We start from the raw sequence: 139447 nt of genomic DNA, 5'->3' as shown, positions 1-139447 counted from the left end.
CAGTTTTCTTGTCTCTGAAGAACATAGAAACAATAACTACTCTTTGTGACTGTTGTGAAGACTGAGAGAATACATGGCCCAGTGCCTGATACACAGTAATGCTTGATGGAGCTGGTATGCTCACCTCAAGGAATGCTTTATTCTTTTATCTGAAAAAGAGTAAGGCGTGGCCTGAGGCCTTTCGTCGTGGGCACTGGCCTGGACTCGGTCTGAGCAGGTCTCAGTCCTGAGTGAATGCACCATCTGCTATGCCCGCTCTCCTGGGTGTGTCAGCCTCCCTGACAGCGCCCGCGCATCAGCTCCGGGACCAGTGCAGACACTGAGATGCACTTTCTCCTCGTGTGTGAGAAGGCTCCCTGCTCCTCAGTATAAACAGGTGTTCATAATTAAAGACTGTAAATGCCCAACATAAACAAAATCACTGGGCCTGGCATGCTGGCATCCGGCTTGACATGGTGGATACAACTGGCAGTGAGCGTGGTGCGATGGGAAGAATGCTACACCAGGGTTCAAGTGCTGGTTTGCCACTTTTAGCTGGGTAACAAGTTACTTCACCTCTCTGGACCCCGTGTCCTCTTTATAAAGCGGGGACATGTACTAGATCAGTTCCCTGTTTAAAAGTTCCTTTTTGGCTCTAAGACAGTGACTCCATGGAAGGGTTAAAGTCAAGAGAATGGCTGCTGGCAGGGTCAAAGTGGACACGAAGGGGACTAAGAACGGAAGGGAAAACCATGGGTTAGTAAGTGAAAGGATTAAGCCAAACAGTAAGTCCAACAGTCCCTATGACGGCGCAGACAGGGAGGAGGACGAGCTGGGTTGGATGCCCAGGAAGAGTGGTCCAGACAAATTCTAAAGGACCAGTGACTTGGAGGACTGCTTATCTTTGGACTTGTAGTAGCAGTAAGAGCCTTTTCTTTAGGGACTTGGGGGCTGAAGGAAAGCGTCTGCTGAGCCGAGGGAGAGAGCGTGTAGAACTCCCAAATCAAACTCTATTGTCCGGGTACTGTGCAGCTACAAACCATCGTACCAGATGGTAAGAGCTCAAACTCTGAACATGGGCTGTCTGCATTCAAATTAGGGTTCCATTACCTAACTACCTTGGGACCTTCGGCAAGTACTTCAGTGTCTTCATCTGTTAAATAGGCATAAAACCAGAACCTGTCTCATAGGACTATCATGAAGATGAACCAATACATAGAAAGCCCTCTGAACAGGGCCTGGCATCTGGCCGGCTTGTTTGTTTCCCGTTGCAACAAGGGATGCTTACATGGCTCACCACAGACACTGCCCTGCCTGCTCCTCAGGAGGAGTGAGGGGCAGGCTTTCCTGCCCAAGGCTGAAACCTAGAAAAAGAACCTCATTTCTGTTGCCTTCTATTTCCCGGTTGGAGTCGAGACGAAAAACGACCAGTGACACTGACCACTTTCCTCACAGCTCCTGCTGCCCCGTCCTTCACAGGAGCACCGGATGACCCGGGGAAAGCTGACAGGCCAGCCCTTAAGGAAGCCATGCTCTCCAGGCCTCTCCACGGCACTCCCCTCCGTTTACTTTAGAGGGACTCCCACGTAATCCAAACCGAAAGGCATTGTGTTTTGGTAGCACGACATTACAGATGACAATTTAACATTTTTACTCTTTGGGTCTTCTCAAATTAATTCTCCCCAATATATTTCTAGTTGCCCCTTATATAACGTCACGTTCTTAAGTTTCCTTCCAGATGCTCAGCAAACGCTGTTAGTTTACAAGTCTACCGCTTCCCAGAATCATCACACATGGGAAAATACGGTGCGTCAACATCCACATTACAAGTGAAAGCAGCCCTCGAACAGAATCAACAACATTTTAAGACCTAGCCACACCCTTCCAACGCTCTCTTTTTATAACTGAGCTCCAAGGACTCATTTTACTTCCATCTTCAAGGCAAAATATTTATTTGGAGTGAACCAAAAAATCAGGCTTGTTGACAAGACTCTAACATTTTTTTTTTTAATTTTAAAACTCTGATTTAGAAAATGAGCAATCATTGTCTACTGACTATTATTCTTAACTCAACAGTCTACGGAGATTCACTTTATAGGACAGAGAGAAAGACTGTAACTGCTATCACCTTTGCCCTAAAATCCACTGACTTCGTCTCCTGTGCCCATGGGCAGAGATGCCCCTCAGGGGTCGGGAGGGGAAGAAAGGAGAGGAGCTGGGCGTCTGAGGACCAGCACAGATCGGCCTGACTGAAGGGATCCGCTGGCTTTTCCCCATGTGCTCTGGACTTTCCTGCTCAGAGTTAAAAACTTCATGTTTTTTGAGCTTTGTTGATGACTTTTCAAAAACAACCTTCCCCATAAATACAGGAAGTTATATTTGAAATTTAAAACTCTAAACACATGAGCTAATTAAAAAAAAAAAAACAACTCACAAGCCCAAGGTTTTGATTTATGATGTTCCCTTCCTCTGATTTTGATATAATTTTGGAAATCTTTCCGTGATTTCCTCAAGCATACAACAAAAGATTTCTAAGGAGACCAAGCCAAGGGATGATTTTTATGACTTATTAGGTCTTGCTTAAAGACTGGCATTATGACTATTGGCCTGGCCAGTGTGAGTTAGTTGGGCGTTGTCCCATGCACTGAAGGGTTGTGGGTTTGATTTCTGATCAGGGCACATGCCCAGGTTGTGGGTTCGATCCCTAGTTGGAGTGTGCGCAGGAGGCAATTGATGGATGTTTCTCTCTCTCATCCTCTCGCCCTCCCTCTCTTTGCTCTAACCACTGAGCAACCATCCAGGGCCCAGGCAAGTTTCTTAATCTCTCTGGGCCTTAGTTTCTCAATCCGCAAAATGGAGAAAATAAAATCTATCCCATAGAACTTTATTTTTTATTTTTTTTATTTTTTTTTTCCACAAAATGTAAGATTTCTTTATTTTTAATTATCCCATAGAACTTTAGTGCGTACTGAATTAAGTGAGACAATACAGGAAAAGTGTCCCTCATGAGATGTCAATAAATGTTATTTCCTTTCCTAACATACATCGTCAAGAAGGCTGTATCTCATACGTAGTAAACACAGCATCTACCTGGAAAGGATCTGTCTTCATCACCCCCATGCAGAGGAACTCCCTTGTTTTCTGGCATATATTTCTTGGTAATGGGCAAGGACATCAGCCGGATGTGATGGACGAGTGAGCGCCAGGTATACGCTCCAGAAAGCACTGGTTCAGGTTGTAATGGGCTGAAAGGTTGAATCACAAAGTAGGCAGTGAGCAAGATGAATCCCAGGGTTGCAAGGACCTACAAGGAAAGACAGGGAAATTATTAGTACTTATCCCAGCAAATAAAATACTTTAATGCCAAGAAAATAACAGGCCTCATCTACTATTAGTGCTTTAAGGACTAATCCATTTTCATAAATAAGCCATTTATATTCACTTTTGAAAGCACTTAAAGTCTGAGAACCAAGAGGACTGCATGGCTCACCAAGCTGCTATCATATAACCAGGGGTATGTCCACCACTAAAAATACACACAAATATAATTTAAATATAAATACACAGCTTTCATTTAAGACAGTTAACAAAATACTCAAATTTCCTCGTAACACATGTTAACAAGAGCGAAGGCCAAGGTTCGACAGTGTAATCAGTCACAGTACTTGGGGAGAAAGTTGAAGGCTTTGTGCTCCATCTAAGTGCTGCCAAGTCAGAACCCAAGTTTACCTTATACACAGCTATAAGCAGAGGATACTGGTGGGGCCCCCTCTGCGGTTCATTCTTTTCCAGCAGCTGTCTGATAAATTTTTCAATTGCCTTCTCTGACATGCCGCATTGATGGCCCGTCTGTCTCACCAAATCGACAGTCTCTGAAAGTTTGTCATAAATGCTGATCTCATTGGCAGCAAGATCCATGTCTTCCAATGCAAAATCCCTGAGGGAGAGAAAACAAATGTAAAGAGAAAGATGGTTTCTTTAAAGTTCTCTCTCCTCAAAGCTGCTTGCTTTAGAACTGTTTTTTGACTGTCCGTGGGAAAGAACTGGTTCTGTGCTTTTCCCAGTCCACTGCAGGCCAATACTTCTATAAAGTACAATGACTATATGAGACAAGGTCAAGTTGCTAAGCAAGTTTTTTTGTATGGCTCAAATGTAGGCTGGTAACAAATGGTTTACAAACAAAATACTTTGAGGAGCACTGGCCTAGAGCACAATAAATCCCGAGGTGGACTCTGAAACATCAGTGCCATCCAAAATGACTTCTGAAACCCTTCACAAAAGATCTGCTGGTGGTAATTTACTAAAATAAAAAGAAATGGAATGTGGAGAATGTTGTTATCAATTATTTCTTTCCATTAATACCAGATAGACCAGTGAAACAAACAAACAAATTAACTTCCAAGGCTGAAAGGCTTTTTGTAAGTGACTTTTATTAAGACAAAAAGGCCAGCTAAAAGGAAGACCAGTCTTGGGGCATGGAGTTTAAACCCCCAGCAGCATAACTGGGTGGAAGAGACAGCACACGGCTTGTCCCAGAGTTTTGCAAGCGTTTTTATCAAGCAGGGGGACGGGAAGAAGAAAGAGGTGGTCTGGAAGAAGCTTACATTAACTGAGCAAAGGGGTGGCAGAGGGGGAGGGGGCCAGCTCTGGGACAGTGGCAGAGTCTACATACAGAAGCGTGCGCTCCTGCAGACTGGCTGTGGCAACAATCCGAAAACAACAAGCAAGGCTCCTGGACTGTCAGGGTGGCCTGGCTAAAATAATCTGTGCAAGCCGAAACCGGTTTGGCTCAGTGGATAGAGCAGCGGCCTACAGACTGAAGGGTCCCAAGTTCGATTCCGGTCAAGGGCATGTACCTTGGTTGCGGGCACAACCCCAGTAGGGGGTGTGCAGGAGGCGGCTGGTCGATGTATCTCTCTCATCGATGTTTCTAGCTCTCTATCCCTCTTCCTTCCTCTCTGTAAAAAATCAATAAAACATATTAAAAAAATAAAAATAAAAGCACAATAAGATATCACTCCTCATCTACTGGAATGGTTACATTAAAAAAAGTCAGATAACAATAAGTGTTGGTAAAGGTGTTGAACAATTGGAACCCTGTGCACTGCTGGAAATGATCCAATTGCTTTGGAAAAACAGTTTGGCGCCAAAACCGGTTTGGCTCAGTGGATAGAGCGTCGGTCTGCAGACTGAAAGGTCCCAGGTTTGATTCCGGTCTAGGGCATGTACCTTGATTGTGGGCCCATCCCCAGTAGGGGGTGTGCAAGAGGCAACTGATCGATGTTTCTCTCTCATCGATGTTTCTAACTCTCTATCCCTCTCTCTTCCTCTCTGTAAAAAATCAATAAAATATATTTTAAAAAAAAGAAAAGAAAAAGTTTGGCAGTGCCTCAAGCAAGCAGGGATAATGTTCATTTAAATACACAAAAATAAATTACCCAATAATACCTAGTCAAACTCCATTAAAGCTCATTAGACCAGAAAAGAGAGCAGAGGGAATTCTAGGGGGGAAAAAAAATCCGGTAAAGCTTTTTAAAGTGTAGGAGATGGGGCACATGTAGGTATCCCCCAGGCAGAAGAGAACATCACATGGGTGAATCCTTAGAGTGCTGGTAAGGCTGAAAGGAGGACCAATTGTCATCATTTCTGATGGCTGCTTTACAACTTTTGTAAATCTCCGCCCATTTTTGATACACATAAAAATCTATTAAACTCCCAGTTTAAATCGCAAAAGCAATAGTTTCTTTTTTTGAAATTCAAATATACAATGATGTTACGATACTGAATATATTTCTGCAATCTGCTCATCCTTCCCTGATATTCTTTTTTAAAAATGTTTTCATTGATTTCTGAGAGCAAGGGAGAGGGAGAGAGAAACATCAGTGATGAGAAAGAATCACTGATAGGCTGCCTCCTGTATGCCCCCTACTGGGGATGGAGCCTGCAACCCGGGCATGTGCCCTGACCATGAATGGAACCATGACCTCCTGGTTCATGGGTCAGTGCTCAGCCACTGAGCAACACCAGGCAGGCCTTCTTCCCTGACAGTCTAACACCAGGTCCAAAGTTAATGGAAAGGTACTTATAATTTAGTGAAATTGATAATGAGCCCTCCTTTTGACTTCCATTAGGTCAGTGGTTCTCAACTAGGTGCAATTCTGCCCCTGGAGGGCCTTAGGACAGTCTGGAGACATTTTAATTGTTACACTTGAGGGATACTACTGGCATCTAGTGGATATGAGGTTAAACAACAAAAATCTTCTCTCTAGGTCAGGGTTTCATACTCTCAGAGCAGCTCCCTCCCTGTGATCTAGTGAAAGTCAGCCTTCAAACCTAAGAGTCTGGCCCAGTGGATAGAGCGTGGGCCTGAGGACTGAAGGGCCCTGTGTTAAATTCTGGTCAAGGGCACGTACCTTGGTTGTAGGTTCAATCTCTAGCCATGGTCAGGGTGTGTGTGGTAAGTAACCAACCAATGTGTCTCTCTCACAGTGATGTCTCTCTCTCTCTGTCTATCCCCTTCCCTTCCACTCTCTCTAAAAACCAATGGAAAAGTATCCTTGGATGAGGATAAACGAAGTTTGTATGACAATAAAATAATATCCCTTCAAAAAAATCAAACACAAAGTCTTGGCTATGCACCAAGTATAAGGGGAATGAGTGAAATCAGCTGCAGGCTTGAGGGCAGAAAGAAGGTCTAATTCTGGCAGAGATGAGCTCTGCCAGAGGGGGACGTTCCGAAGAATGACTCTGACTCTTAACAGTGCCTAACACCTGCAAGGGCACAGCAGGAACACGAGCAGCCGCACACAAAGCGAAGTTTCACGCACGCACACCTGGACATGCTGGCTGTCAGCGCCTCTGGGAGAGGGGCCCAGGGCCAGAGGTTTTCAAACCGCTTCCTGCTGACCAGAGACACACCCACAACTAGGAGACACTGATTTGAAACAGTTTTTAACTGCTGGTGATTCTACTCCCCAGGGATGTTTGGTGATGTCTGAGGATTTTGTTTGTCAAAACTGAGGGGTACTACTGGCATCCAGTGGGTAAAGACTAACCATCCTACAATGCACAGGCAGACCCCGCAACAAGGAACTGTCCTGCTCAAAACATTAAGAGAACTGAGGTTGCAAAATCCTGCTTTCAAGAGAGGCCTGCGGGAGGGAAGCCAGGGAGCACTTCAAGAACAGGAGGAAGAAAGTGACAGCTCTGACGAAATGTTCCCCACAATTCCCTCCGGGTCTCAGTCTAGGAAAACACAGGGCAGAGGCGTAACAAAATGACTGATGGAACGTATTAATATAAATGTTTGCTTAAAAGCAGGAAACAGGTTAAAAGGTCAGATTAATGGGAACCTCTCCTTTGCCGTATTTAATAGAGTGATACAAATATGTCCTAAATTCTGATATGACATCAGCCTGGAGGTTCTCAGCTTGTAAACTAAGCAGATATGACAGCTAGGCAACTCTAAGAGGCAATTATGATTCATCTAGTTAAAAGCACAAAAGGGGAAACACTAGAGTTGAGAAATAAAGTTTCAAAAACCCATCTAAATATGTCCCAATCTTCAACAACGTGAGCAATATCCAGAGTAATATTACATTTTGTTTTTCCCCTACTAGGTTCTTTAGTATTATGCTAGCTACAAAGCATGCTAATCCATTCTTTAGTATTATGAATATATTCTATTATATTTTGTCCAATGATTCCCATTAATTTTCCCTCTACTACAGGGGAATAAATGGGACCTTTGAATTATAATAAAAACCACTAAAAAATATACATCTACACCATGGAATACTATGCCGCTATATAAAAAGAAGGAACTTTTACCATTTGCAGCAGCATGGATGAAACTAGAGAGCATTATGCTAAGCAAAACAAGCCAGTTGGAGAAAGATAAATATCACATGAACTCACTTATATGTGGGATATAATGATCAACATAATTTGATAGATCCAGAGACAAATGATAGGGGAGGGGGGGTTAGAGAGCAACCAAAGGACTTGTATGCATGCACATTAGCATATCCAATGGACACAGGCACTGATACGTGGGGGCTTGCCTGGGGTGGGAATGGCTTGAGGGGGAGGTCAACCAGGGAAAAAGAAGACATATGTAAAACTTTAGACAATAAAAAAACACACTAAAAATAGCAAACATCTTTAAAGAAAAATAATTATAAAATATAACTTTTTAAAAGAGTAGCAATTTAAAGCTGCAATAAGTACTTAAAATTTATAGTTGAAAGAATTTTACTTTTTCACACTCTTATCATCACTTGCCTCTAATGGTCCCTTTCTGGCCATCTCCTCCCAATGAGATTTGAAGAGTCTGGTACTTTTTTCACTCTCTGAAAACAAGCCTTTCCATTATTCTCCCAACTTTTTATGTTGAACATTTCAAGCCTCAGAAAAACTGAACTAGCACAATGAACATCTGTACGTCCTTAGCTTCACCATTTGTTAACACTTGGCCAGATTTGTTTTCTATCTGTCTTTGTTTTTACCAGAACCATTTGAAAGTTAGTTGCGACATATCACTTCTAAATGTTTCAGCATGCATCTCCTAAGAATAAGGACATTATTATATAGTACATTAAGCATTATTATCATACCTATTAAAGTTGATAATTTTCTAATATTATCTAACTAGAGGCCCGGTGCACAAAATTCGTGCATGGGGGAGTGTCCCTCAACCCATCCTGCACCTTCTCAAATCTGGCATTCCTCTCACAATCCAGGACTGCTGTCTCCCAACTGCTCGCCTGACTGATTGCCCCTAACCACTCCCCTGCCAGCCTGATTGATGCCTAACTGCTCCCCTGCCAGCCCAATTGCCTCTAACTGCCCTCCCCTGCCAGCCTGGTCACCCTCAACTGCCCTCCCCTGAAGGCCTCATCACTCCCAACTGCCCTCCCCTGCCAGCCAGGACCCCTCTCCTGCCAGCCTGGTTGCCCCTAACTTCCCCTCCTTGCCAACCCGATTGCCAGGCCTGGTCCCCCCCAAAATGCCCTCTTCTGCAAGCCTGGTTGCTCCCAACTGCCCTTCTCTGCTGGCCATCTTTGACCACATGGGGACAGCCATCTTGTGTGAGGGCACAAGGGTCAATTTGCATATTACCTCTTTATTAAATAGGATATCCACGTTTCATATCTTTTTGCTTTTGTACACATAAGCAAAAACTATGCAGGCCAGACGAGAGTGGCAAGAAATATTCAAAGTGATGAATAGCAAGAACCTACAACCAAGATTACTCTATCCAGCAAAGTTATCATTCAGATTGGAAGGTTAGATAAAGAGCTTCACAGATAAGAAAGAGCTAAAGGAGTTCATTACCACCAAACTAGTATTATATGAAATGGGGAAAGGTACTCTTCAAGAAGAGAAAAAAGAAGAAAAAAATGAAGACAAAAATTATGAACAACAAATACATATCAACAAGTGAACCTAGCTGAAACCGGTTTGGCTCAGTGGATAGAGTGTCGGTCCGCGGACTAAGGGGTCCCAGGTTCGATTCCGGTCAAGGGCATGTGCCTTGGTTTCGGGCACATCCCCAGTGGGGTGTGTGCAAGAGGCAGCTGATTGATGATTCTCTCTCATCGATGTTTCTAACTCTCTATCCCTATCTCTTCCTCTCTGTAAAAAATCAATAAAATATATATTTTTTAAAAACAAGTGAACCTAAAAATCAAGTGAATTAAAAATCTGATGAACAGAATAAACTGGTGAATATAATAGAATCAGAGGCATAGAAAGGGAGTGGACTGATAATTCCCAGTGGAAAGGGGTATGGGGGGTGCAGGAAGAGACTGGACAAAAATCATACACCTATGGATGAGGACAGTGGGGGGAGAGGTAGGGCAGAGGGTGGGGTGGGAACTGGGTGGAGGGGAGCTAGGGGGGGGGGAAAAGGAGAAACTATTGCAACAATCTGAACAATAATGATTTATTAAATTAAAAAAAAAAAAGTTTTTCCACCCTAAGCGGCCTTTTGGGATATTAACTTAAATTGGTCAAAGATGCTCCCTGGCTTTCCTGCCCTAAAAGACTGAGATGGAAAAGCTTGCTTCAGGAAGACCGTTGTTTTCTAGGCTGCCTAGCAAAAATGTACATATGTTGTATTCTTCCTTAATTACCTGCAAATTGCTCATTCTTACTTTTGAAATCTAAGATTCCACCCCTCCCCCTCTCCTAGTTCAAAATGACAACTATATCACTGTCTTTGAGAATTTCATGCTTATGTAAATTCCCTGTTCACGTGTACTAACATGTTTATTTTCTGCTCAGCCACTGTGGTTCAGTGGTTGAGCACCAACCCATGAAAAAGAAGGTCAGGGTTCAATTCCCAGGCAGGACACATGTCAGGCGGGCTGGATCCCCAATGGGATGTGTGCAGGAGGCAAGGGATCAATGATTATCTCTTATCATTGATGTTTCTCTCTCTCCCTCTCCCTTCCTCTCTCTGAAATAAATTTGAACAATGTTTATTTTCTCCTATTAATCTGATTCAGATGGGAAAATTTAGAAGATGGGAGGGAAAATATTATTTTATAGTTTATATTATAGCCCCCACAATTTTAAAGTTGAATTTAGGTTAAGCCATATTGTTCCTTTGAGAGAAATTGTGAAAACTCAAATGCAAGTTAATTTATTAAGGGAGACATATGTTCATGGACAATTCCACCATGGGAACAACCACATGAGCAACCAGATAAAGTCTTAATCGTATCTTGGAGTAGTCTCTATTATAAGGTGAGGACAAAGCTATGTGGGCTCTTATTAGACCAGGAAAAGTGTGGCTTGCAGGGTGACTGGCCGTCAGAATACTATGGAACACGAGGAAGCCAATGTCCCTGCGCTGGAAGGCGATGACAGCAGCTCAGGTCAATGAACCAAGTCATACGTATTCCTTAAGTGTCCTCTTTAACAACTAGAAAGATGGTTCCGAGGGGGGCTGAAAAAAATCTAATCTCAATATACAAGAAAAAAAATATTAGAAATCTGTCAAAGGGCAGGGAAACCTCGACTTCGCTAGCACCTCTCATGTGAGGCCTGGGAGACAAGCCCAAGCAGGGCGACTCGTTTTGCTCTCCCCGGGAGAACCAAGGGAAGCGGAGCGGCGTCCTAAGGGAGTGGGTCCGGGGCGGGGGAGGGGGGGAGGGAGGAAGAGGGGGTGTCGTCAGGGGATGCTGTCCGTCTGCAAAACTCCAGAGGCTCAAAAAAGAGGTCAGCGAAGGGGCAAGAGGGGTCGGTAGCGGCAGGGGAGGGGCTGCGCGAGGATGTCACAGAGGGCGCGGCAGAGGCAGGTCACGGAGCCACCTTCCCCACCCGGCCTTGGGCCCCTGACACTCACATACGTGGCCCGCGCCTCTCGGGCTCCTCCCGCCTCGGGACCGCAGCCGCCGGGCGAGAAAGGGAAACCGATAACTTCCTGCTTCCGGCGCGCAACCCGGAAGCGACTCCCAAGCTACAGGCGCGGCCGCAAGCCTAGAGTAGCTCTGTCTCCACAGCCCTGCTCCGCCTGACACGGGACGCACGACGTCAGATGCTGCGATTCCTCTCGCGAGATCTGAAGAGCGGGGTTCGCGCTCCCCCTGGCGTTCAGTTCTTCCTCCTCAATGCTTTCCTACTCGGGCTTGGTTCATTGACCAGTCTTCCTCACCTGCGCTAACATGGGTTCATTCAACAAGCATTTGTGAACCCCCTACTGCATGCCAGGCAAGGTGATAGGCACTAAGGGAGGGATAAGTAAATAGAGGGCAGGCCCTTACCTCCGGAGCTTCTGGTCTAAAAAAGAGAAGGACAAACAGGTAACTCAAATTTACACCTGGCCCACTCAGTTTTTTAAAAAAAAATTATTTTAGAGAGAGGAAGGAGAGAGCCAGAGAAACACCTGATGTGAGAGAGAAACATCAATTGGTTGCTTATTGCACGTGTCCTGACCTGGTTCGAACCACCACCAACTGAGCCACACTACCCGCCAAGGCTCAATATTTTTTGGGTCTACTCTGCCAGACATTGCTAAGCACTTTATATTCGGGGAACCACCTCAACAACCCTATGACACAAATAGCCCCACAACATTTATTCTCATACCAACCAAGTTCACGTTTATGAAAAGGTTAGCCTGCTGAGATTATCTATATAAAAACTGGTGGGATCATGACTTGAACCCAGGCTCCTTGCCTTGCCCTGTTTTTAGTGCTAAAGAGCTTAACTGCTTTCTATAGGATATCTGCCAACAAAATGCTACTGTGGCAACTCATGAAGCCACAGATACCCAGGCTGTGATACTGATGCAGGAACAGGCGAACCAATAAAACAGAACAGAGAAACCAAAACCACGGTGCATGTAACTCATCGCTGTCTTTCCCAGTGCCTAGTGACTGGTAGATGCACCAGGAAAAGATTTAGGGGAAAGTGAGCTTTGGGCTGGCCTGTAAGGATTCAGACACTGGAGCCTGAGAATGAACATTTTAGGCACGAGGTATAGGAGTGAGAAGATTCAGGAGGGAAGACAGGAGCACATTCTTAGATCCTGGAATGTCAACCTGGATGAGGCCAAAGTACTTACAGAGGAAAAACCAATCTTTATTTTAAAAATATATTTTATTGATTTTTTTTACAGAGAGGAAGGGGAGAGGGATAGAGAGTTAGAAACATAGATATGAGAGAAACATCAATCAGCTGCCTCCTGCACATCCCATGTGCCCAGGTACAAGCCTGTATGAGAGGGAGAGAGAGAAACACCAATGATAAGAGATTCCTCAGAAAAGGAATCTAGGCCTCTTTGTCGACTCCTTCCTGAAGTCACTGGCACCCAATCTTTTCTTGGGGACAAAAAGATCAACAATATTGAGGCTCTAAAAGAAGGATTTTGAAATGAGACAGCAAGACACTGTCTTAATCTTATGTAAAACTCCAAAGCATCTTCACCGTGACCTAAGCCTCCCAAAATATATAGGAAGAAACTACAAAAAGCAACTCAGATAACAACAGACAGAATGGACAATAATGAAGCCTTTTCTTTCCAGCTCAAGGGTCACAAAGAACGCATGAACACAAGACCACAGGAGGCGCAAAACTAATTATACCTTACATTACCATTGTTTTTGGTCTTGTTTTGATATTTTGTTTTAGTATTTTTATTGATTTTTAAAGAAAGAGGAAGGAGAACAACAACAACAGCTATTCATAATTGGTTACCTTCTGCATGTCCCCTACTAGGGATTGAGCCCAAAACCCGGGAATGGGCCCTGAGGTGAATGGTGCACAGGGGACACCCAACCAACTGAGCTACATGGGCTGGGGCTAACACAGTGGTTTATGCCATTATTCATTTAGTGAAACCTGAGCACCCTATGCTCAGTGTTCTGTGAGGAGGGCATAGAGATGCGGGAAGGCCAGTTCCTCTCTCATGGAACTCGATTTCTAGTTTGATCTTATTCCTACTTGACAATTATGGAAACTAGGATTGAACTGTGGTTAGGAGCACAGGCTCACAGCTGTGGTACTTTTAAGTTATTAATGTGTTTTCTCAAAGTAAAAAGGGAGTGGTAATATCTATCTCATAACGTTAAAAAATATTTTTATTGATTTCAGAGAGGAAGGGAGAGGGAGGAGAGAGAAATATCAATGATGAAAGAGAGCCATTGATCAGCTGCCCTCTATATACCCCAAACCTGTGATCAAGCCCGCAACCTGGGCATGTGACTGATGCTCAACCACTGAGCCACACCAGCTGGGCATACTTCAGAGGGTTTTCAATATTAAATATTGTCAAAAGTTCAGAAATAGTGGAAATAAAACTACTGGATCAATGAAATAATAATTAGGAAAAATGTATTGTGCACACACAAAAAACCAGTTGGCAAACTTAGAACACTCAAATCAAACACAGAATGAGGCTCAGAAATATGTTGTTACAAAGCAGCTTACAAATATATCCAGAGACATGGAAGCATGGAACAGATTGTCAAATCTCAAATGGAAGGCAGGGGTGGGTGGGGAGAGAGCAATCAAAGAACTTGTATGCATATATGCATAACGTATGGACACAGACTATAGTGTTGGTGAAGGCCAGGAGGGTAGGGGCGGGCTAGAAGAGGACAATGGGGAAAAATAGGAGACATAAACAATACTTCCAACAAGAAAGATTTAAAAAGTAATAAAGCAGCTTACATATTGAGGAGGCAATGGCTGTTTATTTTTTCACAGTGATTGGTTATAAAATTAGTTTTCCTAGCGATAGAGAATGGGTTAAAAGTGGTTAGCTTACATAAATTTCGGGGAATGGTTTAAGTTCCCCGTCACAAAGAACGCATGAACACAAGACCACAGGAGGTGCAAAACTAATTATACCTTACATTACCATTGTTTTTGGTTTTGATTCTCAGAGACATGAACAAGAACTGGCCTAAGTTTTGCTTGTTTGACTGAACTGGTTTGTCTGCTCAGGGAATTTTCAAGTCTGGTCTCCATCTGTGCTGGATTTTAACAATGTTAAAGTACCCAAAAGTGCTTAGCCCCAGGCAAAGTAAGCATTCATTTCTCCATGATTATTAAGTGCTGTGCATAGCATTTACCATATGTTTATTTACCCCATTTATTTCTTGTCCTCTATCCAAACTTCCTCCAAGTGCCTCTGCTTTGCTTCTCCAACCTTTGACCCTGAGCAAATCCTCCTAACAACTGTGCAGGCCACTCTAGGCCTTGCTCTAGCTCAGATCTCTTTGATATTCATTGTGCTTTCTCCTTTTCCTTATCTCACATTTCCTTCCAGATCCTTCCCTCTCTCTCCAGACTCAGCCTTTGGAGTTTGGAGGCTCGGATTTGCTCTATGTCTTTGGATAAGTAAGAAAGTCATCTAACGGCTGAATCTCAGTTTTCACATCTGAAAAACTGAGAATAACAGTACCTACTTCACAGCAGATAGAATAATCAAGTGTGATTGCTTTGTAAATTGTACAGAGCCTTATGCAAGCTAGCTCTGGCATCTCTCACCTCTATTTCCTTTCATTCTCTTCCTCTTCTTTCTGGCCCCAGTCTTATTTGTGGGACCAGGTACTCCTTGGAATTGAAAGTTAGGACGTAACTCCAATCGGAGTGAGTATTTGCTGGTTGTTCCCGCCTTCCACGCCCAGACGAGCCAATCAGAGCGTCCGAAGAGTGGCGCGTGGCCACCTCCGCGGGAGCGCTCCCTTCCCTCCGGGCCGCGGCCGCAGGCCCTCTTTCGCCTCGCACCCCGGACTCCGGGCTTTGGAAGTGGGGCCATTCCTCTTCGCTTTCGCCTCGCACCCCAGACTCCGGCCTTGGAGGTGGGGGTCCTTCCTCTTCCTTTTCTCAACTCTTCAAATCTTGGCATCACAGGGTTGAACCGCGGGGACCGGAAGTGTGCCCTGCACCGGCGGGTCCCCCGCGAATCGACGCCGGAAGTGGACATTGCCGGGGGAAGATTCCGCCGGCTCCGCTATGGCGGCCATCCCGCCCGACTCCTGGCAGCCGCCCAACGTCTTCTTGGAGACCAGGTGAGGGGGTCGCCTCGGGGCGGGGCTGGCGGAGGCGACTCGGAGCCCGGGCTTGTCCGCGGGGCTCGCTTCCCGGCGGCTCTCCCTCGTGGAGCGGCGGCCGCGAGGGCAGGTGTGGGCCGTCGCTGTCCTCGTGGAGCGGCGGCCGGGAGGCGCCTGATTGCCCTCCTCCCGGCCCTTCGTTCATTCATCCCTTCATGCAGGCCCGGGACGTGGGACCTGGCGCCTGAACAGAGGTGGATAAAACACACAGCCGTGCCTTAGGGTGACCGTATAGGGAAGGAGACAGCTACTAGCATGTACATGTGAAGGAGATGAGCAGCACAGTTGTAACGCCATGAGTGTACAGCGGTATAAGCAAGTGGTAAACACAGGAATTGGCACAGTTGCTCCACCATCACATGTGATGCAGCTGAGCCCCAGCCAGCCTGGGCCCTGCCCCAGGTGCAGACTGAGCTTCACAGTTAGTTTAATCCTCCCAGCAGCGCATGCCCTGTGGGTATTACTCCACCTCTCTTCCAGGCTTAGCGGGGGAATGCCAAAGCTTACCGATCAAATGGCTCCGCCAAAGCCTCAGAGCTAGTAAGCCTGGAACCTCATTTGGAGCCTGGTGTGTCCGCCTCACATGCTAGGTTCCTTGGCCTCGTTCATTCCATGGCCGCTTTGGAAAAAGCCCAGAGCGATCTTTCCAAAACAGGACAAATTACCCGACGTGACTTCTTACTGCTACAACACCGTCATAGCAAAACTCTGTGGTCTGACATTCAAGGTGACTTTTTTCATCTGGCCTTTTCCTACCCCTGGCTCCACTTTCCATTCCCCCATCAGTAGCCAGGGTCCAGCCATCATCCCTCTGCCTTCTGTCTCTTCTTGTCCATGCTGCTCTCCACCAGAGCACAGTTCTGTCAGATGCTGCTTCTGCTGCCAAGCCCATTTTCCTTACTTTCTTATACCTGGAAAAATTCTATTTCAGATACCAACTTGAAAGTAATTTTTGAACTTACCTGTGAACATTTTTTTAAAAAAACTATAAGATAAAACTAAATTTAAATCCAAGCAGTGTAGAAGTGTATATATATATATATATATATATATATATATATATATATATAAAAGCAGTGAAAGCCACCTCTCATGTAAAAACTTAAAAAAAAAATGTTTTTATTGATTTTTAGAGACAAGAAGGGAGAGGGATAGAGAGAAACATTAATCCAAGAGAAACATCATCAATCCGTTGCTTTCTGCACACCCCCTACTGGGCTTGAAACCTAGGCATGTGTCCTGACCAGGAATCACACGGGTGACTTCTTGGTTTATGGGTTGATGCTCAACCATTGGGCCACACTGGCCAGGCTAAAAACATTTTTAATAGTTTGTTGAATGATCTTCCAGACCTTTTTACATAAACATCTCTCTTTTATGTTCTATTTTTTTTTTTAACAAAAATAAGATCATATGATCATACTTTGCGTATGTTTCTTTTCCTGCAATTTGCTTTTCTTTCACTTACTAATATATACAGTCTTCCATGGTATGAATGGCTCATATTTTAATCATTCCCTCTTTGAAGGTCATCCAAATTGCTTCTTGTTTTTTGTTATGACAAGTATTGGAATGAACATCCTTGCACAGTTGTATCCCTAAGCACTTTAGTAATTTTTTTCTATAGAGTATATATTTGGTTGAAATTGCTGTCAAGAAGCATGCCCATTTCAGTATTGTATAGGTAGTTCCTGATTGCCATTCTAAAGTCATTGTCTGTATTTAAAAAAATACCCACCAGAATGTAAGCTCCCTGAAGGGTGCCCCGCCCAGAGCAGTTGTCAATCTGTGTTCTGGCACTTACACATACACAGCAGGTCCTCAAATAAAGGTTCCTGTCAGTGTCCTTCCATTGTAACGATGAGGGGAAAAGAGAGATTGCTATCCAAGGCCACTGTCTCCGGAGTTTGCATGTGCTCCCCATGTCTGCGTGGTTTTTTTCTAGGTACTCACACCCCAAAGATGTGCACATTAGGTGAATTAGCATGTCTCAGCGGTCCTAGTCTGAGTGAGTGTATGTGTGTGTGCGCAAGTGTGTCCTGGATGGAAGGTGTCTGTCCAGTTTGGTTCCCACCTTGTGTCCTGAGCTTCTGGGATAAGGCTCCAGCCACTCAAGACCCTGCACTGGAATAAGCAGGCTGGAAAGCAATTATTTTAATTTGCTTTTATTAATCTTTCTTATGTGAATGTATAGCTCATATTTATTTCAATGTAAAATGTTAGAAGTGTTTGGGTCTTTTTTTTTTTAGAAATTTGGTGATGTTCTTATGACCAGAAGTATGCCACAGGGACTTACCTCTTATTTACATCAGCTAGCCTCTGGTAAAATTGATTTCATTATACATTCTCTTTTTTTTTTTTTTTTAATATATTTTATTGATTTTTTTTTAAAATATATTTTATTGATTTTGTACAGAGAGGAAGGGAGAGAGATAGAGAGTTAGAAACATCGATGAGAGAGAGTCATCGATCAGCTGCCTCTTGCACACCCCCTACTGGGGATATGCCCGCAACCAAGGTACATGCCCGGGACCCTTCAGCCCCAAGCCGACGCTCTATCCATTGAGCCAAACTGGTCTCGGCGATATTTTATTGATTTTTTTACAGAGAGGAAGAGAGTGGGATAGAGTTAGAAACATTGATGAGAGAGAATCATTGATCAGCCGCCTCCTGCACACCCCCTACTGGGGATGTACCCACAACCAAGGTCCATGCCCCCGACTGGAATTGAAGCCTGGACCCTTCAGTTCGCAGGCTGATGCTCTATCCACTGAGCCAAACCGGTTTTGGCTCATTATACATTCTTTCCCTAAACGGCAGTTTCCAAGAACCTATCTACAGTATAGAGTGTTTACTTGCAGTGTGCTTGGCACTGGGTATTCCGTCTAGACAGAGTTGACCCCGTTCTCGAATTCCTGGAGTTCAAAGTCTAGGTGAGAGATGGAGGAGGGAAGGCACCTGGCCTCCATCTTTTCCTTCTCCCTTTTCCTTGGCAGTCCTTCAGCGGAGGAGTGCTCCTCACATTGGGTAGGCATAAAGGTTTGAATTATCAGGTTTTGCCTTTGTTGCAGCCCCTCCTAAATACACACAAACTATACCTTCCCCCCTCCCCCATTAAAATATTTATGCATAAGTACTATATTTACGTGGTTCAAAAATATAAAGTTTAAAAAAGATATTCATTGAAAATCATCCTGTCTCCTATTTACCTAGTTTCCACCCCACCCAGAAACTTATACATGTTTAAATAAATATGAATTCCTGATACTTTAATGTCTTCCTTTAAAAAAATTATAAATTAAGTGTAAGATTTTTTTTTTTCTAATTTGGGGGTTGGTTATATTAATTTCTGGTAATCAGAAATTTTTAATATATAAGGTGTTAACATTTTAGTTGTCTATGTTGTGTTCATGTTATTTTCCTTGCGGTGTTTTCCTTGGTGAGTATGGAGTCTGATGTTTATCACAGTTTCATGACTCACATACGAGTTTGAAATTAGAGTCCTGGAGCAGTCCATGTCATTCCTGTCTGCCGTGACCTTGTTCTTGACTGGAGCTCTCCCGCCTCTTCCGCCTGCAGCATGGGGACCATCGTGCTGGAGCTGTATTGGAAGCATGCTCCGAAGACCTGCAAGAACTTCGCTGAGTTGGCTCGTCGAGGTTACTACAATGGCACCAAATTCCACAGAATCATCAAGGACTTCATGGTCCAGGGCGGTGACCCAACGGGGACAGGTACCGTTAAGCCAGCATTAGCTTCTGAAGTTTCATTCTGTTGTCACTGATGCAAGGCAGCAGGGCTCTTTTCCACCTGCCAGGGACAGGGATTCGGGTGACTATTGCTTTCCTCCCCAGCACACACCCTCCCCCAAACACACACGTGGGGAATTGATCAAACTAAGCTGGACTCTTGGGCTTCATAGAGTTTCTCATAACTTCCATGTATTGCTTACTAAGAGCAAATAATATTACAGTAATGTATAATCTACTAATCAGAAGTAAAGGAAGACATTTTCAGTGTTGTGAGAAAAATAGAATACTGGGTTGTTTGATTAATTTGCTCATTTAATAAATATTGACCAATTGCTTTGTGTCAGATACTTTTGTAAGCTCTTGCTTAGCCATGAACAAAGAAAAAAACTTGCTCTCAATAAAGCAGGAAAAGGATGTGGAGATGTGATTTTAATAGCAAGGCCAGGGCAGTCCTCTCTGAGTAAATGCTATTAATGGAGCAGAGAACTGAATGAAGTGAGGGAATGGACTTTATGACTGGAGGGAAGGGTAGGCCCAGATGGCTGAGGCAGGAGTCCATGCAGTAGATCATGTAGGGTTTTGTAGGACATGGTAGAGACTGGATTTTATTCTGAACTAGAGGCCCAGTGTACGAAATTTCTGCACTTGAGTTGGGAGGGAGGGGGCGTCCCTCAGCCCAGCCTGCATCTTCTCACAGTCTGGAAGCTCTTGGGGGATTTCTGACTGACGGCTTAGGCCTGCTCCATGGGCTGGTAGTCAGGCATCATTAGCACTGCACAGAGACCAGAGGCTCCTGCCACCACCACTGCACTCCCTCTGTGAGAACTCACTGACCGCTGGGGGGCACCTCCTGTGTTGAGTGTCTGCCCTCTGGTGGTCAGTGCATGTCATAGCAACCAGGTTCCACCATTCAGTCGATTTGCATATTAGCCTTTTATTATATAGGACTAGAGGCTAGATGCATGAAATTCTACGAAGGGGCTCTGCCCTCACAGCCACGGTGGCTTGCCTTGTCTCTCACAACCCCAGTTGTTCTGCTGTTCTGTCTAATTAGCATATTACACTTTTATTTTTATAGATAAGGCAGGAACCATTAGAAAGCTTTGAGCAAAGGAATGACATGATCTGACATATGCTTTAAAATGCTCGCTCTGGCTGCTGTTTGGAGAACAGATAAAGGGGCAAGAGTGAGAGCTGAGAACCTGTTAGAGGGCTGAGGTAGTCATCCAGTCTAGAAGTATGTGGTTGGACGGGGCCAGTAGTGGAGAAAGTGGTGAGAAGTGACTGGATTGAGGTTATGTTTTGATGGAAATAGAGCCAATGATGTTTACTAAGGTTGGATTAGGGGGTGGGTGTGTGTGTGAGAAAGATGAAGGATGACTTCAAAGTTTTTTAATAGAATTTAGTAAAGTGGGGAAGGCTAAGAGAGAAGCATGTTTGGAGGGGGGAAGATTAAGAATTTGGTTTTGGTTTTGGACACATTAAGAGAGGTGTTGAATAAGTAATAGGATATGAGTTTGGGATTTCATGGAAAGTTCTGGGATTGAGGTATGAATTTGAGAGTTACCATCATTTAAATGGGATTTATTAACACCAACCTATGATCTAAGAGGTTGCTGTTTGATATAAAACACACACACACACACACACATATATATATATATATACATATATATAGAATAATATATACACATTATACATATGTACAGAATAACCTGGCTGGTGTGGCTCAGAGGTTGAATGTCAACTCATGAACCAGGAGGCCATGATTTGATTCCCAGTCAGGGCATATGCCTGGGTTGTGAGCTTGATCTCTAGTAGGGGGCGTGCAGGAGGCAGCAGATTGATGTTTCTCTCATTGATATTTCTATCTCTTTCTCTCCCTTCCTCTCTCTCTAAAAATCAGTAAAAAATATTTTTAAAAAATATATAGAATATATAAGAAAGTAGAAAAAAAGAACAAAAATTACTCTGAAGTATACCTCCTAAAGATTCCTAACAACCATTAACTGTTGCCCCAACATCTCACCTCTCAGAAATCATTAGTGTTCACTTTTGGTGGCCATTCTAGACATCTTTCTTTTCAGATACCTAGTTAAAAGGATGAATGGGTGAATAGCTGAATGGGAATGATTTAGAGAATAGACTATGTCCTGCATGCTATTGTTTTTTACACAAAAGGTATTGAATTTAATTTCGTATACGTTTAACAGAAAAATTGACATCCTGCTATGAGAGATGAAGCAATTAGTACTTGAATTTCTACTCATCCTGATGTTTACTAAAAGCTCTGTTTTGCATATGCATCCTCCTATGTTGGGAAAAAACCCAGTCCTTCCCTCCTGTTTCTCCTTTGCTTTTACCTATTTACACAGAACTCTTCACTTGTGTCACAAATATATGTTCTTTTTCCTCATGACAAGTCGTTCTCTGCGACACCAGCTAGGCGTCCTACCATTTAACTTAATCCTGACACTATCTACCTGGAGACCATGTCATATCCCACAGGTTAAGGTCTCAGTCCCACAAGACGGTCTCTTTCCCTACCCCCAACCTCCACACTGTCTCTCTCCTCAGCCCTCCCCACCCCCCCATCTCCCACACACACACCAGACCACAAGCCCAGGTACAAGTATCTACTAAAGACCAGCTGGCTATAGGGGAGATTCCAGCGGCACCTCCTGCGGCCTGATTACTTTGCCAGAGTGGCTTATAGAGCTCGGGAAACACTATGTTTACCCATTGCTGAAGGATAATGGGAAAGGGTGCAGATGCACAGCCAGATGAAGAATATATAGGGCGAGATCTGGGAGGTCCCGAGTGCCAGAGCTGCTGTCCCCGTGGAGGTGGAGTGTGCCACCTTGCTGGTGTAGATGTGTTCGCCCACTTGGAAGCTCTTGGAACCCTGTACTTGGGGTTTTATGGAGGTTTCCTCATGCAGGCGTGACAATGAACTCCATTTCCAGTCTCCCCTCTCCGGAGAAGAGGGGGTGGTGGTGGTTCCTGGGGGCAGGGGGCAGAGGCTGAAAATTCCAAGCTTCTAATCATGGCTTGGTCTTTCTGGTGACCCCATCAGGTGACCCCATCAGGAGCCCGCCCAGAGTCCCATTATTAGAATAAAGATGCTCCTCCTGCTCTTAGCACTTCCGAAGGGTTTTAGGAGCCTTGTGCCAAGAATTGGGAACAGAGACCAATTTTCCAATATATTCTCAGACCTGGCCTCCCTTCCTCACTCCCAGCTTCTGTTTTACTTTTCCTTGTCAGAGTTTATAGCATTTTCCTTCTACACCCTCTTGGGTTGTGCATTTCAGAGGGTTTGAGGCTCACCACTCTGCTCTTCTATTCACAAGTGCTAGCAGGTAGAGTTTCTCGTCGAGCTGTTTTTATTGCAAGGGCCGGAGGCTGTTATATTTTTAAGTAGGTCATGCTTGAGAATGTCTGCCTGTTGCCCTTAAACTTGAAAAAGACTGTGACTGGGTGTGCTCCTCTTGGGCTGCATTCATTCCCTCAGATCTTCTTCTGAGGAAAATAGACATTCTGTTCCATCACCTTCTGATTTTGAACATGGCTTTGAAGAATTCTGAGATCAGATTTACTTCTTCAATTCCGGGAAGTTTTTTTGATTTATGTTTATGAATTTTTTTCTGTTATACTTATTGGATTTTCTATTTCAGGAGACTAATTCTTTGTTTCATCACCTTTGCCTTCTATATCACATTTCTTTTGAGCGTCTGAGATGATGTTTTTCCATATTTCCTTGCATCCACTGAAATAATCTCACACCTTTATTCTGTCCCTTTTTCAATTTTTAGTCATGTCTATTTTGTTCTTTTCCTGCTCTGATTTATTTATTAGTGCTGTATTGGTGTTATTTCGTTCTAAATCTGTTTCCTTAGTTCTGCAACCTTTTCTATTGATTCATTATCTTGTCTTTGAATTCGTTTTATTGGATTCTTATTTTTATTGACGCATCAGTAGCCTAAGACAGCCACGGAGAAGCCCTTCTTGGATTATTTTTTCACAGACTGAGATCCCAAGGTGGCCCAGGCTCAGGGTCCCCTTAACTCCCCCCCCCACCCCCCCCAGGTGGCCAGTGCTGGCAGCCCCCCTGCCACTCCTGAGCACTTGTGTGTGCGGCAGCCGTAGCTTAGCTTTTTCAGGGCTACTCACCCACTTCCTCTGGTGGCTTCTCAAAATTGGAGGGTTCTCTGGGTGGCACTCCTCCTTTCCTGATTAGAGAGTACAAGCAGACAAGTGTTTTTTTCCTTGACTGACTTTTCAAAATTTTTGGAGTACTAAGTTTGTTGTTTTTTCTTACTTGGTTGAAATTTTTGCTTCTTTTTTTTTTTTTTTTTGGTGTTTGCTTCATCAGGAATTGGGGAGTGGGGGGAAGAGTCCACATTTTTTACTTAAAAGTGTCCTGCCAACACTTCGATGCACTTCTTTCCTGTCATCTTCCTCTCTTTCATTGTTGTTATGAGATTTAAAAAAATATTTTAGATAATCCTTGTCCAAGGAAAATTTTCCATTGATTTTAGAGAGACTGGAAGGAAAAGAGGGAGAGAGAAACATGGATGTGAGAGAGGCACACCAGTCAGGGCTAGGAATTGAATCTGCAACCCAGGTATGTGCCCTTGACCAGAAATTGAACCCTCAGTCCGTCTGTGTGCAGGCCAACATCTTAATCACTAAGCAACACCAGCCAGGGTTTTATGAGATAAATTTTAATTCATGTCAGCAGTGAACTGAGATTGCCAAGGATGAGGTAAAAGAATTGGAAATGACTCAGATGTGAGTTACTCAGCCAGAGCTTCATATATTTCTGTAGTTCTCAGACCTTCATAGTGTCACATTTCCATGTCACTTTAATGAAATTAAACCACTCAAAAGATTTCAAAATAATTGTATCCAACCTTAAGTATAACGAATGATTGAGCTCAGCCTGCTGGCAGGTCTCTGGTTGAGGGCAAACAAGAGCTCGGTCACTAGTTTGAACTGCTAGCTGCTTAGGTAACAGGTTTTTACTAAACCTCAGGAGCGCAGCATTGGCATCGTGGGCTCTGCAGCAAGTGAAATGCCTCTTCCATCCCCCACTCCCTCATAACTGCTGTTCCTCTCCTCCCTGTGAGACGTGGCACCTTACTCAGCGCTTCCCTTTGCTTCTGCTGCTCTGTGTGAGCCTCACTGGCTCACTGGCTGCTATGATCGCAGTGATTAGTCATGTGCTGATTATGTTGTGTGTCACCCTCACTCTGAGTTCATCTCTCCACTTGCTGCAGAAATACCTGAAGTGTAACTTGTTGACAGCAAACTCAATAATTTTATTCATTTGAGGAATATTTGCTAAGAGGCTGCTGGGTATCTTGTGCTATTCTACGGCCTGTGAGGGGTACACAGCATTAGTTAGAGAGCTGGTTTAATCCTCACATGAGGATATGTTTTTATTGATTTTAGAGAACGAAGAAGGGAGGGAGAGAGAGAAACATTGATCATATGTGCCTTGACCGGAATTGAGCCCACCATCTATTGGTGTACGAACAAACACTCCAATCAACTTAGCCAACCGGCCAGGAGAGAAGTCAAGGCATTGTTTTTTTCTTTGTAGAGCTCTTTGTCCAGGAAGACAAGATATTCATTCTGAGAAATATCTAGACAGTAACAATATAGTCAACTAGAGGCTGGGTGCATGAAATTTGTGCACTTTTTTTGGGGGGGGGGCCGTGTCCCTCAGCCCAGCTTGTGTCCTCTCACAGTCCCGGAGCTCTTGGGGGATGTCCGACTGCCAGCTTAGGCTGGAGAGGCTCCTGCCACCGCCGCTGGGCTCGCCAGTCGTGAACCCAGATTCTGACTGAGCCGCGCTCCCCCTGTGCGAGTGCACTGACCACCAGGGGGCAGCTCCTGCATTGAATGTTTGCCCCCTGGTGGTCAGTGTGCGTCATAGTGACTGGTCATTCCACTGTCAGTCCAAAACCAACTCTCCAACATCCCCCAAGGGGTCCTGGATTGCGAGAGGGCTCAGGCCAGGTTGAGGGATCCCACTGATGCACTGTTGGGGCTGGGGAGGGACACGGGAGGGCTCCAGGGTATGCCCAGCCCATCTTGCTCAGTCCCGATCGACCAGACCCCAGCAGCAAGCTAACCTACCGGTAGGAGCTTCTGCCCCCTGGTGGTCAGTTCACATCATAGTGACTGGTTGACTGGTCAACTGTCTGCCCCCTGGTGGTCAGTGCACATTATAGTGACTGGTTGACTGGTTTACTGTTCCCTGGTGGTCTGGTTGAGGGCAAACAAGTGCACGTCACAGTGAGACATTGAGTGGTCTTAGCATATCATTTTCATATTACGCTTTGATTGGTTGAACGAATGTCCAGACACTTAGCATATTAGGCTTTTATTACCCTGTTTCCCCGAAAATAAGACAGTGTCTTATATTAATTTTTGCTCCCAAAGATGCGCTAGGTCTTATTTTCAGGGGTTGTCTTATTTTTCCATGAAGAAGAATACGGTACACATTTATTGTTAAATGAAAATAAAGGAAATTTATTACCTGTATACGGTACGGTAGTACAGTAGTTGTCAACACAAACCAGACAAACTGTGAATCCTACAGTATCAAGAATTTACTCATTTGTTCAGGGACAATCTTGTCATCATCTTTTGGAACATCATCATAACAATCCAATTCATGAATTTCCTGGTGAATTTTTTGTGACTCCATTTCTTTCAGAATCAGTGGACCAAATCTCTCATGTTTAGCCTAGGGGGGGCCTTATTTTTGGGGGGATGCCTTATATTTCACTCAGAAGGAAACCTGTAGGTAGGTCTTTATTTTTGGAGGATGTCTTATTTGGGGGGAAACACGGTATATAGGATATGCAAATGTATGCTGGTGTGCTGTGGTTATTATATATCATAGGTTGGAATAATTAATAATAAAAAGTATAGTGGAGTGGGATTAGAATGGGTAGCATATTTTGAGGTGGGCTTTGAAAGAATGTAGAATTTTAACTCTTGGAGGACAAGGAGGTATATTTTGGATTTTGGAAGAAGAATGAGTACAGAATAGATACACAAGTAACAGAAGCATGTATGGTGTGAAGGAGAGCCGACCACCCCAGGTGTCATGTCTCACCTGTTGGACTGGCTCTGCGACACAACCCAGCCACCTCTCCACACCAGAACAGTGCATACGATGTGCTGCCTGAGGCGCCTGGCTGCATGCTGAGGGGACAGTAAGGAGCAGTGTGGGGCAGAGTAGGAGATAGCATGGGGGTAAGAGGCTGCTTGGCGAGAAACAGCACAGAGGAAAGAACCTGGAGCAGGTGAGGAGAGTGGCAGGAGGAGACTGAAGGTTAGCTGAGTCCACGATCATGGAGTGTCTTGTAAGTTGTGCTGAAGACTTTGATTTTGTCCTGAGTGTTAACATGTCCCCGGAGGATTTTGAGCAGAGGACTGCCACACTGTGACTTGTTTTAAAGGGATCCCTCTGGCCTGCAGGTGGAGAATCGACTGGTGTGAAGAGAGAGAGGCAAGGTGACCAGTTGGAAGCTTTCGTTGTCAAAGCTAGAACTTGGGGTTTGGACAAGAGTGATCATGGTTTTATGGGGCCTAGTCCTCTGGGAAGCAGATGCCAAAACAGAGTTAGGCATGGAAGAGCTTTATTGGGGTAACACCTGTGAAAATAAAAGGGTGAGAGAGGAAGGTCTTGGAGGGGAGTTCTTCAACATCAGTGCAGGCCTATCACCTGTGGAAGGAGAGCAGGAGGAGGAGAAAGCACCAGCAGGAAATATGAGGAGCTGCCAGTACAGTGGGGTTTCAAGAAGGGTGATATCAACTGTCAGATCCTGCTTATGGACCAGGCAGGGTGAGGCCTGAGGGTTGGCATTGGGTTCAAGGGCATGGCAGTCACTGATGACCTTGACCGAAGCAGTTTCGTTGGCGCGGTAAAGGCAGAAGTCTGAATGGAGAGCATTCAAGAGGCAGCAGAGGAAGTGGAGACGCCAAGTGACGACAGCTTCTTTGAGGAGATTGTTCTGTGATGATATGCAGGACAGTGAGATACTAGGAGATGGACTTTTTGTTTTGTTTGCTTTTTATATGGGAAATATTCATACCGTGTTTTTATGCTGATGGAACGACCCACTAGAAAGAAAAATTGATACAGGAGAGGGGGTAATTGTAGCTGCAGAGTTCATTGCAGGGAAATGGTTTGTGGGGGTGAGATAGTTCTATGAACAGTTTGTTCATACTGTATTAATACCGGAGGAAGAAAGTTGTAGGAAGAAACGGTAAGATGTAGGAAGGGAAGTGAATTTGGTGTGTGAGCATGTGAAAGGTCCCTTTTGCCTTTTTCTCAGTGAAATAAGAAGGAAAGTTACAAAGAACAAGGAGCAGGGAGGGAATGGTGAGGTTTGAGGACAGAGGAACTGGAATAAACCCAGAATCCCGACATCCTTTGCCTCATGGAAAACGCTCCGGTTCTCTCAGATAGAGGAGCCCATCACGGCAGGTACTACTGCCGTCTACATAACTGCATGGCTTTCGTGCTTATCTCATTTAGTTCTCATAACAATTACCCGAGACATTAGTACTACATTCTTGTTTGCATTCAAGGAATCGGAGGCTTAGAGAGGGTATTTTGCTTAGTTACCCAGCTAGCAAATGGTGGAATTGGAACCGAAACCCAAGGCACGTGAGGAAAGAGAGAACATCTTAAGAATTGCAAAGTTTCTGGGATTCCCACGTTAGATCTGGTGTTTGGCATTTCCAAGGTTTTCAATGTTTTGATTTGAATAACCACAGCCACACCAGTCAGCCCCCCCTTCCTCCTGTTACACGGGGTTGTACCAACTCGGGATGCCATTGGCTACAGGTACCAGAAAACTCAGCCTAATGGCTTAGACAGCTTTTGTGTTTCTCAGGAGGGGCCGTGCGGAGGAAGCATTGCAGCATTGGGTCCGCTGCCCTGCAGAGTGGGAGGGACCCAGGCCTGCTGTTTCCACTCCACCGTTCTCAGTGTCTTGACTTTTGATCTCAAACTTGTCTTACGTGTGCAGGACGGTTGCTACTCTTCCTCACATCTGCTTTCAGGGAAGGAAGATGGGGAAAGAGCTGGGGGTGAGACTAAGGAATGTCCTTTTTATCAGGAAAGCTGTCGTTTTCCCAGGAGTCTCCTACTCAGCAGGCTCCTGTTTATGTTAGAGGTCAGAACTGGGTCATCTGGCCCCCCTTGCTGCAAAGGCATCGGGGTGGTAGCCGCCTTCCTTGTCTGGGAGGTTGAGCCAGGCTGTGAAGGCGATGGGGTGCTCGGAGGACAGCCAGCCTGCAGTGTCTGAGCACTCCCCTTCCCAGAAGACAGGCTTAGATGGGCGTGGTCAGTCACCTTCCAGTGTGCAGTCCCCAGACAGAGCTGGGCCCCCTTACGGGTCACTGACCGGCCCACCTGTGGCTGCTTTGGGGCTGGGTGTTAGCCTCTGGTCCCAGCAGTGTGGCATGGGAGTGGTGGGGACAGGGAGCAAGCACCAAGGTTAGAGGCCCTTCTCTGTGTCTTCGGTGCCACTCCAGTTCGGCTGAAGAGGTTTTCACAGTCAGTGAGCAGGAGGAGGAAGAAAAGACATGGGGAATCTTGAGGATAAATGTTTTTTTAAGAAGCAAAAAGCACAGGTCATAAAGAAAAAGATTAAGGCATTTCAACTGCAAAAACTTATATGCATCAGAAGACTGCATAAAAAAGTGAAAAAAGTCAGCCGGAAGAGGATATTTGCAAAAAGGATTCGTATCTAGAATACTAATCCTAATAAAATAATACACATATAAATTCTAAAATGTCAAGCCACTCACTAGAAAAGTGGCTGTTCACAGAGAAGGAAAGCTAAGTGGCCAATAAACTGAAATTATGCACGTTTCCTCTGTCAGGGAAACGCAGGTTAAAACCCCACAAGCGGGCATATGCCTGTTAGACTGACAAATGCTGGAAAGCTGCCAGAGAACCTAGAGCAGTGAGAGAAGGAGGGGGAGCACTGTGGGTGGGGGTGCACATTGGGCTCTTCTGGAAGATATCTGGAAAATGGAGTTCAGAGCACAAGCTACAGCCCTACCCGAGCTCTGGTGCTCCGGTGGCTGTGAGGCCATGCATTCTCCTAAATGCTCCTGTCTGGCCCTGGCCAATCTGGCTCAGTGGATAGAGTGTCAGCCTGCAGACTGAAGGAGCCCAGGTTCGATTCCAGTCAAGGGCACATGCCAGGTTGTGAGTTCAATCCTCAGTAGGGGACGTGCAGGAGGAAGCCAATAAATGATTCTCTTATCATTGATGTTTCTATCTCTCCCTCTCTCTTCCTCTCTGAAATCAATAAAAATATATCTTAAACAAAAAATAAATTATCCTATCTGATTACACCAGGGCTGGTTCTTCCTCGAACCCTGCCCACTCTACTAGCTGTTGGGAACTTAGTCTAAATTCCTCAGGTCAGTTCTCGGTGGCAGGGCAGACGGAGAAGCCATGCGAGGTGGTGGGTGTATAAGAATGAGTGTTTATTGCAGAAGCCAGTGGCCACATCGGTCAAGAACAGTCCGCACAGCAAGGTCCATACAAGCAGGGAACTGGACACTGGCTGGTGAATGCTTATCTTTCCCATGAAGCAGCATCAGCCTCTGTACCCGCAGTCATTATCTGAGCAGCCGCACGCTGCCTCCTAGACTCGCTGCCTCCTAGACGCACTGCCTCCCATCATAGCGGTACCTGAGCTCCGGCTCAGCAGCTGCTCCTGCCTCCCCTGCCCCGCTGCTCGCTCTAACAGACTTCTTCTCACGCTCATCTTGGCTGCTCTCTCTCCAGACTCCACAGACTAGCTGGTCAGGACGCTACTTTTACACTAGACAAAGAAGGCTCCATGCCAGCAGTTACATCAATCATACTGGCTACTGAAGGGCGCAGTGTACCAGGCGTCCTTGCACCCACTCAGGTTATCTTGGCCTGATTAGGATTCCCGGCTCCGATCCTTGGACTTTCCAATTAGGCTCATGCCCAGAGCGGCCTTTGGCCATTCTGGTGTATTGGTAACAAGCCTCTGTGCTCCCATTGGCCTTGGCTATCCGGGGACCTGGCGAGGTTCCCACATGGAGTAACGGTGAAATAGTCAGATTGTGACCTGCATGTCTATCCCCGGCGGGCTGTGGTCTCTGAGAGCTTCTGCACTTGTTTGTGGCCCATAAGAGAGTGGTTATTGCAGTGTGTCTTGTAATAGCAAAACATTGGGAAGACCCTATGAGAAAAGATAAGATTGGTGTGATCGTACAGTGCAATGAACACTCCAGAGAGCATGGAACAAAGTGCATGACTGTGACAGTGGTGAACAGAAAAAAGCTAATTGCAGAAGAATGCATTATAATTACTTCTCCAAACCTGAAAACATGCAGAACAGCACATTTTTTAAGGGATGCATATATACGTTGTAAAAAAGAAAATGCATGGAAATGACAAACTCCTGGTCAGAATAGTGGTTCCCTGGGAGAGGAGGGATGGGGAGGGAGACAAGGTGTATATGTGTGGGGTCTACTGATTTACTACATTTTGTTTCTTAAGGGTAAGATTCACAGTTGTTTGTCATATTATTTGCATTTTTTAAAAATAAATCTTTATTCATATTATTACAAAAGTTTCTCATTTTCCCCCCCTCCACCAGGTTCCCACCCCACCCTCTGCCCTTTCCCCACCCCCCACTGTCCTCGTCCATAGGTGCACAGTTTATGTTCAGTCTCTTCCCGCACCTCCCACTCCTCTTTTCCCCGAGAATTGTCAGTCCACTCCCCTTCCATACCTCTGATTCTATTATATTCACCAGTTTATATTGTTCATCAGGTTTTTTAATTCCCTTGGTTTTTAGATTCACTTGTTGATAGTTACGTATTTGTTGTTTATAATTTTTATCTTTATTTTCTTCCTCTTCCTAAAGAACCCCCTTCAGCAATTCATATAATTCTGGTTTGGCGGAGATGAACTCCTTTAGCTTTTTTTAATTAGTGAAGCTCTTTATCTGGCCTTTGATTCTGAGTGATAGCTTTGCTGGGTAGAGTATTTTTGGCTGTAGGTTCTTGTTATTCATCACCTTGAATATTTCTTGCCATTCCCGTCTGGCCTGCATGCCTTCTGTTGAGAAATCAGCTGACAATCGTATAGGTGCTCCTTTATAGGTAACTACCTGCTGCTCTTGCTGCTTTTAATATTCTCTCTTTGTCTTTTGCCCTTGGAATTTTAATTATGATGTGTCTTGGTGTGGTCCTCTTTGGATTCCTTTTGTTTGGGGTTCTGTGTGCTTCCTGGACTTATAAGTCTAATTCTTTCACCAGGTGGGGGAAGTTTTCTGTCACTATTTCTTCCAGTATGTTTTCGGTATCTTGCTCTCTCTCATCTTCTGGGACCCCCTTAATTCTGATGTTGGTTCGCTTGAAGTTGTCCCAGAGGTTTCTTACACTATCTTCAACTTTCTGGATTCTCTTGTCTTCTTGCTTCTGCAGACAAGTGTCCTCTGGCTCTTTGTGTTCAAAATCTTTGACTTGATTCTTGCAATCTTCCATTCTGTTTTTAGGACTCTGTATAATATTTTTTATTTCAGAGAATGTATTCTTTATTTCTAGTTGATCCTTTATTATTTCTAGTTGATCCCTTTTCATATCTTCATAGATCTTGTTTATTTTATTGGCCTTTTCTAGGAGATTCTTGAAAAACCTTATAAGCATGGTTTTGAACTCTATATCCAGTCACTTTTTGTCTTCCATTTCTTTCATTTGTGATCTGTTTCCTTGTCTCGGCATTTTCCCTGCTTCCCTGAGTTGGTAGGGTGGGAGGATCAGCTGTATCTATGCCAGGAGACAGCCTTATTCGATTAGACTTGGAAAACTGCAAGAGCCTCTGTGCTCAGCTTCGGTGGGGCGGAGTTTCAGGGTGGAGCCTACAGCCTTGGCTTCCGGTTAGCCCCACCCTATGAGGTTCCTGAGTCTCAGTGTTCCTCAGTGTCCTTTGGTACTCGCTGCAAGCACCTCTGAGAGAAGCCCTAGAGTTTCACCTGCTTCCAGACAGTCTAGTTCTCCCCCAACGAGCCCGCAACTGGGATTCAGTGCAGTTGGAAGTGGGGTTAAGAGCAGTCTGGAGCTTTTATCTCCTTCCTGCTATGGCAATCCAGTGGCTCAATCAGCAGTCAGTCTTCTGGCGCAATGTGCGCGACTCTGGGGCTCTGCCTGCCTTTCGCCGCTCCCCTGAGCTTCCGCCTTACAGCCCAGATTCCCTCTGTATATGTCTGGGTCTCTAGGGTCTCGCTCAGAACTGGGGTTCAGTGCTGTCGGAACTGGGGTTCAGCACAGTCCAGAGCTTTTATCTCCTTCCTGCTAGGGAACGCCAGCCAGGCACTCAGCCATCCCTCCTCTCCGGCTCCGTCCTCTCCGCACACACAACGTGTCTCCGTACCTTAGGCTTTTACAGCTCCTCTGATTTTCCTTCTGGTTTTCTCTTTCCTTCTCATTGTAGAATTTCCAGTCACTCAACTTTCCTGTAGTTCTGGATAATGTCCACTTTATATTTTAGTTGTATTTTTTGAAATTGTTGTGTGAGGCTGCAGTTAGACAGTTACCTATGCCGCCATCTTGGTTTCTCTCTCTTTTGTTTTTATTTGCATTTTCTTGTATGGCTGAAATACTAAATATCCTATATAATAAAAGCCTAATATGCAAATCGACTGAACAGTGGAACAACTGGTCGCTATGATGCACAATGACCACAGGGGGCAGATGCTCAACACAGGAGCTGCTCCCTGGGGGTCAGTGCACTTCCACAGGGGGAGCGCCACTCAGCCAGAAGCCGGCTTCGGCTGGTGAGCATAGCGGTGGTGGCTGGAGCCTCTCTCACCTCCACCACAGCATGAAGGAGCAGTGAGCTGAGCGGTAAGGAGCAGGTGGGCAGTAAGGAACAAGGGGTCCCGGACTGAGAGAGCGGTGTCTGACTGCCAGCTTAGCCCAAGGCAGGCATCCTCCAAGGGCTCCTGGACTGTGAGAGGGCACAGGCCAGGCTGAGGGGACCCCCTCACCCCAGGGCCTCTAGTATTGGATAAATGTTTAAAGGAGAAGACAGAAGAAGAAAAGGACTGGGAGAGTAGAGTGTTTGGAAAGCAGGTCTGGGCCTGTCTCTGCTGTATCTGTACCAGGCCAGGCACGTAGCACATTTGACAGCAGCAGAGCCGCTTTGTAGTGAACCTTGACATCTGTGCATCCTGCTCTGCACCAGAGAGCGCTTTCATCACTGCTCCCACCAGGGCGCCCCCATTCCACATGCCCCAAGGAATGTTTTGATTTGAGTTATTTGTCTTAATGACATTCTGTTACAAACCCTACTGAGTCAATTTAGGTTATGATAATAGCTTATTGTGGGTAAATGTGCTGCAGAGGCTCAGGCTTGTTGCAGTTGGTCAGACTATGCCAGAGAGTAAAAAGGGGCCTCGGTGCCCTTTGATCTTCTTCGGATGACTCTGCAGCCAGTCTTCTGTGACTCCTGAAATCCCCCTCTTGCTTGTGGTGCCATTTATGTGGGTTTCAGTGGCCCAGGTGTTTCATTCTCGCAGCCCCCGGCTTGCAGGGGTCACACTTCCAAGGCTCAGTCGGGGGGTGGACAGTGTGCTCCTGACCATTATCTCCAGCTCGGTTGTCAGGCCTGCGTGTGGGCTGGACCGTCTGCTGCCACAGCCCTCTCCCCTCTCATCTTCAGCCCTAGCATTCCACTGACCACCCCTCCCCCAACCCTCAGGCGGGAGAGGCACAGGTGTTAACCTCCAGCAGGTTAGAATTTCTGGAATGAATTTTTACATAGTGGCTTGGGCCAGGTGGGAGGTTTCCTCAGTTAGAATTCACCCCCATTCCTCTTTGCAAAGAGCCGGGGGCTGACAGGCTCCCTGTGGTGCAACATCCTAAAAGGATTTTACCATGGAAACACCATGGCCCAGGCCCAGGGGCCTGCGGGGTGGGCCTGGCGCGTTCACACGCTACTTTCTCAGCAGGTGGGCCTCCCTGGGTCCGAGCTGTGCTGGCTGCCAGGCAGGCAGAGTACGCTGGTAAACCCAGCGTTCACGGTTTGTCTTGGCTGGTCAACTCGGAGAAACCAAAGTACTTCACTAAGGCATATGGCTGCACATACCATTGTGCTCTAACAACAAAACCGGGGTGTCCAGCACAGCGCCACACTCTGCAGACACAGTGTAACCACCCTGTTGGGGGGGGGGGGGTCACTAGCCAGTCACTCCCAGCCCCATGCTTCTTCATATCTCCTCCCAACACACGCCTGTCCTTCCTGCCACGTTGCCACTTACCGCCCGCCGTTCCTGCTTCTCCTTCAGCTCTATGTCTTCGAGTTCAGTGACTTACTTCCCTTCATCTAGATTAAGGAAAACAGCTTTCAGTTCTTGTGCCATCTCTGCTCCATTCCCAATGGCTGTTGGAGGCTCTGGGTCCACAGGGATCCAGGGGCGGGTCCGAGCTCGCAGGAGAGTGCTGATTGATTAGCAACAGGGTTAGGGCTTGCAGCGCTCCCGTCTGAACTACTCATCAAAGTGTTAAGAAATTAACAGATGTCTTAATGCATCAAACTCTGAATGGCGGTTGTCTGTAGATGGTTAGATTACAGGGCACTTCAGTGTTCTTTTGGTAGTGTTCTGTGTTTTCTACATTTTTGACAGCAAACATGTATAACTTTAATAAGCGAGAAAAACACTCTCGGTGTTATTTGAAAAGAAATGTCTTACCGGAGTGAAACCAGTGATTGGAACGTGCTGGGTAGTGCTTGGTTCTGCTGCCGGGCTGGGGCTGCAGCACCCTGGCAGGGAGGGGCGCAGTGCTCCCTGCCTTTCCTTTCCTCTGTGCAAAAACCCTTTGGCCCTGTCGGGCATCGTTCTTGCTGCGAGGGGGACGTGAGACTGGCTGACTGGCTTCTCCTCTTCCCCTGTGGCAGGCCGAGGTGGTGCGTCTATCTATGGCAAGCAGTTTGAGGATGAACTTCATCCAGAATTGAAATTCACGGGTAAGTATGGAACCTGGCTGGACTGGGGGAGAGGGAGGGTGGATTTTAAAGGTTCGTTCTTCTGGCTGTGATTCAATGTGGAAGTCTGACATGGTGGCACGGTGCCACGTAGCTGCCCAGCCGCGGCGCCAGGGAGAGCCCTGGAGGATTAGAGAGAGTGGCGCCGCTCAGCGTCCTGGGCGACTCCGAGTGCTGTCTGAGAGTTCCAGACTCTGCTTGCTGAGTGTTGCTCTTACACTATGGAAACAGAAGCTTCCTCAGAGAAGCAGGAGGCCTTGCTAGATTTTTACGGAAATGGTAAAAATGTGATTAGTAAGGATCATCATGGACAGAGGCGGGAGCAGGAGAAGAGGCTGGGGAGCAGGAGGAGAGGCTGGGGGGCAGGAGGAGAGGCTGGGGGGGCAGGAGGAGAGGCTGGGAGTAGGAGGAGAGGCTGGGAGCAGGAGGAGAGGCTGGCGGGCAGGAGGAGAGGCTGGGGAGCAGGAGGAGAGGCTGGGGGGCAGGAGGAGAGGCTGTGGGGCAGGAGGAGAGGCTGGGGGCAGGAGGAGAGGCTGGGGGGCAGGAGGAGAGGCTGGGAGCAGGAGGAGAGGCTGGGGGGCAGGAGGAGAGGCTGGGAGCAGGAGGAGAGGCTGGTGGTGCAGTTGATGGCCTCTGTGTGAGGGCAGGGAGCCCGCCCTGGGGAAGGGGGTTGAAGAGAGAGGTCAGAGCGGAGTCTGGCTGCCTTTCATCCCTGCGATGGTGTAGTAGCTCCAGGTCGGAGCGGGGGGAGGGCGGGGGGTTTCACACTCGGTCCTCTCTCCCTTTTCCCACAGGGGCTGGAATTCTCGCGATGGCCAATGCAGGGCCAGACACCAACGGCAGCCAGTTCTTCGTGACCCTGGCTCCCACCCAGTGGCTTGATGGCAAGCACACCATTTTTGGCCGCGTGTGCCAGGGTATTGGAATGGTGAACCGAGTAGGAATGGTGGAAACAAACTCCCAGGACCGCCCTGTGGACGATGTGAAGATCATCAAGGCCTACCCCTCTGGGTAGTGGTGCTGCTCTCCAGGTCTGAAATGGCCCGGTGGACCGGTGTCCAGGGGACCTAAATGACACCTCTCTGAACCTCATTCTGGCCTTGTGAATCATGCAGACAGGAGGCTGGGATCTCTGGTGAGTGAGAGGTGGAAGTGTGTTTAATTGGAGGCTTCTTGTCGCCCCTCCCTGAGCCTCGGTTGACAGCATTTGCAGAACTGCCCATACATGATCACGGGCTACTGCTCACTGCAGACGACCCTGTGTGCATCTGCTCGATACCCTGGGAACAAAATGAAGCCAGCTGTGCCATTTCAGTGTCCAACCAAACTTCCTTCTGCGAAGATTTATATTCTGGCCCTCACTGCAGTCTTCGGTGGCTGATGCCACAGAATTCAAACCAGCAGTGCCTGTCAGCCCTCTGCACTCTGCGCTCCCTTTCCGTCTCCTACATTTGTTCTTCCTCGGAATGTCTGCATCGCTATATATATTTCCCCTCAAAAGCAGAATATCAACACTGCTGTTCCTGACACTTAGACTTCCCACGCAAAGCCACATTGGATGTTTGCCAGAGGAGAAATGCATCCAACAATCAAGTGTCTAAGAAGGTGTCAAGTGGGGAATGCTAATGTGTAATAACCAAGAAATGAATTTACTAAAAGGAAGCAGAGCGTTGACCATTTTTTGCCCAGGAAGGAGCAGAGATCTGTAATGAGCCTAAGAAAAGACTGAGTTCTTCTCAGAAAGGAGAAGTGCCACTACCTTTTTTTAAAAACCTAAGACTTCAGAGAAACAGATTTTATATGTTAAGGGCTTTTTGTTTTTTTGTTTTTTAATCTTTCTGTATTTTTTTTAGAGGGGTTATGAGAGAAAGGAAGTTAATACCTGTGTGATGCATAGAAACTGCCTAAATAAAATGCCATTGATGTTTGAAATTTTTGCTGTAGTCTGGTTTTAAATATTGTATGAGGTTCTATGAACCATTTTAACCTCTGAACAATCTCAAATGGTATTTTAGGGCTCATCTTCAAGATTTCACATCATTGCAGGTTTGTGATCCCCAGGGGACTTCTCCCGTTCAAGAGCAGGTCTGTCTTAAAAGGGCAGAACCGAAGAGAGAGTTAGGGGATCTTGATGAGCATGTCTGAGTGGGGGCAATCCCTGGAGATTACCAGTGGAGGAGCTAAGAGACCTGACTGTCCCTCAGACTGACAGGAGGTGCACCTGCTGTCAGAGGTGGTAGGTGTGGTGGTGGTGACTCAAACTGGGCGCTCCTGGCTCGAAGAAGGGCTTGTAGCTTCAGTGTGTTTCCTTCTCTCTGAATGTTGGAGATGGTGACTTCCTCTCCAGAATGACCAAACAAGGTTCTAGTCCCCAAGTGTTCCCCATCTTCAACCTTTCCCTGTCCTCTCTCAACAAAAAAAGGAACACCCAATCACAAGCTACGTAAATGACTTTGTAACTTTCCAGAGATGGTTTTGGGGTGCAAAATACTGTTTGGGGAAGTTAAAGATACATTTCTTTCAGCCTGAACTGGGCAGGCATAATTGGGTCCACCTCTAGGAGCAAGGAATAAGACACTCGTCCAGTTACTCCCAGAATTACAGTCCGTAATGCCTGCTTCCACCAGGTCGGAGTGGCAGAAACCAATTACCGCTGCTTTGAGAAGGAGAGAGGGTTGTGAGCACACCTGGGAAGAGAGGGGCAGAGCTCCTGTTTCTGGGGTTCGCCAAGCATGTGAAGTGCTCTCGCATGAGTGTGAACCAGTCTTCATGAAGGAGGCGACCTTAAATTGATTCTGCCGGTAGCCAGAGATGTAGAAATTTCTGTTTCTGTGAAAAGGGAGCTTGTCTAAGGGAATCCTGATTTATCTCCTTGTCCGGTGAGTGTCCACAACCTCCCAGGATAAGTACAATTAGGAGAAGTCTCATAAAAGTGGGTGTGCTAGGAGGTAGCCCATCTCAGTCACATCTCAGATCGAGACGAGGTAGCTTATGAGAAGGCAGGATGGGTTTCTAACTTTTATGGAGATAATGAAGATAGGTTGTGTGACTGCGGAGGTAATCGGGGATGGGAGAAATACAGCTTTGGTGGGAAGGGTAGGAGATTCTAGACTTGGGAGATTTGGAGAAGGCTTGAAGTTGTGAGTAAACAAGCCAATGAAAGAAGCCTTCATTGTGTCTGTGGGTGGGTAAGGAGTTTGGCACCCAGACTGTAAAGGCATGGCCCCAAGGACCCTGGGCCAGGCCTTCTCACACTGTCCCCGCCTCAGGAACCACTGGGGAGCCTGCGAGAAAGCTCCCTGGCTTCAGCATCTACCCGGAGAGTCTCATTTCTAGCAGCTCCCGGGAGGTGGTGAGTGCTGGTTCGGACCCCACACTAAGTGGTGAGAGCCTAGGTCCAACATGAAATTGGGGGTGGTTCCTAAGAGCGTGGGGCAATTGGGACCATGACCTGATCCTCCTCCTAGATGAGGGGAGGTCTTGGGAGAAGGAAGAGCTTCGGAGCCAGCGTGTGCTTTTTGGCTCTGGCTGCTACAGTGGAACTCAGGAACAGTGCCTGCCTTCGTTTCACTGTGGTGCACCGAGGACACCATTTCCTGTGTGGGTGCCGCAGGGGTAAGAGGGCACGGTTAGTAGACGTTAATAAATGCAGGGTAGGTATCAGCGATTACGCCGTTGAAGGACCCCTGCGGGGTTCAGATGCCACAGTTCCTTGGTTTCCTCACCCTAAAATGGGAAGATGATACTAACCTCATCTATGAGCTGGAGCAGAGGCCAGCATTTAGGAAACAGCTCTTGTTATTGTCACCTCTTCATCCCAGCATTAGCAGCCTGACCTTGTACAGCTCTCCCTCTGGGCCCGCCTCTCAGAGCAAAGACCTGCCTCACCCTCCTCGGAGTCCCCTTAGCACGTCACACAGTTGTTTGACGTTATTGCTGAATCAATCAAATGAAAACTTGTTCTCTGGCAGGAAGAGATTGGGATCCACCTGCAGAAATAGCTTTATCCCGTCTCCAAACCCAGGCTTCAGCCCTCTGGAAGTCCTCAGCCTGATTTACTTTTGGATTGTGTCTCCAGAATATGACAAAAGAGCTCCCCCTGCACATGTGGAAGGATTCCCATCCCCAGATCCTCAAGACAATCTGAGCCATCCCCGTGGCCTCTTCTGGCACTACGTTCTTGTCACGCGTGGAGGAGGAAGCAATGAAAAGCACATGTTTTGAAGTGGCGGAGTTCACCACTGCCTCCGAATCGCTCCGTGGCCTCAGAGCCCGTTGCTGTAGAGCAGACTGTAATTCTTCAGGTAAATACCGGGACAGGCTGCCTTCTAGCAACATTCTTTGACAGATAAGAGAAGCACGTGCAGGGGAAGAGAACGAGTTAGGGTGTCACTCCAGGCTGGCTTGGTCTGACTTAGAAGTTGGGTCCTTTGTTCTTCCTGACGGGTAATTCGTGATCTCTGACTGCATCTGAAACATAGATGGCCAGTTTGAGGCAAGGTTTGTGGACAGAGAGATGTGAGGGTTTTGTGTGATATTGGGCACATCACTTTACCTCTGGAACCCGTTCATCAAGCAAAGACCAGAACTAGGCCCTTTTGAACCCTAACTTTCTAAATCTAGGTCATTCTGAGAAGATTCCTTCAGCTGCCAAGTTTCCATTGAGGATGGTATTTTGGAAATTGGCCACTAGAGGCCACTGTGAATACAGTTTGGCCTTACAGCTTCTTCAAAAGGCAGAAGTCTACGCTGGCCTTCCATGATGCTAAGCCAGGCCTTCCATCCTGGGAGGCAGAAAACCAGCCACTCAGACTGCGGGGCCAGAATTGAGATGTCCGCCCGGCCCTGAGCAGGCAGAGGAGGTGCTCCCTGCCAGGAGGCCGGCCAGCGCCCCTCCCCGGGCACTGGATCGGGTGGAGGAGAAGCCTCGTGCATGGCGGGTGGGTGAGCCTGATTCATGCCTCAGCATCAGGTGACAATTCCTCCAACTGCTCCATATTCCACTTCACAGTGAATTCCTTTATCAACAACTAGAGGCCGATGCATGAGATTTGTGTAAGAGCCGGCCTTCCTTCTCCAGCTGCCGGCACGGGCTTTCCTCTGACACCCGGGACCCGGCTTCCCTCGCAGCCCCGACTTCGTCAGGTCTAATTAGCATGGAATCAGGAACAGTTAGCCAGAAGGAAACTCCTAAGAAAACGAGTTATTGTTGCCCTTTCTCTGTCCCATGGTTCATGGAACCTTCTTAAATATTTTTTTACTCTTAATACTCCAATCCTTCTAGGGTTGGCAGGTGAGCAAACTGAGGACCAAAAGCAAGTAGCACAGAGCCTTGTACAGAGTGGTGAGTGGGTGAATACCGGGCCAGGGCTGCTCAGCTAGTAAAGGCAGCCCAAGTTCAGCCCCTGTATCTCCTCCTTTGATATACGGAGGAAAACGTGCAGAGGAAACGTGATCTGCTGGCAGGGCCCGGGTTAGAATCCAGTCTCCTGCCTCGCGGGCTGGGCTGGCAGACCAACTGCTCTGTCCCAGGAGTCCCCAGGCCAAGCCGGCGGGAGGCCCCAGCCTAGGCCGTTCCAAGCAGAGCCTGCACCAGGCCTGCCCTGGCCCCGCAGGAGGGAAGGAGGGGGGAAGGAGCACAAATGACCCTAATCAGTGTGTTTATTGGATCATAACTATTAGCCTCACCACTCAGCTAATCGCACAGAAATCACTTTCCTCTCCGGGAGGGTCTGGCCGCAGCTCCATTAAAAGCCGGTACCTGCGAGGAAGCTGCACACAGCGGCGTGCGGGAGGGAGAAGCAGTATTTCTGCTCCCTCATTCCGCTGATGGGGAAAATGACCATTTCACATTCACCGTCTGAGAAAAGCCCCTGAGGGAAAGGGAATCCAGGCTCACAATAGTCTTTCGGCAACATTCCGCTCTAAGAGAAAATGCTTTTCTTTGTGACTCCCTCTTTGAAAGCATTTGTGATGCTATTAAAGATAAAACAAGAAAAGGGAAGGAACGGAAGATTGGGGGCCATACCAGGGGTGGCGTATTCCACTTAGTCCTCTAAGGCCTGTGAGCGGCCGCACCGCGTCCGTCTCGTGAAGGCTCCTCGGGGCAGCGCTGAGCGTGAGCTCGCGGCCTGCTGCCACCCTCCGCCATTCCCTAACCTCCCACAGGGGGGCTTCCTCACCTTTCTTTGCTCCCCGCCCCAGCCCAGAAAATATGGAAATTGCTTTTCAAGCCAGATCACTGACCTTCACAACTTTCCCAAGTCTCCCTTCTTCCATCTATAGAATGAGGGGCACAGACAAGAGGGATCCCTCTGGTCTAAACTTGGACCATTTCCTGCCTGGCCTGTATGGCTCAATGGTCGGCCTATGAACCAGGAGGTCACAGTTCAATTCCCGGGTCAGGGCATGTGCCCGTGTTGTGGGCTTGGTTCCAAACTGTGCAGGAAGCAGCCGACTAATGGTTCTCTCTCATTGCTGATGATCCTGTCTTTCTCTCCCTCTCCCTTCCTCCCTTCCTCTCTGAAAGCAATAAAAATATATTTTTAAAATATGTATATTTAAACTTGGGCAATTTCCTGATGGCGTTTTCCTTCTAGGTAACTCCCAGCACATCTTCATCTCATACCACTTGGAGGGGATGGTGTATGGGTAGTATTGTCCCCGTTTTTTAAAGCTGGGGGAACCTGAGGAGCAGAGATACAATGAGGGGTTCAAGGTCACAACATGAGTGGAAAGACAGCCGCGCTCGGCACCCGATAGATTATCAGAGAACTGGGGACACATACTTGGGTAATCAGGGCGACTTTTCTTAGCCGGGGTGGAGGAGGCCCTGTGAGGTGTGCCTGATGAGCTCCCATGCAGTGCGGCCCAGGGTTCAGAAAGCCGGGAAGTCACGGCCGGCTGAGACGCAGGTGCTCCGGGCCGGCCCCGGACCCCAGCCTCTGCACAAAGCCAGGCTGGTGGCCGTCTGTGCGGTTTCTGTTTTCTTCAGCAGCTGGGCAGGCTGGTGCAGGCAGCTGGCATGAACATGATGTTAGAGCTTAAACAAGTGTTTCAGCCCTGGCCGGGTGGCTCAGATGGCCGGGCATTGTTTTTAACACCAATAGGTTTGATTCCTGGTCAAGGTACATACACGAGTTGCAGCTTTGAGCCCCAGTCGAGGCACATGCAGGAATCAAAGGATCAATGTTTCTCTCTCACCCCTCCTCCCCACTTCCTATCTCTAAATAAACCAATGAAAACATGTCCTTGGTGAGGATTAGGGGAAAAGGGTTTCACGCACAATAGTTTTCGGGGCTGCCCCAGTGCAGGTGCAGCCAGGAGAGATTCTGAGGAGCAGCAGTGACAGAACCTGAGGGCTGGGGTCCAGCAGCCCAGGTGGGGAGGGGCAGGGGGTCCAAGACTTAGGCCTCCCAGCAGCTGTGGCAGGGGAGGAAGAGGAGGGGTTTCTGAGACTGGAATTGGTCAAGGCCTCCCAGGTGACGTCAGCTCTCCATCGCACCCAGGCCTGAGCAGGCCAGTCAGGAAGGAGGCAAGTGTGTTGGTGGGAGGCTGGGCCTTCAGGGAGGGACACTGCTTTGAGGCTCCTACAGAAATGTGAGGACTTACCTCTATTTCCCAAGATGCCCAAACACAAGGAAATGGGTTTGTATCAGTGGAGAGGGAGAGTTCAGGAGGCCCAAGAGCAGACTGGCTGACTGGGGGCAATTATTCAGATGTGATGAAATCTGACTACAAGAGAGAGGGGGGCTGAGGACAAAGGTCTTCAGGGTACAGCCCTGCTGGGGGGAGAGGAGAGATCTTCCTGAGCTAAGTGTTTTGGGGGTTCAGTGGAAGGAGAATGCATCAGTTGGGAGAGTTAGATTAGCTTCTTGGAAGAGACGGTCCCTGGGCGGGGGTGGGATTGGGGCCTGGCAGTGAGGAGGGGCGGGAGGAAAGGCCCAGGCCCGGAGGTGAGAAGCCGGTGGTGGGGACGTTGGGGGGGGGGGGGGGCTGTGTAGGCACTTCAGCGCTGACTGGAAGGCCCAGAGATGGCACAGCAGAAATTTTAAGGGGACCCATCCCTTGAAGAGCTGCAGAGAAGAAAGGATCCAGAGGCTGATTTAATCGGAGTTCTTGTTTGTTTTTATCTGTAGTTGCTGCTTTTTAGTAAAGTAACTGGGCACATTTCTTTACCTCTTTAGGACTCAGTTTCCAGATCTATAAAATCTAGGTGAGTTGATTATCTTTAAAGTCCTCAGCAGCACTGAGGTTTCTAATCCAACAGCTGACAACGCCCTGGTAAATGCTGGGTGAAATGTGGGGTGTGTGTGTGTGGGGGGGGGGGGAGGGGGGTGACACACTGTGACCTCTGTGTGGGCACAGATCACAGGGTGCTGGCCTGGGCCCTGTGGACCTGTGAGGGCCGGGCCCTGGGCCTTGATGGCGAACACTGAGGCTCCTGGACAGGCCCTGAGTGAGGACTGGGAGGAGCAGCAAGGTATCAGGCACGGCCAGCGGCCTTGGACCCACAGAGTCCTGGTTCGAATCCCCTCACTGCCACTTACCTGTGTGCACCCGGGCAAGTAAAGGTACTGAACTACTTCCCACATTTAATGCCCATTATCTACACATTCCTAGGAGATAAACAAAGCCAGTGCTCCACCTCCGATGGACAGTGAGGGGCAGAGGAAGACGGGATTAAGTGAGAGAGGTCAGGGAAAGAGCGAGACCATCCAGCGACAGTCTCAAGCACAGGAGTGCCACAGCCTGCCCCGGTTGCTGTGAAGACTCCAGCAGCTGGAGGTAAGGGCAGGGAGGCCTTGCCCGCTTGGAAAAACATGAGTTGCTGGAAGAAAAAGGAGGGCATGAGAGGTGAGAGAAGAAGCAGGGGCCACTGGACCTCAGGCAGATGCCAGAGCTGGCGAGGGAGGGAGAGGAAGATACCAGGAGTAGGAAGGGCCTCCCTCTGTCCAGGTGAGATATGCCGAGCTGGCTGGTGCTCTGGTCTGGAAGAAGGGAGGGGCAGTGTGGGGTTCCAGTGGATGGTGGGGCACCTGGCAGTGAGACTGCCCTCCAGGAGGAATGGGGCCGGGTGTGTGGAGAGCCCTGTGGTCGGCCGTTGGCTCCTCCTCTACCCAACAGCTCATGGCTTCTCCGGCACCTGTCAGTGCTCACTGGGCACTGACCTGCTGCTGTTAGCGGCTTTTTTATCAAGGGAAGAGTCAGGTGATCTTGAGTGCATCACTCGAAGCTTTTTAGTAAAAGGACGGGGTTAACCTAGATGGCCCCCAACCAAGCCCCTTCTAGCGTTTCTGTTAATGGGTGGAATCAGACACTGCATCTCGCCGCTTCCTCACTGTCGTGGCGGTTTCAGGTTCCCCATGCCCTCTGTCTTGCCTTCTCTCCAGGGCTGCCATGTGTGGTCTGCAGGGTGCTCACAGCACAAGGACACCTGCCCGGGGGCCAGGGCAGCTCCGTTCCAGCCCGCTCTCTGCCCCACAAGTTGCATTTACCCAGAGTAAACAACACCTTCTCGTTTGTTCCAAGGTGCAGTATGGGCGGCCCCAATGCCCCCGTCCCATCCACATGCCTTCCTCTCTTCTGTCCCCTTTCACCTGCCGTCCCCAGCCTCAAACAGGACCCGAGGGCCGTGCACAGGGCACCCTGGCGGGAGCGGCAGCTGCTCCCGAGCCCTGGTGCTTTTCCTCTCCTTAGCCATGCGGACAGCGGCCTCTCCAAATTGCTCAGCATCATTAACGCCGCGGTCAGGGCAGATGAGCGCGTGTTTGCATCTTGGAGGCAAAGGCAAAACGCTGATGCTGGTGAATCCAGATCTGGGCACGGGCCATTCCGTGCTCCCGGTTCTTAATCGGAGGGACGGTGCTGGCCACGTGGCGGGTGGGCCATGGCCCTGCTTAGCTCTTAAACCACCTCACTGGCTGCCTTCCCCGTCTCTTTTCCCCATCCCCCACATAGCATGTCCTTAGTCTCCCCAGTAAACTGCTCACACTCAAATCTTTCTCTCAGGGCCTGCTTCCTGGGGAACCAAACAGACATCCTCAAGGCCCTCCTCAGAATCCCCTCCTTTTTGTAGTTTCCCTGACACCCGCTGCCCCCACTCCTGGGGAGGCATTGGTCACGCGTCTCTATTCCGAGGGCCCTTACCGCCTCAGCGGCTCTCCGCGCGCCGCAGGAGGCTGACCTGCATGCGTGTCCTGGGCCCCCACAGGGAACTCTTTGGAGACAGTTACTGCTCTTTTCCGTCTTTATTCTCTGAGTCTAGGATGGTGCCTGGCACAGAGCAGGCACCTAATACACTTTCCACCAAAGAGCCAGCAGTTGGGAATGCAATGATGAGAGGGACTAGAGAGAGAGTCAGAATCTTTCTAGAAAGAGACCCAGGGGCTGCTACTCCAGATCGGTCCCTTATGAGGTTATGGGGTAGAACTTTAGCTTTGCCACTTTCCTGCTGAACAGCCTGCAGTGGCTCCCTTTTGTTGTCCTTTCCAACAGGGCTAATGTCACAGTTGGCTTTTAAGACCTCCATTACCTGGCCCCATCCAAAGAGGCACTCAAGTCTCCTGTTCAGAGTCCAGCTTTGGTCTCAGTGGCCTGAGTTCAAATTCTCACTCTGCCAAGTACCCAGGTGGGTGGTCATGGTCAAGCTGCTTAGCCTCTCTGGGCACTGTCTGCCTTACTTATTAAATGTAGGTAATAATACCGCACACTTAATGGTACATACTAAAACCCACCAAACCGTATGCACACTTTATTTTATTAATATACTAGTGGCTGGTGCACGAAATTCATGCACAAAGAGGGAGTTCCCTCAGCCCAGCCTGCACCCTTTCCAATTGGAAATCCCTCTCACAATCTTGGACCACTGGTGCCTAACCGCTCACCTGCCTGCTGGCTTGATAGTCTCTAACTGCCTCTGCCTGCCTGCCTGATTGTCCCTAACCTCTCTGCCTGCCTGCCTTCCTGATCACCCCTAACGGCCCTCTGCTGCTGGCCTGCTCTCACCCCCAATGGTACTTCCCTGCCGGTCTGGTTGCCTCCAATTGCCCTCCCCTGCCAGCCTGTTTGCCCCCAACTGCCCTTTCCTGTCAGCCTGATCTCGTTGCAATGGCCCTCCCCTATAGTCCTGATCTGGCCCCCAATAGCCCTCCCCTGCGGGCCTGATTTCACCCCCAACTGTCCTCCCCTGCTGGTCAATTTGGTTCTGATTGGTCAGTTTCTATACCAGTCAGAGTCTCCGGGCCTATCTCCGGGCCTGATTAGAGAGGCAGGGCTGATCAGCAGCCCTCTCAGAGGCCCAGAGAGAAACAGAAGCCGGCAGCTGACGAAGCCCAGAGAGAAAGAGAAAGGCAACAGCTGATCAATATCTGCCACAGAGGCTGCGGATCAGACCTTGCCTCTCTCCAGGCCTGATCCGCAGCCCCCTTGGCAGTCAGTGCTGGGTCACCATGGCAACCCAGAACTGACTACAGGACTGACTTTAGATGTTTCGTCGAGCCTTTGGTTGGTCGTTATGGACCCTGGGTTTTTATATATTAGGATATATATTATATATATTATTTCAAAGAAAGGGAGAGGAAGAGAAAGATGGAAACATCAATGATGAGAGAGAATTATTGATCAGCTGCCTCCTGCACATCCCACACTGGGCATTAAGCCTGCAACCTGGGCATGTGCCCTGATTGGGAATCGAATGGTGACCTCCTGGTTCAGAGGTCAATGCTCAACCACTGAGCCATGCCAGCCAGCCCAAACTATACACTTTAAAATAGTGAATTTTATGGTATGTGAATAATAATCTTCTTTTAAATTTTTATTTTATTGCCTTATCCCCCCAGTACCCTCTCCCATTTCCCCCTACCCACTCATGCCCTCACCCCCCTGTTATCTGTGTCTATTGGTTAGGCTTATATGCATGCATTCAAGTCCTTTGGTTGATTGTGAATAATATCTTTAAAAAAAAATTAAGGATAGTGTCTGGCCCAGAGTAGGCTCTTTGAAAATACAGGGGTGGACAAAAGTAGGTTTACAGTTGTGAGTATGGAGACACAGAATTTATTCTTGTATTATTTATTAATTACCATATTTTTTGGTATTACAACTGTAAACCTACTTTTGCCCACCCCTGTCTAGTGTGGTTATCATTGTTCTGAAGGGAGTTTCCCAGGTGGCCCTGGCCCAGGCCAGGAACACGGCAGCTATCAGTGAACACTAGTGGGTGAACGCATGACGCATCCCGCGAAATGTTTGGTCTGGGACGGTGGGTGGGATAAAGGTGTGGACTAGAGGTTCGAAGCCCAGTTTGTATCCCTCAGGAAAGGAGCCCCAATCATTCCCCTTGCAGAGAGGGCCTCGGGCCCAAACTGCAGCAGGGCCTCCCCACCAGCTGTGCCCACTGCCCTGGAATGCCCGGCCTCTGCCCCTGGCTGTGGGTCCCGGTGGCTGAACTGAGTCCAGCCAACGCCGGGCCAACGCCATGCCATGGGACAAGGAAAACACTTAGCCCAGGCGGAGGAATGCCTTCTTAGATGTATGTTTGACTTTGTATCTGATGTTCGGGGCACTGACTTCAAACAGAATCTCCACGGACCCGAGAAGGCCCTGCTGCCAACGCCGTGGCCCAGAGGCCGTGGCCTTTCCGGTCCAGCCCGGGCTCCTGGGCTCCCCAGAGCTGCATGGGGCCAAGCACTCCATCCACGGTGGGCGCGGAGGAGGCCTCCATCGCTGCCAAGCCCAGGCCCGCTGAGGAGGGGCTGGAGGGCTTTTTCTGGAGACAGTCCAGGAGCTCAGCCCGGGCATGGCCACAGCGCTGCGCCCAGGCCGGGCAGGGGAACTGGGCAAGGGGAGCCGGGCAGGGGGAGCCGGCCAGGGGGGAGCGGGGAGGGGGGACCCGCTGAGAGCAGCCTCCGCGCCCCCCGCGCTCCCGGGGCAGGAATCAGAGCGGCCCACAGGAGGCGCCTCCGCAGAGCTGGGGCCTAGAAGCCCTGGGAGGCGGGGGCACCCTCAATCTGGTGAGACCGGGGTGGCTCAGCCTGTAGTCACGACGGGCCAGGGGCGGGGAGGGCGCTGGCAGCGGGGGGTGGGGGGAGGGAATGGGGGGCGAGAGGGACAGCCGGGCACCGACCCCTCCTAGGACTACCGCCCTCACTAGAAAACCAGGCGGCTTCCCGGGCTCTGGGGCACCCTTGTACCCTCCCCCGGAGAGGTGGAGCCCGTTTTTGGGACGGAGACCAGCCCCTCCGCGGTGAGGGACCCTCAGCAGAGAACTCCCCCGCCCCGCGCCTCCTTAGAGTCTTAGACCTTCCTCAAACAGGTGCCCTGGTTCACCGCCTCCCCTGCCCGGGGGTGCAGCCCCCCGGGGGGGGTGGAAGTGGGGCCGCGCGATGGAGCCGTGCACCCCCGGACCCTCTGGGCCGTCCCCCTACCCCCCCGCCCCCGACGCCCGGCACCGGAGCCGCGACCCCACGCCCGCCCCGCGCGCACGGCCCCGCTCACCCCACAGCCCGGGCGCAGACCCCGCCCCGGCCCCGCCCCGCCCCTGCGGGCGCCCCCTCCGCTCCCGCCCGCCGGCCGCGCGGGGCGGGGGGCGGCGGCTGGGGCAGATTTGATTTTCCCGCAGCCCGAGCCGGAGCCGGAGCCGGAGCCGCGTCTCCAGCCCCGCCGCCGCCCGCGCCGCACCCAGCCAGAGGCGGCGGCTCCGCTTCCCGGCTCCATCCACCGCGCGCCCCTCTCCCCCCTGCACCCTTCTGTGCCCTGCACCCCTCTGCCCCCTGCACTCCCTCTGCCCCCTGCACCCCTCTCCCCCCTGCACCCCCTCTCCCCCTGCACCTCTTTTGCCCCCTCCCCACGCTGCGCGCGCCCCGCCCGGCCCCACGCCCCGCGCCCTGCGCCTCGCCCTGCTGCGCCCGGTTCTCCGGCACCGCACCGCTCCCCGCTGTGCCCCGCCTCTTCGCCGCGGCCCCCTCACCCCTGCTGGGTGCGCGGCCCCCGCTCCCCCGCCCTCCCCTCTCACTGCCCACGCCCCCTCTCCGCGCTCCGCTCCTCCGCGGCTGCCAGCCTCGGTCCGGCTCCGGCTCCGGCTCCCGCGGCGCCGTAGTTGGGGAGCCCAGGGTTCGGTGGCTCCCCAGGAGCGTGGAGCGCGCAGGGACTGACTAATTGGGGCCGGGGGAGGGGGGCTGGGGGCAATGGAGCAGCCCGAGGACATGACGTCGCTGAGCGAGTTCGACTCCTTGGCGGGCAGCATCCCGGCCACCAAGGTGGAGATCACCGTGTCCTGCAGGTGAGCCTCCCGCCGCCGGCCCCCGTCCCGCCCAGGCCCCCCCCCACACCCCTCGTCCCGCCAGGGACCCCTGTCCCGCCGCCGGCCCCGTCCCGCCCGGGATCCCCGGCCCGCCCAGCCCCCCCCCACCTCCCCCCCCCCCCGTCCCTCTAGGGACCCCTGTCCCGCCAGGGACCCCTGTCCCGCCCAGGGACCCGGAGCCCGTGGCCCGTGGCCGTGGCCTCGCCTCGGGATGCCCCCTCCTCCCCGCCCCTCCTGTCCGGCCAGAGCCCCTGCCCAGCGCGGTGGCGAGCAGTGGAAGCCGGGCTGGGGTCGCGTTTCTGAAAGTTTGCGCTCTGGGCTGTGGCTGGAGGAGGCGTGAGGACCAGGAGCAGGGGTCCCGGGCGCAGGCGGGAGGGAGGGAACGGCAGGCCATACGGGGGCTTGGAGCAGGTCATTTCTGAGCAACTCCTCCCCAAACCTAGAAGTGAGAGACCTGCCCAGCCTCCCAGGCTGCAGCCCCTGCCCCCGGCCTCCTGTCCTCTCTGCTGCCCCCTCCATCCCCCTCCCCACCACTGCCTCAGACCCCGGTGCCAGGCCTTTCTCCACCTGCAGCAGCCGAACTGACTCCTGGAGAAGAACCGCAGCGGGTCCCTCAGTCAGAGGTGCGGCTGCTGATGACAGTCTTAATGGGACCGTTAAAAAAAACAATAACTTGGGTACAAAACCTTAGGCCAAAGGACTGTACCATGAGTGTGCAATTAGAGTCCAGCAGCGGAGGGGAGAGTTTTTATGGGCTCCTACCCCCAAGTCCTCACACAGGCTCTGGAGTAACTTCTCCATCTCAGAGCTGGTCTCTGCCCGGTTCTCCCGTGTGAGGGGAAGGCCCCCAGGCCGTGAGGGGTGCAGTGGAGATGGTGGGGGGGGGTTCTTCCTAGTGCTGTCACCCTGTGGCTGGCCTCGGGCACTGCCCTCTGGCACTGCCCTCGGGCACTGCCCTGCTGCCACTGAGAGGGGCACCGGCCCAGGCACGGCCCACCGTGAGGTCCCGGAGATGCTCTCTGCCCCCATGACTTGAGTCCTGGCTTTTTCCTTGTCCCAAACCCCCCACCCCATCCTCTTAGGGCCTTTCTCACGCTCATGGCCCCCTCTGTATTCCAGGCAGTGAAGAGGTAGAGAGAGCCGCAGGCCTGGGCTGGGGGCTGAGAGAAGGATGGGGGGGGATTGAGGGTGGTGAGTGAGCTGTCCCCTGTGCCAGGCTCCCTGATAGCTCCCGTATGTCTCCCCGGTGGTCCCACACACCGCGCTGTCAGAACACCTCCCAGCGCCATTTGCATCTTGCCATTACTCTTCTGGGAGACTCCTGATGGCCCGTTAGCTCCAGCCTCACCTCCTCAGCCTCCGACAGCTGCCACAGCCCGCCCTCCCCTCCCCTCCCCGCAGGTACCACTCCCTGTGCCTGAGTCCCCTCCAGCCTTCAATCACGCCTGTGTCAGAGCTGTCTCCGATCCTCCCACCTCCCAGCCCAGGAACAACCCATTCCCCACCCAGAGCTCACCCCTCCTTCACCTCTGCCAGTCTGTGCCCCGAGTCCTCCCGCCTCCACTTCAGCCACGGGACACGCAGCCCTCACCGCTGTCTTCTGTGTCCCCCGGGGCCTGGGTGCTGGGCCTGGGCCACAGGGCCACCCACACACTGAGCACTCGGCCTCTGAAGGCATCTCAGGTGTGTGCTTTGTCCCTCCTGCCCCGGAGTACCTCCTACCCCTCCCTGACTCTGACCCACGGACCCTCACTCCCGTGGAGAGGAGAGCAGGCAGCGGGCAGTCAGACACTTTGAACGGAATCTGCTCCACAGTCTGACTGAGCCCAGGTTTCCTCCATCTGCCAAGAGCAGACAATGAGGAGCCGCCTTTGCCGAGGTGGCTCGCGTGCTCGGTTGGGAGAGTGGCTGGCATGCCGGAGCAGGCCCTCGGCAAACGCCGCTGGAGGAACTAACAGGAATAGGGGATTGCGAAGGACCCAGCACGCTGCTGCGCACTTCCTTGGCCCGCGGTTGGTGCTTAATAAGTAGCTGCAACGGTTACAGCAGCAGTAATGCTGGGTCCCTCCTGCTGGCTCTTTCCGAGGAGAGGTGACAGACCTTTTGCCTAAAAGGTGCCTAGGGATGCATTTGCGATCTTGGCGGATGTGGTTCTGGCATCAGCCCTTGTGCCCATTCCCTCTCAGGACACATGGTCTTCTGGCCTGAGGAGGGCCTGCCCGGGCCCTGTTCCTGATCTCCTGAGTGCCGGAGGGTGGAAGTGGGTTTTGGTGGGAAGGAGTGAGGAGGGGGGGTCGCCTGAACAGAGGGAGGAGAAAACAATATAGGTGAGCTTGAAATGGTGGGTCCATCTCTTTCCTTCAAGCAGGTCCAGCTCTCCAGGCTCTGAAAGAAAGAGGAGGTGGGGGAAGAGAGGGGGCAGGGAGAAAAGGAGGAGGAGGAGAGGAGGAGGATGGGGAGGAGGAGGAAGAGGGGGGAGCAGGAGGGAGAGCTGCAGAGAATGGCTCTCCAGTATTTTCTGTACTTCAGTCTCCAGGAGGGTCAAGTCCTGCTCCCTGCACCTCAAGGTCCACACTGACTGGGCCCCAGGAGGAGGCTATGGGGTACCCCTGCCCTGGGCATCTAAGTGACACCTGCTGGTGGGCAGGGAACAGTAGGGTGAGAAGCATTGGTAGGGTGAGAACTCCAGGGGTCTCAGAATGAGCTGCTGGGGCCAGTTCCCTCCCCTCTCTGCTCTTAGGAAGGTCCCTGCCACCTTCTAGGAGCTCCTGTGCCTGCCCGGGGTAGGACCCAAACCCCTGCCATGCCTCCCCTGGGCACTGCCAGCCAAGCAAAGCTGCCTGGTACCGGGGCACGTCTGAGCCTCAGCCCAGGTCCACAGCAGAGGCCCACGTGAGCCTCCGCGGAGGGCGGGTCACACTGTAGGATGGGTGTCCGGGCCTCTCCTGTAGGAAGGGTGTCTCTCGGGCGAATCCAAATCCATTCCCAAATAATTGTTCCTTACCAGCTTCGGTGAACGCAGGGCCAGAGATGATAAAGTGCCTGGTTGTCTGGCTCAGGGGCTAAGAACATGGGCTGTGGCATCTGTCCACCTGGGTTCAAATCCCAGTTCTGTCCCCGTGACCCGGGAAAGCTGCTGAGCCCCCGAGTCCTTACCTATAAAGGAAATACAGTAACCGCTATCACAGGGGGATTCGCCCAGGAATAGTCATTGTGTTGCCTATCATTTGACACCTGAATGTCAGTAAAACTCAGTTTCTCTAGCTGAGTCCCAGGGTCGGTGGGGGTCCCCCACAGAGATCTCACCCCTCTCAGCTTTATTGACGTCTGCTTGCCAGCCAGGGATTCTGAGTGAGTAGGGTAGATGGTGTATGAAATCAGACACCAGCAGGCCGTGCAGGAAGTGGGAACCACAGCCTCTCTCTCTCCTCGGGTGGTCTTTTCCAGACCTTTCCTGACGCTGTCAGCCTCCCTGCAGACCCAGCCGAAACTCACCGGTCCTGTGTCCCGGTCCCCGAGGGCCGCACTGCTTTTCTGGTTTCTGTGCGTCACCAGCGGCAGGCACCGGGACCGGCCTGCTGGTTAGAAGAGAGCGATTTGCATTTTTTATGTAACAGGGAACCTTTGCACCACCGCAGGGTCCGGTGGGTGCGAGAAGCACAGCGCATTCCAGCGGTGGGGCTCCCAGGCCCCCGGGAGGGCAGGGGTGGAGTCCAGAGGCTGGAGCCTCAGGCAGCAGCCCTCCCCGGCTGGCATGGGGCTGGTGGGCCGCGGCTGCCTGTGCCCCAGCGCTGTTTTCTGTGTCTGTTGGGCCGGTGTTTTGCTGTCTGGGGCAGGAGACGCAGTGTGCTCAGGAGCTGCCTGGGCCTCTCAGAAGGCCCGGGAATGGGCTCCGGAGGCTCTCATCTGACGGCTCTGGGGAGGGCCTGGGGCAGCGGGCAGCTGTCAGAGCCAGTGCTAGGAAAAAGGAGGTGGCCAGCCATTGAAGAGCCAGGCGTTCTCCAGCGGAGCTGGGGAATGATGACAGTGGGGTTTGTTGAGCACTTAGTACGCGCCAGGTACCTCACATCTGTATCAGGCGGGACCGAGTGCGATTGCCCGGGCTCCGCAGCTTTGGCCTACTCTGACAGCAGTTTGGTCCAAACGGAGATCATTCCACTGGTTTTCAGTTCCTGTGTAACACCTCGCCACGTTCCTAGCGGCTTAAGCAACAGCCATCTCTGGTCTCTCTGTGCCTGTAGGCGAGGACCCAGCTCACCGCTCCTCGCTCAGGGTGCCCCCCCCTCCCCGCGGAGGGCCCGGCACCTGCAGGGGCTGTGATCTCCCCCGAGGCTGGGCGTCCACGCCACGCTCCTCTAGGCTGTGGGCAGAGTGCAGGGTCTTGCGGCCGGAAGATGCAGGTCCTGTTTTCTTGCTGATTGTTGGATCGGGTGGCACTGAGCTCCGGGGGCCGCCTGCTGCTCCGGGCAGGACAGCTCATTCTTTGAAGCCTGTGGAGAGTCCTGCCCTGTCCGCTGGACAGTCTTACAGGAGGTAACGGCCGTCACAGGAGTGCGGGCCCTCCTACGCCAGGCCCCACCGCACTCAGGAGGGGCTGTGCAGGCTTGTGCATCTTAGACCGCTCCCTGCCTCACCGTGTGTCTTCCTAATCTGATGGCAGTCCTGTGAGGCAGCTGGCAGTTCCTTTTAAGGAAATCAGGGCTGAGAGGGGATAAAGGCCCTTGCTTAAGGTTACACATTTAGAGTATGTTTTGGAAAAGGGGTGTGTGTTCAAATTCAGCTTCCTCAACTCTCAAAGCTTCAAGGCTGGAATGGGGTCTCTAAGAGGGTCACGGTAGGGGCCTGGGCCCCAACCTTGTGACCAAGAATTAGGTGTTTTCTTTCCAGGGATGGGAGAGTTTTTTTCTTGCTCAAGAATGCCTCTGGTTCTGGGATACAAACTGGGACTGGAGGAATCTCCAAGGAGCAGAGAGTCACGGCATGGCAGCCTGCCCTCCATGCCCCCAGACCGTCCCTCCTTCCCCAGCCCCCATCTCCCTGCTCAGAACCCCGGCCATCGCGGGAGATGACCTACCGTTGGGAAGAGAGGGCAGGGAGGAGGGGAGGAGGTGAAGGCTGTAAGCCATAGGGCACAGAGGAGGCAGGTGCATGAGGAATACTTAGGCTATAGGTAACCGAAAGTTTAATAGTAACTCAAACCCCGAGCACATTGATGTTTCTCTGACCGCAGCGAGTCTGGAGGGAGGTCATCTGATGGTTGGCCAGCTCGCTTTGCCATCAGGGACCCAGCTGCCTTTGTGCTCGGCCATCATCCAAATGCTGTGCCTCCTTATTACAAAGAGGCTGCCTGTTCCGGGCGTCACAGCCACATCCCAAAACAGGAAGCAAGACAGGGCCATGGGCCTCTCTTTGAAAAGTTCTTTTGATCTGGGAAGCACAGTCCCTCCCAAAACATCTCAGCAGACTTCCCCTTCCGTTTCCAGGGCCAAAGCTGGGTGTCATGTGCACCCCTAGACAAGGATAGTCGTCAGCGCGGGCCGCCATAACAAAATGTCAGCGATTGGGTGGCTCAGTCAACAGAACTGTATTTACCACAAACCTGAGAACGGACGTCCAAGGCGGTGGGCTTGGTCGCCAGCACGCTCCGGGCCTCAGGTGGCCGCCTTCCTGCTGTGTTCTCATTCTCCCTGCTCTCCGCTCTCCACGGTGTATTTTTAAGGGCACTAATCCCATCGTAATCCCACCCAACCACCTCAGATAACCCTAATTACCTTCCAAAATCTCCAAACACCATCTCATTGGGGGTTAGCGTTTTAATATGTAAATTGGGGGTGGGGAGGGGACACACAATACTTGAAGCGATGTGGATTCTGTCCGCAGGGAGAGAGAGGGATGCTTGCTGCTGACAGCCATGGACTCAGGGAGCCCCCGTCCCAGGAGGGACACAGTCCTGTCCTCAGGGAGCCCCAAGGAGGTGGTCCAAGGCACCCACAGGCTGCGTGGGCTCCTGAGTGCAGGGGTCTCGGGGGGCCTCTGAGGACTGGCTCCCTGGATTTTCCTGCAGTCAGTGGAAGCCAGTGTTAGGAGACTGACTGATGATCCAAGCACAGCTTAGCTAGAACCCTGACTACCTCTCTTCCTGCCAGTCTCCAGGCCAAGAAAAAATGACTTAGTGGGATTTCAAAACATTGCAAGGGTCCTCTGTCCCCTAATGTTACTCACCTCTGCTGGCCTAGCACAGTGCTTGAGGGTCCCAGTAGGATAGCTTTATGCCGTTCGGTCCTGAAGAATTCTGGACTGAAGAACTCAGTACTGATGATGGGTACCAATAACTGATCGCTATGGACACACCCATTCTTTCGATAATTGATACGAATCCTCATTTGCTACTGAGGCTTCTCTGTGCTGAGGATATAGTGTGAACAAGATGGACAAGGTCTCTCCTCTCATAGAACTCACATTGGCGTTGGTGGTGGGGAATATAAACAAATACACACATTTAAAAATATTTTTATTGATTTCAGAGAAGAGAGAGAGAGAGAGAGATCAATGATGAAAGAGAATCAGTAATTGGCCGCCCCCTGCACGCCTTCCCACTGAGGATCCAGCCTGCAACCCCGGCATGTGCCCTGACGGGAAATGAACTGTGACCTCCTGGTTCATAGGTTGATGCTCAAACCTCTGGGCCACACGGGCCAGGATATATACATTTCTCACGAAATAATGTCTGATGGGGATAAGTGCTCTGCAAATAAGTGTGTGGTTGTTGGGGATGCTTTAGACAGGATGGGCAGGTGACACTGAGCTGAGAGCCAGGGGCTGAGAAAGCCATCTGGAAGAGGGTCTCGAGAAAGGGTGATTCTGGTAGAGAGAGAGCAAGTGCAAAGGCCCAGTGGCAGAAGAGACCTTGGCATCCTTGCAAAACTGCAGGAGGGTAGTGTGGCTGGGGCAGTGTGACTCCTCAGAGGGGAGTGGAGAGGATGAGGTCAGAGAGGAAATGGGGGTGCAGATCCATGCTGAGGAGTTTGATTTATTATTCTAAAAGTAATGGAACAATTGTTATTATTCTGTTTGGGGCGGGGCTAAACAGTAGGAATGTGATCTGATTGGCTTTCTAAAAATGTCCTCGGGCAGCCTAAGGGGATTGACTGGGGGGGCCGGAGAGGGGCAGAGATGGAAGCACATGGCCAGGCAGAGGCCTCTGTGGTCTCCAAACAAGATCTAATGCGCTGTGGCCTGAGGAAGAGCGGGCAGATTGGGATGTGTTTTTGAACCAGAAACCTTACAGATGTGAGGAACGGGGCGTGGGCACAGGGAGAGAGGAATCGCGCACACTTCCTGTATTTCTGTGTTAAACGCTTGGCTTCCCAACAACTGGGCAAGGCCGGCCTGTGACCCCTGCACAGGGGGAAGGCGGGGGAGCAGACTGAGGTCGAGCAGCGTGTCCGGGGGCGCGGAACCGCCCCGTGGCCGGGAGACTGCCGCCCGGCTGCGGCTCCGGCCGGCCAGAGCGCACGCTCTCCGTGGCCCTCAGCGCGGGAGGGACGGTTATTACCATAATTAATAATTACAGACGTGCAGCCAGCCCGGGGAGCAGCGCTCGCTAAGCCATGTGGAAATTGCTCTTTGGACCTTGGCGCGGGGACTTGGCAGGGAGAGAGGGCGAACGTGAGGGCGGCTCTGAAAGGGGAGCTGGAGGGCCGGGGCGGCTGCCAAGCGCCCTCTCCTCCCGCCCCCTCCCTCCCTCCCTCCGAGCCTCGCCTGGACATCCGCCTGCGAGGAGGGGAGCCGGGCAGGAGGAGGGGAGAGCCCCCGGTTCTCTGCCTTGGGGAACAGCCCGGAGGAGGCCGGGGCCAGAGAGGGCGTGAGGAGCTGCTGGCGGGAGGGCCGTGGAGACCTGGGTTAGGCCATGCAGATGCTCCCCAAATGGCGTGGGCTTCAGCGCTCCATCCGCCCGCCTGGCAAGCTGGGTGAACGGGGCACGACTCGGCGCCAAAAGTCTTGCCCGTAGCCTGGGTGACAGCCACCTCCTGGCACTGGTGTGTAGGGTGAACAGGGTGCCCTAGATCACGTACCCAACAAAAGATTTGGTGCGGGTTAGACCACGCCTCTGCCATCCTCTGCCTGCCGCGGGGGCTGGCCAGATGCCTGGTGCTGACCGGCTCCACAGAGAAACGGGGTGTTGCTTGCAGGCCTCTCAGGCTCAGGGGTCTCAGCAGGAAGGCCGCGCCCGGCCTGTGGGCACGGGCACCTGTACCAGCCGCTTTCCGAGCCTGGAGGGGGCACTTCCTATGAGCGGGCACTGCCGAGCTCATTGCAAATATGAGCTCTTCGCAGGAACCCCCAGGAGAGGCTGTTATTCCCCCCACTTTACAGGTGGGGAGACCGAGGCACAAAGGAGCCAGGGAGTCCGTACGGCCTCCAGTGGGCAGCGCTGGGGTGGGGACCAGCAGGAAGCTGCAAGTCTCCGCTCTGAGCACCCCACTCTCTTCGGAGGTTGGCGGGTGCCGGGGGGGAGGCTGTTGGGAAGAAGATAAACACATTTTCCTACCTGACGACCCTCTATGGGAAGGAACACGGTGAAAGCCCTCCGAAAGAACGCAGCCAGCTGTGCCAACCTGCCACGTTTTCCTAGTTTCAGGGTCCCCGCACCCTGTGGCAGGCAGAGCTAAAGGTGGCGCCCCTCCCCAGCCTCTTCTTGTGGGAGCCAGCACCCCCGCTCTGCGCATCCCCCACGGGGCCTCAGACACAAACAGGGATGTGCAATGGGTTCACCCAGCAGCTCTGCCCAGGAGCAAATGGGTCCCCTCAGACTGGGGCTCCCTGAGGACAGGGCCGTGACCCCTCAGACTGGGGCTCCCTGAGGACAGGGCTGTGTCCCCTCAGACTGGGGCTCCCTGAGGACAGGGCCGTGTCCCCCTCAGACTGGGGCTCCCTGAGGACAGGGCTGTGTCCCCCTCAGACTGGGGCTCCCTGAGGACAGGGCTGTGTCCCCTCAGACTGGGGCTCCCTGAGGACAGGGCTGTGTCCTCTCAGACTGGGGCTCCCTGAGGACAGGGCCGTGTCCCCTCAGACTGGGGCTCCCTGGGGGCGGGACTCTCCTCCCCTCTCTGACAGCTCCTCCTCTTTACATTTTTAATGTCCCGGAAGGGAGGGTGGCACCGCAGGCTCCCTCCCTGGGTCCGGCCTCTCCGGGGGCTCCCTTTGGGGGGACAGTGACCTCACAGGCAGCCAGTCCTCGCTGCTGGGCCCTGGGAGGGCTTCCCGGGGGAAGCAGAGGCAGGCTCTGCTCTGCTTCCCTGGCCTCGATCTGAGGAACAAAAGAAACCGATTCCAGGCTGCCGAGCGGACCGCTGAAGGGTTTTATGCTCTTTTGGGGAAATCCATTTGCTTGTTGGGAAACGTCTCTGAGCTCCCCAACGGCAGGAGGTGAGGAGAGGCACTCGGGTCTGGTCAGCCTGCCCCGGTGGCTCAGTGTGCTTGGTGCCCGGTGGCTCGGTGTGCTTGGTGCCCGGTGGCTCAGTGTGCTTGGTGCCCGGTGGCTCAGTGTGCTTGGCGCCCGGTGGCTCGGCGTGCTTGGCGCCCGGTGGCTCGGCGTGCTTGGTGCCCGGTGGCTCGGCGTGCTTGGTGCCCGGTGGCTCGGTGTGCTTGGCGCCCGGTGGCTCAACGTGGTGGTTGGCGCCCTGGTGGTTCGGGGGTGCTTGGCGTGGGAAGCCTGGCTCCTCCCCTCTGCTTCTCGCTGCTGCTGCCGGAGGGCAAGCCCCTCACCCCCAGCCTCAGAGGCCCCAGGGGACCAGGGGAGGCTCGTGTGAGGCCCTTCAGTGCCTCACAGGAGCATGCTGCTTCAGTGGGGAAACCGAGGCCCTAAGACCAAGAGTCCTGATGTGTGGTATCTGGACTGCGGTCATTGGGACAGTGTGTGTACACGTGTGCATGTGGGTATGTGCATGTGTGCAGGTGTGTGCGTGTGTCTTATTTACACATGGCCTCTGGGCCCTGCCCAGACCTACAGTCAGACCCCAGGAGTCTGCCCTCTGATAAGTGGGAGAGGGCGGAGGCCCAGGGAGTGAGAGGCCCTCAGGGGGACGGGTGTGGAGGAGGCGAGGGGTCACAGAGGCTGGGGGCTCCTCAAGAGAGGGAGGCCCAGGGGACGCCTGAGGCCGGGTGACGGCGGTCCCCAGCCAGGGGGCTCGGGGCGGGTGAGGTGGCTCTGTCAGCCGCCCCCCCTCTCCTTGGCCCCCAAGTGAGCCCCCCGAGCACCGGTATGGGCGCGGCTGCTCTGCCAGCACCTGGCCCAGCAGGACTGACCCGCCTGACCAGCCTCACTGCCCACCGCTGTCCTGAGGGAGGAACTGCTTTTAGCCCCACTTTACAGATGGGGAAACCGAGGCCCAAGGAAGGCAGGGAACTTGTCCGGATCTGGGAGGTGGACCAGCTTGTCTGGCTGCAGCCCATGCACGTAACCGTGAGGCTCTTTAGCTGAGAGGAAGCACTGGGGCTCCCCTGTAACCGGGCGCCTGGCCGGTCAGGGGGCAAGGCCCACACTCACCCATCCGGCTTCGGCCTGCCTTCCTCCACCCGTGGCCAGGGCCCTGCTCTGTGTCGGGGCCGGGCTGGCCTGAGCAGAGGCAGGTGGCTGTCCTGGAGGAGCACACACCAGCCTGAGAGGCGCTGAGCCTGCTGTGCAGCCGGGGTGCTGAGTCCCAGGCAGACTGCACCCCGGCGGAGGGCTCGGGCAGGGAGGACGGCTGCTGGTCATGCGCAGGGGAGGCCCAGAGAGGCTCCGTCGAGCAGGAGGCAGGAGCGGGTCTAGAAGGATGACCGCAGCCGCGTGGGGGCAGAGGAGCATTGCCCGTGGCTGCGGGGCCCGGGCGCAGTGAGGGCCCTCGGTCACTGGGCAGGGAGCCCCGAAGCAGGGTGCTGGGTCCCATTTCTCAGCCCGGCGGTGCGCCTCTCCCCGGGCGGGGAGGGTGGGCGAGCCCCTCTGCTTCTCCTCTTCTTCCCAAATCCGAGTTCCAGGCCAGACCCAGGGGATAGAGGGCGGGAAAAGGCGCCCGCTCAGCCCCTGCGGCCGGACCGTCCTGGGTTTATGTAGTCACAGCTTCAGGACAGAGAAGGCCCGCCCCAGCCCTCTCTCACTTTCCCGCTCCTCACCTGCCCCAGGTTCCACCAGGCGGAGTCCTCTTTGGGGCTAAGGCTGGTGTCCCTGGTTTAAATCAAAGCGGACGCTGCTGCCTCCCAGCCCAGCACACTGCAGGAGGGCGGGCAGCCCGGGCCCAGGCCCGCCCCGCGGTGGGGTGAGCACCTGTAAGTGGTACTGACCTGCAGCCCCCGCTCCCACCTTTCAGAGCTGCCTCTGACACTCCCTGCCGAGGGCTGGGAGCCTGTCAGATGTTTCCAGAGTGAAGCTGGCTGGAGCAGGTGTGGGGGAGGGTGGTGGGGCCAGCAGCGGGGCTGTGTGCCACACGGGGAGGCCCCGAAGGAAGAGACTGGCGGAGGGTGGGGATTTGGGGGTCTCCCTCAGAGACATCTCTGAGAGTCTTCGTGAGGACTGGAACTGAGGGATTCATGAGCACAATCTGGGGCCACCAGGCACGGGGGATGCCATGTGCTCCTGCCAGGTTGCTACTGCAGCTCCCTGTCAGTCCGTCCGTCTGTCAGTAGGCCTTTGGCTCCCAAGTCAGGGCGATTGAATTGAGTGTGGGGTCAGGTTGCCCAGACAGGCTGTCCCTCCTGATGGTTCTGGCGATGCGGACGCAGGGTCAGGCTGGGCCTTTCTGGCTCTCCCACTGCCTGCTGTGGGGAGTGGCCGCCCTGCCCCGGGCCCTGCTCCCTCCTCAGGAGAAGGTGAGACACATGGTCCAGGGTCCATCTGCTCTGACATTTGGGGTTGGCTGTTAGGAAGCCATGAGACCCGTGCTGAGTGTTTCTCCTCTTTGGGAAGGGGGAGTGTGGGAATGGAGAGGAGAAGGGGGAGGTGACCCCGGGGCATCTGGGAGGGAGGGGGACGGGGCAGAGCCTCTGGTTAGGGCAGTGTGAAAAGCAGGTCACTTGTCCTCCGGGGTGGGGGGTGGCTCCCGCAGGCAGGGGGCTCAGGGATGGGGCAAGGGGGCTCTTTAATGAGCAGGTTCCCAGGCTCCATCCCTCTGGGCCCCTCGGGGAGCCTGGAGCAGCCGCAGGGGCGGGTGTGGGGAGGGAGTGAGGAAGCCATAGTTTATGTCCCAGCTCCTGCCCGCCATTGGTTGAGGGCTGCCCTCTGAGCGAAAACGTCCCGGTATCTGCAGCCCCCGAGCCAGGGAAAGCCCCCGGGAGCGGCAGGAGGAACCATGTGTGGGGCCGGTGCAGGGAGGGCTGAGGAGGAGCCCAGGGCATCCAGCCCCTCGGAGGCTGGCGCTGCTGTCTGCATTGCACCGATGAGGAAACGGCTCCGAGGGCTGGAGGGCCTTCCCGCGTGCTTCCTGCCGGCCCAGGTCCCCGCGAACGCCTGCACCGATGTGCGGGACAGGCCTTGCCTCCACTTCCACATCTGTAAGATGGGAGGATGCCGCCCAGGACTGACCTCGAGGGCAGCTGCTGCCTGCAGGGCACTTCGCGCCGTGCCCGGCCCATCTCCCTGGGCTGCGCCCGTGAGCCGGAGCCGGGAGTGCACAGAGGCAGGCCGGAGGCTCACACCTGCCGCCAAAGGCCTCTCGGTCCCCCAACGCGGCCCGGCCTCTGGCTGCAGCCTCCGACCTGATCAGCAGGCCCCGTGTCCGCGGTGGCCTCGCCCAGGCGGGCCTGCGTCCCCGGAGGCAGGGTTCTTTAGTCCGCCAGCACGGTGAGACGGCGGAATGGACGGTTGTGAGGAGGGCCCCGAGAGAACGGGACCCCGGATGGATAGGTTTTGACAGCTGCTTTTATTTTTTTGAGGGACAGAGCTGCAGTACGAGGAGCTTCTAGAACCGGCTAAGACATGGGCACAGAGAGATGTGCCCCGAGAGCGAGGGGCGGAGGGACCCAGGGCACAGCGTGTGCGAAGCGTGCAAGGTGGGTGGGTGGTGGGGAGCCACATCCGTAGGAGGCTGAGCTGAGGACCGCCCCCCCCGCCCGCCCTCCCCCATGGGCTGCAATGAGCCAAACGAGCAGAGGCAGCTTCGGGCCTCAGGAACAGCCCTGATCCCCGAGTGCTCCCCCCCACACACCCCTGCTCTGCTAACTCCTCCTCTCTCCCCTTCTTTCAGGAACCTTTTGGACAAGGACATGTTTTCCAAGTCTGACCCACGTAAGTCCTCCTCTGACACGGTCAGGTGGCGATCACAGCGGCCAGCCCTGGAGTCCTCACTGGGCATCGGGCACCGGGTCCCGTCCAGGCTGTTCTCACGAACGCCGTCTGGAGAGAGGACTGGCGCTGGCCCTCCCAACCCCCACGCGTGTGAAGCCTCAACACAATGGCGGGCGGGGCGGGTCAACGTTTCAGGCCCGGAGTTTTCAGAACCAGGGAGACCCGTACATTTCAGCCTCAGCTGGCTGTGGTCCAGGGGATTCAGCCCTGACGTTGGAGTCCAGGGTTCTAGCCAGAGAAATGGCACTGAAGTGTGTGACCTCATGCAGGCCACGGGCCTCCTCCCAGCCGCAGTGGCCCATCGGTGGGGGCTGGGACAGTGACGGCCTGAGGCTGCCGGGAGCCCCAAGGTGAGGGAGTTTTAGGTGCTCTCCTGCCACCCAGTCACCCAGGCACCCATCACGCCCCCCAACCCCCACCCGTCTGCCCGCCTCACACTCGCTCAGGCCTAGATGCAAACGGCCCTGACCTTCTCCCAGGGGGCACTCCTCCCGGGCACATGGTTGGCAAACTGCGGCTCGCGGGCCACATGCGGCTCTTTGGCCCCTTGAGTGTGGCTCTTCCACAAAATACCACGGCCTGGGCGAGTCTATGTTGAAGAAGTGGCATTAGAAGAAGTTTAAGTTTAAAACATTTGGCTCTCAAAAGAAATTTCAATCGTCGTGCTGTTGATATTTGGCTCTGTTGACTAATGAGTTTGCCGACCACTGTTTAGGTTCCATTCTCCAAACCGAGGATGCCCCAGACCTAAGGTGACCAGATGTCCCACTTTGGCGGGACAGTCCCAATATTTAACAAATTGTCCCGTGTCCCGTAGCATTTTAAACAAGTCCCAATTTTTGGAAAGAATGCACAACAAGTTAGGGAACGGCTCCATATAGACCACCTTTTTAATCAAGAACTCCCCCCACCACCCCCACCTCATCAATGGTGTCCCGCTTTACCAATGTTAAAATCTGGTCACCCTACCCAGACCCCACCTGCCACTGAAGCCCACTCTCTCGAGGCCCCGCCCGCCCCCAGGCCCTCTGCACAGGCCTGTGTGACATGCTAACCCTTTCCCTCCTCTCCCCGCAGTGTGCGTCATGTATACCCAAGGCATGGAGAACAAGCAGTGGAGGGAGGTAGGTCCAGCCCCTTCCCCACCAGACACCAGCCTGGCCCTGCAGGAGTCTGCTGGCCCCTCATGGTGGTCACCTGACTGGAACCCCCCCCCCCCCCCCATGCTCATAACCACAGCCTCTGAGCCCAGGGGAGGGAGAGTGAGGTGTGGAGACGGGGAATTGTCCCTGCTGCTGCAGGAAGAATCCAGTGGACTGGAAAGTTCCTGTCCTCAGGGAGCCCCCGTCTGAGGGGGACACAGCCTGTCCTCAGGGAGCCCCAGTCTGAGGGGACACGGCCCTGTCCTCAGGGAGCCCCCATCTGAGGGGACCCGGCCCTGTCCTCAGGGAGCCCCAGTCTGAGGGGACACAGCCCTGTCCTCAGGGAGCCCCAGTCTGAGGGGGACACAGCCTGTCCTCAGGGAGCCCCAGTCTGAGGGGACACAGCCCTGTCCTCAGGGAGCCCCAGTCTGAGGGGACACAGCCCTGTCCTCAGGGAGCCCCAGTCTGAGGGGACACGGCCCTGTCCTCAGGGAGCCCCCATCTGAGGGGACACGGCCCTGTCCTCAGGGAGCCCCAGTCTGAGGGGACACAGCCCTGTCCTCAGGGAGCCCCAGTCTGAGGGGGACACAGCCTGTCCTCAGGGAGCCCCAGTCTGAGGGGACACAGCCCTGTCCTCAGGGAGCCCCCATCTGAGGGGACCCGGCCCTGTCCTCAGGGAGCCCCAGTCTGAGGGGACACAGCCCTGTCCTCAGGGAGCCCCCATCTGAGGGGACCCGGCCCTGTCCTCAGGGAGCCCCAGTCTGAGGGGACACGGCCCTGTCCTCAGGGAGCCCCAGTCTGAGGGGACACGGCCCTGTCCTCAGGGAGCCCCAGTCTGAGGGGACACGGCCCTGTCCTCAGGGAGCCCCAGTCTGAGGGGACACGGCCCTGTCCTCAGGGAGCCCCAGTCTGAGGGGACACGGCCCTGTCCTCAGGGAGCCCCAGTCTGAGGGGACACGGCCCTGTCCTCAGGGAGCCCCAGTCTGAGGGGACACGGCCCTGTCCTCAGGGAGCCCCAGTCTGAGGGGACACGGCCCTGTCCTCAGGGAGCCCCAGTCTGAGAGGACACAGCCCTGTCCTCAGGGAGCCCCAGTCTGAGGGGACACAGCCCTGTCCTCAGGGAGCCCCAGTCTGAGGGGACAGAAGAGGTGATCTCTGTGCCTGACAGCCATGGGCATGGCCTCTAGCACCATGTCTCCCCCTTCCACCCGCCTGCCCCCCAGCAGCTGCCCCAGGTCCTGACGAGTGAACCGTCGGTTAAGTGAACCCCTGCCCACCATCTCCAGTGACTCCAGTCCTTGCCAGAGCTGGGAGTCCCTCGTGTAGACATGGTGAGGGTGACAACAGCCAGCAAACGTCAGCACCTCAGGCCTTGTCTCTCATCGTCCTCGTGGATGGACCCCCCCCCCCCTCCCGTGGCGGCAGCAAGTGGCCAGAGGGCTGCCGTTCACCCGCAGAGTCTGGGAAAGGCCCGCCGGGCTGGGCTGCACCTCCTTCCTCACTCTCTCTGACCAGACGCGCCAATCAGAGTGTGGACCAACGCAGGGGAAGCCGTTAGCGGCTTAAAGGGACTAATTACTCTTGGGGCCGGCTTCACAGAAAGCGGCTGATTGGACAGGAAAGGAGGGGGGCTTCCCAAGGGCACTCTCCTCCAGCCTGGCCAGTCTCCCCTCGGGGCTGGGCTGGGGCTGGGGCACTGCAGGGGGAGGCGGGGTGGGTGTGGGGGGCAGAGCGTCTGTGTCAGCTGCACCTGCGCTGTGATCCTGGCTCCAGCTCTTCCTGGGGGTGGGGCCCCAGGCAAGGGGCTTAGCCTGCCTGTGCCTCAGTTTCCACACGTGTAACACGGGGCTAGCACCTGCCTGCAGGCCTGTGGTGGGAGCGGAACAAGACGGTGTCGCGTGCCTGGGGCGGAGTCACTGTGGGTAAATATCATGGAGCAGCATCGTCCGCAGCCTGCCGGGCACCGCCCTGCTTCAGTCAATATTTGCAACAGGAAGCGTCGATGGGGTGCTGGGCAACAGCCCAGGTGCGGGTGCGGGTGCGGGTGCGGGTGCGGGTGGGGGAGAGGGAGCGGCGGGAGAGCGGCGGGCGGGGGGCGGGCAGCTGGGCAGGCAGCGCCGGCGTGAAGAACCTGCGTGAGGGCACCAGGGAGGAGAGCGGGCGTTTGGAGGAGAGTTGCTGTGTGAACAGCTCACGGGTTTATAAAATGGGGTTTGATTGAACACAGCCCTCTGGCTGAGGGGCGCGTGGTGTAGAGAAGGGGAGGATGTGGGTGGAGGGAGCTTCGGGGATCACCCTCCCCATTCTCCGAGGGGCAGGACGGGCCTCAGGGGGCTGAGCCAGGGCTAGACCCCCCTGCAGTGGGAGTGTCCCCGGGAGCTGGGTCTCAGTGGAGCTGGGGGTGGGGGGTGTGGGGGGGACACCGCACAGCCCCGCCCCTCCCCCGCAGTAACGGTTTGGGGTGGCTGGAGTGAGAGGCCAGTCCAGGTTCCGGTAGCTGGGGATGGGTGTTATAAACAGGGGCAGGTTTTAGGGATGCCAGCGGGGGTGATGGGTCAGGAGGCGGCAGCAGTGGCAGCCTTAGGGGTCAGGGGGCTTCAGGACAGGAGCAGGAGCCCCCTGTGGAGGGACAGGTCAGCCCGGGAGCCTCGCTCTCTTCCCACCTCTGCTGGCTGCCTGCGCCCATTGGTGGGCCCACAGGCAGGCCTGGGGTGGGGAAGGCTGGTGCGGTCTGCACTGGCCAGCCTCCGGGCACGGCTCAGGTGGAGAGGGCAGGGGTGGATCCGGAGGGGCAAGTGGAGACGCCCGAGCAGACATGGAGCCGATGAGCGAGGCTGGCGTTCAGGGTGCGGGCTGACGATACAGGAAAAGGTGGGTCCTGGGGTCAGAGTTCAGACAGGAGGGTCTCTAGAGGCCAAGGAGACGGACCCCAGGTCCGAGAGGCAGGCAGCACCGCGCCCAGCCTCCAGGGGTGAGGGGAGAGCTCAGCCACAGGTACTATGGGGAGGGGAGACCCCCCCCCCCCGCCCGGGCCCCCCCCCTTCTGGAGTTCTTGGACTCAATAAAACTGTCACAAGACCAGATTAATGGGAAATACCGACTTGGTATGTGTGCATGGCAGGCCATAAAAGATGGTGCTGTCCGAAATGGTAACCAGCCATCTTTTTACGTTTCTCAGGCACAGAAACAATACATTTGTGAGGATAGGACCGGACAAAGACATTGAGGTCTGGGGGCTCCTTCCGAGGAATCTGAACAATATGTGGGCTGGGGTAGTGAGTGGGTGAAGCAGCACAGCTCCCTTAGGCAAGCTTCTTGGCCCAGGCTTCCCTAATCCTGCTGATGAGGGTGTCTCTCAGCCCCCCGGCAGCCAGGGGGCGCTTTTCATGGAAGAGAATTCTTTCCCACAATGGCTGCTGGTCAAGTAAGCTTAAGTCCAAGCCATGGATGTGCCATTGTGGGGCATTAGGGGTGGGGCAGTCCCCCAGCACACAGGCTTCAGGCTGTTCGGGAAAAGAGAAGGTGCACTCACACATGTCGAGGTCCTACCTCTTGCGAATTGATTCCCTGTGTGACCCCAGAGGAAAGCCTCAGGAATGGAGAAAGTGAGAAACCATCTGGGCCCCTCCCCGTGGAAGGGGCCTGGGAAGGAAGACTGCCTCGCGGGTGAACAGAGCGCAGTGGCCCCCGCTGGTGCCCTGCAGGCGTCTGCTGGCGGAGTCTTGGCCGGGAGAGGCGTCCGTGACCAGCGGGGCCCAGAGCCGGCCCGGGGTCCCCCCAGGCGGGGCCTGACCCGCTCTGCTCGCACCGGCCGCAGAGGGATGAGGCTCTTCTCGCAGCCCCTGGCTGCCCGTTTCCGCTGATTCTAACCGTCTGGGTCATTTCAGTGCCTCCGGAGAAAGCTCCATCTTCCCAGCGCCTAAATCTGTCACCACATTTTATGAAAATTGACTCGAGACGTGATTTTAGCCCAGGAAGTCGAGCACTGTTTGCATCAAGCCTTGGCAGGGCCTTCCGCTGTCCGGGGGAAGCAGGCGGGCAGGGTCCCATTGGAAAGTGTGTGTGTGTGTGTGTGTGTGAGTGTGTGTGTGTGTGATCCTGCCTCTCCCCTGCCAGGTGGCCGCCCTGGCCGAGGGCCCCGGGGTAAGGGGGAGAGGGTGTTAGGGTGTCCCGCTGATGGACCCCTACCACTCGCCGGGCACGGGGCCCAGCCGGCCAGCCCACACATCCCCACCAGAGCGCTCCGTCTATTCTGAGTGACCGCAGCCCGCTGGTCACTAACCCCGGCGAGGATGACGGCTCATCGCCAAGTATCTGGGATAATCTTGTCACTGTGGCTCCGTGAGCCTGTGCCGGCACCGCGTGTGGCAGGGCGAGTGCTGGGGGCACAGAGGGTGAGCACAGACAGTTCACAGCCGGCGGGCTCACTGTCAATCCGGGGCGACAGTCAGCCACAGCGGAGCCGACAGCATGTGCTTCCGGAGCGGAGTGTGCCAGGCTCCGCTCCGAGCACGCCCACAGCCGCTCGCTTAGCCCTCGCGACGAACCTGGACAGGAGGCATTATTATTATTGTTATTTGCTATGGTTCTCGGTCCCATTTCATGAGGAGGAAACAAGCACAGAGAGGATGGTGTGAAAGAGGTTCTTCACTGTCCTTCCCCAAGTGTGTGTCCATGCTGTCCACTTGTCCAGCCTCATCATGGGCCGCCCTCCTCAGGGGCATGAGCTACACAGTCACACTCCTCCCCAGGCCTCTGCATTCTGCATCTCCCTCAGGGCCGTGCACTGTCCGTGCTAATACCCCACCTGCCCTGTGATGGTGTCTCCGACTTCACATGGAGTTGGGGGCTGCTGTGTCTTTCTCACATGAGCTGCTGCTGATTCACAGAGGATTCGGCTCAGACTTGAAGTTGGGTTTTGAATCTCAGTGTGATTTGCATTGCCTCCATTATGGCTCCTTGGGTAGATTCAGTCTGTGTGTGGTCTCTGAAGGTCATGTTGAGTTTCAACTGTGCGTCCGGCATCTTGGCTCTGTCTCCTGGTGCAGGGTGGCGGTCATGGCCACCAGTGAGGAGCGGCTGGGTGGGCTGGGTCTGTGTTCCTCCCTCAGGCCTCGCCAGTTGACCTCAGTTCTCTAGTTGACCTTTGTTCAGCCCTGGGATCTACACAACTTGCAACACGCCCCCCCCCCCACCTTTTCTCCATCTGGTCCCTCAGGACATCGTGAATAACCGTCCAATGCCTTGTCAGATGCGGCCCAGGCCTGTTCCCCTCCCAGCTCTGACCTTCACTGTGACCTGGGTCTCAATGTTCTCACCGGTAATGGGGTTCGGAGACCTGGGGGAGAGAATGCTCTGACGGCGCCTGGAGATGCCCGTGGCAACGCGGTGCTGCCCAGCCGGCGCTCTGTCACAGCACCAGTGGCCACACTCGAGGTCCTGTGACCGACACCAAGCCTGCCCTTGGGAGGGCTCAGAGCGCCAGGTGGCACTCCTCATAGCAGGCTTCCGTTACACACAACCCTGCTGTGTGTCCTGCGCCGTCCGCTTGTCCAGCCCAGGGGAAAAGGGGCTGCAGGGACAGCCCTGTGTGGAAGGGACGCTCATCAGGGCTCCGTGGGACTGGCTGGACCCAGGGACTCCGCCATCGCTGTCCTGCCCGACAGAGCGAGCACCGTGGCGCCTGGCTGCCAGGAGGGGTGGTCCCCACCCCCTGCCTCCTGGGCTCCGTCCCTGCTGGTGTGCTGTGGGCACCTCCCGTCAGCCTGCCACGGGCCCGGCCCCTCTGGTGGTGGCCTTTCTGCATCCTGCCCTCTCCAGGCCCCACGTGCTCCAGCTCTGGCTCTGAAGGTCACCCCGCACCCGGGCAGGCAGTGTCCCTCCTCCCCCTCTCGTTCCTCCTGCCCTGAAGGCTCTTCCAGCTCCAGCGGCTCTCAGAGCTCAGCGCAGGCTTCCCCTCGAGGTGAGTCACCTCCCTAGCCGGGTCAGAACCCTTCCCACCGGGGCCCTCCCAGAGGCCACTGGAAGGAACCCCCGACTCGGCCCCATGCCTGCTTGGCTGGCTCGTGCCCGTGCGCGGCCTGGGGAGGCGGCTGGCTCAGCTCAGGCGGACACGGAGGCTGCGGAAGGTGAAGCGACTGGGGTGAGGCCGCGCAGCTCAGGGAGGGCTGGGGTTCACCGGGGTCAGGAAGCCATCCAGCCCCGTTGGCTGCCCACGGTGGTCCGGCACAACATCGATGCGACTTCTGCCACCTGCACCGGCAGGTTCGGTGGAACCACCACAGGGACCTGCAGTTTGAAAACGCTGAGAGTCTCACATGGGCCGATGGTTAGGTCAGACTAATGCAATCTGAGCGAGTGGCCCCAGTCACACGCCTGTCCTCCTGAGCTCAGCGAGGTCCGCCTGCCCCCTGCCTAGCGGCTCGCTGGGGGCAGCCTGGGACGAGGCCCCCTCGTCCGTCCGTGAGGATCAGGACGCCACAGCCTCGGGCGAGGGAGACCCAGTGCGTCAGCAGCCCAGACACACTCCCGAGGTGTGAGGCCGCGGTGTCTGCAGGTGCTCACGCCTGCTTGTGCGAGTGCTGCGTGCTTGTTCACGCCTCTGACCGTCCGTGTCTCTCCACCCTCCCCGCTGGCTGTGAAGAATCATCACTCACTGCCCTCAGTTAACGGGCTCTCCAGTGCCCATGAGGCCACGTACGGAGGTGCGGCCTCCTGGTTAGCGTCTTTCCTATGTGACTCCCATGCTTAGGATGGACGAAACTCATTTAAAAAACAATTTAAAATAATATGAACAAAATAAAACAAGACCCCAGCTATTTGGCTGGAGGATTTCCCGCCTGCCTCCTGGCCTGTTCCCGCCTCTCCCCTCGCCCAGTTCCTCCGCTGCGTCCAGGCAGGCGGTGCCTCAGGCCCTCGCTCCTCAGTTCCCACAGAGGAGAGCCCCAGGCCGTCCGGCCTTCATCTGACGGCTGTCCCAGCTCTCCAAACCCAGACACCCTCCCCCAGCAGCCGGCATTGCTCTCAGTGACTCCGGTTGTTTAAGGAAAAGAGTCAGCCAAGATGTTCAGAACATCTGCTCTGTAACAGCGGGCATCTTTTACTTGTGCCTGCCATGTGCCCGGCATCTCCTACCCATTCCCTGCTCCTCATGGCAGCTCTGAGGCCAGGCACAGGCCATCCCCACACCCAGGCAGGGGAAGAAACCGGCCCAGGCACACGGCTGGGAAACCAGGGTTCTCTCCCCAGGGGGCCAGAGGGTGGGAGTCAGACAAACCTGACTCGCAGAAGTTGGGTCAGGACCTTGGTGCTTATAGCTGTGTTGCCTTGTACTCGACACGTACCCTCTCTGAGCCTGACGTGAAGTGGGCAGTGAGCAATACCTACCTGCCGGGTTGTGTAAGGATTGGAGACGACACAGGATGAGCGGGTGGAGCCAGGTACTTGATAAAAGATCGCGCTTGTTAATACCCTGTTTCCCCGAAAATAAGACAGTGTCTTATATTAATTTTTGCTCCCAAAGAAGCGCTAGGTCTTATTTTCAGGGGATGTCTTATTTTTCCATGAAGAAGAATACGGTACACATTTATTGTTAAATGAAGATAAAGGAAATTTATTACCTGTATACGGTACTGTAGTACGATGGTTGTCAACACAAACAAGACAAACTGTGAATCCTACAGTATCAAGAATTTACTCATTTATTCAGTGACAATCATGTCATCATCTTCTGGAACATCATCATAACAATCCAATTCCTGAATTTCCTGGTGAATTTCTTGTGACTCCATTTCTTTCAGAATCAGTGGACTAAATCTCTCATGTTTAGCAATAGCACTGTCTTTAAATGAGTACTTCTTGTCAAGGTAGCCTGCTCGCAGTGCATTTGCAATGCAACTGTCAGTGATTTTCTCCCATGAATTCTAAACCCAAGTCACAACTTCTTGCAGTTTAGGTTTCACAAAGTTTCCACGCTCATTTCTCTCCATTCTACTTTCAATGTAGTCATTAATTTCCATGTGCAAATTGTCTTTGAATGGCTTGTTTATTGCAATATCAAGAGTCTGGAGATAGGCCTTATTTTCGGGGGGGATGCCTTATATTTCACTCAGAAGGAAACCTGTAAGTAGGTCTTATTTTCGGAGGTTGTCTTATTTTTGGGGAAACACAGTAGTATCACTGACAGGCCCTGGGCACAGACAAGATACCAGACAGCTTACACACTTTATCTCAGGTAACCCATTCTACAGATAGGAGCATGGAGGCCAAGAGAAGAGGAGTCACTTGAATAAGACACTGTTACCCTCCAGGGTATAAAGCAGGGAGTTCCCCCCATCTAGGACCTTTCGGGGAGCTGGGGAGACCACCTCAGACATCGAAGGATTTGAAAGCCTCGCTGTCTTCATCTTGGTGAGTGTATTAGAACAGATCCTCTAGGAAGCCCAAGTTTCAGACCATAACTCGGTCAGGAGCCACCCTGGTGCAGAGGTGAATTCTCAGTGCTTCCCAGCACGGGGAGGTCCAGGCGGGCTGGGAGGCTCCCTGGAGCAGGCGGCACTGGGAGGATGGAGGGAGAAAGGAAGGGCATTGCAGGAATGGGGCCTGAATGAGCACTGCCCGGAGGTGAGAATGCCCTGTGCGCCCCTGAGAGGGAGGCTGTGGCCCAGAGCGTGAGCAGGAGGTGGGCGGTCTGCTCAGGGGGCCATAGGGTTGAGCGGTGTGAGGAGTGAAGACCATGGGTGAGGTGGTCACAGAGGTTGGCAGGGGCGGACCCTGAGGGCATCACGGGCCATGTCAGAGCTCACGTGCTGCTCGAAGTGTGCCGGGAGGTGACTTGAGGGTGTGAGCAGGGGAGGGGTGCAGCCTCGTCTGTGTCTCAGAAAGAAGCCTCCGGCCTCTGTGTGCGGCGTGGATTGCAGGGGGGAGGCAGAGCGGAAAGGCAGTGCGGTCTGTGGAGATCCTGGCGTGAGACCCCGTGGGCAAGGGCAGTGGGGATCCAGCTCATCCATTGGCCACGAGTTTGAAACAAAATGACCCTCTGCCCGCCAGGCCGTGAGCCCAAGGTAGGGTCCCTGACGAACAACACAGGCCCCGCCGTGCGACATTGGCCTTTATCAGAATGTTCACGGTAATGACTGGGCCTTGTTCTTGCTAAGGCCCAACTCCCAATGCTGGAGACGAGGTGCACTCCATGGAGAGTGCGGCCGGCTCAGGAGTCTGCCCCTGCAGAAGGGCCCCCGTGAGCCCTGCTCCTGTGGGCAGCCTCCAGGGGGCTTGGCTCTCGTCATGCAGCTGAATTCTCGGGGTCCTGACTCCCCGTCATCAGGAGTCAGAAGTCCTGGCTTAGGAGCACATGGGTCCTGGGCACCTATTCTTTTTTTTTTTTTTTTTTTTTTTTTTTTTTTAAGTTTTATTGATTTTTTACAGGGAGGAAGAGAGAGGGTCAGAGAGCTAGAAACATGGATGAGAGAGAATCATTGATCAGCTGCCTCCTGCACACCCTCCACTGGGGATGTGTCCGCAACCAAGATATATGCCCTTGACCGGAATCGAACCCGGGACCTTTCAGTCCGCAGGCGGACACTCTATCCACTGAGCCAAACCGGTTTCGGCTGGGCACCTATTGTTTTTGTTTTTTGTTTTTTGTTTTTTTAATATATTTTATTGATTTTGTACAGAGAGGAAGAGAGAGGGGTAGAGAGTTAGAAACATCGATGAGAGTCATCGACCAGCTGCCTCTTGCACACCCCCTACTGGGGATATGCCCACAACCAAGGTACGTGCCCTTGACCGGAATCGAACCCGGGACCTTTCAGTCCCCAAGCTGACGCTCTATCCATTGAGCCAAACCGGTTTCGGCTGGGCACCTATTGTTAATGCTGGGGCATTAGAACCCGCTGGGGCCCCCTGAGGACACACTGCCCGGCCCCTTCAGATCCTTACTCTGCCCCTTCCCTTTACCTCTCCGAGCCCGAGCTTTTTGTTGTTCTTTGTTTAAAAATATGTTTTTATTGATTTTAGAAAAAAGGAAGAGGAAGGAATGATAGAAACATTGAGGAGAGGGAGACATCGATTGGCCGCCTCCTGCACGTCTCCCATTGGGACCGAGCCTGCAACCTGGGCATGTGGCCTGACTGGGAATCGAACAGTGAGCTCTTGATTCACGGGTTAAAGCTCAGCCACTGAACCACACCAGTCAGGCTGAGCCTTCGTTTTCATCAGTAAAACGGGGCTCCAATGCCTGCTCACTGGGCCGTGGGGGGACTAAATGGCAGAATCAGCACAGTGCCTGGCTATGCCCAGTGCTTGTAACTATGTACTACCGCCAGACAGAGCCGGGGAGGCTCTGTCCCCTGAGCCACGGCTGACATTCCTACCTCCCTGAGCAGCCTCCACGCGGCAGCACCCTGGGCCTCCCCCCTCCACGCCCCACCCCTGTCTCCCCACACCCTAGGAGAGAAGCAGAGGCACAAAGGGGTCTTTGCTTTCTCTGCCCAGTGACTCAGCCTGGAAAGCAGCAGAGCCGGGAGTGAGGGGGTCTGGTCCCGGGCTCCTCCCCGGCCCAGGCCTGGACTTCCAGAGAGGCCCTTTCAGCTCCGTTCGATGTGGTGCCTCAGGGCGAACTGGGGGTGGTGACTCCTGCTGCCTCTGATGCTTTACCCAGAGAGGCGTTGCTGCCTGTGGGTAAACATCAAGGAGGAAGGAGCGCGCTGTCCTAGTAACCCTGAGGTTCCAGGCCAGGTCCCGCGGCGGCCGGTCAATCTATTTACTCTCTCGTGTCAGCGTCCAGGGCACTTCGTCGCGCGGCTGAGCTGCTGAGAGCGTGGGCTCCAAAGCCCAGGTGACTGGTCCCAGTCCAGCTGCCGCCTTCTAGGCTGGGGCCTTGGGCAGGTGTACGGCTTGGGACCTGCTCGGGGCAGGGCGGGGGGGGGGGGGGGGGGGAGATGAGCTCCCACATGAGCAGTGCCCGGAGCAGACCATGTTCCACAGCGGCTCTTCCTGTAAGAGCCCCAGCGAGCCGGCCAAGGCTCAGTGGTTTGGAGCGTGGTGCCCCGCACCAAAAGGCTGTGGGTTTGATTCCTGCTCAGGGTGTGCATCTAGGTTTCGGGGAACATCCTCAGTAGGAGCATGGATGGGAGGCGACTGATCGATGTTTCTCACATTGCTCTTCCTCTCCCCCTGCCCCTCTCCTCTCCTCCTCTTCTCCCTTCCCACTCCCATCCTCTATCTACAATTAATAAAAATATAGACCGGGGTGAGGATGAAAAAGAAAAGAAAAGAAGCCCTGAGTGAGAAACCAGTGCTCTCCCAGGAGGAAGGAACCACTGATGGGATTTCAGACGTCCAGGGGCCGTTGTTGGGAGCCAGGGGTGGCTTCAGGGAGGGGCTTGCTGAGGGCCCTCCCCCCCGTATCTGCAGCCGGACCCAGGGCTCAGGGGTGCAGCCACCAGGGACGGGCTGGTGGAGGGCGTTTGTCAGCGTGTGGCAGCCAGGCTCACTGGTAAAAGGTTCTTTCCCCAGGAGCCGGGCTTGACAGATTATCCGGAACAAAGGCTAATTAGGAACAGGCTTTTAGGCGGAAGTCTTTCATTAGGAGCTCGCACACGCTCACAGGCTGCTGCTGGCCTGGGGCAGAGGGAATCCCCCGCCTCCCCCCCCCCCCCCCTCACCACTGCCGTTCTCACCTGAGGCCGGAGAAGACGGCTCTCAGGGAGGCCGAGGGCCAGCTCTCCCTGTGCCACTCCGGGCCAGCCCTTCCGCACTCGCCCGTTTCCCTCCCTCTACAAGGGGCGCTGCAGAACTTTCTGGACCCACGATGGTGGCAGCCCTGGCACAGAAGCAGACAGGCCCTGGCATGGAAGCCGGCCCTCTGTGCCCCTCTCCGAGACCCAACCCTCCTTGCAGGTGCCCAGACCTTGGGTCACCCCCTCCCTGCCCTGGGCACCGCCTGCCTGTTCCTAGAGCAGACACACTCCCTCTTCCTGTGTCTGTCTACGTCCGTGGCTTTCTGGCCTCTGTCTTTAATCTGGATGAACATGATTCACGAAGGGCTGGGCCGGGCCTTTGGAGTCCCAGCGATGGAGCGTCAATAGTATATGCCAGGGCGCTCGGCGGGGCCAGGAAGCAGCTGTGTGGCGGAGAGTGGTCCTCGGCCACCACCCGCTGGGCGGGCATAGCCCCGCGCTTTGCATGGGAGGTCTCCAAAGCTCCACCCCGCTGTAATTTGTACAAAGGCAGAGCAGAGCGTCATCCCGTACACCTAAAGGGCACGCTAGGATCCCTAGGACCGTTCAGGCTTGCAGAGCCACCCTCTGACTGAGCAGGGGACCACTCGGCCCCGCCGCCAACCCTGGGGCTGCGGGCAGGTCCTCCCTCTGGAGCTCTGCTCCTTTGTCTGCAGGGGGAGGGCCTTGGCAATAATCTCGGTGCACAGGGTCCTTGGGGATTAAATGAGACGTGGATGAGGGAAGTGTTTCAAAGAGGAGAAGGAGGAGGAGGGTGTGATGGGAGGAAGAGCCCGAGGCTGCGCTGACGGGCGTCTGGGCGAGCGGGGCGCTGTGCCACCTGGGCTCCGTCACAGCCTTTTCCTCATTAGCAGCGTGACCTCCGTCAGAACCCGGCCGGTCTCCTGCCTCTGTTTTCTCGTTGGTTGAGAGGATTTGGTTCCTTCAGCTCTGAGATCTCTAGGCGGAAGGGTCAACTTGTTAATCAATGAATGTTTATGGAGGGATCAGGACTGTGAGAGTGTGTGTGTGTGTGTATGTGTGTGTGTGTATGTGTGTGTGTGTGTGTGTGTGTGTGTGTGTGTGTGTAGGGGCTGCAGTGGATGGTGGTGAGCAGAGGTACAGGTCAGGGACACCCAGACCCCACAGGAAGAGTCAACAGGCGGAAGGCCCCGTGGGCACCAAGAAGGCCAGAGGCCGGGCGGCCGCACACTGTGCATGGGACTGGCGGGGCGTAGTTCCAGCCTCACGCAGAGTGTTAACTCTTCGTGGTGAGAGACCACCTCAGCTCCTCGGTGAGTGGGAGCGACACCTGCCTGGGCTCACCTCCTCTCCCTGCCCCTCACTTGCTGTGTGACGGTGGGCAAGGCACTCAGTGCCTCTGAGTTTTATCTCAGTTAATTTATCTGTAAAATGGAATAATGAGAGTACAGCCTTGTAAGATTGTTGTGAAGATGAAGTGAGCTGATATATGGGAAGCACTTGGTAGCTGGCACACAGTAGGGCAGCTATTACAGGTTATTACCGGTGCTAGAGGCCGACTCTGCAGCAGGCGCGGCACAGGGCTCTGAGCACAGTCCCTTCCCCTCCCTCGGGAGCAGGGACGGTTCGCTCTGTGACGAGGACTTGCCGCCTCTCAGGAGCTCCACGTGGTCTCACGTAGACAGTGAGCGACAGGCTGTGGGCAGTGGGGGCCCGGGGCCCTGGCCCGGCTGCCCCTCCGCACCACCCTGGCTCTGGGAAGTGGCAGGGGTGGAGGCGGATGTTGGGAGGTGACCGGTTTCCTGGTGGCGGCTTGTCTGTCTCCCTTGCACGGCCTGGGTTCTCTCTCAGTCCTGCACTGGCCCTTGTCCCAGGGCAATTCAGAAGGACAGCTGCCCTCCCGCCCCCATAAACCCTAATTCTCTGACATTGAGGCGGAGCTCCTGGGAGCCCTTTAATTTAGTTATCAGAGATGTTTCAGGTCGGCCTCCCCGCTGTGGGTCTGGCTGGACCGATGACATGTAATTAATGCTGCTTAACTGCTGCTCCCCGGCTCAGGCAGGAGTTCCGGAGCCCTCAGAGCGTCTTCAGGGCGTGTCAGGGCTCCCACTGGTGTCATCGCTGCGGACAGAAGTGAGCTGCTCAGAGGGTGAATGCCGGATTTCCAGGCTCTTTTCTCATTTGTATTTTCTCTCTTTCTCCCCCTGGGGACTGTCCCCGCCCCTGAGGTCAGGGAGGCCCCCACACCTCCTTGATTTACACACACAGACTCTCAGGCCCCCTGCATCAGACTCACTTGGTTAAACAAAGATTTGGGGCGTCTCCGGCTTTGTGGGTCTGAGCGTTCCTGTACTACGGGGCTTGGCGGCCTGTGCCCCCGGACTGTGAGCAGTGTGGGGCCCCTCATGCCCTCAGACCCGGAGTGTGGACCGGGAGGAGGGACCGGTGTTTCTGAGGAGCTGGACGTGTTCGGGACGAGCTCGGCTCTGTGCCCGGGGGGTGAGGGGTGAACCCACCCTCCCCTCCTTCCTAAGTGCTCAGACCACATGCCTTGTGTGCTTCTCCCTGCCAACACCTCCTACCTCCAAGGCCCTTCCTGCTGGAAAACCCAGCCCTCCCCTGTGGGGTGGCATGCAGCCACACTGAGCTCTTGGAACATCAGTTCAGTTGTGTTCCTACCAGCACTAATAGGGTGTAAATTGGGCCTGATAGCGGCCTGGTGGCTTCCGGATTTTAAAAAACCCAAGTTTTCGCATGTATTTCCTTTGTTATGAGCTCAAGTAATGAAAGCTGTAAACCATCTTCAGGAAGTCCCTGGGCTGCAGCTCGCACAGGCCTCTGTGCCAGGGCCCATGTTAATTACCCCCGCGTCCCGGCAATCCATCACTGCCAGGCCTGGCTCACCGCCCCCGCCCGCCCCCGAGATAGCGGGGCCCTTGGCGTGCCCCCCCCCACCCCCCCTGTCCTGTTTCCAGGGGAACTCCATTTTCTTCTCCAGCAGCAGATCCATCTCCAGGGAATTCCCCTCCACTGCAGCTTCAAGTGCCATTTTAAAAGCAGCTGTCATCTCCCCTAATGGGTGTTTTCCCTGCTGGCGGAGACAGGGGTGCACAAAGAATGCGGGTGCCGTCTGCACTGGGGCTTATCCAGAGTCCTGCTTGGGGGTGGGGAGCGGGGGAGGGTTCACAGGTGTCTGAGGGAGGCTGCGATGCCCTGAGGGAGAGGAATGGCCCAGTTTCACAGGATTCTCTTGGACCCGGGTGTTTACTGGAGATTCTACCATTAGGAAAATTTTCATTTTGTCTGAAGACAGGAGGTATTAAGAATTGGAAAGAGCAGGAGAGGCGAATGCAGGAACTCTTTTGGAACAAGGGTTAGACATTATAAGAGTTAGATTGAGTTTAGGTGATGGGGCAGGAACCCAGTCTTATCCAACTCAAAGTCCTCCCGGCTGCCTTGCACATAGTGGGGCTTCTGTCAATGCCTGTGATGTAAAACTCATCTTTATTTGGTTTTTATAATGCTTGAAGGCTCCTGCCAGTTAGATGAAATAAAAAAAAATACAGGGGTGGGCAAAAGTAGATTTACAGTTGTTCCTATAGAAAATGTTACAATAATCCTATCTAATAAAGAGGGAATATGCTAATTGACCCTCATACCATTGCAAAGATGGTGGTACTCACAGCCAATAAGGAGGGAATATGCTAATTGACTGCCCTGCCTTCAAAGATGGCAGCCCCCACAGCCAATAAGGAGGGAATATGCTAATTGACTATCATGCCCTCAAAAGGTGGCGGCACCCACAGCCACAAGATGGCGGTGCCCAGTCCCCTCAGCCCCACTGGGGTGGCCCACACACCCCCAGGTGGGCCCGGCCACTCTTCCCACCTGCCTCTGGAGTCTCCCAGTCCCCTCAGCTCCCCAGCCGCCCAGGGCCGTCCGAGGCTCAGGTAACCAGGGCTGGCTGAGGCTTGCACTGCCAGCAGTGGCAGCAGCAGAAGTGTGATGGGGCATCACCTTCCACTGATTGTTAAGTTGCTTCCCACCCCTGAGGGATCCCAGACTGGGGGGGGGGGGGGGGCAGGCCAAGCTGAGGGACGCCCTCTCCAGTGCATGAATTTTCATGCACCAGGCCTCTAGTTTATAGTCATACAACAATAAACTGTTTCAGGGACTTGCAACTGTAAACCTACTTTTGCCTGCCCCTGTATAATGGCCTTTGGAGATAGACATACCTGGGTTTCGATCCCAGCTCTGCCTACCTCTGTGGACTTGGGCAAGTCACTACGCCTCCCTGAGTCTCCATCTCCTCACTTGTACAATGGGCAATACAGAACTCACAGGGTCGTTGTGGGAATCAAACAGGATAATGACCTGCTTGTCTGCGGAACTTCAGTGGAGGCTCAGTAAGTGTCCGTTTTCTTCCATCCTCCGGCTGGTGCTCAGCTCCAGCTGCACATTAGAATCACCAAGGAAACTTTAAAAACGGTCATTCAGGCCCCACCCACGGAGAGCTGGGCTTAATCTGTCTGTGGTGGGGCTTGAGTATGGGTGTTTTAAAAAAGCTCCTATTAAAGGATACATTAAAAAAAAAAAAAAAAGTAAAATCATTAACCCCATACAAGTATAAAATGAACACATGACAATGATTTAACTCGTTAATTAATGAGGGAACCAGTAAGAGCTGTAACTGGTTCAAACACAGCAGGTCCTCAACCGAGGTCCCTTTTCAGTGTCATTTTGTGGTCATCTTGGTGAGGTGCCATGGGAACGCAACTCTTGTTTACACCCATTAGCCTGTGGCAAAATGAGTTTCATTATGCATCATCTCTCTTAAAGGCACAGGACCCATCAATGATGTGAAGTGAGGACTTACTGGTAATTCAAATAACATATGCATATGGCCAGTCAGGAATGCTGAAAAGAATTTATAAATAGAGGCAATGCTGGTCAGGAGCCAGAGGGCAATAATCAAATAAGCAATTGCATACCACCTTATTAAATTTACTTGGTTTTCTTCGGACAAGAACCAGTGCATTACTCTACGTCTTCTGCAATTATTGATCTGTGAGGTATCTCATAGATCAGTGTTTCTCAAAGTGTGGGACGCGTACCCCCAAGGTACAGGAAGAGTTTGGTGGGGGTATGCATTGCACCGGAGTTTGGTGGGGATATGCACTGCACCGTGCTTAGCTGCGCCTAATTCTATGTTCTCATGAGTACGAGGGGTTCTCAGCGTTACGAAAATTATAGAAGGGGTACACATATGTCAAAAGTTTGGGAAACACTGTTGACATAGATGATGGAAGGTGCGGACTCCTATGAAGTCAGACGTGTGTGTGGAGAGGAGGCCCCAGGCTCCTGCTTCTCTGCACGTTTCCGTATCTCACACTTCCCCAGCGGTTCTCCTGCAGCCGCAGGGGAGGGCCTGCCATAGGCCTCACAAGCGGCTGTCAGAACTCTGTATTGTCCGTCTTTGTCTATGAATTGTCCCACCGATGACAGAGAAGCCCCTGAGTGCAGGGTTCGCCTCCCATTTATGTTTGCAGCTCAGCACCCAGCACATGCCTGGGCCGTAACAAGTGCTTCACCACTGTCCATTCAATTGGTGACTGCACTGATGGGATAAGTTTAAGAAGTGAGCAAGACAAGTAGTATTCTCCACCTTCTGCTGAGGAAACAGGCTTTCACAGGCTCTGATCACCAAGTCCACAATTAGCTGGTGCTGAAGTCAGGACTCAAACCCACTCACCCATTTCCTCACTCAGCCTTACTTCATTCAACAATTCCTGAGTGCCTATGTGTGCCAGCCGCCGGAGCAGTGCCCTCCTGCTGCCCTGGCCCCTCCGTGCAACGTGGCTTAGAGAGCGTGGCCAGAAGGCCTGGGTTTGCGCCTTGAAGTCAAAGATCAGGCGCTGTGTGACCCTGGACAGATGACTTAGCGTTTCCGTGCTTTTGTTTTCTCATCAATAACATGGGGAAAGTCTACCGCAGGACGATTCCATCATGTCTAACACAGTTCCTGGTGCTGTAATCTCTGCAGTGTGAGTGTGTGACTGCTGAGCAGCGCTGGGCTCTGGGCTGCAGGGATGAGGAGAACCTGGTCCTTCTGCTGCTTGAGCAGCTCAGTCAGGGGTGGAACGAGACTCCGTAGATTATGTCAGGGGTGTGGTAAGGGCAGCGATGGGGACGGGAGAAGATTGTGGGAGCAGCGGGGAGGGGTGGGCATTGGAGAGCAGGACTTGCGGGAGCGGAGTCTTCACACAGCAGCCATTGGCCCACATGGTGACCAATAGGGGGCAGTGGTCAAGATGAGAGAATGGCGAGTCCTGGCCAAGGCCATGGTCCAGGAGAGTGCCCTCCAGTCATGGGGGGTGAAGTACGGGCTCCTGCGCTTTGTCTTTATCTTTATCTTTATCTTTATCTCCATCTCCATCTCTATCTCTATCTCTATCTCTATCTCTATCTCTATCTTTATCTTCGACCCTTTTTGAAACAAAATCTCACAAAAAATGAACAGATGCAAGAGCTGCTTTGATGGAATTGATGGCTTGGGCTCAGCCCACACTGCCCTCCTCCCAGGCCTGTAAGACTCCTGGGAACTCAGGGCCCCGTGTTCCACAGTGTCACTCTCCGGGGTTCTCAAAGGGCGGTCCCTGCACTGGCAGCATCACCTGCGTGTTTGGGGTTTTTTTTGGAAATGCAGATTCTCAGGCGTCACCCTAAACCTATTGAGTCGGAACCTCTGGGAGTGAGGCCTGATCTTGTTTTCACAAACCCTCCCAGTGATCCAGGTGCCCAGAAATTGGGAGTGAATTGCCTGCAACATTTGGGGGAGTTTAAGGAGATTCAATTGTTGAATGTCCAATATGTGAAAAATTCTAGCGTACATGCTGCAGGGGATACCAAGAAAGTCAAGTCTGTGTATTAGTTACCTACCGCTGTGTAACAAACGAGCCCAGGGATTAGCCACTGACACAGTAGGGTCATGAGTCTGGGGGCTGCTTTGTGGGGTCCTCTACCTCACCAGGCCATCGTCGGGGCTGTTGACCAGAGCCTCAGTCATCACAGGTTCAGCTGGGGCAGGGGCCACTTCTAAGTTGTCGGTGGTTGTCGGTAGGATTCCGATTCTTAGGGGTGGGTTGGCTGTCATTCATTCCTTATCCCGTGGGCCTCTCCGCAGGGCAGCTCACACCACGGCAGCTGCCTTCCTCAAGAGAGGCTGCCCAAGATGGAAGTCACAGCCCTTTATAGCATAATCTTGGAAGTGACTTGTACTCTGGTCTGTTCATTAGAAGTGAGCCACTCAGTCCAGCCCTCATTCAAGGGGAGGGATTACGCAAGGGCGTGGATGCCAGGAGGGGAATCTCATCCCACAGTCCCTGTCTCCGCCCTGGCATTGACTTGGGAGCCTCAAAGGAGGGCACCCCTAACCGGAATCAGTCAGGGATGGAGGGTGGTCACAAGGCAGGCACAGGGCCAGATCCGAGGCTCCGAACCCAGGGCTCCCTGCACTGCCAGCCTGGCCCCGGGCCCATGCCCCGTCTCCTCTTGCAGTTCGGACGCACCGAGGTCATCGACAACACTCTCAACCCCGACTTCGTGCGCAAGTTCATCGTGGACTACTTCTTCGAGGAGAAGCAGAACCTCCGCTTCGACCTGTGAGTGGACGCGGGTGCTGAGGCGGGAGCTGGGGAGGAGGCGGGGAGGGAGGGGTCCGCAGGGCCTATGGTTGGGCAGGGGGTCCCCTTTCCAGGGAAGGGGGGCAGTGGTGTTAGAGGAGGCCCGGGTTGGCCTGGAATAAAAGTGACTGTTAGCTGGAGTCCAGCCTCATCGGGAGAGGAGGGACGGGGGGGGGGTGGGGGGGTGGGGACAAAACACCCCCATGGTTTTCAGTTAAGTGGGAGGCACTGACCTGGAGGCAGAAGGGGGTGGAGGGTGAGGAGAGATCGTGGGGACAAGCCTAGCTCCAGTCTGGCAGCCCCTTCTCCCCAGGAGACAGGGAGGACCAATTGGCCTCTCCCCACCCAAGCTCTCCTGGGGCCAGAGCTGTGTTCTGGGTGCAGGGGTCCTTCCGGGACCGGGCTGGCAGGACCCCTCCACCACCTGTGTGTTTCCTGCAGATACGACGTTGACTCGAAGAGCCCAGACTTATCCAAACACGTGAGTCTCACCTGTCACTGCCCAGCGGTTTTGCAAGGCCCTTAAATGCCACGTCTGAGCCAGCCCTGCTTCCCCGTGACAGAGTGTGTCTGCCGCGGCCCTGTCCTTTCAGAGCCATCGCACTTCTGGCGGGGGTTGGGAGGTGGGGGGTTGCTAGATGGCTGTGAGCAGAGCGGGCGACACTGGTCTTTTCTGTACCCCGATGTGCAGGATTTCCTGGGCCAGGCCTTCTGCACCCTCGGAGAGATTGTGGGGTCCCCCGGGAGCCGCCTGGAGAAGCCCCTCACGTAAGTGTAGAGGAGAGGGGGCCTGTTTGGGTTCCTTCTTCAGTGACAACTTCCTGCCCAGCCCTGTGGAGGGCAGGCTGCGAGGAGGGGCGGGAGTCAGAGGCCCCATGGGCCCGCCCCTTGCAGGGCTTTTAGCCAGTTACCTAGGAGGGACCCCAGCTGGTTGTTAGAGCCCCTTATTGCTAGGATGGCCCTGAGGTGCTGTCCCCTTGTAGAGGGGAAGAGACCAAAGCCCAGAGAGGGGGCGTAAGTTGTCCAAGGCCACACAGCCAGGAGGGGAGAGCTGGGGCTTGTTTGAACGGAGGGTTCTACGCACATCGACGCTCCTCAGATTGTTCACTCTTGGTGGGAGCTGGGCGCAGGGAGGCCGACCCATCCCACGCTGCCCCGACGGCCTGCATTAAAGGGCTTTAAGTGCTTGCAGGGGAAGCCATTATTCTGAGCAGGCTCTGGGATGGAGGCCCACGGCTTCTCCCGGTGCCGTCTGAGGGTGGCCCGGTGGCGGGGGTGACCCCTCTGGTCCCCATTTCTCAGGAAACCCCAGGAGCAGAGCCCAGGCAAGAGAGGCCTGAAAACTGGTCTAAGCACCCAGGTCATGGGCAGGAGGGGCAGGAAAAGGGGATCAGGCTGGGTGGGGCATTAGCCCCCAACTTGCCTCTGCCAAGTCCACACTGGCTGTGGGCCCCTCACATGATCAGTAATTGCAGAACCTGTGGTTATGAGTGTGTGTGTGTGTGTATGTGTGTGTGTGTATGTGTGTGTGTGTGTGTATGTGTGTGTGTCTCCAAGGCCCTCGTCTGACTCCCCAGTAACTATGTGGTAACTTCAGGGCCCCCAGAAAGGCCTCCCCATCCCCCAAAAGGCCTCCTCCTCTGGGCTCACAGGAAATAATGATAGCTCTCAGTTATTGGAAACGGAGCAAACCCAGGCTAGGGGGGCTCTGGAGCTTATAGAATGCGGGAACCCAGGAGTGGGTGTGTGTCTGCCCCACTCTGCTCCCCACGGCCTGAGTCTCTCGTGTCAGGTTTCTACCCGCCGTCACCCGGTCCACCTCAGGGGAAGGGCGCAGTGGGGGGACTGAGGGAGACCTGGCTGGGAGGGGACTGGGAGCTGTGCCTTCAGGGGCAGCAGATCTAAAGCGTGGGGGCTGGGAGATGTTTGGTGTTGCTGGAGGAATGAACCTCTTTTATCCGCCGAAGGGTCCAGGGCCTAAGGGCACTGGCTGTCGTGGCCCGGCCTGTGGGCAGCTCCCGATGACCAGGCCTCTGCTCTGGGCCGGACAGCTTTGCTCTGTGACCCCGCGGGCCCCTCAGCACTTCCCCGCTCCGCAGCCTGTGCCCTGGGCTCAAGGAGGTGTGCAGTGGTCCTCAGGCCACAGGGGCCTCGCACCCCCTGGAGGGCTCCTCCCCACAGAGCCTCAGAGCCACAGGGCCAGGCGGTGCTGATGCTCCGGCCCGGAACCCCACTTTGAGAACCCCCGAGGTGGCGTTATCCAGAAGTTCACAACAAGGTTTGGGAAGAAGACCTGTGCCTTTTGGTCCCACTTTGATGACTGATCCAGGACAGAAACCTGTCTCCAAGAACCCAGATGCCACGTGCTCTGGCCTCTCAGGACAGGCGGCTTGGCCCACGACCGCTCTCTCTTCCTCTCCGCACAGGATAGCAGCGTTCAGCCTGAACTCCAGGACGGGCAAACCCATGCCGGCCGTGTCCAGCGGGTAGGTCCCCACGCCTCTCTGGCCGGAGTCCTCAGACCTTCCGCCAGCTCTGCAGAGGGGCCCCTGGGTCCTGGCCCTGTCCCACTCCCGCCAGCGTGCACTCAGCCTGGCCGGGAACAGAGGGCCCGGCTGTCCTCACGGACTCGGGCCCGTTGGGCCACTCTGCAGCTGGCCCTGCCCCATCCAGGCTGGAGCCCCAGTGGCTCCCGGGACTTCTGTGAGCAGCGTGGGGCCCAGATGTCGGGGTTGTTAACAGGAGTCAGAGGGGCCGGGCACTTTCCCTTCCCTTCCTCTCTCTGGCCTGGTTTCCTCTCACCAGGCACCCTCCTCTGTCCCCCTCTGTCTCTCTTCTCCCGTCCCCGCCCCTCTCCCTCCCCTCTCCACGGCTCCCACTGCTGGATCTCAGGCTCCTCTCAGTAACTTCAGCAAATCCTCACTGTCTGCGCTTGCTCATCAGCTGTAGCAGCCAGCCTCCAGCCTCCGCTCTGGCCTCTGCTTTTGGCTGGCCTCACGCAGACCCTCCCCGCTCCTCCCCTCTCCCCTCCTGGTAGGAGGGAGGGGGCAGGGGAGGGAGCTGGGCTTGGGGTCCAGCCTGGAGGTGCGTCCGGAGGATGAGCACCGGCTGAGAGAGCAGAGCTTGCGGCGGGCTCCCAGGGCTGGGGTCTCCACAGCTGATTGGCCAGCAGACCAGCTGGATGTGGGAGAGGGGCCTCCAGGGGCCCAGGGGGCTCACAGCCCAGGAGGGTGTGGATGCTGATTGATACGGGAGCAGAGAAGCAGCAAATAGAAAGAGAGCCAGAGCCAGAGAGAGACACGGAGAGGGTGGGAGGGGGTGTGTGAGAAAGACCAGAGGGAAGGGGGAGGAGAGGCAGAAGGGAAGGCCGAGCAGGTGGAGCAGGGCTGGAGAGGTGAGGAAAGACGGGAAATAGGAGAGGGGCTCAGAGACCAGAGGGACAGATGGAGAGGCGCTGGGCGAGGGGGCTGGTGTGAGGGTTTTATCGCCTGGTCCACAAATCATCTCTCTGCCACCAGGAAGAGCCAGACAGGGGGCACCCAGTCCAGCTGCCTGTCTAAGGGGACAAGCTGGCAGGCACTGCCACCTGCCTGCGGCAGGGGAACCTCCAGAGTGGCACCTGCTCCCCTGATATAGAGAGATCGAGGCCGGCTGATCAGACCCACTCCCCGCTTCCCCTGCCTCCTCTGTGTGAAGGCCCCTCCCTCTGAGAATCGCTGCGAGGAAGAGCTCCATCCGTGGTTCTCAAAGTGTGTTCCACAGGCAGTGTGCTGGTGGCCCTGCGGCTGGCCTGAAGTGTGGGGCCACCAGCACGCTCACTGTGGAACACACTTTGAGAACCTCGGATGTAAAGGAAAGAGGGGTAGGGAGAGAAATGATGCTCCTTGAGGTCCTTCTCTGTGCCAGGCCTGTGTGTGCATGCTCACTAGTAAAACGGATGCTATAATCATACCCATTGTACAGGTAAAGAAACTGAGGCTCACAAAGGTACAGTCATGAGCCCAAAGTCATGCAGCTGCTGGGCAATGTGACATTTTCTTCCCGAGGGCCCCTGGCCGCACTGGGACCCCTGTTAGTCCCAAAAGCTGGATGGGATCGGCTGGTGCTGGTGGGAGGGGTCCCTCCTGGATACAAGGAGGCAGGCGGTGCTGGTCAGGTTCCCTGGGAACTTGCTCTCCTGGAGGAGATTCGCTGGGTGGACCGACCTCCCCAGGGTCTCTCTGGGACAGAGACCCCAGCCTGGTTGGTCCAGGGAGGCGGTCATGGGAGGAAGGCTGGGCACGCTCCCCCAAGGGCATGCCAGCCCTGTTGCTGCTCTCCTGAGATGAATCAGCGCTCAGAGCTGGGACGTTCTGGATTCCGGGGTCAGCGGCGTGGAGGGGGGATGGCTGCCCACAAGGCCTTTGCCCACAGAAGCGGTCTCTGGATGGAAGGTCTGAGAAGCACGGGCCTGGAGGCGTCCGGGTGAGTGGGGATGCTTTCCTGGTTCTAGGACTGGCCGTGCAGATTTCCCGCTGGGAGCGGGGCGGCAGCTCAGGCCTGGGCCTGGCCCCGGAAGCAGGGCCCTGGGCGCCCTGCACCGTGTTTCCGGAGACTCCGTCTTCTGGGGCGGGGTGTGTGTGTGTGTGTGTGTGTGTGTGTGTCTGGCAGACCTGCTGGGGGGTGGGGTGGGAAGATGAGGAGGGTGGCTCAGGACGTGCTCAGGCTTTGGTTTCTGTCTTTGTCCGGCTCTCCATCCTCTCACCATCTCCCCTCCCAGCGGTGGCCCAGGGAAGAAGTGCGGCACCATCATCCTGTCGGCCGAGGAGCTCAGCAACTGCCGGGTGAGTGGCAGAGGCCTGCAGGGCAGGCCCGGGTGGGGGTGGGGTGGGTGGGATGGAGGGGACCCTGTGGGCCTGGAGGGAACAGGCAGACAGGGCTCCTCAGTCGTCCCTCTCCCAGAATTCCCGAACAGCGAGCTGGAGGGCTGACTTTCCTTGTTTACCTCACGGAGGCCGTCAGCAGCAGAGCCCTGCCCCCGCTCCCGCCAGGCCTCCTCCCTCTCCCCGTCATGGCACCACTCGTGCCGGAGCCAGGACTGCCCTGGCGCCAGCCCTGCAGCAGGGGGGCCTTTCCGTCTCAGAGCCTGGGCGCTCGGCATTCATTGTCCTTTTCCACGTTAGCTCTGGAGCAGGGACGCCCTGCATGGGATGAGAGTGAGGGCGTGTGGTAGGGGTGTATGTGTGAGAGTGCGTGCGTGTGTGGGGGTGTGCATGCATGTATACTAGTGTGCTTGGTGTATGTGCGGGTGTGTGCATGCATGTGTGTGCCTGTGTGTGCACGTGTGTGCATGTGCATGCGCGCTGGGAAGCAGTCTCAGTCCCGGGCAGCTGTGGTTTTGTTGAGTGCGGCTGTGAGAAGCAGTGGTGGACACAGCCGAAGGGGCTTGGACCCGATGGCTGGTGACAATGGTGAAACAATATCATTTGCCAAGTGACAGGTATTTTACACAAGTTACCTCTGCTCCTGAGCAGTCCTCGTTTCAGATACCACTGCTGTTCCCACTTTATGGGTGAGGGGATGGAGGCTCAGAAAGGCTAAGTCCCCCATTTAAGGACAGGAAGTGGTAGAGTCAGGGGTCATATCCAGGTCAGCCTGACTCTAAAACCCGGGCTCACTGCCCCAAACCACCCCAGCTGGCATGCCTTTAGGGTAATTAGGAGCCCCGGGCAGGAACAGGGGTCCCAGGAGGAAAGGTGGGGGCAGTAAGAGCGTGAGCACAAGACCAGGCCTGGAGTAACCTGGGAGCCGCCCCCTGGGGGCAGGTCCAGCTCAGGTTAGGGGCCTGGAAGGATACGGAGACAAGTTTCCTGACCTCCGTGCAAAGAGGGTGCAACTACTGTGTGTTGGCTCCCAGTATTTATTTAAGATTAGAAAAAATTTAAATTGTGAATTCATGTATTTAAGAATAGCAGTAGTTTACCCCGATACTGGTTAACATAAATAACATCTTGTTTGAAAAATAACCAATTTTCCAAAACAAAAGTCGTCTAGTGAGAAGAATGGCCTTGTTTTAATTCCTGCACATCTCCTTGGTCTGCTCGATGTGAGGACTGCTCTGCAGTCAGGTGCTGTGATGCCACTGTCGGGTGACTTCTAGAAAATTCCATCTTATCAGCATTATTGTGAACATAGTTTCTGCCTCAGGGACCCCCTTTCCGGGGTGGGGGTGGGGGTGGGGGGATGTCTGGTCCATACTTTGAGAACTCCTGGTATGTATGGAGGTGTAAACTGTTAGCCAACATTAACTGAGTGATTATTCTGAACCACACACTGTGCTAAATCATTACATGTATCTTCTTGTTTATCTGATGTGTTATAATATGCAATGTAATGTGTAGCATGATCCTATCCAATAAAGAGGGAATATGCTAATTGACCCTCACACCATCACAAAATATGGCAGCACCCACAGCCAATAAGGAGGGAATATGTTAATTGACTGTCCTGCCCCCAAAGATGGAGGTGCCCACAGCCACAAGATGGCAGTGCCCAGTCCCCTCAGCCCCCCCACCCCCAGGATGGCAGGTGTGCGGCAAGGCCGGGTCCACCTGCCTCCAGAGTCCCCCAGTCCCCTCAGCTCCCCAGCCCCCAGGGCTGGCCTGGGGTGCAGGCAAGCCTCAGATGGTGGCTACCCAGCTGCCCAGAGCTGCCCGAGGCTCAGGTAACCAGGGCTGGCCGAGGCTTGTGCTGTCAGCAGTGGCAGTAGCAGAGGTGTGATGAGGCATCACCTTCCCTGATCACCTCCCACCCCTGAGGGCTCCCAGACTGTGAGGGGGCAGACCGGGCTGAGGGACCCCCCTCCAGTGCATGAATTTTCATGCGCCGGGCCTCTAGTATATTACAATGTCTGATGTATTATGGTTCTCATTTTGCAGAGAACTTGTGACCTGCCCAAGGTCATGTGGCCACCGAGTAGACTGAACGCAGGCAGTCCGGTTCTAGAGTCGGGTCTTTGACCTCTAGGCTGTGGGGTCCCAGTTGGAGAATGAGGTACAATGGATAGCAGGGCGCCATAGTAAGAACCACATCTACTCACATGCCACTGCTGGCGCTGGTCTCTCTACCTGTCTGCGTCCCTCAGTGGGTCTGGAGGAGCTTGACAGAGGCCTCAACCTCCCCCGTGTCCCCACCAGCAGAGGGCCGGGCGCACAGTAGGTGCTCACAGTGACCTATCACCACCTGTGACGGAATGAGCAGGAAGCACAGCGGCAGGTGAGGCTGAGACCACACCTGTGTGTGGGAGGAACCCAGCTGACATGGAGGAGAGCTTCTGGTCAAGCTCCGGAGCCTGTTTCCCGCCTGTATGCGGGGGCTCAGAGGGCTGCTGGGAGGCTCCAGACGGACTGCGCCGCCCTGGTTCTCCAGGTGCCTGGGAAAGACTGGGCTCCAGCGGCCTCCCCTCAGTTTGCCCCCGGGCTTCCAGCTCAGCCAGGGACGCCCTGCCTAGTCTATAATTCAATACGGTCATAAAAGCGAAAGTGCTTTCTAAAGAAATTCTAAAGCTCTAGAGAATGCTGGGTGCTGTTATTTGGTCTAGTTTTCTGGGATTGGTGAGCAGTCTGAATGGAATACCTATTAGACACCCCCTCCGCCCCTCCCCTTCCCCCTCCCGGCTGCATCCAGGGATGGATGGCAGCGGCTTCCTGGATTCGAGCTGTTCCAGCACAGGGGCCCCCTCCCTGGCCCGCTGCTCCTTTCTCCGGGCCATCTTTGGCTGAGTCCTGTCTTTCCCTAGAATACGTGCGAGGAAAAGAGACTAATTCCCAGCATCTGGCTGAATTAAAATAATTACATCTGAGCGGCTTTGCCTCCGCTGTTCCAGCTCCCGATTCCGTGGGAGGATCAAAGGAAGAGGGTGGGGCGGAGAGATGGGTTCCCACCAGAGCGGAGCTTCCTGCTCCGGTGAATGCGTTCTGCCGAGGCAGACAAACCCTCCCCTCCCGGGACGCGTGGGCGGCCGGGCCCGCAGAGGATGAGAGCGGACTCCGGGCTGACCGGCGTGCTCGCCGCACACCTCGGTGGGCTGCGGAAAAGCCTTGCTCATCGAGAATCAAAATACCAGGACGGCTCCAACAATTGGCGTTTGATTTTTAAAATGGCCAGGGATACTTGGTGTTGACAGGGATGAGCTTAAGCTCCTGAATCACCGTTTAGCAGCAAAGCCGGTATTATCCCGGGTGACGGACCGAGATTGCATCGTCCTCACAAGAAGACCAGGGCTCTCTGTTTACAGTCTGTTTGATTCCCCCACAGGCTGGACAGGGGTGCTGGCCCCAGCTTACAGGCACAGAGAGGTTGGCGTGGCCTGCCTAAGATCGCAGGGTTCTACCCAGAAGCCTCAGGGAGTCTTCCCCTCCCCCACAGCGAAGCCCTGGGCCTCCACGGTCCAGGAGCAGCTACGGGCTTTGTGGTCTTCGTGGGGCCACTGGCCTTCGGCCTGGCGAGGGGTGGGCCTCTGGGGAGAGGCAGGGGCGCTGCGGCCCAGGGAGCAGGCAGCTCCTCGCGCTCACCTTCCGGGACCCGGAGCTCCCCCTGGGCCTGCAGGGCACCCAGGTCTTAGTTCCAGGCCAGAGAGCACACACGGGCAGGCGTGACTCACTCTCAGACCCGCTCATGTCCGCACTCATTCCATCTCAGCAGATAAGCTCGGCTCCGTCCTCGCCCTCCCAGAGTTTCCAATTTAGCGAGAGAGACAGAAATGCCAGCCAGCTGTCACAGAACAGCAGCACCCTCAACCCTGCGGCTCGAGGCCTCTTCTTATCACGGCTATTTATAGCCCTCCGAGACTCTGAAGGAAAGTCCATGGACAGCGCTGTGTAATGCCAGCATACAGTCCCTACAGGAGCGGGAAGGAGCCCTCGCAGCCACCGGGGGAATTTGGGTGGGTCCAGGTGAAAATAACAGCCCGTGCTGAGACCCTGGGCAGGGAGAGACTGTCAGAGAGGCCAGGGTGTGGGTGGGAGGTTGTGTGGGACCTGCCGCAGGAGAGCCGAGCAGCCCCGAATCCTGAAAGAGTGAGAACTCTCCTGGTTTTAAACCAGCCCTCTGGGAGCCAGGGCCTCCTGGTGGGAAGAGCCCTGGGGGGCAGGGAGAAGGATAAGAAGGAGAAAGAGGAAGTCAGGGACCTGAGGCAGGTGTCCCGAGCCTCGGGAGTCTGCAGGTGGATGGTTAGGGAACGTGTGGGCTGGGCTAGCACAGCTGTGTGTTCTGCACGGTGAGTGACCAGCATTCCACCATCGCCCTTTTAAAGGTTCGTTTGTGACTTTTTTTTGGTCTTAGAAATCATTTCTCTAGTTCTTAAAAAAAAAAAAAGAAAAAAAGAAAGAAAGAAAACCAAACCAAACAAACATTTTCCCTGAAGCTAAAAAAATAACAAGTTCATATGGACAAGTTGGAAGAGACAAAGAAGAGAAAATCACCCGGAGATAATCAGGGCTGACATCTGACGATTGCCTTCAGGCTTCTTCCGGGGTGCTCACGTACACGGCTTTTCCCTCATAATTAGGAGGATGTAGAAGCCAGTTCTCTTTGATTTGTCGTAGAATGTGGTGTCCAGATTGTCCCCCGTCATTAGATATTCTCGGAGAACATGCATTTGCTAGCTGCATATTATCCCCCTACTCTACGGATGGGTCCTCAGTCACTGACTCTCCTCTTAGGGGCAACAATATAATTAATACCGCAGCGAACATCCTCACAGCCGGATCTTTTCTCCCTTGAACTTTAACTGATGGATTTCAGTCCGTGTCCCAGACACACAGCTCAGTGAGCGGGAAGGAAGATGGTCACTCATCTTCCTTTTCAGCCTCTGGATGATCTAATCAGCAGATGCGCAACGGATCGAACTGTTTGAGAAGTCGGTCGTTAAGGTGTCGGAGAGAAGCCTGGTGGCCTCAGTGTGGTCATTACAGACAGGCCAGGCTCCTTGACCAACGTCATCCACCCTCTGTGTTCCAATGGCCCATGGGGCCTTTGCTGGTGGCCCTGCACCTGCTGTCCTGCTTCTGCAGCCTTCCCCTTACCTGGCAGGTTGGGGCTCTGGAGCCCTCTAGGAACGCATCAGCCCTCCTATATCAGCCCCAAGTCCAGTTGTACTTCCTCCTGCGGGAGTCCGGCATTTCAGAGCGGTGGCTGATGTTCGCTCAGGTATCATTTTTTAATGTTGTCTTCTTTTCTTCTGACTAAACAAGACAATGAACTGATTTTAGGGAAACCCGTCAAATTCTAAAGAGAAGACAAATGTCACCTTGGTCTGCCATTTATTCAGAAGTGCTTCCCGGAGTAGGGTGTGAGCAGAGGGCCAAATGGTTAGGAACCTGGGCTCCGGACCCAGACAGAACGTCGTTGTTCACCGGCGGTGTGATGCTGGGCGAGTCGCTTGAGCTTTCCGTGCCTCGGTTTCTTCTCTTGTAAAATGGCTTTATTTCAACGTTGGATATTTTTTGTGTCATCGGTTTCTGCATTGAATTTTACTTTTTATTCTATCACATTAAAATCTTGTTTAGATTACTGAGATTTGGGGCACCCTAAAGTAAATTTTGCACTGGCCTCATTCCTGTTCTGGCCCTCGGGGCTGCCAGCAAGACCCGGGCCAGAGCAGCCTTCTGTCCGTCCCTCTCCCAGCCTCCGGCCCACGCGCTGGCCTCTGCCCCCACAGCCCGCTCTGGCTCCGGGAGGGCGAACGGCTGGAGTAGGCCAGGCCACCCAGGAGAGAAAGGCTGTTTGCTCTGCTCTTTCCAGCAGCTTCATTAACATGCAGAAACATGCAAATTGAGGCAATCCTGCTGCTTAAGAAGAACGTACTATGGTTTTTTAAAAAGATAGGGTGAAAGGCAGAAATTGCAGGAAATCATGTATTGCAGGAGCTGCTTTATCTTCTCCACAGTCGACTGCAAGGAGGCTTCTGCTTTGGGAGCAGCATTTCCTGTGCTGAGAGCCCCTCCCACAGGGCGAGGGCCAGGGCCAGGGCGAGGGCAAGGCTCCTGCAGGGACTGTGGTCCTCAGCCAGGCTTCCTGCACCTAAGCCTGCCGCCCAGGCCTCCTTACTGCCCCTTTTCAGCCTCCCCCGGGCGCACACGTATATCGAGGGTGGATCCATTCACCAACCCTCATCAGGGGAGCAGGTGAGGCCTTGTTCATATGACTGTTGACATAAGTCAGAGCCACTTTCGAAAGCACAGTCCCCAGACAACAAACGGGGTGCCAGCCTCGAGCACTCCCTGCGGGTGCGCACCGGTTGGTTCCGGCCCAGAAACCTCGGAGAGGCTGCTGGATCCCCATGGAGCTGACAACAGCGCAGCAATGCAGACGGGCATAGTGGGCTTTTGGCGAATAGGACCACTGTTCCGGCTGAGGTTAGGTTAGGGCGGGCGGACCAGGCTGGGCTACAAAACAAGCCCCCGGCCACGCCGCTCGGATTTGCCGTCAGCGGGAAACGAAGTGCGGCTCACTGTGGATTTTTCCAGTTAGCTGAGTCTCCTTCTTTTTAATTTTAACTAGTCTGCACGGAGGAGGCCTTTCTAAAACGGATTTCACACTTCCCTGACTTCTCAAACGGAGGCTACAGAGCATAATTAAACGTATCTTGGTGCATCGGGTCCATCATCTGGGATCTGTTATTAATCTCTGGAGCCAGGCTGTCCTGTTCCAATTCCAGCTTCTCGTCTCCCTCTCCGTGTGGCTTCCCGCCTCGGTTCCCCCACCTTTGAAATGGGGATCGTCCTCATGGGCTCAGTGGATAGGGCATCGGCCTTCAGACCTAAGGATCCCAGGTTCGATTCTGATCAAGGGCACGTACCTCGGTTGCAGGCTCCTCCCCGGGCCAGGCCCTGGTCAGGGCGCGTGCAGGAGGCCACCAATCGATGTGTTTCTCTCACATTGAAATTTCTGTCTGTCTTTCACTCTCTCTAAAAACCAATGGAAACATATCCTTGGGTAAGGATTAAAAAAGAAAAAAGAAGAGAAATGGGAATAATAGCTACACCCACCCCGTGGGGTTGTAGAGAGGATGGAATGAGCTAATAGACGTAAAAGGAGTGCCCGGCACACCACGTGGCCGTTCCAGGGGGACCACAGTGGAACATGCGGCTTCCTGAGGCTCAGCCGGTGGAGAGTGGCACGGGGTCTGGCTCCTCGTCCTGTAGCTGCTCTGTGCACGTGCCCTCTCCTTTATTCTCCACAGGCTCACAGGGCTTCAGGACACTGGTCCGAGGGAAACATGAAGACTCAGGCTAAGAGCTGGCCCGAGCTGCTCGGGGCAGGAGCGGAGCTGGGGTTCCAGCAGGAGGCCTTGGTGCCGCCGTGCTGTTCTCCGTCAGGTGCCGGCTGGGCCAGCAGCCTCCCGGGGGCACTGAATGGTCCCCGGAGCCTGGTACTAAGTTCTGCATTCGTTTTTCTCGAATCCTCTATTCCCCTTCCTGAGCTGGCAGGGCCCTGAGGTTCTCCTAGGAAGCACAAATAAGAGCACTTGCCCCTGGGTTTTTGTGGCATCGGTTGCAGTTGTTTCAAATATGCGTGTTTAGGTGACAGCGGGGCTGTGTGTACAGTTCGCTGATGTGCGTTCAGGTGTCGCACAGGTGACTTCCAGATGTGCCTCCAGCTGTGGCCTGGGGAGGCTGGAGGAGCCCGGGGTCCCAGGCTGTGCCCTGAGTGCTGGCCCTCCAGCTGCCACCCTCCCCACTGCTGCTCATCCCAGAGGGCTCCCCACGGCATTGGCATCGGCACTGGCACTGCCCCTTCCGGCTTGAAGGGACAGTGGCGGGCATCCTGTTGAGCATGTCACTGTACAGATGAGGAGACTGAGGCCCAGAGAGCTGGAGGGGCTGCTGGGACCATCTAGAATGCGGAACCCTGGTTCCCTGTGGACTGCCCCCCCCCCTCCTCATCATGGGCTGGTTTTCTCTCCCCGTCTCTGATGCCACCGCCCGGTGACCCTGAGGGGAGGAGCCAGGCTGTGCGGCCTCTGCAGGCACCAGGGCCTGCGCTTGGTCTCATGCTCTGTTGTCACTGTCTTGAAATCTCTTAATGCTTCTTGGACGAAGGACCCTACAATGTCTCTATCCACGGGCCCCACAGTTTATCTACTTAGTGCTGGAAGGAGCCCGGGGCCCTGGGCTGCCTCCTTTCCTGGGGCCGTGGGATGGAGCACCCGGAGGCAGGACCAGCCGCCTCCCGGGGAGAGGCAGGGCCTGCTGGGGATGGCCTTAGGGTTAGGGAGCGCGATCTCCAGGGGTGAGGGGGACAGTGCTGAAGTCGGCCGCCTGGGGTTCCCGGTGTTGCCTTGGCGTTTGACGGCCCGAAAAGCCTGTGTCTTCACCAGCAGAAGGAGCGCAGGGGCTGCTCCGCTCACTTGTGAGACTCAGTGAGGAACGACAGCAGTAACACACGGAGAAGGTGTCCTTCGCTCTGCGCTGGGAAGTGCTCAGTAAGGCAGCCGCCCTCCCTGCCAGTCTGAGCCCACACCTCTTGGGGGACCCTGGGACTCCTTGGGCTTCTGGGCCTTGGGAGCCCCGGCCAAGCCTCCCTCTCCCTCTCCGGTGGCGATATGAGGGATGTGAGAGAGCGCCATTCCCGGGCCCCTCCGTGTGGCCATGTTTCCGCCCTTCAGGGGTGCCTCTGTCCCAGGGGGCCCCGTGCCCAGCCTCCCCGGCCGGGCTCCCCGAGTCTGGGGCGGGCAGGGAAGCGTCGCGTGGCTGTATGTGCTCTCCGGAGAGGGGGAGAGGAGTGGAAGGGGGGCTGCCAGAAAGGGCCGGGCTTGACTTCAGTCGGACACCTGGAAGTGCTCTGCAGTGTCCGCCAGTGACCTGGGCAGGGTACTTAGCGCCCGGACCCCAGCTCCCTCCTCTGAAAAGGGACAGGGTTGTCCTGAGGATAGATGTGATAAGGCTGTGAGCTCCGCGGCTGGCCCACAGGGACGGTGTCTGATGGACGTTTGTGGAATGAATGAGTGAGCGAGCGAAAGAGTGAGTGAACGGAGGGAGGCTCCGTGTTTGCTCTAAGGCAGGTCAGATGTCCTGGAAGGAAGGCGTGTGAGGTGGTGGGAGTGGAGGTGGGGCAGGGTCAGAGGCCGCAGATACACACACACACACACACACACACACGCACGCACGCACACTGTGTTGGGGGAGGGGAGGAGTGTTCAGACAGTCAGATTCGCCTGCAGGCACATAGCACTCAGCATGCGCCGTCCCCTGTTCTCAGCACTGAGCTCACATTGACAAGCATAGGGGGTGGGACCGCCCGGCCCCCCATCTCCTAGATTAGGGGTTTCGAACTCAATCAGAGAAGGGGCCAAAATCTAAAATCCAGCCTAAATCGCGGGCTGAATGGTTTACTGAACAGTCATAAACTGACAATGTCATAAACTGACAGCGGAGTGCAGTGATGACAGCGCAGTGCGGGCCACATTGCAAGGCCTGGCAGGCTGGATTTGGCCTGCGGGCCTTGTGTTTGACACATGTGTCCTAGATGAAACGGAGCGGAGAGGTAACTGGCCGAGGGTCACACAGCCGGTAAGGCTGGAGCTGAATCAGCGGCCTGGCTGCAGTGACCGTGTTCCTGCCTTTATCCCGTGCCTGCCCCGCCGTGGCCTGTCCTTCCAGCCGGGAAGCTGCGCCTTCACCTCTGTACCTCACCTCTGCCGCCCGTGTGGTCCTCGCGGGCTGAGGACCCTGGTTTCAGGGCGGGACCTCCTTTTCACGCAGAGGGGCAGCGTGGGGAAGCGGGGTGGCTCCCATCAGCCCCGCCCCCCTCGAGGGCGGCCAGGCCCCGGTATAGGATGGGCCCAGCTCTGGCCTCCGGACCGGGATTAGGTCAGAGAGGCCACACAGGGAGGGTGGGGAGGAGTCGGTGGCGTCTTTGCCAAGCGCCCTGCGGCCTGTCCCCGTGTGAGGGGAGGGTCCGGCGGGCCAGCCGGGGCCTGAGTTCCGTCTCTGAATTTGGGCTGAGCGTTGGGTCTGCCGGGGACGTGAACTGGCCACGGAGTCAGAAACCCCGGGCTCTGCCTGGTGCACTTGGGGGGTCCTCCCTGCTCTGGGCCGCAGGCCGCACTGCCTTAGAGTGAGGTGGGTGCCCCTCCTGAGCTCGTGGGCGGGGAAGTGAGGCCTAAGCTGGCGTGTCTTCTACCCTGTTTCCCCGAAAATAAGACAGTGTCTTATATTAATTTTTTCTCCCAAAGTTGCACTAGGTCTTATTTTCAGGGGATGTCTTATCTTTCCATGCGCTACGTCTTATTTTCGGAGGATGTCTTATTTTCGGGGAAACACGGTAGGAGCCACACCGGTGTGTGAGAGGGAGCGAGGCCTGGGCAGAGCATGGGCGCTGGCGGTGGCAGCCCGGTGCAGAGCGGCCGTGGGTTAGTCACCTCCCCTCTCAAAGCTGCTCAGTAAAACAGTGAGACCGTGAATGGCCCGGCCGTGTGGGCGTGGGCGCCTGCTCTCTGCCAAGCACGCCACACCCTGCGCCTCATCGGTCCTCACGGCGGCCCTTGGGGGGTGTCCTGCGATCGGCCTGTGTGAGAGGGGAAACTGAGGCTCCCAGAGGGGCCTCCCTGCCTGAGGTCTCCCAGCTGGAGCGGCAGGGCCAGGATTCACCCTGGCAGCTCGCCCCAGAACCCGCCTGCTTCGGGGAGACTGCTCTCTCTGCCAGGCCTGACGGTGGGCCGCGCGGAGGTGAAAAGAGACCCTCGGAGTGTGGGCCCCGGGCTGGTCCTTAGCTGGTGCCGGGCAGTGTGAGCTGCCGCCCCTCTGACAGCCGGTGCCTGGGGCCCTCCTGCCTGCAGGGCCTGGGCTACGTCCCCTGCTACAGGGATGGGGGGCGCCTCCAGCCGCCTCCTCCTCACACCCGGCCCCCCTCCCCTCAGGATGTTGCCACGATGCAGTTCTGCGCCAACAAGCTGGACAAGAAAGACTTCTTCGGGAAGTCTGACCCGTTCCTGGTGTTCTACAGGAGCAACGAGGACGGAACGTGAGTGCGGCCACACGCACCCCTTCCCGGGTGGGGCGGCGGGCTGGGTCCCCTCCGCCCTGAGCGGCTGGCTCTGCTCTGGGGAGGGTGGGGGCGGGGCTCCAGGGGGGGCAGCCGCCAAGCCAGCAGAGCCCTCCGGGGCCTCAGCGGCGGCGGGTGGTGGGAGGTGGGGGAGTGGCAGACCCACTGCTCACCCTCAGAGGGCACATCTGGGCCCTCTCCCCGCCCAGCCCCACCCCACCCCCCACCCCCCACCGTGGGCTTCATTCAGATCTCCACACGCCTTGGAAGCCACTTCTCCTGCCCCTGACCTAGAAGCCTCCACAATAGAGAGAAGCGCGCGCGCGCACACACACACACACACACACACACACACACTCCGGCAGATGTAGGTCAGCTCGCACACAGAGGAAGATTCTAGGTGGGCGCTCGGGGCCCAGGGCCTCCCCTCCCCCGCTGTGTAACTAACCCAGGCAGGCCAGGCCCCTCTGGGCCCATTTCCTGTCCGTGAAAGAAGCCGCGGGATCAGGGGTCCCCGCGGCCCCTTTAAGCGGACGGGCTGGGAGTGAGGCGGCCGGGCAGCATGCCGGGGAGCGGGGAGCGGGGAGCGGGGAGCGGGCCGGAGGTTAATTAGAAAAGCGCTGCTGGAGCGCTGGGAGCTGTTTGGAGAAAAGGAGGAAAATGGGTCCGCGGGGAGGCCCGGGCGGAGGAGGGGCGCCCGGAGCAAGTGCGGAGCGAGGCAGAGAGGCCTCGCCAAGCTCTCTGAAATGTGCCCGCTTGTGCGTGCGTGTGCGTGTGTGTGCGCGCGCGCGTGTGTGTGTGTGTGTGTGTGTGTGAGTGTGTGTGTGTGTCCCCGAGTGTGTGTGTGTCCCCGTGTGTGCCCCCCCGTGTGTGTGCGAGAGAGCATGTGTGTGTGCCTGTGTGTGCCCCACGTGTGTGTGAGCGTGTGTATGTGTGTGTGTGCCCCGTGTAAGTGTGTGTACTCATGTGTGTGCATGTGTGTGTGTACCCCCTTCTCTGCATGTGTGTGTGCCTGTGTGTGTGCCCCACGTGTGTGTGAGCGTGTGTGTATGTGTGCGTGTGTGCCCCGTGTGAGCGTGTGTGTACCCATGTGTGTGCATGTGTGTGTGTACCCCTTCTCTGCATGTGTGTATGCGTGTGTGTTGGGGGCAGGGAAGTGGCAGGGAGGAGGAGGTGTGTAGCAGTTCAAGAGAAAATGGATTTTTAAGTCTAAATGTACAAAACAAGGGAAATTAGATGTGTCATTTGCATGACAAAAGGACTCTTTGTTTCACCAGAGGACTCCCTCTGGCAGAATTTCTTTAAATAATTCTGTTGACTGACTTGACTTGGAGGGAGGAAGGCTGTGTGGTGTCTTAGGGCCACAGCAGTCCACCCAGGCCCCGCAGAGGGGCGAGGCCGCCCTGGGCTGTCCCCTGTCCCCAGGGGCTGCTGGCCCGGAGGGGGCGGGTTCGGGTTTGGGAGCAGGAAAGGGGTGCTGCAGTGTCTTCCAAAGACGGTTCCAGCCGAGCAGATGTGTAGGATGGATGGGGAGGGCGGGGAAGAGGAAGGGACTCGTGACTGACACGTGAACAGGTGCTGAGCACCCGGCGAGCTGTGCTGGGGAGGTGCCGGGAGGCGGGCGGGAGGCCGGGGCCAAAGGGCAGCGCGGGCACCTGTCAGCACACTGGGAGGCCCGGAGCCCCGGCCCCTCCCCGGCCGTGAGCCCGGGGAGCAGGAGGGCCGAGGTGGCAGCTGGTCAGAGCGGGGAGGCCAGGAGCTTCTTGGGGGTGAGTTTCAGCTGACGCAGGGCGGGATGTGTCCCCGCGAGCTGGGCCGGTCTGCAGGCATCTGCGAAGATGCTGACCTGGTTTCCCGCCCCCACCAGCCATTTGCGGAGGAGCCAGTGGAAGGCTCGGGAGACACCCCCCGTTAGGAGGACGGCAGGTCAGTGCGGGGCCCGGGGAGTGAGATGTCACGCCTGCCCCCCCAGGAGGGACAGGGACGGAGGCGCCTGTGCTCCCACCCAGCGCCTGTGCTCCTGGCCCTGTACCTGCCGTCGCACTCGTCCCATCTTCGTCTGGGAGCCAGCACGTGGCCAGGAGCACGGTCTGGCGCTACCTGTGGGCAGCTGTGTGACCGCAGCCAAGTCTCACCGTGGGGCTTCCCGGGAGAAGGACCAGTGCTGTGTCCCGCTGTCCAGCACGGCCGCCTTCGGGCACAGGGAGCCGTCGAGCACTTGAAACGAGGCTACTGCGGCGGCGGAACGGAGTTTCACGCTTCATTCCACCCCAGCGCCTGTGAGGGGGAGTGGCCACAGGTGCTGTGGCTGCGGGCCACTCGGTGTGTCCACGGGCGAATCCCAGCAGCACGCAGGGCTGCGGTGAGGACGGATGAGTTCACGTGTGGTTAACAGGGCCCGGCAGCTCCTGTGCTGTCCCCTGTTACAGTGAGGGGAGCTCAGAGGGGGGTGTGGTCTGCCTGGGGCTGCACCGCCGGGGGTGGCGGCCCTGGGACTGTCTGCTCTGCTGGTTAGCGCTCTCCTGCGCCGCCCACTGAGCGTGTGTCAGGATGAACTGGGTGGTGACATGACTGCAGGGACCGCACCGCGGGGAGGCGAGGGGCCTGTGGGTTTGGCGGGGGCAGGGGATTCAGGCGAGAGTCTGAAGCAGACACCAGACTGCACAGGCTCCAGAAAAACAAGCCAGGAGGGAAGCAGGCTGGCAGCTCGGAGCCCGGCCTGGGAGTTTGGCTGCGAGGGCGGCGGCGGGGCGGAGGCTGGCGGGTCCACGCGGGTTAGTGCAGCCAGGGCTTCTGCACAGCACACCTCCCTCCCTCCATGCCTGTTATGTCCCTGCCCCTCCTTCCTGCCCTGCACCCCCGCCTCCTCCCCCTGCTGCCCAGCCGCGGCAGCTGTGCCCCTCCGCGCTCCGTGCATTCCCGCATCAGCAGCAGCGCCGGGTGTGTGGGGAGGTCTCCCACGTGTATCTCTGCACTCCAGCGGGTGGGCGAGAGGAACGGGGAAGAGAAACGCTGAGCCTTGGTGACAGAAATGACATTTTGACTTGAAAATTGCCAGAGAAGAAACGGCACAGGCTGTGTGGGCATGGGTGGGGCCAGGCACCTCCCTGAGATACCCCTCCAGCCGGGAGGTAGCTGGGACGGATGCTGGGAAGTCTGGGGGGCTGCTCCTGGCCCAGCTCCACTGGCTCCTGGGTGCCCCCACTCCCTCTCTCTCTCCCCCTTCCTCCCCCCCCCACCCCACCCCGGCAGAGCAGGCTCCCCGGAGGGCCAGCAGGCGTGTGCGGGGAGTGGGCAGGGACACTGCCTTGGGACCCAGATGGGATGAGCCAATCCTGCATTTCTGGTTTGCAAAGGGAGCTCACGGGTTCAGAGCTGAAGGGTCTTAGAGATCCTCTCAGCCCGGGCTTCCATCCGCTGGCTTGAGGGCCAGCCAAAGCGATGGAAACTCTCCTCCGGGAAACACCTTCAGTCATTCATTCATTCCAGGTAACACTTGGTGAACACTCACCACGGCCAGGCAGTGCTGCGGGCACCAGAGCTGGACCAGCGGTCAAAGAAGATAAAACCCTTGCTATTACCGAGCGTGCATTTTAGGGACAGGCCCTAGAGGGAATTAGCGGACAGTTAGACGGAATCTAACGTCAGATGGTGACAGGCGGAATGGAAAGACAGCGTGGACGGGGCCTGGGGGTCAGAGTCAGAGGCCAGGGGGCGTGCATTTTAGAAAAAGTCTCGATTAATCTTTTTTAAAACACCGAGGGACGCGGGACAAACTGTTAAAAATCGGGACTGTCCCGCCAAAAGCGGGGCGTCTGGTCACCTTACCCTGAAGCCCAGCAGTTGAAGAACCCTGGGAACAGGGGCCCAGAGAGGGAGGGCATGTCAGGGTCACACAGAGAGCAGGCCCGGAGCCCCATGCCCACAGGAGCCCTCTCTGCAGCGCCCCAGGACCAGCCTGGCTTCCACCCGGATGCCGCTGCTGACGGTCAGCTCCTCCCTTCACAGAGCCGCGGTCCTCCCTGGCTGGCGACTGCAGAGCTCTGCCAGCTGGCCCCTCGGTGGGCTGGAGTCGGCCTTCCCCGGGTTGGAGTCTGACCCCTTCCCTCTCTTCTTTGCCAGGTTCACCATCTGCCACAAGACCGAGGTCATGAAGAACACCCTAAACCCAGTGTGGCAAACGTTCTCCATCCCCGTGAGGGCCCTGTGCAACGGGGACTATGACCGGTGAGCTGGAAACGCCGCTCCCGCCCGGGTGCGGGAGGCCTGGCTCATGCCGCTGGGGGTGGTCCCTCTGTGTGGGCAGAGACCCCCGGGGATGGCCCTGTGCAGGGAGGGACTCCTGAGCCTCACCACCTCACCCTCCTCCCTGGGGCAGTGTCTTCACCTCTTCACAGCCCTCCCTGCACCCCGAGTCTTTCCTCCTGTCAGGGGTCCCCACTGGTGGGAACTACCCAGGCTGGGGGGATGGGAGGTACCTGGAATTCCAGGGGAGCCCAATGGGTATTGCCCTTGACCGGAATCGAACCTGGGACCTTTCAGTCCGCAGGCCGAAGCTCTATCCATTGAGCCAAACCAGTTTCAGCTAAACTTTGACTTTTCTGAGCCTCAATTTCCTTATCTGTAAAATGGGTATTTAAACATCTACTTACCTTATAGGGCCGCTTTGAGGCTCACGGGACACACCTACACAGAAAGGCTTTGGTGTGCGTCCAATACCAAATCCAGCAGTTAGTCCTCAAGTGTTTATTGACTCCCCGTCAGGCGCCGGGCCCTGCACTGGAGGCTGGGCAGGCAGCAGGGAACAAGCACGGTCTTCACCCTTCACCCAGGCTCGTGGAGTTTACATCGCGTGGGGGAGGCAGACATTATCCAATAATCGCTCAGAGAAACCTGTAATTACAAACTGTGCTAAGTGCCGGGGACCGAAAGGTGGTGCTGGTGTGTGTGAAGGTCCTGAGAACCAGCCTGGTTTCCTGGTGATTGCTGAAGCTGGCGGCGAGCTGGCAGGGGTTAGGGCCTGGGCCTCTGCTGGCCACTCGGACAGGAACACGGGGGTCCTGGCTGGTGGCATTGGCAGGGGCCCGCTGTGCCCCTGCTCACGGTGGCTACACTGACTGGCTGTGTGTGGGAGTGGCACCTCTTCCTGCTTCTTGGTTGGGACAGAAAAGCCACCATCTATTCCAGTAGATGGTCAGGAGCACCTACTATGTGCTCATCTGCCTCCAGCTGTGCAGCATACAAGGGGATGTAGCCTCAGCTCCATCTTCAGGGAGTTTAGAGTCTGACCACAGGGAGCTCAGATGTGCACTGAGTATATCAGTCAATGAAGTAATTATGCAAAATGAGATCGGAGACAAAGTAGGCCTTCGAGCCACACAAACCCATTAGGTGTCTGGCAGGTTCTGGGCTCCTGGAATGGGGGATGGGAGGACAGTAGTTGGAGCATGGGGCCTACAGGAGGCTCAGAGAAGGTGCAAGGTCGTATGGGGGGTGGGCAGGAGAAGAGTGGGTGGGATGGGGAGAGATGGGGGGGGGGGGGGAGCGAAGGGAAGTTCCAGGTTGGAGAATGGGAGAGCATGCAATTTAAGTCTCATTCAAGGAATTTGGGGATTCTCGCCCACTGCCCAGAGGTTTTGGGGATCCAGTTGATACCCCACAACTTCTGCATCCCTATGAAGGGACTCCCAGGGCCTCAGAACCCAGCTTGTCGGGATGGTGAGGAGGCTCAGCGGCCTGGGCTCTCCGTCCAGCCGTCGGAGGAGGTGAGGGTACAGGGGGGCGAGGGGATGGGTGCTGGTCATGAGGAAACACAAGCAGGCTCCCATCTCCGTCCTGGCTGACCCCCAGACTCTGCCCCCAGGTGGCGGGCCGCCGGGGCCCTGCCCCACAGAGGGAAGAGGATGGCGGAGACATGATTGACAGCAATATTAATGGAGGGGCCAGGCTTGTCACTGGGCGAAAGTATCAGCTGCTGGGCCGAGCCCGAGGTGACCCGTGTACCCAGCAGCCACCGGGACATGCAGGCGTCCGGGAGGCCCTCTGGGGCGGGGGAACCTCTGTAAAGCCTCGCAGATGCATTTGGGCGAATCCAGCAGCTGCGTCTTCCGTGCCAGCCAGGCCCAGAGCGCCGTGCTGGGGGCCGAGGAGCCGAGCGGCCAGCCCCACCCTCCCTCTGAGGTTGCTCCCGGCCAGGGCAGGAGACAGACGGGTGATGATAATAACAGCAAAGTCCCTGGAGCACTTACGTGGTAATTTGTGTATGTGAGTCCATGTAATCCTCTGCAAAAGGGATTAACACCATCCCCATTTCACAGGTAGGGAAACTGAGGCTGGCGCTGTGTTCTTAACCACAGCACTGTGTAGCCAAGCGGGCATGAGGGAGAGCTTGGAGGGCTCTGGGGGCACCGTGCTCAGGGCGCGGGGCAGTCTGCCCTGGGCCTGGAGGTGGAAGGAGACGCCCGCCTGGGGTGGGACTGAAGAGGGTTTGGAGCCTGGGGGAGAGACGCCGGAATCACGGACAGATGGGAAGCGGCAGGGAGCAGAGTCGGACCAAGGTCTGGGAGTTCCCGGAGGGGCTGCCCGGCTCAGTGCCCAAGGCCCTGGGGGTCAGGAACAGGAGAAAGAGGAGGACGTGGTCAGAGGCACAGGAGGGACCAGGCGAGGGCGGCTGTGGCCAGGGAGCCGAGAGGGGGGTTCAGACAGAGTGCCAGCGACTGAGAGAAGAGCGCCTGGAGGGTGAGGACTAAGGATCCCGGAGAAGGGCCGTTTCCCTGGAGTGATGGGGGCGGGAGACAGTTAATATTGTTACGGGGTCTTTAGGATATGGACCAGATTGTGTCCTCATTGGCTGCAATACATCATCTTATTTGTGAGTTAAATTTCACACTAACCCTGGAAGGTGGGTACCGGTGACCCCATTTCACAGGCGGGGAAGGGGAGGGCGGAGATTATGGAACCTGGCAGGACAAGGAGAAGGGACCTGTCTCCTTTGCAGAGTTACCTCCGGCTGGCCCTGGGGTTTGGGCCCCTCTGCTGTCTCCAGTCCACACACAGGTGCCCCGGCTGGGCAGGGCTGGCGGCAGAGGCAGCGGCCGAGGGTCAGGGCCGGCCGGCCTGCAGTGGGTGAAGTGGGTGATGACAGGAGGCACTTCCCTGCCTTCCCGGAGCCCCTCCTCCCTCCTAGAACATTCTGTGACTTGGTCCTTGTTAAACCAGACTGCCCGGCTGGCTGCTGTCATTCACTCACACCTTGATTGGAGTGAGTGCATTTTAAGAGGGTGTCAGGGTGCTGGTCCTCACCTGGAGAGGGCAGAGGGGGGCGCTCACATCTGGAAAGCCTCACACTTCCGTCTGCCCCTGAAGAACCAGCTGCTTCTCCTTTGAACCCACCGCCCGCTGAGCACTGGGAGGGCCAGGCCGGCAGGGTGACCTCCCTTAGGAGTGAGTCACCAGCCCTCTCACCTGCAGAGGCTGACCTCGGACAGGCGCGAAGGCTCTGCCTGCAGCCCGGGTTGCACCCTGCCATCCCTCCCATCTGGTCTAGCTGTCTGCCCCGTGGGCACCCCGATCCTCCCCTCCCACCCCATTGTCAGCCCCGAAGCCTCTCTAAGTGTCGGCCTGATTGTCAGTTTAGGGCAAACCCCTCGGGGCCTGTCAGCCCAGGGCCTTGTGGCAGCAGCAGGATATACATCCCGGAGCGGAGAGGCTCATTAGGAGGCAGGTCTGTGCGGCTCCTGGGAGCCGGGAGCTAGAGCTGCTGGGCGAGCTGGGTGAGCTGGGCGTCTCTGCGTGTCCCTCACCCCCTGTCCTGCCGAGGCTCACATGTGCCCAGTCCTGGCACTCCGGCCCCAGGCGTCCGGGACCACAGGACACTGGCTCCCGCCCGGGCCTGGTGCTGCTGCTTGCCGCGGGGGCAGCCACACACTCAGACTCCCCTGTGGTTCTGAGGAAGGAGGGCCGCCTCGCCAGGTGATAGAGTTCTCAGGCGGCGGGTATGGGTGCAATCAGACCACTCCCATCACCTCGATGTGCGAGGCGCGGGTCCCGAGGCTGAGGTGCAGCCGCGGACCCGGCCAGTGGAGCCTGCAGCTTCGTGTGAGTGGGACTGTTTGGGAGGCAGGGGCCTGGGGGAAGGCTGGGGGGTGCAGACAGAACAGAACCGCAGGGTCCGATGCTGCCGTGAGGAGGACGTAGCTGACTTCTCCCGGCAGCTGCCAGTGGCTGTGATGATTCCGTTTCACAGAGGCGAGAACAGAGTCTCCGAGGCTAAGCCGTGCACAGGGCCACCCGCTCTTAGCTGCAGAGCTGGGGCTGCCACCTGAGCTGCCGTCCCCCCTGTGACCCGCTCCGTCTCTCAGACCAGCGCTCTGTGTCCGGAGCCTTTTGCTAAATCAGATGTTCATGTGTGGGCAGCAGAGGCCCATCTCCTCATCCCACACCCGGGCCCCTTCTCTTGGGGGCTGTCCCCGGAAGTCAGTTGGTCTGACACGAGCCTCTGTGGACCTGAGCTGAGGGGTTGGGAGCCACGCTGAGGCCCTCAGGGGGCACGTGAGGTGACCTGGGCGCCCAGCTGTCAGCAGAGCAGTCACAGCTGCGCCTGGCGTGTGCCCGCCCCCCTGTCCCTGGGCAGCGTCCCTCTCACCTCCTCCTCCCCCACGCCACGCCTGGAGTTTGCAGCCTCCCAGATAATCGGACCCTGGCTACCTGCACCGTCCCTGGAGCCTCGATTGCGCAGGAATCTCACACTCAGTTTCTCCACCTCAGCTGCGAGTTCAAACCCCCAGAGGATCTTTAAGCAAGCCCCCTGCCAGGTGCACCCAGACCCTTTATTCTGGGTCTCTGGCAGGAGGCATGGGCACCTGAGGCTTCTGCATGGAGCTGCTAAAGCTCTCTCTCGGGCACCCACTGGGCAATCCAGGCGGAAGCCGGGGCGGCCAGGGGCTCTGGCTGAACATTAGCCTCAGCCAGGGGAACTGTTTGGGAATTCATCCAACTTCTCCAGCTACCCGTGCCCGAGTCCGATCCAGACTGATTAGGTCAGGCCCGCTGGCCCTGCAATTATTAAAAAATCTCCCCAGTGATGTGTGGGTGTCCCAGCTGTGGCCATGACTGGGGTCCTCCTACAGCCTCTGAGCACGTGGCGGTCACTGATCCCGCCCCTGAGAGGCTGGTGGCAGCGGTCTGAGGAGAGGCACTCTTCCCTGGGGTCCCTGAGCTCCCCCGCCCCCCGCAGAGCTGGAGGGCTCTGGGGGGGGACCAGGAAACTGTGGGCAGGGTCCTGGCTCAGACCCTCTCGGCGCCCTGCCCGGAGCTGCTGAGACAGAGGGTCTGTGCGTCGGAAAGGCTCCTGGAGATGTATCAGGCGGGCAGGCGTGGGAGCCACAAGGTCCCTTCCAGCCTTGTCACCCCAGGAACCAGAAGGGGCGGGTCAGGTACCCCGTGTGGGTGTCCCTGATCTAAGTGAATTTCTCGCGTGTGGCCGGAGGCTCCAGTGGAGAGACGGGGCGTTTTTATGGAGCCCACAGCGTGCCAGGCCGGTTTTCCGTAAGTGACAGCCCGGCCCCCAGCCAGCAGCCTACATCCACGCCCACACCCCAGCTCTTCCCACTCTTCCCTGCTCACAGCCCACCCTCAGGGGCTTTTTGGTTTGTTTGTTTTTTTCTTTTCACCATAATTCACCTCAGAGAGACATTGCTTTTTGCTTCTCACAAGAATCAGCAGGGTTCCTTTAGATGGTGGGCTTCTGCGCCCCCCGCCCTCATTTTGCATCCTAGTAACAGAAACCCAATTGCTGCACAACCTGCGGGCCTGCCTTCATTCCCGCGCAGTTTCTGCCCTGAGCAGGGAATCCGCAGCCTGCACGGCACACCCTCAGAAGCGCATCCGAAGGCAGACAGCGCCCCCTTGTGGGCTTCGGGAGCCCCGAGGCCGAGTCCTCAGAGACCCGAGGAGACGGGCCGCAGCCGCGGGTGGGGAGATGATGAGATGCTAATGGAAAGCAGGCAGGCAGCCGCCTCTGCATGCCCCACTTAGAGCTGAAGGCTGAGACCTCCTGGACCCTGACCCTGCGGCGGGACCGGCAGCTCCCCCGTCCCTGGGCATCCCTGGAGGACCCCTGGCACCAAGGGTTAACCTGCAGCCTTCCACCTCCCTCCTCTGCCTCTGGTCGGCTAACCTGTTGCCATGGAAACAAGCTAAAAATAAAATGGGCTCCCAGAGCCCAGCCCCATGCACAGAAGTCAAAACAAACTAATTAAAGCAGCCGGGTGGGAATGTGACGATAATTACACCCTCACTCAGGAGCCCAGCAGGCCATCCCGAGCGGGCCCTGGGCCCATCCCTGGCACACACACCACTCGGCCCCCACGGCCCGAGCCCGCTGTCTCTCCCTCCCAGGAGAGTTCACCGGCTGAGGCCTGGGATCGGGGAGCAGCACCCCCACTATGATGGCCCCACCCCTGGTAAATCCATTGTGGGTTTCATGCTGGGACTTGTGCCCCATCTGGGGTGGGCAAGCAGAAGGCAGGGCGAACTGAGGCTGTTTTCCATATCATCCCTGAAATCCCAGGAAGCTCCTGCACAGCTCTAGGCTGCGTCTGTCCCCGAGACTCTTCTAAAAGGCCTCGAGAGAGTTCCTTTGCTGCTGCCTCTCACTGCTGCCTCTCACTGAGGGCCCGGGTGTGAGGAGGTCCCTGTCTCCTGGTGGATGTCCCAGCATCCTCTCTGGCCCGGGTGTGAGGAGGTCCCCGCTTTCTGGTGGATGTCCCAGCATCCTCTCTGGCCCGGGTGTGAGGAGATCCCTGTCTCCTGGTGGATGTCCCAGCATCCTCTCTGGCCCGGGTGTGAGGAGATCCCTGTCTCCTGGTGGATGTCCCAGCATCCTCTCTGGCCCGGGTGTGAGGAGATCCCTGTCTCCTGGTGGATGTCCCAGCATCCTCTCTGGCCTGGGTGTAAGGAGGACCCTGCTTTCTGATGGATGTCCCAGCATCCTCTCTGGCCCGGGGTGAGAGGAGGTCCCCGCTTTCTGGGGGATGTCCCAGCATCCTCTCTGGCCCGGGTGAGAGGAGGTCCCCGCTTTCTGGGGGATGTCCCAGCATCCTCTCTGGCCCGGGTGTGAGGAGATCCCTGTCTCCTGGTGGATGTCCCAGCATCCTCTCTGGCCCGGGTGTGAGGAGGTCCCCGCTTTCTGGTGGATGTCCCAGCATCCTCTCTGGCCCGGGTGTGAGGAGGTCCCTGTCTTCTGGGGGATGTCCCAGCATCCTCTCTGGCCCGGGGTGAGAGGAGGTCCCCGCTTTCTGGGGGATGTCCCAGCATCCTCTTTGGCCCCAGGTGTGAGGAGGTCCCTGTCTTCTGGTGGATGTCCCAGCATCCTCTCTGGCCCGGGTGTGAGGAGGTCCCCGCTTTCTGGTGGATGTCCCAGCATCCTCTCTGGCCCGGGTGTGAGGAGGTCCCCGCTTTCTGGTGGATGTCCCAGCATCCTCTCTGGCCCGGGTGTGAGGAGGTCCCCGCTTTCTGGTGGATGTCCCAGCATCCTCTCTGGCCCGGGTGTGAGGAGGTCCCTGTCTTCTGGGGGATGTCCCAGCATCCTCTCTGGCCCGGGGTGAGAGGAGGTCCCCGCTTTCTGGGGGATGTCCCAGCATCCTCTCTGGCCCGGGTGTGGGAAGGGCCCCATCCTCAGGTGACGTGGATGTTGGGTCAAGCCCATCCCAGCACAGACCCTTTGTCCCACAGGACCATCAAGGTAGAGGTGTACGACTGGGACCGCGATGGCAGGTAAGTAGCAGAAGGGCACAGGGACGGGAGGGGGGGGGGCAGCCCCGGGGAGGGTGGCTCCCCGCAAACGGGACTGAGGGGCCTGGGCTCTCCTGTGGGCCACCCACTGCCCGTGATGGCCCTGCCCGGCTCTCCGGGCACCAGAGGACCTCGGGCCCGCGGGGCACGGCGCAAAGAGAGGCCTCTCTTCCTCAGACAGCGGCCAAGCAGCCATGCCCAACCCTCCCCCCAGTGGAGGACCTGGGGTTTTCTGAAACGTGCCCTTTGTGAGGTGTAGAGAGTGGTGGTGCCCGAGCACTTAGACTCACCCTCTGTGAGCTCAGCCTTGGGGGACCGAGGCGTGGAAGGGGAGCTGGGGCAATGGGAAGGGAAGTTGGCCACACAGGGAGAGAGGTCGTGCCTGCATAGGGCCGAGCTGGCCAGTGGGCAGGCGGTCCCCTCCCCTTCTAACTGTCCCCAAGGAGCAGCGTCGCTGGGAATTCATAGACAGGACAGGAAGGCTTCCATCCAGAACTCTCCCCGGCTCCTACTTGTCTGTTGAGCCAAATCCAGGGACGCCCTCCTGACCGTTGTGGCCCCTCCATTCTCGGACAGGAGCAGGGACAGAGGGGCTTCACACCCCGTATCTCCGCTGGTCCTCGAGTCTGTGGTGTAGACAGGGACGTGGCTCAGGCTGTGCAAACGCAGCTCTCAGTTAGGCCCAAGTCCTTCCCAGGAGCTTAGCTTCCCCAGACCTTCCTGTAGAGCCGGCGGTGCCTACTGCCCGGGAGCTCCCGTGGGCCACGGCCGTCCTCTAACCACATCACAGGCCGGTCAGCTTCCTGTTTGCACCTCTTACCCCGGAGTCCTCCCTCCTTCTCTTTTACTGAGAAAGTGGGGGACAGCCACCAGATGCAACTGGTTCCCACCAGCAAGGAGCTCACAGTCTGCATGGGGAGAGCTGCACATCTGTAGTAAAGACACGGTGTGGGCTCAGGGCGGGCAGGGCACCGCCCGGCGTCACTCCAGCAGGCACTTGGGCCAAAGGCAGCCAGCCCCAGCGGAGGAGGCAGTTCTGCGTTGTACAAGGCTTTGCTGCACTTCATGTGAACGCACACACAGGCCCCCGAAGTGCAGACGCTGCTGAGAACACCGCCAGGGCCTCCATGGACACGGGGCTCAATGTCTTTCCAGCAAGTGTTACTGGAGAAGTGGCAAACCTATAGAAAACCAGAGAAGAGCTTACCGAACGCTTTAAGCCTATCACCCGAATCTAACAAGTGCTACACGTTGCCGTATTTGCTTTATTTGTGTTTTGTTGATATAGCTTAAATTATAGACAGCATGGCATTTTTATCCCTAACTATCTCATTGGGAACGTCTGGAAAAGGAGGGCATTTCCTACATAACTGTGGATGCCGTTGTCACACCTGACACTGGGAACGATAGTCCTGAACACCTTCCAATATTCACTTCGTATTCCAATTTCCCTGCTTCTCACCCAAACACCCTTCGTTGCTGGTTCGTTCTCACAGGAATCCAAGTAGAAACGGGTCCCGTTCTCGGGGTCCCCGCCCTTTGCTCCTTGGCCTTTGGGGGTTTGCTCCACCGGTGACACGTGGCCCCCAGGGACCCAGCCGCCCAGCCGGCGTGCGCCCGGAGGAGCGGCCTGGGCAGGACTGGGAGCCCGGGGCCACGGAGAGGTGGGGTGGGCACAGGTCTCAGCAGAGCCTTCTTTTGCAGCCACGACTTCATCGGGGAGTTCACCACCAGCTACCGGGAGCTAGCCCGCGGGCAGAGCCAGTTCAACATCTACGAGGTGAGGCAGACACCCAGGGTCTGGGGTGCTCCATGCTACAGAGCTCCCAGCCACCGAGGCCACAGGGAGCGTGTGCAGGGCGGGCTTTTGCGGGTTCTGCTGTGGGGTGGGTGTTACTGTCTCACCCCACAGCTAAGGAGACCGAGTCTCAGCAGAGTTAGGGGACTTGCCCCAAGACACATTTCAGTAAATGGCGGGATCAAGGGACAACAGCCTAGGCCAGTGGTCGGCAAAGCCATCAGTCCACAGAGCCAAATACCAACAGGACAACGATGAAAATTTCTTTTGAGAGCCAAATTTTTAAACTTAAACTTCTTCTAATGCCACTTCTTCAAAATAGACTCGCCCAGGCCGTGGTATTTTGTGGAAGAGCCACACTCAAGGGGCCAAAGAGCCACATGTGGCTCTCAAGCCGCAGTTTGCCGATCACGTGCTTAGGCTGATCTGACTTCAAATCACTGAGCTAGAATGCCCCCCAAATCAAGTACTTCCAACAAGGTGGGGGATAGAAGGGGGGCTGAGGCAGAAGGTGGGGGACAGTGTGAGGAGGTTCCAGGCCTGAGACCCGAGGTCCGGAGGTCAGATGGCCCGCTGCCTTCGGAGAGGGCAGGTCCAGGCCTTTTCTGGAGGGAGAGACTCGGAGGAGCAGGAGTCAGGAGGCCCCTGTCAGCGAGGCCCCCATCTCTCTGGAGAAAATAGCGTTTGCCCTCACAGGGCAGTGTCTGTGCTGAGCCTGTGCTGTGTGCCCTCCCTCTGGGTGCCCTCCTGCCGTCTATGTGTGTTGTGTGTGCCCTCCCTCTGGGTGCCCTCCCGCCGTCTATGTGTGTTGTGTGTGCCCTCCCTCTGGGTGCCCTCCCGCCGTCTATGTGTGTTGTGTGTGCCCTCCCTCTGGGTGCCCTCCCACCGTCTATGTGTGTTGTGTGTGCTCTCCCTCTGGGTGCCCTCCCGCCGTCTATGTGTGCTATGTGTGCTCTCCCTCTGGGTGCCCTCCCGCCGTCTATGTGTGCTATGTGTGCCCTCCCTCTGGGTGCCCTCCTGCCATCCGGTCTAGCTCAGCTCCTGCTCCGGTGCTGGCTTCCCATCCACGTGGCTGCCTGAGCTCAGAGCCTGCCCCCCCTCGTACTGGCCCTGTGAGCTCGGCCACGCTCTTGATGCACTCTGCAAGGCCACGGAGAGTTAAATAAGCTGCCAGGACAAGGCCTGGCCCGAGTGGGCATGACGTCAGCGCTGTCTCCCAGCATCCTGTGTGCCAAGAGAGAGACAGCTCACAGCCATCCCACGGGCGGGCTCTCGCCTCACGTTAGCAGCACCCGGCCGGTGAGGCTGATGAGCTGGCGTTGGCTCCCGTCACTGAATCTGCACCCTCCACCCTCCCTCTCACCCCGCACCTCCGTTCTGAGGGGGCAGGTCTTGCGTTCCAATTGCACCGAAGCCCCCCAAGGGCAGCTGAGAGCCCTGTTGGCTGCTCTCTCCACGGTCCTCTGGCCACTGCTGGGCACACAGTAGGTGCTTCTTAGACATCCACACCCTGGCCTCAGTAGAACAAGGCCATCGGGGAGATGGAGCGTGGGGGGATGTCTGTGAATTCTTCCCAGTGAAAGCTTTGCTTTCTGCATGGACAAAGGGAAGGGCTGTCTTTGCCCATCTCCCTCCCAGGCAGAGAAGCAGGCTCCGTCTTTCTCTGGCCTCCTCGAAGGAGGTTTTTAGGGAAGGGAAGGGAAGGGAAGGGAAGGGAAGGGAAGGGAAGGGAAGGGGACAGATCGATGGGAGTCTGACTTCTAAGGGAGCTTGACAGACCGGAAGAGGCACCGTCTCCCAGTTAGCAGGAAGGCTGGAGGACTTTCTTGGTGCGGACCCCTGCTCCCTTGTCATTGCCCAGAGCAGTGTCAGCAATGAGCCACATGCAGCTCTTTGGCCCCTTGATTGTGGCTCTTCCACAAAACACCACGTGCGGGTGTGCACGTACAGTGCGATTGAAACTTCGCGGCCCATGCACAGAAGTCGGTTTTCGGCTCTCGAAAAGAAATTCCAGTCGTTGTGCTGTTGATATTTGGCTCTGCTGACTAATGAGTTTGCCGACCACTGGCCCAGAGGAACTGTCTTCACGGTGAAATGCCGCCAGGCAGACAGGATGCACTATGGCGGCCGCGGAGGGTCCTTGCACCGCGGGGTCCCTGGGGGGCCTCGCTCAGTCCAGAGACACACAGGCTTCTTCAGGAGGGACTGTCGCCTGGGGCCCCAGCTTGACCCAGACCGACTTGTGCGTCCAGCTGTCTGCGGGCCCCTCCACAGACCCGGCCTTCCCAAACCGAATGCATCCGGCCACAGTCCCCCCGCAGCTGCCCTCCTCTGGCCAGTCCGCGCCACCACCATGGGGCCACGGCCCCTGGGAGCCACCTTGACAACCGTGGCCCCTCGCCATCCATGGCTGCCCCCTGCTCCTAACCAACGGGATATCCTGGCATTTGTTCCCGTCGTCCGTCCACCCCACTGGCATCTCCCCTGAGCAGGTTTTGCAACAGCCCCTGACGGCCCTCTAACTTCCTTCGTCCGCTCAGTAACCTGAGTGCTCCCCAGCACGGCCACCTGACCACATGGCTGCCCGCTTCACACCTGTCTGTGAGCCCACCCACCACCCCAGCCCGGTTCACTGGGAGGAGGTTCGGAAAGACGCCCACCCCAGCCGAGATGCTACAGGGCCGGCCTATGGGGCGAAGTCCGAGCTCCCCCACAGTGCCTGCCCCCCGCAGAGACTTGCAGACTGTGCACCGGGGGCCTGTGTAAAGTGGGTGCACATGTCACCCTCACGAGGCCCCTACGGTCTGGCCCAGCCCTTCCCTCTGCCCAGCGCTTCGAGCCCAGTCATCGCCAGCGGAGGCCCTCGGACCCTGCCTGCCGGCTCAGCCTCGTGGCTTCATTCACGCAGGTGCTGCCTCTGGGTCCGGGCGGTGTCTCACTGTTGTATCCCCAGAGCCAGAGCAGCCCCTGGCTCCTCAGAGCCGCTCCCTGACCCCTGGTACAGGAGGGCAGACCCCAAATGGGCGCTCGAGGCCCTAGACTCGGGTGTGAAGAGAGGGAGAGGAATGGGCAAGCTTAGAACTCCAGCCCAGGGGTGGGGAGGTTCCTGGCCTGGCCCCTAGGGGGCGCTGGTCCCCTCCTGGAACCTGAGGGCAGGCGAGGCTGGTACATGGGTGGGGTGTGCTGGGGAGTGCACCAAACCTCAGGATAAACAGGGCGTCTCGTCAGTGCCATTTCGCATGAAGATCTGAGCACAAAACATAGCTTTAATATTAAAACAGCTATAATTAGAGAGTGGAAATGCGGAATAGTGGCTAATTTAAAGACAACACAGAAGACTTCAAAGAAATGTGCTTGTGGACTGATCTTGGGGTGACGCCCAGATCCCCAGGAGTCCACGTCTGCTCTTCAGCTGGGGGCGGGGGGGTTACTTTGGAGTAGAAGTTTGAGATGTACTTAGTTCTAAAACTGCCACACCCTCCTGGGACAGATTGGGAAACTGAGGCACGTGCAGCAGTGGAGCTGCGACTGTGCCCTCATCTCAACACCGAGGCTGGCTCCCAAGACTGAGCGCTGTGCCTCTGCCCGGCTTTCCTGCCCGGGGAGGGTTCCAGGCCGTTCTGGGCTCCTCTCCCTGGCTTGCACTTGCCCCCTGCACAGCCTGCGGGCCCTCCCACCTGGACGTCCCTCTTGTGCCCCAAACCCAGCTCCTCCTTCCTTCTGCGTCTTCCTGGGGGCCCTGACCCCGCCCTCTCTCCTTCCCCCACTGCCGTGCCCGGGGCCCAGGTCTGTGGTCACTTCTTGACGGAGCTGTTTTGCCAGAGCTCATTACCTGCTCCAGCACCCACAAGCCCTCACTCCGGCCACTCGGACTGCTGGTGGTGGTCATAAGCAGAAGTAAGGAAACATAATAGCAGCCTACACATCCACAGTACTTCCTCACATCCCATACCCTGTCCTTGTATTGACCCACGTAACCCCTCCATCTTCCCATGAGGTAGGTGCCTTTCACCCCCATTTTATGGATGAAGAAACATCTGCAGACACCCCCCAGCTGTCCTCCCTCCTCCCCTCGTACTCACCTCCACCCGGTCCGGCATCCCAGAGCCTGCTGTGACCTAGTCCCCCGTCAGCTGAGAGGCCATCAGAGTCCCTGCTCGCCGCTGGGTGGTGTCCCGCCTTTTCAGTCCTCTTCCAGCCAGCCCACTGCCCCCTCTTCCTCCCTGCGGCTCTGCAGCTCAGCGGGACCCCAGTGCTGTGCTCCTTCCCCCGATATCTCCTGGCTGGGACGCCTCCCCCCACCTCTCCGCGCCCAGCTCCGTCCTGTCCCTCTGGGTCCGCGGGCAGTGCCTCCCGTGCTCCCACCGCGTGGTCCTTCCTTCGAACGGGGCCTGCAGGTCCTGACTGCCCCGGGGCGGCGGCCCTGGTCACCTCCCGAGGACAGAGCGTCTCCTCCCAGGGAGTAAAGATCCTAGAGGAGAGGAGCGGGCACCCCACCCCTCCCACTGGCAGACATTTGTGAAGGACCGAGCTGGCCTGAGGCAGGAACCGGTTCCTAACTCTGTCACTAACCCGGCCCGCTCCGTGCCCTTGGGCGAAGCCCTCGGTCTCTGGGCCTCAGTGTCCTTGTCTCCGAGCTCACCCTGGAAGGACAGTTAAGGCGGTTCTGAGTGGCTGTCAGCATCCTGCAGGCAGAAGAGATGGACAGGAGGACGGACAGGAGCTGGGGAGAGGGAAGGATGGACAGGAGCTGGGGAGAGGGGAGGATGGACAGGAGCTGGGGAGAGGGAAGGACCGCGGGTGGGGAGAGACCTTGCTTTGTTCAGGAGGAGGATAGGGGAGGGCTGGGCCTGACGCCCACAGAAAAGAACAAAGAGCCACGAGGCTCCGGTCAGCACCAGGGGTGCGTGTGAGCCGGAGGGCTCCGGGGCCGCGGCAGCAGCCAGGGTCTCCGCCTCGCACTGTGGCTTCTCACTCCGTGTCTTTGCTGAGGGAGCCGTCCCGCGGGGGTGGGTGTTTGGCAGCGTCCTGTCTCCACCTGCCCCCCTCCTTGTGACAAACACAAACATTTCCAGCCGCAGCCAGATCTCTCCAGGGGAGGGATGGGCCCCCAGTGAAGACCTTCACTAACCCACCAGGAAGTGTTTGTTTGGCACCTACTCTAACTAGGGCTGACTATCCTCCCTGATGACAGGCTGGGTTTGGAGTGCAAGCTCACACGTGCAGAACGGTGAAGGAGCTCCAAGTGCAGTGTGAGGGCGGGCAGGCAGGGTCTGGGGGAGCTCACAGGCCCCCCGGAGCCCGAGGCTGGATCTCCAAGGAGCAGCAGGGAGGGCCGTGGGGGGCGGGTTCCGCTGAGGCTCAGGGCAGGCATGGACAGGGCCCCTTTGCCACATCAGCCTCTGGCTGCGAGGGCGGAGTGTGCTGGGGAAGCGCTGGGAAAGGAGGTTAAGTAAATATTATTCTTGGTGTGTTTGCTTGTGGGACACTGTGCCCAATGGGGAGCCCGGTTGCGTAAGTCTGGATGCCAGCTCTCTCAATCAAATGCCTGAGGCCCCCTCCCGCCGGCTGGTGTTCTCAGCCTGCTCTGCTTCTGGGGTCTGGGCCACCCCGGTCCCCCACCCCCCACCCCCCACCCCGTGGGAGCCCCGGGGGCCCAGCCTGCCAGTTCGGAAGCCTCTTTCTTATCTAGTAACTGTTTTTCCTGCAGGTGGTAAACCCAAAAAAGAAAATGAAGAAAAAGAAATACGTGAATTCTGGCACGGTGGGTAGCCAGCCCTCCCTCTGTGCGGCTGACAGACGCTGAGCCGGAGCGGGGCGGTGTGGGGAGTCTGGGTGTTGGGTGCCCTGCGGGGTGGGGACTAGACCTGGAGAGTGGGTGCAGAGGGGTGGGGCCCCTGGAGCCACCGCCCGGGGAGGATGGAGGGAGTCGTGTTTAAGGTGGTAGCAGGCGGGCCCTGTGATTCAGACTGAGAAGTCCCAGCGGGAAACGCCCGGGACTTCCTGCCGCAGGAAGAGGAAAGGAGCAGCCGTGCTTGTGCCCTCACTCCGGGAAATTCCCAATTTAGGTGCCTTTCTCGGGGTGTTTCCTCGGAGGCCGTTGTGTCACCCCCTTGTCATGACAGAGGAAACCAAGGCTGCAGGCGGGGGAGTGACTCAGCCAAGGTCACCGGGCTGGAGAGCGGTGGGGTGGCGGCAGTCAGCACCGCGGCTGAATCCGGAGCCGGCGGCTGCCACGGGCCGAGGCTGCTTGCCGGTCACCATGCCGGGCCACGCCGGCCCAGGGGCTTTGGGGGCTGACCTTCATGTGTTTACCAACAAATGGAAGGCCTTGTCCTGATGCATTCACATTCCAGTGGGAGGAAACAGAACACAAGTAACTGTACCTCCGTGCCTGGGCCTGTGTGCGCCAGGTGGTTAGTGCTGTGGACAGAAGCAACGTAAAGGGATAGAAAATGCCAGCGACCAAACTGCTGTTTAATATAAAGCGGTCAAGGAAAGCTCCTCTCTGCTGACATTCGAGCTGAGATTCGAAGAAGGAGGAAGCGAGTATTGAGGATTTTGGGGAAAGAGAATGCTAGTGGGAATCAGCATGTGCCAAGGCCCTGGGGCAGAGCCCACGATACATTTACAGAATAAACCAATATCTTTGCCAGGCAAACATCCCCAAGTTCTACTCTCATGTCCCTCCCCGAGGTCCGTACATCCGAGAATGCAGGGAAACGTAGACATTTGAGTCAGGCAGACCGCAACTCTAAACCCGGGAGAGGCCCCAGGCAGGGGTTCGGGGGGCCTCTGAGGGCCCTCATTTTCTCGTCTGTACACGGGGCTGATACGCCACTGCTGCTCTGCTTATTGCATGGCGTGTCAATGGCAGACACATGGGGGGCGCAGGCCTATAAACTCACCCACCGGGGACAGCCCCCCGTTTCTCTGTAACCTTCACAGACCGGCGTGGAGTAACACAGGGCGGGGCAAAAGTAGGTTTACAGCTGTTCGTATGGGAAGCAATACGATAAGTAATAAATAACGGTACAAGAATAAACCGTGTCACATGCTCTCAACCTGCTCCTGCCCCACCCTGAACTTCATTGTCCAGAGCCGCAGGGTTCCTCTGCGGGCTGCCGCTGGTGTTTTGGGTGGGACCACTCTTCGTCTCACAGGACTTCCCCTGCATGGTGAGGTGTACCCCAGGCCTCAGCCCATGGCTACCAATGGAGCCAGTCACTGTGAGCCCCCAGAATCCTCCCACACCTTCCCAGGCGCCTCCAGGGGAGGCCTCGGAGAAGGAGTGGATGCACAGTTTTAAAAAGGTTTGAAGACCACCGGCCTCGCCCAGCTTTCCTGCTTTAGAGAGAAAGAAGCTGAGGCCCAGAAGGCACGTGCTTTGTCTGAGGTCACACAGGAGTGAGGGCAGCGCAGGGCTGGGCCCGGTCTCCTGACTTCCCTTTGCTGCAGCATTTCCCAGGCTTCATCTTTAAAAGAATCACCCAGGCCGAAACTGGTTTGGCTCAGTGGATAGAGCGTCGGCCTGCGGACTGAGAGGTCCCGGGTTCGATTCCAGTCAAAGGCATGTGCCTTGGTTGCAGGCACGTCCCCAGTGGGGGGTGTGCAGGGGGCGGCTGATCGATGATTCTCTGTCATCGATGTTTCTGGCTCTCTATCCCTCTCTCTTCCTCTCTGTGAAAAATCAATAAAATATATTTAAATAAAATAAAAAATAAAAGAATCACCCAGTCTGCTTACCAAAATGCAGATGCCCAGGCAAGTTCCCCGGGTTCCAGGCTGGGGCCCAGCTTAGTGCTTTTCTGACCTTACCATGAGAAGAATCTCCTGGGCTCTTGTTACAATGCGAAGAAGCTGCATTTCTGAGATATCTATATATAGATATAGATATAGATATAGATATAGATATAGATATAGATATAGATATATAGATATATAGATATATATGTAAATAATTGATTTCAGAGAGGAAGGGAGAGTGAGAGATAGAAACAGCAATGATGAGAGAGAATCATTGATCAGCTGCCTCCTGCACGCCCCCCACTGGGGGTCAAGCCTGTAACCCAGGCATGTGTGCCCTTGACCGGAATTGAACCTGGGACCCTTCAGCCCACAGGCCGACACTGTATCCACTGAGCCAAACCAGCTGAGGCCATTTCTGCATTTCTTACCAGCAACGCGGTGATTCTGACCATGCCGGCCCAGGGACTGCCCTCGGAGTAGCAAGTCCCTGGGTGAGTCCACGGGCAGGCAAGTTAGGGAATTACTCCATCCCTGGGCCCGGATGTTCAACTCTGCCTGCAGCTTAACCTTGTGAGGAGCTAAAGAAAGAGCCTGCCCCCAGACACCCCGATGCCATGGGCTGCAAGATGTTTTAAAAGCTCCCCGTGGGGCCTCCTCATTGTCAGCGAAGAGGGCACTGCCACAGGCCATTCCTAGTGACAGGAGGCTTTGTCCAGGTGCCTGAGGCCGTAACACAGCAGGTGGGGCCTCTGAGGCCAGCTCAGCGCTCACACGCCCTCCCATTTCTGGGGCTAATGGCTCCTCAGCTTTGTCAAGCAGCGGCCCTACGGGCCCACCTAGCGAGTGGGTGAAGATGGCTGAGCCTGCACGGGTAGGGAGCTCCCCGAATCCTAGAGCGGAGGTCAGTGATGGCGGGAAACATCCCCCTCCCCCTCCTGCCCCATTTAATGGGGTTCAGCCGCCAGGCTTTCCCTGTCCCCCAGATCCACGTCAGCACCATAACCAGCGGCCAGCGGCTGCCGGTCCTGGCAAAGCTGGTGCCAAAGCCGCCGGAGGGCGTGGTCAGGAGGCCTCCCCTGGGAGAGGGTCTCAGGCTGAGGGCAGAGACTGGGGCGCCAGAGGGAGGGGACAGAGCGGTCGAAGGTGAGCGTGGAGCAGAGGGGCAGGTTGGCGGGTGGCCAGCAGCGGGCTGGGGAGCGTGGAGCTGGCGGGCGTGGCGGGCGTCAGGCCTGTGTCAGGAAGACCCTGCCCTCCACGCTCCGCTCCACACGGCGCCTGCAGCCTGGCACCGCGGGCAGGAGGGCGAGCTCAGACGGACCTGTTCCCGTCTCACCGCACCGCGAGCCGGCAGCGTCCTCGGGCGCAGGGCATGCCTCGTGGAGCCTCGGTTTCCCTGGGGATGAAGTGGGGGTGATGACAGTGCCTCCTGGGGCTGCCCTGAGCCCCGCCTGCGGCCATGTGTGCAGATGGCACAGGCCCAGGCCCCCCTGACCGGCTCCCCTTTGTTTTCAAGGTCACGCTGCTGTCCTTCGCTGTGGAGTCAGAGTGCACGTTTCTCGACTACATCAAAGGAGGGTGAGAAGACGCGCAGCCCCGTGTCCGCAGCCTTAGGGGGAGGGAAGGGGCCCCAAACAGGGGCACCAGCAGCTCTGGCCCCTCCCTGGCCCCTGGGGGGCCCTGGCTCACGTCTGAGATCCGCGTCTCGGAGCAGCCTGGCTCTGAGCTCTGCCTGCCCGGGAGGCGGCCTGGCCGCAGGGGCGTCCCTGGGCCATGGGGCCAGCGGGCAAGCCGGGTCCCTGGGCCGGAGGAGCCAGAGGTGGTGGGGACTCCAGGCCAGAGTCCCAAGGGCGTGGGAGGCACGAGGCCCAGGCTGCAGACCCCTCTTTGCCCTGAATTTCTGGGGTTCCTCCGGCAGGTCCCTGTCCTCCCAGGGATCGGTTTCCTCCTGCAAACACAGGAGGCTGGAGTTTGGGGAATTCTAAGAGTCCTTCCTGCTCTGAGCTCCTGATGCCTCTGGTCTGTCTGCGCGGCAGCCATTAACCTGCCTGGTGCCATGGGGGACATATCAGCGTGGGGGGTGGGCCAGGGAGCAGTCCCAGGACCGGCAGCTGGTCAAACAGGCATGCAAGGCGCAGAAAGAACCAGGGTTTCAGGGTCCGGGCCCAGGCAGCCGGGGAAGCCTGGAGGCTCCAGCCAGCAGCTCACGGAGAGGGAGCCGGCTCTGCCAAGGACAGGTGCCAGGTCAGGGTGTGGGTAGCCAAGAGCCCACAGGTGCAGGCAGGTGAGTAACTACACCTGTTTGGAAAGCAGACAGGAGGGCAGCTGCCAGGGGCTCATCCCAGCCAAGTGGGCGCTCGGTGCCTGGCTCTCCGGGGCAGAGGGCACGGCAGGGCCTGGGCGGCCACGCCCGCTCTCCCCGCCACCACCGTCTCCAGCGGGGAGCTCTCCGCTCCGCACGGAGCACACCCGCCCTTCCCGCGGTCACCGGGGCCTCCTGCCCCCTCCCTGCCTCCTGAGCTCTCCCCACCTGCCCTCACTCCCGCCCTCATCAAACCAGCTGCTCCCATCCAGTAAGCAACCGCCCCTCCCCTTCCATGCGCCTGGCAGTTTCCAGTCCTGTTTCCCCTTCTCATTTGCATCATACCCCAAGGTGCAGGGCGAAGAGGATCTTCATTTTATTTTTTAATTCAATGTTATCTTTATTGTTGAAATTATTCCATGGGTTCCCTTTCCCCCATCGGCCCCTCCAGTGGACCTTCACTTTCTATAACTTCCCCAAGGCCGCGGGCCTGGTGGCAGGTGCCTCCTGTCACCACAGCTGCATTTCTGCCACAGCTGGCACTCTCCCTGCCTGCCTCTGGGCGGGGTGGGTGCGGGTGGGGTGGGTGCGGTGGGGTGGGTGTGGGTGGGGTGGGTGCGGGTGGGGTGGGTGCCGGTGGGGTGGGTGCGGGTGGGGTGGGTGCAGGTGGAGGCAGCCGAGTTAGAGGGCCGGGCACTGTGACGTCTCCTGGAGCCTCCGTAGTTGGCGGCTGCTGGGCAAAGCTGGCGCCTGGAGTCCCGGGCAAGTCAGAACACAGAGCCGCGCTGGCCGCCCCTCCTGCACCCGCCCCAGGCCTCCCTGCACCCGCTGGAGAGCCTGAGAGCCGGCTCCGGGCGGCGAGGGCCCCGCGTGCGTGTCCGGGCAGGCGGCTGATGGCGACATGTGTCTAGGGATCCTCGCCTCCCTGGCCTCCCTCCCTCCCTCCCCACCTGGAGGGGTGGGGTAGAGAAGGGCACCTCTGCCCCACGTCAGAGATGGAGCTGGCTGCTCGGCAGCCGCGTCCCGCCCTGCTGTGCCCTCAGGCAGGACAGGTGAGCGGCCGGGAGGAGCGTTCCCACAGACACCGCTTTCCGCTCCCTGCGCTCCCTGAGTCATCCCAGAACCCGGAGCGGGAACACTGCGTACGGAGCAAGGCCGGCCTGTGCCCTCAGCCGCAGTCCCGCAGGCCAGACCCGCCCTCCCCCGGGCAGCCCGGGAGCCAGGCTCCTCCCCGCCCAATGTGTCCCCTCTGCTCATGCAGACACGGTCTCTGTATTCCCCCTGAGAGGCGACGAGGAGCAGCAGTGAATAGAGTAGGTCAGCTGCTGTAACAAATAATCCCCCACCCTCAAGGCTTCGTACAGATAAAAGCGTATACGGTATTTCATTCTTGGGGTGGCAAGGCTGGCTGGGGAGATGCTCCACGCAGTCACTCAGGGACCCAGGCCCTTGCCATCTTGTGGCTCCTTCTCCCTCAGAGCTTAGAGTCCGTTAGTGCTCTGCCCCCAAGCAGCAGCCCGGGGGGAGGTGGTGTGGGGAGACCTGTCTCTGGCCAGCAGGTCCTGGCTTGGGTCTCCAGCTACCCACGTCCTTCACGCTTCCTGGGGGACAAAGGGTCCATGAGCAGTCGCTCAGCTGTGATTAGGCGGAGAGAGGGCTGTGGTTCTGATAGGGACCATCTCCTACCTGCAGGCGAGGTGATCCCTGTCTCATCTTACACCACCCCTGGCCCCAGTTGGGAACCACCATGACAGCTTCCCCAAGTGTGACCCCATAACAGAGCTTCCCCGAGTGCGATCCCAGTCAGGGCCACCTTGGCACTCAGAATCCTGAATGAGGCCAGAGGATGTTCATTAAAGAGGCAGACTCTGGGCCCATCTCGGGCCGACTGGGCTGGCATTCCCGGGAGAGGCGCCCTGGGATCTTCCTTTTAAACAAGCCTCCCCTCCCCCCCCCCCTTTTTTTTCTAAACATACAATTTCTTTTCTTTTTTTTAATTAATATATTTTATTGATTTTTTACAGAGAGGAAGAGAGAGAGGGATAGAGAGTTAGAAACATCGATGAGAGAGAATCACCGATCAGCTGCCTCCTGCACACCCCCCACTGGGGATGTGCCCGAAACCAAGGTACATGCCCTTGACCAGAATCGAACCTGGGACCTTTCAGTCTGCAGGCCGACGCTCTATCCACTGAGCCAAACCGGTTTTGGCTAAACAAACCCCTTGATGACTGTTCACCCAGCGTGGGAACCACGAGGCCAGACTGTCTCAGGGGCTCGTGTCTTGTCAGCTCTGCTCTGGAAGCACCCAGCATGGAACCCGGAACAGCCAAGCCCGAGGCAATTCCAGCCCCGAATCTGGATTTTTTACGGAAAAATCCCAAGCACACCCAGAAGTGCAGGGGAGGTGCCCTTCGCCCGGATGCAGCAGTCACCAGCTCATGGCCAATCTGGTCCCACCCACTCCCCCTCCCATGCGATGATTCTGAAGCAAATCCCAGACTTAGTTCATTCCCCCACATCCTTCAGGAGGTGTCTCTGCAATTTAAGGGCTCTCTTTGTCAATCATAACCAAGTATCGTAATCACACCTGGAAACGGAGAGTTCCTGCATACCACATAGCTCGTCAGTGTTCAGATTTCCCGTTGAAATTATAACGTTTTCAATTGGCTTCCTTGAAGCCGAAATCCAGGCAAGATCCATCCATATACAGGATTGGGCAAAAGTAGGTCTACAGCTGTAATACAAATCAATAATAGAATCATTACTATGAGAATAAACCGTGGGGTTCCTATACTCACAACTTTTGCCCATCCCTGTATCGGGGTTGGCTGATTCGTCTCTTAGTTCTCTTTCCTCCTATCAGCTCCCTGCCCCCGCGTCCCCGCACCTGGAGGGGTTTGCTAAGAGATTCCTACACCTGCGGACAGCTCTGACTCCGGGGGTCTGCAGGAGCCTTGGGGTCCTCCGCGTCCCCCGGTGACCCCGCTCCTGCTGGTCCCTAGGCTGTGGTGTTCCAGAAAGCCCCCCCCAAACTGGCTTTCACTGGCCGCACACCCCCACCCCCCTCGCGGTGCCTTCCTGTGAGCCACTGGGAGATGCTCTGGAGGCTCAGTCCCATTCAGGTTCATTTGGGGGCTAGACAACTTCCTGGCGGTGGTTGTGCTTCCCTCCGGAGACGGAAATGTCTATTTGTTTCTCTCCTTTTTTGTCAAATACGTTTTAACTTTGAATCTGACTCCACGTTCGAGCCAGAAACTCAGTGAGACTCGGCTTCCCAGCCTCTGGGGCCGGGGCCGGGTTTGGGGAGTGATCACTTGTCCGCCCAGAGCGTCTGTGTCCTCCACCGGATTCCCCGCCTGGCTCTGTGACTCACAGTCATCCTTTCTGGGGGCCACAGGGGGGCCGGGAGGGGCTGGTGTCACATCCCAGTTTTCCGATGGAAAGACCGCGCACCGGCCAGCAGCGGGCTGGGGGCCTGGCTTCCCACCCTCCCGCCCCGCGCCCCTCCCCCAGCGCCCGCTGTCGGGTAACTCCCCGCTGTCCTCCCTCTAGGACCCAGATCAACTTCACCGTGGCCATCGACTTCACGGCCTCCAACGGTGAGTGGGCGAGAGGCCCTGGGCGGGGAGGGGCGGAGAGGGGCGCTCGGCAGCCAGGCCGGCCATCCTCCCTGGCCTCGTCCTCACTGAAGGAAAGGCACTTAGGCCCCGAGAGCCGAAGGGGGCGCCACCGTCACCACAGGTCTGGGCCCGGACCACAGCCTCGCCCTGAGGGCGCCCGGTCTCCCTGGGGGGACGGGACGGGCTCCTCTGCAGGGCAGCCCCTGGGCAGGAGGGGAGACGGAGTCAGGCCTGAGCGCCTGGGCCTCCGTGAGGGCAGACACGCAGCCCAGGAGCCCGGGCCGCCCCACCTCCTCGCCGCCGCTGACCGTCTCCAGTGTTGGCTGGGACCGAGCCTCCGGGAGCACTCAGGGCCAGACCTCGCTCTGTTAGAGACATCGCCCCCTTCTGTGGGGTCTGGGCCCGTTAGCGGTGCTCAGTGCCCATCAGAGGACACCCAGGCCTCACGGCACACGTGTGTCAGAACCCCCAACCGCACGGAGGGCGGTGGGATGTCAGAGTTGGGAGGGGCCTCCGTGGTGCTAACAGTGAGGTGAGCTACCATAACACTCCTTAATCCTCACAACAACCCCGCGAGGTGGGGACTGCTATCCCCATTCTGCAGATGAGGAGACTGAGGCTCACCCAAGACCACACAGCTGGTGGGAGGTAGGACGGGGTTGGTACCTTTGCAGCCTGTGCGTACTGCCTCTCACGAATAAATAAGTAAAACGTAGACAGCATTTAGTGGAGATAAAGGCGATGAGAAGCACCAAAGCCCTGAGAGGGACAGGGTGAGTGACGGGGGGGCAGGCGGTGAGGACAGAAGTACCCGGAGCTGGTCCGGTGGGAAGTTGGGTTTAACTCCGGTGAGGTGGGAGCCTCAGAGCCTGCAGAGCAGAGAGGGGTGGCGTCCGGCGGCCTGCGGAGTGAGGTCGCTGGCCGGTGTGCTGAGCGTGGGGCACAGGGCGAGGAGGCAGGGGAGCAGGAGGCTTGGGATCCTGGGACCGGATATTCGTTGAGCTTAGCAGCCAGGCTTGGCCAAAGGACGGGACGTGCAGTAAGACAGAGCGGCGTCAGGACAGACCATAGCCAGCGGTGCCTGGGACGCCCCTCTGACTCCGAAGCCCAGGGGGCTGGGCGCGTGCACGCCGGCACACGCTCCGTGTCCCGTGTCCCGTGTCCCGGCCGCAGGGAACCCCTCGCAGTCCACGTCGCTGCACTACATGAGCCCCTACCAGCTGAACGCCTACGCGCTGGCGCTGACCGCCGTCGGGGAGATCATCCAGCACTACGACAGCGACAAGATGTTCCCCGCCCTCGGCTTCGGCGCCAAGCTGCCCCCCGACGGCAGGGTGTCCCACGAGTTCCCGCTGGTAGGAGGTCCCGGAGGGGGGGCTGAGGGTTGATCCGGGGGGGGGGGGCACCTCCTTCTTACAAGCCCGGGGTGGGGCACCTGCCCTCTTACCCGTTAGGGACTCCAGGGGCAGCCTGGGGGGGGGGGGGGCCGCCTGCTGTGTGCAGGGGGTCTGGAGCTGGGCCTCCAGAAACCCGCCCTGCTTGCTCACAAACACTCCCATCATGTCTGAGGCCACCACGGTGGCTCTGGCCTCCTTTTCCTGACAAGACCGGGAGGTGGAGGGGCGCGTGGCTGTACTTTCCTCCAAGGCTCCGGAAATGGGGAGGGGGTGTCGGTTGGATACGGTCAACTGGGGGCAATTCCAGGAGCTCCCTGGGCTGGTGCTGATGGGGGCCCTGTGGGGATGACTCCTCAGGCCACCTCCTCCCCTCCCTGTCAGTTCCCGCCTGGGTCACTCAGCAGACGCCCTCACAGCCTGCAGAGCGCCAGCCCTGTGCTGGGCACAGGACGAGGAGGGGCGTCAGCAGCCACTTCCCAGCCAGGCTGGTGGGGGCTTACCTGGGCAGGTGCAGGGTGTGGGGTGAGGAGCAGGTGCTACCCTCCAGAGGGGGCCCCCCACCCCTCCCCCAGGGAAGCGTGTAGGAGAGCCCCGGCTGCAGGCCTCTGCCCCCTGCTCCCGTGGCTCTCCGCCTTCCCGCCCTCCACCCTCCTGGCTCAGCCTCCCTCCTCGCCCCCAGAACGGCAACCAGGACAACCCGTCGTGCTGCGGCATCGACGGCATCCTGGAGGCCTACCACCAGAGCCTGCGCACCGTGCAGCTCTACGGCCCCACCAACTTCGCGCCCGTCGTCACCCACGTGGCCCGGTGAGCCGGTCTGGCCCGCCCGCGGCTCGCAGGCCATGGCCTCCGCCCCCGCCCCTGCCCCCGCCCCTGGCCTTCCAGGGAGCCCTGGCCCTCAGAGACCCTCCCGCCAAAGAACCCCGTGTGTGTGTGTGGGGGGGGGGGTGGCATGCCCAGAGCCTCCCTGACAGCCCCCCCTCCCCCCAGGAGCGCGGCCGAGGTGCAGGACGGCTCCCAGTACTCCGTGCTGCTCATCATCACCGACGGCGTCATCTCCGACATGGCGCAGACCAAGGAGGCCATCGTCAACGTGAGCCGCGGGCGGGGGCCGCGGAGCCCCTCTCCTTCCTCAGGGAGCCGCGCGGGCCTGGCTTCCCCTCTCCCCGCCCCGGGGGGGGGGGGGGGACCGCTGGCTCTGGCTGCGGCATCTGGAGGGCCCGGCCCGGGGTGGGGGGCATCGGTCCCATGGTCCCACCGGGGAGCTCCCACCCCCTCTGAGTCACGCTGGGCGGTCTGCTCCCCGGCCCCTCCGGCTCCTCATTAGTGGCCCGAAGCCCTCGGCCTGGCAGGCGGGGAACGTGGAAGTCCAGGCCACACAGCAGCTGCCCCACAGGAGGGAGGCCGGAGGCACAGGAGGGAGGGGGCCTGGCAGAAACAGGCCTGTGGCCCCTGGCCCCCTCCCCCTCCCCTGCTTTTCTGTGTTTCTGTGTCTCCATCTTCTCCCCTCCATTTCTCCCGTCCTCCTGACTCCTTCTCTGATCTATCCTGGGTCCCTAAACATGGTCTCCTCCTCCTTTTAACGGGCCCCTTGGCCGGGCCCCAAACACCCCACTGTCTCCTGCTGTCTCCCAGGCTGCCAAGCTGCCCATGTCCATCATCATCGTCGGCGTGGGCCAGGCAGAGTTCGACGGTGAGTCCCACCCCCGCTCCGGAGGCTCCGGCCCCGGGGGGGCCCGTCCCGCAGGGAGACGCCCACCCGCCTGTGTGCTCAGCTGGCAGGCGGGTGTTTGCACCGGGCCTGTGTCAGGGCGCCCCCACCCACACCCCGAGGCTGCGAGGCTTCGGAGAGGAGTCCGGCCGACACCTCCCCCCCCCAGCCCCCCCCCCCCGATCTGGGAGCCTGGGAGCCTGGGAGCGGGAGCTGGAGGTGGGGCTGGAACTCAGCACTCACCGGTGGGCTTCCCCGGTTTCCTGGCCTCTGTTTCCCCACTCTGACATGGGTCTCTGCCCGGATGGGCCTGGAATTGGCCCCTGACTGGCCCCTCGCCCACACCTGCCCCCCCTCCCCCAGCCATGGTGGAGCTGGACGGCGACGAGGTGCGGATCTCCTCCCGGGGGAAGCTGGCCGAGCGGGACATTGTCCAGGTGAAGCCCTGCTGCCCCCGCCGCTGACCGCCCCCTCCCTGGGGGCCTTTCCCGAATGGCCAGCGGGCGGGCTGGGAGCCCAGGGGGCCCGGCCCCCCCAGAAGGAGGGGAGGTGGTCCTCGGGTCTCAGCTCCCAGCCGTGCCTGAGACTCACCCCTATCATCGCCCACCCAGCCCCCCCTGCACCCCAGGCCTCCGTGGGCTCCTGCAGAGCACGGCTCCCGGTTATTGCACCTTCTGTGTTCTGCCGGGCGCCCCCCTGACACCCCCGCCTCCCTCCCGCAGCTGGCAGCCCCTGGAGGGAGCGGCTAGGGGACAGCGCCCTCAGTCTCCGTGTGGGATGCAGGTGTCATGAGCAGGCAGCCCTCCCGCAGCCCCTGGGGACAGAGCCCCCCACTAGGCGATGCGGAAAGAACAGCATCTCTCCACGCCCTGGGTTTAAGACTGGCCGGGAGGGTCCCTCCGGCGTGGAGACCAGATCGGGGCTGGATGCCAGAGCAGGTCTGGGAGGTGGCACCTGGACGCAAAGGCCTGGGCAGGAGTGACTGGGGCCTGGGACCCCCCCGGGAGGAGGCAGAGGGGCCTGGCATAGGAAGGGGGCTCTGCCGGAGGGGGGCTGCCTGAGGGCCCACTCCCGGGAGCCAGGGACCCACTCAGCATCTCCTAAGTGCCCGCTCAGGGCCCACTGCCCAGACCGCGGCGGAGGGGTGCGGTGAGCACCCTGGCGTGGACTCGTGTTTGCGGGAAGAGAGAGCAGAGACAGGGTGACAGCTTCCTCGGAGGGTCTACAGGGGGGCGGGGATGAGAGAGGAGGGCAGGGGGGAGGGGATGAGAGAGGAGGGCAGGGAGGGAGGGGATGAGAGAGGAGGGCAGGGGGGAGGGGATGAGAGAGGAGGGCAGGGGGGAGGGGATGAGAGAGGAGGGCAGGGGGGCGGGGATGAGAGAGGAGGGCAGAGGTGGGGGAGAGGGAGGGGGCAGGATCTCCGGCCGGGAGGTGTGGGGGCTGCGTCCAGGCAGAGCCCGCGCCTCACCCTGCCTCCCCCGCCGGCCAGTTCGTGCCCTTCAGGGACTACGTGGACCGCACGGGCAACCACGTGCTGAGCATGGCGCGCCTGGCCCGCGACGTGCTGGCCGAGATCCCGGACCAGCTGGTGTCCTACATGAAGGCCAAGGGCATCCGCCCGCAGCCCCCGCCCGAGGCCCCCTCCGGCTCCCCCTCCCAGTCCCCCGCCCGCACGCCCCCCGCCTCCCCTGGGCACCCGCCCATCTGAGCCTCCCGCAGTGGGCGCTGGGCCTGGGGGGGCAGGAGGAGGGCACGCTGGGTCCCTGAGCCCACCATCGCCCGGCCCGGTCGCTGGGACCCGTGTGGCTGAGGACCGGCCTCTGGAGGCGCCTTCCGGTTTCCTGGCCTCCCCTGGGGCCCGGACCCAGGGAGCGGGTGCAGGCAGGAGAGGCGGGCTCCAGCCGCTCCTCTCCTCCTCCCCTGGCACCTGGCTCTAGCCCAGCCAGGAGGGTGTGAGCAATCAGGCCGAGGGGGGCCCCTCAGCACCCTGGACAGCCCCCTCCGCTCCCCTGGGGCACTGAAGCCTGGCGGGCCCTCCCTCCTCCTGTGCCGTCCACTCAGCTCCCCAGACCCCGACCCCCACCCCAGCACCTACCCTGTCCCTGTTCCCCGTGAGCCCCAGGAGGCGGACGGGTTGGCAGGAGGCCTGGCCGTGTGGCCCTCGCAGGGACACTTGCTCGCAGTGGGGACCCCGCGGCTCCGTGAAGGGGCGGCTGTGCTGTGGCCCGCAGGCCGCCCGATGGGCCAGCCATGGAGGCTTTCCAGGCACCAGGTCTTCTCCGTGCCCCCCAGCCCAGCGTGGCACTGGCTCTAGACGCAGAGCCACGGCCTCTCCCTGGCCGGGGGCCCATGGGCCCCGGTGGACTCCGAGCTCCAGGCACCCCTACCTCCCCCCAGAGGCCGCCCAGGGTCCTTGGTGCCCACTCCTCTGCCGCCCACCTAGAGGCCCGGGCCAGGAGCAGCCCAGCCCCACACTCCCACACGGCCCTTCCCCCCACAGACAGGAGCCAGGGCCTACTGGGGGAGCCTTGGTATCCACATCTGTAAAGCAGGAGGGTCGACCAGATGGTCTCGGGTTACTTTCTGCCCTGAGGCCCTGAGAGTCCGTCCATCCTGTGCCAGCCTCCCCGTCCCACCTTCCCCCACGCCACCTCCTGCTCCAGGCCGTCGTGGCCCCAGGGTCCCTGTTCCATCCTCGGGCTCTACCCTCTAAGCCCCAGCCCCTGCCCCTGCCCCGGCCGTGGGAAAGGCGAGGAAGGTGATCTCACCCCTGGGCACACCCGCGGCCCGGCCTTTCCCCACCCGGGGGCAGGCCATGCATGCCAGTCCCTCTGCCGCATGGGGCTCCTCAGCCCGCCGAACGCCCCCTGCCTGGGCGAGACCAGGCCCCGCCCTGTCTGCGCCCGGCGCCACGCCCTTCCCGTCATGCATGATGGTGGAGTTTCTACGCCGTCTGGTCCCGTGCCTGTGTCTGAGAGTCTCTGTGTGGAATTTGCCTTAAACTGAAGTAAATTTGGTTCTTTTACTATAAAAGCTCCTTGTTTTCCTTTCTCCTGAGACAGATAGCACAGAGGCTGCTGCTTGGCAGAGCCCAGGTTCTCGTCTCTCTCTCTCTTTCCTTCTTTTGTTCAACAAGGATTTATTAGCCACAAGTGTGTGCCAGGGTCTGTGCTGAGCCCTGGGATGTGGCAGTGAGCCAATCACAGACCCGTCCCCACGTGGAGTTTACCACAGACGCAGACAGGACAGGAAAACGCAGCAAGCACATAAACACAAAGGCAAACAGCATAATTCCAGGTGGTGTAAGTTAGAAACATTTTGAGAGAATAAGAGGAGAGATTAACAGGATGATCTTTTATTTATTTTTTATTTTATGAATCCTCACCTGGGGATATTTTTCTATTGATTTTTAGAGAGAGTAGAAGAGAGGGGGAGACACAGATAGTAGATCAACCGAAGAACTTGTGTACATCCATATAGGTACAACCAATGGACATGGAACTCTGGGGAGGGAGGGTATGTACGGGAGGGAGGGAGGGAGGGGGGCAAAAAAAAATCAATAAAATATATTAAAAAAAAAAAAAAAAAAAAAAAAGAGAAACATCAATGTGAGAGGGACACATCAACTGGTTGACTCCTGCATGTTCCCTGACCAGGGCCAGGGCTTGGATCTGCAACCTAGGTACATGCCCTTGACCAGAATAGAACCCGGGACCCTTCAGTCCACACACTCTATCCACTGAGCCACACCAGCTAGGGCCAGGGTAATAGTTTAGGTGAGGTAGTCCGTGAGGGCCTCTCTGAGGAGGTGCCGTTGGAATGAGTCCTAAGGAAATGAGAGAGGGAGGCAGGAGCGCTCCACGTAAAGGGAGCAGCAGTGCAAAGGCCCTGAGGTGGGCGTGCTTGGTGTGCTCGGAGGACAGCAGGAGGCCCGTGTGGGTGGAGCTGCAGGGAGAAGGGCTGGTGTGGGGGCTCAGGTCAGGGAGCTGAGGAACCCGGGCGCATGGCAAGGCCTCAGCGTGGCTCATTGGAGGAGAATGAGGTAACACGATCAGATTGTTGTCTAAAACGAGTGGGAAAAACAAACAAGCAACAACGAGGAATTTATTTAGACGCTAACATGTCCCCTTCCCCCAAATCGTAGAGCTACCTTAAAAATAAGTAAGTAGCTGGAACCGGTTTGGCTCAGTGGATAGAGCACATGTGTCAAACACAAGGCCCGCGGGCCAAATCCAGCCCGCCAGGCCTTGCAATGTGGCCCGCACCGCGCTGTCATCACTGCACTCCGCTGTCAGTTTATGACATTGTCAGTTTATGACTGTTCAGTAAACCATTCGGCCCGCGATTTAGGCTGGATTTTAGATTTTGGCCCCTTCTCTGATTGAGTTCGACACCCCTAGGATAGAGCATCAGCCTGTGGACTGAAAGGTCCCAGGTTCGATTCCGGTCAAGGGCATGTACCTTGGTTGTGGGCACATCCCCATTGTGGGGTGTGCAGGGGGCAGCTGATCGATGATTCTCCCTCATCGATGTTTCTGGCTCTCTATCTCTCTCTCTCCCTCTCTGTAAAAAATCAATAATATATATATATTTTTTAAAAATAAGTAAGTAGAACAAGTGGGTCACTTTATTGCACTTGATCATTCACTCACTCACCTTTCAGCAAGCATTGGCTGAGCTTGGTGCCAGGCCCCTCCCGGGGGCGGAGAGCCTGGCTCACACCACTGCATCCTCAGGCGCTGCCCTTGCTCCGGAGCAGTGAGCAAGGACCTCCTACTCCCTGGGGGACCCCCCAACCCCGCCAAGCCAGTGGGCGGGGCCAGGGTCTGCGGGCAACTCACAGGCCATGAGCTGCGATGGCTACTGCTCCTCCCACCACTCCTCCCTCCCAGGGTTAGGGTGTGGCCAGACGAGGGACAGGTGGCTATGCCCACGTGGAGCGTGAGCCGGACCAGGACCCGCTGCGCTGTGGCTAAAACAGACCCTTTCCTCCTTGTCCCGCTCCACATGGAAGTCACTGAGGCCACAGGGGCCCGGTGTGCTCCCAGACTAGGCCTCCCGGAGCCATCCCTATCTGCACATCACAGAAATTTGGTACTGATTCGACCAGCGTTTGGGACTTACTGAGTTCTCAGGATCTCGTAGTAAAGTAGCTCACCCTGGCCGTCCCTGTGACTAGCTGCTCCTCGGACGTGCATTCCTATGTGCTGGAGAGGGGCCCGGGCAGGGGCACGGCTGGGGAAGAGGGGCGTTCCCACGGCCAGCGCCCATTTACCTCCTCTGGGGCGCTGTGGAGGAGATGCCCACCTGGCAGGGGGACCGAGGCTCAGAGCCACGGCCTCGGGGTGCGGGAGCCTCTTTATTGTGCTCCACATGGTAACTCCGCCCCGGGTTCTTTCCCAGGGTGTGTTCCATGGCACACCGGTTCCCTGGCATGGGTTTTAGGGAACTGCCAGCTCTGAGCTCCTCTCAGAAAAGCCAAGTGGCCGTTAGGGCATTCAAGGCTCTGATAAGTCCTGCAGCAAAGAGACCAGTTTGACTTGGTTCAACCCAGTGTTTGACCGTGGAGTCAGTGTGCGTGCGTGTGTGTACGTGTGTGTGTGTGTGTGTGTGTGTGTGTGTGAGTGTGCTTTGCTGTGGCACTATTACCAAGCAGACCAAGCTGTCTGGGAATTTCAGCGGAGACAATATTCCTGGTTCCCAGGCCAACACACAAGCCTGAGCCTGCTCCCAGGAGGACAGAGAGAGCGCATAGATTCGGAGGAGGAGAGATGGAGGCCTCTGTTTGCTCTGCAGACAAGGAAGGGCCTCGAAGGGGCTCCTTCCCCAGCCACACAGGAAGGAGAACCACAGAGAAGAACGCAGGGCACTCAGAAATCCACAGGCTCAGACTCATGGCGCCATGGCTGACTATTTGTGTTCCCTCACTGGGCCGGGAGGTTAGTGTGAGACAGCTGGGGGAGGGCAGGCAGAGGCGGGTGAGGAGCAGGCAGGGTCTGGCGGGCAGACCTGGGCCCCGGCCCACCATCAGCAGCATGAGCCCATTGCCCGACAGCCCCACCGGCAGGCTGAGGCCAAAGAGCCGGGCAAAGCAGTCTCTCAGGTGTAGCTGTGGGCCCGGCAGTGACATGGCATCAGGCTCTATTCTGCTCCAGACACATAAGGACACATAGAAAGCAGCCGGAGGGCCGCCTCCCTCTTTCCCCTGTGGAGCCCAATCTTTCCACAGACCCCTTCGTACAGGAGACGCCCCGGACAGGGATTATCCCCTTCAGGCCTCACAGCAACCTGGTGGGATGGGGCCTGCCAAGGCCAGGGTTCCAATCCCGGCTCTGCTACCTGGTAGATCCAGGACCTTGGGAGAAACCTAATGTTTCTCTACCTCGGTTTCCTCAACTGTAAGAAGTGAGGAAATAAAGAAAACAAACTACCGGTATGTCAACAGTCACTGTCGCTAAAGGGCGAGATCCAGGTAATTTTCATTTTTTTCCTTTTTAATTTCTTATTTCTAAAATTTCTTCATTGAGTACAAATGGAATCTGATAGATAAATATCATGGATGGAGATGGAGGTGGAGGTGGAGGAGGAGGTGGAGATGGAGATGGAGACGGAGAAGATGCATGCTTTCTTCTTTAAGCAAAAAGACCTTGACCTTGAAACAGGAGATTTTAACTTGAGATTCATGTATGAAAGTGGGTGCCAAGGGCTTTGAAAAGGAGACAAGTCATGACCACTTTTCCCAAATTTGTCTGCACTGTGGAGTCACTGGAGGCGTTTGAAAAAGCTAATGCACGGGTCCCACCCCCGGAGACATGATTTATTGGTCGGGGGTTTGACCGCCACTTAGAGCCTCTACGGTTTGCGGGGTGGGGAGGGCTGCCTCCCAGCTGTTACCTCCCTCCTCGCCCCCACTCCACCCTCCGGCCGAGGGCAGGGGGCACCTGATTGGGAGGACGCAGCCTGGAAGGCGGGGTGCAGACCCAGAGTCAGCGCAAGGCTGGTGTCGCCTCCTGCTGCCTTGAGGGGAGGATGGATGCCCTCCGGCCCGCAGTGGGGAGAGTCCGGCCCGTATCCCAACAAATGAGTATTTCCTGAGTGCTAACCCTGGGCCAGGTGCTGGGGACCCAGCGCAGTGGGGTCCTCATTCCAGTCCGCCCCCTTTCCCCCTCCGTTGGGGACAGGACTGGAGGCCCTCTCCCGCTGGCTCAGAGCCAGGGCTGCGGGTCCCCGAGCCCCTGCAGAGCCGGCTGAAGACCCTGCCTGGTCCCACCCTCCTTTTATTTATTTTTTAAAAAATTATTTTATTGAGTTTTAGAGAGTGGGGAAGGGAGAAAGAGAGAGAGGAACATTGCGAGAAAGAAGCATTGATTGGTTGCCTTCCATGTGCACCCTGACTGGGGATTGAACCCAAAACCTAGACATGCGCCCTGACTGGGAATCGAACCAGCAACCCTTCGGTGACTGGGATGATGCTCAGCCAACTGAGCCACAGGGGCAGGGGCTCACGCCTCTTTTCTCAATCAGCCTCACGCCACGCTGTGACCTGAGCCCCCGTGGCTGGCATGTGACCTGAGCCCCCGTGGCCGGCATGTGACCTGAGCCCCCGTGGCCGGCATGTGACCTGAGCCCCCGTGGCCGGCATGTGACCTGAGCCCCCGTGGCCGGCATGTGACCTGAGCCCCCGTGGCCGGCAGGTGACCTGAGCCCCCGTGGCCGGCAGGTGACCTGAGCCCCTGTGGCTGGCATGTGACCTGAGCCCCCGTGGCTGGCATGTGACCTGAGCCCCCGTGGCTGGCAGGTGACCTGAGTCCCCGTGGCTGGCATGTGACCTGAGCCCCCATGGCCGGCAGGTGACCTGAGCCCCTGTGGCTGGCATGTGACCTGAGCCCCCGTGGCTGGCATGTGACCTGAGCCCCCGTGGCTGGCAGGTGACCTGAGCCCCTGTGGCTGGCATGTGACCTGAGCCCCCGTGGCCGGCATGTGACCTGAGCCCCCGTGGCCGGCATGTGACCTGAGCCCCCGTGGCCGGCATGTGACCTGAGCCCCCGTGGCCGGCAGGTGACCTGAGCCCCCGTGGCCGGCAGGTGACCTGAGCCCCTGTGGCTGGCATGTGACCTGAGCCCCCGTGGCTGGCATGTGACCTGAGCCCCCGTGGCTGGCAGGTGACCTGAGCCCCTGTGGCTGGCATGTGACCTGAGCCCCTGTGGCTGGCACGCGCTGGTAACTCACCGCTTGCCCGGGAGTCCACTCTGCAGTCTCCCTGGAGTCCCTTCTGCTGCTGCCCGCTGCCTCGTGCAGCTCCGGGGCTGCTGGGCTCTGCCGCTGACGTGGACCCTGTGACCCCGGAGGCCGGGCCCTCCACAGCGTGCTCTGCACGGAAGCTGGACTCAGCAGAGGAAGCCAAGGGGGTTCTGGGCACGAGTGCAGACCCTTCTGGCACCTTCTAGCAGCTGCCTGAGCCGGGGCAGAGCGGAGAGAGAAGGGACAGGCCCGGGCCACTTGTGCACTGGGTCCCCCAAAGGACAGGGCCCTGCCTGCTCTCCTGGCCCCTCAGGAGTCACTCCCTGCCTGCCTCCCTGACTCTGACCCTTAGGACAGATGCCACTGCCTACCAGCACCCTGGACCCCAGAGAAGGAGCCGTTAGCAAGAGCAGGACTCGCCCCACCCCCGTGCAGGGCCAGGCACCCCTCACTGCAGCCCGGCTTTCTGTGTGTCTTGCTCTGAGCACCACAGCCTGGGGACTGCTCCGAGTGGCAGGCCGAGGGCTGACTCAGAGGAGGAGACACTGCGGGGACAGGATCAGCCAGGGCTGGTGACAGGACAGGCTGGGCTGCGGAATCAGCCTGCACACAGGCCAGAGGTTGAAAGAGGTCTATTAGGGGCATCTGGTCCCAGCTTGGCGGCTTCTGATGCCTGAATTTCTCCACCTCGCCCCTGGCCACGTGTCACCTGGCTCCGGCTTCGGTACCTCAGACACTGGCCTTGGGCCTCCCTGTCAGAATGGAGCGGCGGGATGGGGCAGGCGGAGGCGGTGATCAACGGCAGGAAGGCGCCCGCCGGCCGCCGTCTCCCACTCTCCGCTTTCTCCTCTCTTGGTGCCGCTGTCTCTCTAGGTGTCTGTGCTTGTCTCGCTGTGAAGCTGGGGTTTCCTCTGATTCAGCTGAGGAATTCACCCAACGGATAGCAAAGGACCCAGCTGGGTGCCCGCCCGCTGCCCGCAGCGCGGTGAGCATGGCTGTGGTCACCAGGCGAGGAGCAGGACCTGGGCAGCAATCGTCCTGCAGGGGGTTGTCCCGCCCGGGCGGGGCCGCCGGAGCCAGTGGTGAGACTGGGAACTCCCACAGCAGCTCTACCCAGCCACGCCCAGGCTCCCAGCGGCTCCCTGCCCCCCTCGCCCCCAGCTGTGCCTCCGGGGCACCCAGAGACTGACGCCTGGGGCTGAGGGCTGCACCCGGGGGCACTGGCCTTGGGCGGGGGCGGGATCCCAAACGTGGCCCCTTCGAGGCAGAGCTTGTGGGAAGGGCTG

At 56.4% G+C, this 139447-nt stretch overlaps 3 protein-coding genes across 3 annotated transcripts in view; 2 read left to right on the top strand and 1 right to left on the bottom strand.

The window, feature by feature from the left end:
• Positions 1 to 11522, bottom strand: part of LOC311625589 (bombesin receptor-activated protein C6orf89 homolog) — a 27662-nt gene extending 16140 nt beyond the window's left edge. The window contains exons 1-3 of the mRNA XM_084890073.1: positions 11333 to 11522; positions 3709 to 3916; positions 3070 to 3283 (exon numbers count right to left, since the gene is read on the bottom strand). Coding sequence (XP_084746199.1) covers positions 3070 to 3283; positions 3709 to 3916; positions 11333 to 11334 — 424 coding nt within the window. The 5' untranslated portion in view covers positions 11335 to 11522. The remainder of the gene's footprint in view (positions 1 to 3069; positions 3284 to 3708; positions 3917 to 11332) is intronic.
• Positions 11523 to 15134: 3612 nt separating this feature from the next.
• On the top strand, positions 15135 to 37304 carry PPIL1 (peptidylprolyl isomerase like 1). The gene is made up of 5 exons (XM_084890075.1): positions 15135 to 15243; positions 15349 to 15506; positions 19128 to 19282; positions 35286 to 35354; positions 36167 to 37304. The coding sequence occupies exons 2-5, from the start codon at positions 15451 to 15453 to the stop codon at positions 36385 to 36387; spliced, it is 501 nt and encodes a 166-aa protein (XP_084746201.1). The 5' UTR covers positions 15135 to 15243; positions 15349 to 15450; the 3' UTR covers positions 36388 to 37304.
• An 11693-nt stretch (positions 37305 to 48997) lies between these two features.
• CPNE5 (copine 5) lies at positions 48998 to 132947 on the top strand. The gene is made up of 22 exons (XM_084890064.1): positions 48998 to 49653; positions 62895 to 62935; positions 64073 to 64119; positions 83400 to 83503; positions 83966 to 84005; positions 84216 to 84292; positions 85951 to 86010; positions 87938 to 87988; positions 88284 to 88347; positions 99426 to 99529; positions 103673 to 103777; positions 111284 to 111325; positions 113048 to 113123; positions 118852 to 118905; positions 122404 to 122465; positions 126745 to 126791; positions 127986 to 128167; positions 128889 to 129016; positions 129200 to 129302; positions 129845 to 129902; positions 130284 to 130357; positions 131410 to 132947. The coding sequence occupies exons 1-22, from the start codon at positions 49559 to 49561 to the stop codon at positions 131626 to 131628; spliced, it is 1833 nt and encodes a 610-aa protein (XP_084746190.1). The 5' UTR covers positions 48998 to 49558; the 3' UTR covers positions 131629 to 132947.
• The last annotated feature ends 6500 nt before the right edge of the window (positions 132948 to 139447 follow it).

This window comes from Pipistrellus hanaki (genome assembly GCF_964339955.1).
Source record: "Pipistrellus hanaki genome assembly, chromosome: 7".
NCBI lineage: Eukaryota > Metazoa > Chordata > Mammalia > Chiroptera > Vespertilionidae > Pipistrellus > Pipistrellus hanaki.
This window is presented reverse-complemented; position numbering and strand designations above follow the sequence as displayed.

Excerpts from the sequence above, each read along its gene's own strand:
- PPIL1 (XM_084890075.1), top strand. The coding sequence starts at position 15,451 with ATGGCGGCCATCCCGCCCGACTCCTGGCAGCCGCCCAACGTCTTCTTG. Across the intron at positions 15,507-19,127 it reads AACGTCTTCTTGGAGACCAG|CATGGGGACCATCGTGCTGG; the intron begins GTGAGGGGGTCG and ends TTCCGCCTGCAG. Across the intron at positions 19,283-35,285 it reads CGGTGACCCAACGGGGACAG|GCCGAGGTGGTGCGTCTATC; the intron begins GTACCGTTAAGC and ends CCCCTGTGGCAG.
- CPNE5 (XM_084890064.1), top strand. The coding sequence starts at position 49,559 with ATGGAGCAGCCCGAGGACATGACGTCGCTGAGCGAGTTCGACTCCTTG. Across the intron at positions 62,936-64,072 it reads GTTTTCCAAGTCTGACCCAC|TGTGCGTCATGTATACCCAA; the intron begins GTAAGTCCTCCT and ends CTCTCCCCGCAG. Across the intron at positions 99,530-103,672 it reads AGGAGCAACGAGGACGGAAC|GTTCACCATCTGCCACAAGA; the intron begins GTGAGTGCGGCC and ends CTTCTTTGCCAG.